Source organism: Rana temporaria, chromosome 4 (genome assembly GCF_905171775.1).
Source record: "Rana temporaria chromosome 4, aRanTem1.1, whole genome shotgun sequence".
In the NCBI taxonomy this organism is placed as follows: Eukaryota; Metazoa; Chordata; class Amphibia; order Anura; family Ranidae; genus Rana; species Rana temporaria.
Genome location: NC_053492.1, coordinates 317,550,616 through 317,694,794, shown reverse-complemented (window position 1 = coordinate 317,694,794; position 144,179 = coordinate 317,550,616). Strand labels below are relative to the sequence as shown.

General features: G+C 44.2%; 1 protein-coding gene across 4 annotated transcripts; it reads left to right on the top strand.

Moving 5' to 3' along the window:
- The first annotated feature begins 40,064 nt into the window (after positions 1 to 40,064).
- GNG4 (G protein subunit gamma 4) lies at positions 40,065 to 126,722 on the top strand. Of its 4 annotated transcripts, none has more exons than XM_040350646.1 (4): positions 40,065 to 40,189; positions 41,188 to 41,324; positions 114,327 to 114,434; positions 125,094 to 126,722. In XM_040350646.1, the coding sequence occupies exons 3-4, from the start codon at positions 114,336 to 114,338 to the stop codon at positions 125,220 to 125,222; spliced, it is 228 nt and encodes a 75-aa protein (XP_040206580.1). In that variant the 5' UTR covers positions 40,065 to 40,189; positions 41,188 to 41,324; positions 114,327 to 114,335; the 3' UTR covers positions 125,223 to 126,722. The 4 variants fall into 4 exon arrangements, with proteins under 4 accessions (XP_040206580.1, XP_040206578.1, XP_040206581.1 ...); XM_040350644.1 differs by having other exon boundaries at positions 40,065 to 40,224; XM_040350647.1 differs by lacking the exon at positions 40,065 to 40,189 and adding an exon at positions 40,356 to 40,452.
- The last annotated feature ends 17,457 nt before the right edge of the window (positions 126,723 to 144,179 follow it).

The following is a 144,179-nucleotide window of genomic DNA, read 5'->3' as shown; positions in this document are numbered from 1 at the left end:
TCCGCGCTTGGTACAGACACGACATTTTCTTTGGGGGGCTCGTTGGGTAGGGGTACTCTCGAGGACATAAGAAAAATGCCTCTCATGCAGTCGGCTTACTGCATTTGGTAGGAGCTGGTGAGGTACAGTACCGCCTGGATACAGGAGTTCTGTGATGATATCCCTCTGGAATTGAAGGAAGGATTCATTCCGTCCTGAAGCTCTGTATACGACATGAGCATTCAGTAGAGCCAATTGAAATAAATGTAGAGACACTTTTTTGTACCAGCGTCTCGTCTTACGGGCAATATGATACGGCGCCATTAACTGGTCGTTGAGGTCCACCCCTCTGGTTATATTCGTGGACACAGAGGGGTTTCTCCACAACACCAGTCGCCGTACGAATTTGGACTGTCGTGTCTGCGTGAAGGGTGGTAAGAACGAAAACATTCCTATTGTCCCGCCACTTCACAGCGAGCAAATTTTTACATCTGCAGCAGGCTCTCGCCCCCGGCCTAACACGGGCATCTACAAGCCGCTGGGGGAAGCCCCGGCGATTAGGTCGCACGGTGCCACATGCTCCAATCTGTTGATCAAATAAGTGGCTAAAAAGTGGCACGCTGCTGTAAAAATTGTCCACATACAAATGGTACCCCTTTCCGAATAAGGGTGACACCAAGTCCCAAACAATCTTGCCAGCGCTCCCCATGTAATCTGGGCATCCTTCCGGCTCTACCTGACTATCTTTTCCCTCGTAAACCCTAAAGCTCCATGTGTAGCCTGTGGCCCTGTCACAGAGCTTATAGAGCTTGACCCCGTATCTGGAACGCTTGCTGGGAAGGTACTGTTTGAAAGACAAGCGGCCAGCAAATTTAATCAGGGACTCATCAACGCATACAACCTGCTGGGGATTAAACAAGGCTGCAAAACGTTCGTGGAAATGGTTTACGAGGGGCCGAATTTTGTAGAGCCGGTCAAATTCAGGGTCTCCACATGGACGACAAAGTGTATTGTCACTGAAATGCAGGAACCGCAGGATCGCCTCGTATCGTTTCCTGGCCATGTGAGCAGAGAAAATGTACATATGGTCAATGGGATGTGTGGACCAATACATCCGCAATGACGGAAATTTGTGTATGCCCATGTTGAGGGTAAGGCCCAGAAAGGTCTTAAATTCGGAAACCTCGAGAGGTTTCCATTGTTTGGCAAGGCGAGACTGGGGGTTAGCGGCGATGTAGGTACCAGCATATAAATTAGTCTGGTCCACAATAGATCTATAGAGATCTTCCGTGAAATACAGCGAATAAAAATCAAGTGACGTAAAGTTCGCTGTATCCACCTGAATACCGGGTTGGCCAGTGAATGGGGGAAGTACAGGTGCTGTAGAAGTGGTGGGGACCCAATCAGGATAGGCAAATTCTACAGGAAGGGCACTATGGGCACGACGGGCCTGTCTCTGTCTTCTTCTTGGTGGCAGCGGGACACTACTTGTGCTTGCCACATCGCCAGCTTCAACTGCACTTATGGGACTCGCCACGTCACCAAGTGTTACTGCAGTGCTGGATAAACGACCAGGGTGTACTAGGCCGCTGGTGCTTGCCAATTCACCAGAAGGAATAGCGGCGCTAGTACTGGATCTCTGCTCCATACGAGGGTCCTGCGGTTCTTGCTGCTCAACAACATCAGAACGGGATCGGGTACGCCTGGCCTTAGCAGGGACCTCAACTTCGTCGTGCGAGCTATCTGACATGGAGCCGCTGTCGTAAACGGGTTCGTATTCTGAGCCAGAATCTGTCAGATGCGTGACCTCCTCCTCTTCACTATCTGACATGCACATGAACTCCAAGGCCTGCTTATCATTGTACCTTCGGTTTGCCATTTTGGACTCTAAATTTAGTGGTACAATGGTAAGGATTCACAGGTAAAAAAAGCACCTGATCTGTAGAAAAGCAAACGTAGAAAACGCTTCAAAAAAAACTGTAAGCGATCGCAGGGATCAGGCCTGTCTCTGCGAACGCTGCAGTTATGTGTCTTGTGTTTTGTAAGTGACAGTGATCGATCGATACTGCACTTGGGTGGGTTGGGCTGGGCAGAGGGGGAAAACGCAGGTGCTAGCGGGTATCTGGGCTGATTCCGCTAACAATGCGTTTTTGGGTACCCTAAACTGCTGGGTACGCTAGTATAGATCTGATCAGATCAGGTATCGATCCGTTCAGATCCTATACCACTAAGGGGGGTGTATGCTTAGCGAGTGGGTGTAAGCGGTACTGGCTCTAACCTAACGCTGCCTGGGGCGACGCAGACCCTGACTGGCGCTAAAATTAAATTTATATCACCCGCCGGGTGATCAGGGGGTTAAACCTATTGGGTTATATACGGCGGGTGCTCTGATGCTATAAACAGCAAACTAACCAACCAGCGTCAACCGTAACACTTATACGGTGATCACTGGTGAAAGGGTTAACTAGGGGGCAATCAGGGGGTTAAAACCTTTATTCGGTAATATATGGGGGTACCTGACGCTTTCTAAAAACCTGGTGGCGAACCTAAAATAACTAAATAACTAACTGGCTAACCACGTCACCAGTGACACTTATACAGTGATCAGTGGTGAAAGGGTTAACTCTAGGGGCAATCAGGGGGTTAAAACCTTTATTTATGGGGGTACCTAACGCTATATAAACCTGGCGGCGAACCTCAAAAAAAACTAACTACCTAGCGGCAACAGTGACACTAATACAGCGATCAGAAACCGATCGCTTAGTGACACTGGCAATAGGGGTGAAAGGGTTAACTCTAGGGGCAATCAGGGGTTAAAACCTTTATTTATGGGGGTACCTAACGCTATATAAACCTGGCGGCGAACCTCAAAAAAAACTAACTGCCTGGCGGCAACAGTGACACTAATACAGCGATCAGAAACCGATCGCTTAGTGACACTGGCAATAGGGGTGAAAGGGTTAACTCTAGGGGCAATCAGGGGTTAAAACCTTTATTTATGGGGGTACCTAACGCTATATAAACCTGGCGGCGAACCTAAAAAAAAACTAGCTGCCTAGCGGCAACAGTGACACTAATACAGCGATCAGAAACCGATCGCTTAGTGACACTGGCAATAGGGGTGAAAGGGTTAACTTTAGGGGCAATCAGGGGTTAAACCTTTATTGGGGGGGGGTAGGGGGCTACCCTGGACCTAAAGGGGCCTAAACCTAACTGCCCTGACACTTTTTTCTGTCACACTGACACTAAAAGCAGTGATCAGAAAATAAATGATCACTGCAATCAGTGACACTGTGACAGGGGGTGATCTGGGGGTGCTGGGGGGGTGATCGGGGGGGGGGTTATGTACCTATGTGTGCTGTGTCAGTGTGCTGTTGGTGCAACTCACAGTACTGACGTCTTCTCTCCTCTGGAACCGGACGAAAAGACCGCCAGAGGGGAGAAAACGTCACTTCCTCCCTGCCTGTGTTTACAGTTACACAGGCAGGGAGGGCTCAGGTGGAAGCTGATTCGCCGAGGGAGATCGAGAGGGGACGGCTGGAAACCAATAGCCGCCCCCTCCTCCCGGACCTCCCGTACACCGTTCCCGGCCCTCGCATGTACCGGAGGGGGTCCCGATCGGACCCCCGAACCCAGGTAAGGCGGGGACGTACATGTACGCCCATGTGCCTGTACGTGCCATATTGTGGACGTATATGTACATGCGGGGGTCGGGAACTGGTTAAAGTGACGTTTTTAAAAACGTCGTTTTTTTTCATCACATAAAGTGATGGTGTGTACGGGGCATTAGTTTCTTGGTTAGTCGGGGATATCTTGCCCATTGTTTCAATTCCTGGAAAGTATTTTACCTCATCATCTATGAAACCCAACATTAATAAATAACATAAACCAACAATTTTGAACATGCCTACATCTTACCAGTGAAAGCTAGACATATATTTTAAATACGGTATATTTATAAGTTTCGATGTACTAGTCAAACCTTCAGATGACAATGTAAAAGTTACATTGCTCCCCAACTGAGCATGCATGGTTTCCAGTAGCAGTGCGTCCATAAGGGCGCAAGGGACACTGCCCTTTCTCTTCAGCCACTTTCTCTATGACCAATGGATAGATTCATGCATAGCATGAATCTATCCATGGCCGCCTCTGCCACCCCCTATTCAGGCGCCTGACCCCTTTTTGGCCTGACCCCTTTAGGTTTACTGCGAGCGCCATACATTTGATAGGCACAGTGGCAGCATTTGATGGCACAGTAGCAGCATTCGATGGGCACAGTGGCAGTATTTAATGGGCACAGTGGATGCATTTGATTGTACAGTGGCAGCATTTGATTGTACAGTGGCTGCATTTTATGGGCAAAGTGGCAGCATTTGAAGGGCACAGTGGCTGCATTTGAAGGGCACAGTGGCTGCAATTGATGGGCACAGTGACTGCAATTCGGCACAGGGGCTGCGTTTGATGGGCACAGTGACTGAAATTGATGGGCACAGTGGCTGCATTTGATGGCCACAGTGAGGCTGCAATTGATGTTTTGTTTTTTTCCGAGTTTGTTTGCACCCCTCCCAAAAATATAGAGCACCAGCTGCCACTGATAGTTTCCATTATTTGCAGCTTTAGATCAGTTTATGGAAGGAAACCAAAATATCTAGCAAGCCCTCGCAGACATTATGGCAGCATACAAACTCCATGCAGTAAGATTTTGGTTGAACTAAGCCCCAGACCAGGGGCATTGCTTGACAATCCCAGGCATTAGTATTCTGGGTCTCTTTTTAAGCAATTTAAGCTCTCATTTCAGGAATGTCAAAAATACATGAAATCTTTGTTTAGATTTGGTTGTAAAGGTTTTCATATTTTGTATGCCCATTCCCAGGTCTTTAGAATTATGTTGGGTACTGTGAAAGTGCGAGGCCCTACCACTTCTTGAATTTAGGTAATGGTTTGAAAAATAGCACTGGATTCTCAGATTTGCAGTCTGATGCCTCGTACACACGGTCGGGTTTCCCAGCGGACTTTTTACTGCCGGGAAAACCCAAAGGGGAAAGCTGAGAAGCTGCTTGGTTCAGTATTTCCCCTACACCTGGCCGGTTTTCCCGACAGGAAAACTGTGATGGCACTTTGGCTGGGAATCCTGGCCATGTGTATGCTCCATCACAGTTTTTCCCATAGGAAAACTGCCAAAAACCACCATCGGAAAAACAACAAGGAGCATACACACGGCCGGGATTCCAGGCCAAAAGCTCTCCTCACAGTTTTCCTGTCTGGAAAACTGATCGTGTGTACGAGGCTTGAGAAGCTTCAGCATTTGATTTGTGAGCAGATGTGTTTTAAGTATTCTCTGGGTTTAGAAGTCCTGGATTAGGGCTTGGAGTTTAAAGGCTTCAAAAAGTCTTGGATGGTACGGAGCCTTCAATCCAGTGGCGTTGCGTCCATAAGGGGCACACGGGCGCCGCCTCCTATCTCCTGCCACTTCTCTATCACCATAGATAGATTCATGCATTGCATGAATCTATCTATGGTCGCCACTGCCACCCCTTATTCAGGTGCCCAGCCCCTTTTTGGGCGCTGAGAGCATGAATTACAACGGCAGGGTATTTATTGGAAGCACCTGATTAGAGCCATAGGCTCTAACAGGTGTCCAAAAAGGTGAACAGCGGGCACCATGCTGGATGCTCGCTGTTCACTCAGCGCTGTGTTAGGAAAGCAAATGAATATTCGCTTTGCTAACACTGAACCGCCTCTCAGCCAATCAAGGGTTCGGTCTGTTACCTGTTACCTAATTGGCTGAAACAATAGGCGCTGTGATTGGACGCCTATCAGGCGTCCAATCATAGCAGTGGATGGGAAGAGAGGACGGGAGAAGACATAGAGGAGCATGGAGGACACCGATGTGACCCGCTGCCCCACCTAGACAAGGTAAGTGCCGAGCATGTGGGGGATGCACACTCGCAGCAATTGATGGGCACAGTAGCAGCAATTGATGAGCACACTGGCAGAAATTGATGGGCACAGTGGCAGCAATTGATGAGCACAGTAGCAGCAATTGATGGGCACACTGGCAGCAATTAATGGGCACAGTAGTGGCAATTGATGGGCACACTGGCAGGAATTGATAAGCACAGTGAAAGCAATTGATGGGCACACTGGCAGCAATTGATGGGCACACTGGCGGCAATTGATGGGCACATTAGCAGAAATTGATGGGCACATTAGCGACAATTGATGGGTACAGTAGCTGCGTCTGATTGCACAGTGGAGGCGATTTATGGGTACAGTGGCTGCATTTGATGGCACAGTGGCGGCAATTTTTTTTTTTTTTTTTTTTTCACGTCAGACTCTGCTCACATATAGCCGAGAGGCTAGCTCACGGTTCGCCCACCCTTAGCGTCTCTCTTGCGGCTTCGCATCATTCGTGGATTTTTTTTCCTTTTCATATGTTTAAGCTCTTTTTTTTTTTTTTTTTTTTTTTAACATTACGGATTTAACATTTTTAAACTATTAAATTAATCTTTTCCCGCTTAACAAGTCTAACTGCATTCCTTGCTAGCATAACATAATTAATCCCCCCCCCCTTCCCCCCCCCCAGATCTGTGTGCCATGCAATCTTCTTTATGGTTTCTCAGCTATCTGCTTCTGTCATTCCCTGGGCGAACTTTTCTGAGGATTTAAACACTTTCCATTTTTCCCAAACCACCCTGTATTTGTCCTCTTCTCCTATCTCTCTGCAGGCAAGATACTCCATCTCTTCTATATATTCCACCCTTTCTATCCACTCTTTAATTGATGGCCTCTTTGGGTGTAGCCAATTTTTGGGGATCAGAGCCTTAGCTGCATTTAACAACACTGGGACCAGAGTTGTTCCATATTGTTTTTTTGTTTTTTCAGTTCCGTGAAACAAACAGGGCAGCGGGCTACATAGAATCGTCTCCCCTGTTATTTCTACAATATATTTCAAGATTTCTTTCCAATATTCCTGCATTCTCGGACAGTCCCACCATATATGTAGCGTTGTTCCTTTTTGTTTACAGTTTCTCCAACATAGCTCTGAATTTCTTGGGTGAATCTTACTCATTCTTGATGGGGTCAGGTGCCATCGCACCATACATTTATAGTTTGCTTCTATGGTGGTAATGTCCGCGGCATGATTATATACTGCACCTATCATTTGTGTTTTATCAATTTTTTTTACCAATATCGCTTTCCCATTTTTCTAAAAAGGTCAATGCTTCATGGGTCTCGAGTTCTGTTAATATCCCGTATACCTTTGATATACCGTGTGTCAGGGGCTTGTCCATGCTGCATATTTTTTCTATTGGGTATAGTGTCTTATCTTCCCTAATTGGTTGTGGTAGTGTGCTCACAAAGTGTTTTAACTGCAAATACTCCCATTCGCTCATGCTTTGTTCCCCTTCCCCTATTTTTATCTCTTGTCTTAGTTGAATTTTTCCCCGTGTAACAATATCTTTTAATTTTTTCTCCCCTAGGTGCTTTCCAAAACGTGTTCCATTACCTGGTGGAAAAAAATTTGTGCCTGCTAATGGGATAATTGGAGAGTTATACTCCCATTTTTCCCGTCTAAATATTGTGTCCCATATCCTAAATACGTTCCTTGTTATGTTATGTGTGTTCGTGCTCAATTCCCTCATTTTTGGTGGTATCCATACATTTCTATTTAATTGTGTCCTACTTAATATTTCTTCCATACGTACCCATTTTTTTTTTGTGTATGCATTTGTCCATTCTACGAACCTGGCTAAGTTTACAGCAAAATAATATCTTTTTATATCGGGGAGCCCCAACCCCCCTCCTTTTTTTTTCATGCTCAGCAATGAATAGCTTAATCTGGCCTTTTTACCTGCCCATATATATTTCAAAATGACTGTTTTAATTACTTTAAAGAAGCTTTGCGGTATTTTTATTGGGAGCATTTGAAGTTTGTATGTTATCTTCGGTAATATCATAATTTTAAACGCATTAATCTTACCTATCCAGGAAATATGTTTTTTTGCTAGGTTTTTCAGGTCTTGGTTAATGTCGTTAATTAAGGGGACAAAGTTGGCCGAGTAGAGTTTTTCAACTGTAGATGTAATTTTTATACCCAAGTACGTTATAGCTTCTTTTTCCCATGTAAATGGAAACTCTTTATGTAGTTCTTCTGCTTCTTTTTTTACTATCCCCAGATTCAAGATTACTGTTTTTATCGGGTTTATTTTAAAGTTTGAAAGTTCACCGTATCTTTTTATTTCCTTTATGACATTAGGGAGAGAGACTCTAGGTTTGGTCAAATATAGGAGTATGTCATCCGCATACGCCGCCACCTTGTGTTCTTCATCTCCCACTCTCACCCCTCCTATCCCCGGGTTTTCCCGGATTTTTGCTAACAACGGTTCCAGAGCTATTACATATAGGAGAGGTGAGAGCGGGCACCCCTGTCTGGTTCCGTTTTCCATGTTGAACACAGACGACACACTCCCATTGACCTTCACCCTTGCCGTCGGGTGGCTATACAGGTTCTTTACCCATTTCATGAACCTTGGTCCCAGGCCTATATTTTGTAAAGTTTCCATCATAAACCCCCAGTCGACTCTGTCAAATGCTTTTTCGGCATCTAAGGACATGAGTACGACTGGCGGTTTCTTTTTTGGATCTCGTTGTAACAGTAACAGGGTCCTTATACTATTATCTCTTCCTTCTCTGCCTGCTACAAAGCCCGCCTGATCTGAGTTTATTAATTGCGGCATTAAACTTTTTATCCTAGTTGCTAATATTTTCGCGTATACTTTCAGGTCTGCGTTTAACAATGCTATTGGACGATAGCTGGAACACAACGTTCCATCTTTTCCCGTTTTAGGGATAATAGAAATATTTGCCAATAGAGATTCTTTTCTTATTTCCTCTTCCTCTCCTATTTTGTTAAAATAGTTACACATCTCTGGGACCAAGAGTTCTCTAAATGTTTTGTAATATTTAATCGTCAAGCCATCGGGGCCTGGGCTCTTCCCACACGGTGTTTCCCGGAAGGCTCTGTATACCTCTTCTTGAGTTATTGGGGCCTCTAAGGATTCAATGTCATTTTGGGAAATTTTAGGTAATTTCACTTCTTCTAAGTATTCCCTGATTTTCCTTTTTCTCATCTTTTCTTGCTCTTGGGTTTCCTTGGTTCTTATTGAATATAATGAACTATAAAAAGTCCGGAAGGATTCCGCTATTTCAGACGTCTTATATTTCATAAGGCCGTCTTGATTTTTTATTTTTTCGATGTAGTTTTTTTTTTTTTTTCCCTAGATATTCTAGCTAAATGTTTCCCTGGTTTGTTCCCCCATTTGTACCTCTCCTTTCTAACATTTTTGAATATGTCTCTTGTTTCAACCTTCATCAGATCTCTAAGCTGGGTCCTCTTTACAATAATTTCTTGATATATTTCATTTTCTCCTCGCTCTTTATGCATTTGCTCCAGTTCAAATAGCTCAGTTGGTAATTTTTTCATGTTTAATTTCCTTATCTTTTTTTTCCCTGCTCCTATTGAGATTAGTTTCCCTCTGATGTATGCCTTATGGGCCTCCCATACGGTAGCTACCCTTACTTCAGGTGAGAAATTTATGTTTGTCATATTTTGTTTTTTTTTTCCATCTTTCTTGGGTATATATGTTCTTTCCTGCTGCATGACACACAGATCTGAATCCCTTTCCCCCCCTCCCTAATCCTCCCCTCTCCCTTCCCGCCCAAACTCCTCCTCCCCCTCCCTTCTCCCTCCCCCCCCTCCCCTCCACATGTACCTTGCCCCCTTGTTCTTCATTTGGGGCTTTCTCCCCCCCTCCCCCTCCCCCCAATCGATCCCTGACCTTCTGGTCATTTTTAGAGCTTTTTCTATTTGGCGCTCCTGGCGCTCTTTTGCTCCTCAGGCTGAGGTGGAGTTCTATTTTAGCCCGGTCTCCTATCCCCCTATACTGGGGAACTGGTGAAGAAGCACTCTCTGGGTCTCCCCTCTTCCTGGTCCCACTCCGATAGCTTACTATATTGACCCTCCCCATCTCCCTCCCGCCCACAACCCCCCCCCACCATTCCCCCCCTCCCCGGCCGGTCAACACTAATAATTTTTTGGTATTGGGATGCCTAAACTATGACAAAATTCTGGTGTTTCCTCCATAAACCTCAGTCTTGCCGAAACACCATTTTTCCTGCCTATTAGGCACGCTGGAAATCCCCAATTATACTGAATATCATGCTCCTGCAGAACACCTAGCAATGGTTTTAAGCTTCTTCTTCGTTTTAACGTCTCTTGTGACAGGTCTTGATAAATTTGAATATTATGTTGATCATATTCTAACGGCGACTTCCCTCTCAATTTTCTCCATAGCTGGTTTTTCTCTTCCCAACTTTCAAAACGCACAATAATGTCCCTTGGGTAGTCCTGTGCTCTCTCCCTAGGACATCTTATCCTGTGTGCTCGTTCTATTCTGAGCGGGGAAGTTGTTTCTCTCTCTAATATTGGATTACAGATTTTTCTTATTATTTCTGGGAGGTCCTCAGCCTGTGTCGTTTCTGGAACTCCGCGTATTCTTATATTCTTCCTTCTATCTCTGTTCTCTTGATCTTCTAATTTATACGCCTGTTCTCGTTGGTTTATTTTTAATGCTTTTATTTCATCTTCTAGTTTTTTAAGTGAGGTTACATTGTAATCAACGTTTTTCTCCACTTCTTCCACTCTTTCCAATATATGCCCCATATTTCTCTCCATTTTTTCCATTTGCGTTTTAAGTGATCTTTCTAAAGCAGCGAACATTCCTTCCATTTCCCTTTTTGTTGGCAAAAGTGTCATATCCTGCGTTTCTTCCTTATTTCTCTGTTCTAGATCTATTTCTTTGTCTGTTTCTCTGTCTTGGTCTGTTCTGCTCTCTAGGAGTGATTCTGAGAGTATTTCTGAGTCCGCCAAGGTATTAGCTGGCCCTTTTTTCTTATCTTTTTTCTTTTCTTTTTCTGCTTGGCCTGCTCTGCCAGTCGATGGTTTTTCTATGTGCTGGTTATCACCATTTGTCCCATGGGTCACAAATTTACACATCGGGCCTGGGCTTTGACTTAAACGGGGTACCTTTGGGATTGCCCCGCCTTTCACTATTTTTCCCCTTGTGGTCATCCTTGCGCCTGAGTTGTAACTACGTCACTTTAGAGAGGTTCCGTGGGAAAACCGTTTGCACTTGTGATAGGTGTGTACTGCAAAAGACAAAACCTTTTGATGTTTCTTATATCACAATCTAAAGTTGTTATAGTATTTCTACTCTTTAGCTTTGACTTGGAGCTATTCGGGGCACCCGGCTCGTATACTGACCTCCCCTCTCTTGCCCGTCTCCAGCGCCCGTATATCTCAAGGACCTCCTCCTACGGGTTTTCCTGGCTCTGTAGTCTGATTACCTGCAGTGTTTATAATGCTTTTACCGATGCTTTTACCGTTATGTCTTTTGATGTTTCATTTATCGCAGTTTAAGGTTGCTGTAATATTTCTGTTCTTTGTCTTTAGCTTTAGATAAAGGTATTCAGAACCATAGGCATGTATACTGGCCCCCCTCTTCTATCCGACTCCAGTGTCCGTCTATCAAATATAGTGCAAGAAGAGTTCCGTATGTCTTGTGCACCAATTAATCCCCATAGGAAGAAAGAAAGTATCAAGAGGGGGCCACAGGAGAAACTATGAGGTTACCGACCTCCTTACAGGAACCCAAAAAGACAGTGCTGAACTCATGTCCCTTATGTCACATTATTTCATGCTTTCATGTCAGTCCCAACCTTTTATCAGTCTCCTCAGAGAGAGGTGTCCCATTTGTATATTTCTTTTTCTTAATTCTTATTTTTAAAAAAGGACGTTTGTACTCACCACTTCGATGGTTGAAGTGCACTCGTAGTATGTACTCACCAGTCCAATGGTTGTCTAAATAAGAGGAGCTTACCAGCTGCTGTAATAGGTTCCAAGATGTTTCCCTACCTACTATTGTGGCTGTGATGATAAAGCCAGCCGCAGACTAGGTCCTCTTAGTCTAGGACTGGTGCTCCACTTCGCTGGGCTGCAAGGCTACAGAGCCACAGAGCCACCAAGCACTGCGTGACGCCGCCCCCCCCCCCGAGCCCCCCTCCCGGAGCCGCGCGGCACGCCTCCACAGCGCATCCACCCGCACGCTCCAGGGAACCGGGCAGACCGGGGAGACGCAACACCGGGACGCAGCACCGCTGCCTGTCAGCCAGGAGAATCAGGGGAGACGAGGGAGACGCAGCACCGCCACCAGCCAGTCAGCCAGGAGAGTCAAGGGAACCGGGGAAGCCGCCCACGTGACAGCCCACGTGTCAGGTAAACAGTTCGGGGGAGACCCGTGCAGGTCCGCTCCGGCCGGCCAGGAGCTATGTTCCGGAGAGGGGGGGAGGAGGGAGGGGGCCCCAGCGCCCTAGTGGAGGGAGCGGAGGGAGCGGGGGATCCGGCTCTCACTCAATTCAGCGTGGGTTCGGAGCATGGCTGGAGAGCAGGCATCCCGTCTAGCTACTCCTCCACACTGACCGCGCCATCTCTAGACTCCTCCCTCCTCGGTCGTGTGACTTCCCAGTGGCGGCAATTGATGGCACAGTAGCTGCGTTTGATGGGCACAGTGGCTGCGTTTGGCACAGTGGCGGCAATTGATAGCACAGTGGCTGCGCTTGATGGGCAGAGTGGCTGTGCTTGATGGGCACAGTGGCGGCAATTGATGGCACAGTGGTGGCAATTGATGGCACAGTGGCTGCGTTTGATGAGCACAGTGGCTGCACTTGATGGGCACAGTGGTTGCGTTTGATGGCACAGTGGCGGCAATTGATGGCACAGTAGCTGTGTTTGATGGGCACAGTGGCTGCGTTTGGCACAGTGGTGGCAATTGATAGCACAGTGGCTGTGCTTGATGGGCACAGTGGCGGCAATTGATGGCACAGTGGTGGCAATTGATGGGCACAGTGGCTGCATTTGATGGGCACAGTGGCTGCACTTGATGGGCACAGTGGCTGCATTTGATGGCACAGTGGCGGCAATTGATGGGCACAGTAGCTGCGTTTGATGGGCACAGTTGCTGCAATTGATGTTTTTTTTTTACGTTTGTTTGCGCCCCCACAAAAAATTTTGAGCACCAGCCGCCACTGCTTTAATTCTGTGTCCAGGTTTTCTTTGAGTCCTGCAGGTTGTGTGTGTGTGTCTAGGTGCATACACTCATTATAGACCAGGTTTGGTAAGAACTCAGGAAATTTGCAGTTTGTGCCATTTGTAATGCTCCAGCCAGGAGGGGGACGCTCTTGGGAGACAAGACCCTACGTTGGGGATACTTCTTGCCCATAGGAATGTCAGGACAGCTTACATGTGTCCATAGAGACCAAGAAAGCTGAGGTGGCTAGCGAGTCCCCAGAGGAGGCTGGAGCGAGTCCTGTGTTCCTGAGAAATGTGAGAGTCCGGGGTGCTAGGAGAACCCTAATCCCGAGGCCATAAGTTGGCCTGTGCAGTGAGGTGCTGCAACTAAGTCTAAGAGAGCCTGAGGAACCCGTGGTCTGGGAGACCAAGGAGAGCCAGGTGGCTCTGTATTTTTTTCCATTGATTGTTTTTCTGTAAAGTGAAGCTGAGACCTCTGCATAAGAAATGCCCCCCACAGCGGCAGAACGCCAGGGCCCAGTCGCAAGTGTGACTGCTGCGACCCTGAAAGTTCCGCCACTGCATACTGAAGCAGAGCATGATCCCCTCCCTTCGGACACTAGGCCAAGCATGTCTCCAGACCTAAACCCTATTGAGCATCTGTGGGGCATCCTCAAACGGAAGGTGGAGGAGCTCAAGGTCTCTAACATTCACCAGCTCTGTGATGTCGTCATGGAGCAGTGGAAGAGTACTGTAGTTTCAACCTGTGAAGCTCTGGGGAACTCCATGCCCAAGAGGGTTAAGGCAGTACTTGAAAATAATGGAAGAAATACAGAAATTTAGGGAGGAACACCATTTTGAGCAGGTTAACCCTGCCAACTGGAGTAATTGGGAGAGTGAGCCAAGCGTACATTTGACTGCAAGATGGAAGAGGAGAGGTTGCACGTTCTTTTCTATAAATTTGTGAGTGGTGCTACTAATCTTAATGCCTAGATAGGTAAATGTACCCACTCACTGAAGTGGGGTTCCAGTGTCCACCCTTGGGAGTAAGGGGTGAAGAGGAAACAAGACCGACTTGCCCCAGTTTATGCGGATGCCAGAGAATCGGCCAAAATCTTCAAATAGGTCTAGGGCCCGCGGCAACGATTGTGAGGCATCTGCAAGATAAAGTAGGGTGTCGTCAGCGTATAGGGACACCTTTTCTTCTATTGCACCGACTACTAAGCCCCTCACCCCCACCTCCACCCTCAGAGTAATAGCAAGGGGCTCCACCGCCAAAGCAAACAGTCCCGGCGTTAGAGGGCAACCCTGACGAGTGCCCCTGCCCAAGGGAAACGTTTCGGAGAGTGTGCCATTTGTGCGCTCTAGCATCCTCAACCATGTCATGAATTTGGGCCCAAATCCGAACTTCAAGAGTACCCCTAACAGAAACTCACACTCTACCGAATCAAAGGCTTTTTCGGCGTCAAGTGACGCCACCACTCACGCCGACTCCGGCCATGCCCTGTCCATGTGTGTGAAAGGCCTTCTAATGTTGATGTCTGTTCCTCTCCTCAGCATGAACCCCGTTTGGTCCGGATGTACTAAAGCAGTTATGACCATATTAAGTCTCATAGCTAACACTTTGGCTAGGAGTTTTGCATCAACATTTATCAGTGAAATAGGGTGATACGAGGAGCACAGGGACAGGTCTTTGCTCAGCTTGGGGATCACAACCACCACTGCCTTATGGGAGTTGGGGAGCTCCTGCAATGTCTGCGCCTCAGTTAACATGGCATGTAATTAATCCGTCAGTTCTTTTGCATATTGTTTGTATAATTCTACTGGTATGCCTTCAGGGCTCAGGGATTTACCCGATTGGAGAGTTTTAAGAGCTTTTAAGAGTTCATCCACAATTAAGCAACTCGCGGTATTTTGTAGTCAGGACTGGTATGTCAATGGGGTCTAGGTAGGAAGACAGTTCATCATTGGTGTAAGTAGCCCTGGAACTGTAGAGGCTTTTGTAAAAGGAGAAAAGCAGTCATTTATCTCTTCTGGGGCGTACACTAGGTGCCGATTAGGTCTCCGTATGCAGGACACACACATGCCCCCGGATTGTTTCCGTGACAACCAGGCCAACAACTTCCCAGATCTTTCCCCCTGTTCAAATATACGTTGCGTTTGGGCAAATAGGTGTTTCTGAGTGAGAGAGGTGCGAATGCGAACAACCTTTCCAGTCAGAGACTGAAGCGTGTCATCAGGGCCAGATTAAGAACATCATGGGCCTGGTGCTGAGGATTTTGGTGGGGCCTTTTAGGCTGCATTCACACCTCCGCGACAAGTAACGCCGCGTACGCGGCGTATTTTGCCGCGAATGGTGTAACTTTTTTTTTACAAATCCTTCCTATTGCTTTGTATGGCCGAACGCCAATGCCGCCTGAAAAAAAGGGTCCGGGACTTTTTTTAATGCCGCAGGTGAACCATCTCATAGACAGCAATGGGAATTCTCCCCTCCAGCGGCACGAGCGGCCGGCGTCGGGCATTTTGTCGCGGAGGTGTGAATGGGGTGTAATAAATAATAAATAAATGCGTGGGAATGACATGAACGCAGCCCGGCCAAGGCAAGTGACCAAAGGCACAGAACCCAGAAGGAAGACCGGGTGAAGATGGAAGTGCCCAGGCCCCGCCTGATTCATCGCAGCACTGGAGGGCTCAGTCTGAAAATGTAAGTGTACCCTAATGTGCTAATATGCTGTGCATACTTGTACGTTGTGGCATAACCTACCCCAGGGCCTCTAAAAAGTATGTCAGGAAAGTTTATTACCGCTTTATTATCACAGGATCCCAGGAGCCTCTCATGGGGCCCCCTACTGACCCGGTGGATGGTGACCCTTGGGCAGTGCCTAAGTGCACAGTTGCCAACATTTAAAAAATATTTTCAGGGCCACTTTTTTATATAAGTGCTATATTTAGAGTAGCTGAGATCCCTGATGTTCCTCTATACATCATAGTAGTAATCACAAAATTAAATGAGCACTAATAATGGGGCAGAACAAATATGAGAACTGAGATTTCCTTTAGTTGAACTAACAAAAGTGTGCCCATTCTAGAGCTGGTAACATTGAGGATATTCAGTATAATTTAAAGAACTGTTTTTGTGGGTAAGCGACATAGGGGAGGAGTATGGACGGTATATAAGTGGGAAGTATGTGCAGGTGAGGGAGAGGAATGTGGAGGGTCTAACAGTGGGCACTATGTACAGGAGAGGAGTACAAAGGGTACGGAAAAAAGCACTATGTACAGGAGAGGAGTGTGAAGGGTATGACAATGGGCAGTATGTACAGGAAGAGTGAGGGGGTATGACAGAGGGTAGTACGTACCAGAGAGAAGTGTGGAGGGTATGATGGGGCAGTATGTACAGGAGAGGAGTGTGGAGGGTATGACAGTGGGCAGTATGTACAGGAGAGGAATGTAGACGGTATGATAGTGGGCTCTATGTATAGGAGAGGAGTGTGGAGGGTATGACAGTGAACACTATGTATAGGAGAGGAGTGTGGAGGGTATGACAGTGGGCACTATGTATAGGAGAGGAGTGTGGAGGGTATGACAGTGAGCAGTATGTACAGGAGAGGAGTGTGGAGGGTGCGACAGTGGGCACTAAGTACAGGAGAGAAGTGTATGACAGCAGGCACTATGTACAGGAGAGGAGTGTGAAGGGTATGACAGTGGGCGCTATGTATAGGAGAGGAGTGTGGAGGGTATGACAGTGGGCACTATGTACAGGAGAGGAGTGTGTAGGGTATGACAGTGGGTACGATGTATAGGAGAGAAGTGTGGAGAGTATGACAGTGGGCACTATGTACAGGAGAGGAGTGTGGAGAGTATGACAGTGAGCACTATGTACAGGAGTGGAAGGCTATTTAGGGACTGAGTAGTGGTTAAGCGGGTCATACATGGATTGAAATTACGCCAATTATGCAGAGACCAGCCATAGTCAATCTATGTATGGGCTAGCTGGTTTTACACAAGTCAATCTATTAATCAACTTGAGTACAACCAGCCTGTTTTTTTTTTTTCTTAAAACAATCAGTGCTGCCAGCTAAAGTTAGCAACACTGATCATTGTACGCACTGGCAGAACACAATAACACTGCAGGAGTGATTCCCCCATCCACAGGTCAGCAGGTGAGAGGGTGTGTGGGGACAGGTGAGGGGGTGTGTGGGGACAGGTGAGAGGGTGTGTGGGGACAGGTGAGAGGGTGTGTGGGGACAGGTGAGGGGGTGTGTGGGGACAGGTGAGAGGGTGTGTGGGGACAGGTTGGGGAGAGATACTAGTCAGTGGCTGGGTAGGCACTGGTAGTATCAGAGCCAGATACACACAGGTTACATACGCCACGATCGTTAGAGCGAGAACAATAATTCTAGTACTAGACCTCCTCTGTAACTCTAAACATGTAACCTAAAAAAATGTAAAGCATCGCTTAGGATACCAAAAAAAAACTGTGCTAACTTAACTAACTGTTTTTTTAATGATTGAAACATTTTTTTCCAAAAAAACATGTTTGAAAAATTGCTGCGCAAATACCGTGCTAGAGCTGCACAATTAATCGTTAAAAAAATCCTGATCTCGATTCAACCCCCCTGACGATCTCCAATGCAGAGTTTTGACGATTCTTTCATATAACAAGTGGAGAGACTTTCAGCTGTCAAAAGAAAATATCCGGGCAGTCTGCCAAGTTTTTAACAGGAAACATTGTAACTGACACTTCCTTCTTAGATCAAAGGGATACACTTCTGTGTGTAAAGAACAAATCTGGGCAGTCTGCGAAGTTTGTAAACAAAATGAAACATTGTAACTAACTAACATTGTAACTAAATTTAACCACTTAAAGTCCAACACTTGTTTCTTAAGTTAGAAAGCAATATTATTTGCTAGAAAATTACTTGGAACTGCCAAACATTATATATATTTTAGCAGAGACTCTAGGGAATACAATGGCTATTGCTGCAATATTTTATGTCACACTGCATTTTCCCATTTCAATGAATAATAAAAACCATAAAAACAAAACAGTGAAGTTAGCCCATTTTTTTATTTTTTTTAATGTGAAAGATGATGTTACACCGCAACAATCGTAAGAGAATCGTGATCTATCTTCTAAGCAAAAAAATTGCAATTCTCATTTTAGCCAGAATCGTGCAGCTCTGTACCCTGCAACATAAAAAGTGCAAAGACCACCATAGAGTAATTTTCTAGCAAAAAAACAAATGATGATTTTTACATGTAGTAGAGAAGTGTCAGAATTGGCCTGGGTGGCAAGGGGTTAATTACCATGAGTAATATACAAATAATTATTATAAGCACTGTGATCCTATCAGTCTGCTATAGTGTGTCAGCTTGTATTTATATTGGCCGCTCTGAATGTAGCTTCTGACAGGCTGTGCAAGCAGGCCCGTATCTCTGGAACCATAAATGATAGCCGTCCCATATTTTAACCTGTTGTGGGGTAGCTCTTCCCATGCCTACCCCCAAATGTGGGGTTTCTGTGACCTCTGGTCATCGAGCTACAACCCCCCCAAATTCGATCTTAGAAAAAAAAAATCTTAAAAAAAAAAAAAAAAAAAAATTTTTTTTTTTTTTTTTTTTTTTTGGGCAAATGGGCCTATCTTGAGAAAGGGGCCTGGAGCTGCAGCTCCATCAGCCCCATTGTTAATCCGGCCCTGCGTGTCATAGTCTCTAGGGTCTTTGGTTCGGATGAATTGTGCCTCCTGCAGGTCAGCCCTCCCCTCCGCACTGGCTAAGTCAGCCCTTCTCTTTCTCCGAACTCCAGCTATGATAGTCTGGTACCTCCCACTTGTGTACGCTTTAAAAGCATCCCACACCGTCGATGCGCCAGGATTGACTTCTCAGTATTCCTGCAACGCCCCCCTGAAGTGACCATCCACCGCCTCGTCCGACACCCAGAACCTAGATAGTCTCCACAAAGCGTTCCCTGGGGTCGAGAAGAGTTCCATCGTCAGGAGAAGCGGCGCGTGGTCAGATATGCCCCTGGGAAGTATTTTTATGTCCGTTACCTTGGATAACGCCAGGCCACCCAGAGATGCCAAATCGATTCTAGAAAAGGATCTGTGAGATGCAAAGTGACAGGTATATGCCCTGGAGCGAGGGTTCCTCCAGCGCCATCCGTCAGTCCATACAGCTCTGCCCATTACACTAGACCTGTGCGGGACGGCCCACTGGTGGACATCCTATCCATGACCGGGTCAGGAACCATGTTAAAGTCCCCCAGTATGGCCACGTTGTCATTGGCAAATTTTGCTATTTTGGTGGTGATCTGGTTTAGAAGAGTGATTGATTCTGTAGGAGGCATATACACCCCTGCTATAACCCACTTCATAGAACGAATCTGTGCATGAATTATTACATATCTGCTTTCCAGGTCCAATACCAAGTCAAGCAGTCTAAAGGGGAGGGACTTATGCACCAAGATGCTGACGCCCCTTGCGAAGGTAGAGTGATAACGATATCCAATCCAGGGCTTTTTGAGTGTCCGCCTGCAGACAGGGAAGAACAGCGATGCCGAGGGTTGGATTTATGCTGAGATTCCGGCGGAGCTCGGAAGAAAGCATCTGCTCACAGCGCCATCTTGGACACGCCCCCTTACGCTCTTTTTTTAGCACTAAAACACTTGAAAAGCACCGCGGTGTTAAAAGGGTCTTAGGTAGGGTGACCAGACGTCCCCGGTTTCCGGGGATAGTCCCCTGATTGAGGAGACTGTCCCCGTACCACGTCTGTCCCCAGATCTGTCCCCGGATTCAGGGGGGGTGCCTATACTTATTGCTGACAGCCTAGCCCTAGCAGGACATGCAGCAATGTAAATATCCATCCAGAGTGGTTTGGATTGGTGCGCAAGCTAATAGCTGGCGTTTATACAATGGTGGTGGGCGGGGAGGAAGATGGCAGGGGGCAGGACCAATTTTAATACCCACAGCGGTGTAAAATTCAGGTTTATTATACATCGCTGTGGGTACACATGCAGTAGTTACAATTGGTCCCACCCCCTGCCACCTTCTTCCCTGCCCACCGATGCATAAACACCAGCTATTTGTCTATGTACGGCTATCTAACAAAGGGAGCGGAGCTCTGCATATTGGCCCCGCCCACCCCGACATCAGAGGTGGGACTTGATAGCTCCATTCACTCTCACTACTCAGGCAGTCAAAAGCCTCGTATACACACGATCAGATTTTCCGACAGGAATTATGTGTTGACAGCCCCCTTTTGGTGGAAAATCTGACCGTTTGTACGTTCCATCGGACAATTGTTGTTGGATTTTCCACGGACAAATTGCCTGGATGGCAGACTTTAAAATTTTCCTCGGACAATGGTCTGTTGTCAGATTTTCCGATCGTGTGTACACAAGTCCGTCCAAAGTACAAACACGCATGCTCGGAAGCAATGCTCACCAAACACCACATTAGCAGAAGATGCCCAAAGGGTGGCGCTAAAGAGATGAAAAACCATGTAGTACGTAACTATGTTAATGTTTGTTGGCCGACAATTGTGTGCTGTTTGTTTGCAAGACAAGTTCCTGGCCAATGCCCTTCGGACAAAAGTCCGATGCTTTGTCTGCGGGAAAATTGTTGGTATGAGGCCGGATTCACACTAGTGCGTTGCGTTTTTGAGCTCCGTTTTTTTTCCAAGTTCTTAATCAGCTGTTCAGCAGTTCCTTTGCGTTTTGGCTGTGGATTTGATGACCTTGGAGAGGGGAGGAAAGTCATGTTATCATGAGGGGGAACTCCACGCCAAGTTTTAACAAACGGCATTGGTTCCCCTCCATGAGCATTCCAGACCCATAGGTCTGGTATGGATTTTGACGGGAACCCCTACGCTGAAAAAACGGTGTGGGGGTCCACCCAAAAGCTATACCAGACCCTTATCCGAGCACGCAGCCCGGCCGGTCAGGAAAGGGGGTGGGGACAAGCGAGCACCCCCCCTCCTGAACCGTACCAGACCACATGCCCTCAACATGGAGGGGTGGGTGCTTTGGGGCAGGGGGGCGCCCTGCGGCCCCCACCCGAAAGCACCCTGTCCCCATGTTGATGACGACAGGTCCTCTTCCCGAGAACCCTGGCCATTGGTTGTTGGGGTCTGCAGGCGGGGGGCTTATCGGAATCCGGGAGCCCCATTTAATAAGGGGGCCCCTAAATCCCGGCCCCCCACCCTATGTGAATGAGTATGGGGTACATTGTACCCCTACCCATTCACACTACACAGGTAATTTATTAGGCACTGTCACAAGAAGGTGTTCAAGCCTGAACGCCCGGCCTGAATCTGCTTTTACAATAAAGAGGAGAGATAGAAAACAGAGAAAAATATAACAATATAAAACATTCTTTGTACAGTCTTTACAGTGACACATTATGACATCAAAACACTCCTGACTATCTATTCTGCCCCATTCTCCGGCAGTTTTTTTTTTTTTTGTATAATAAGTGTTTTATTTTATAAAAGAGAGACAAAAATAAAATGCAAAACAAATACAAAATACAGTGGCATTTGGACAACATCACATTAACATAGTCCGAGCACAGTCAAGCATTACATCTGGGATACAGTTCTAAATGGGCTAAGGGAAGGGTGCCATCTCACCCACTCCGGACATTCGGTCCAATTGAGTGGGCATCCCCCCCATCAAGTGGGGAGCGGGATGGCCCCTTACCCCCGCCCCTGAACAAAAACTAATGATGCTCCCATAGTGACATTAATACATTCCCTGGAATCAGCCAAGGGCGCCATGGGCAGCCCAATAAAAGGTGAAAAAGAAGAACCTTCCAGGGACCTTCCTGAAAGCCCGAGGCAAGGCCGGATACCGAGGCACCACATGCCTGCCTAACTTTAACCGTATGCCACAACAAAAAGGTAAAAAAAAAAAATAAGATAGCAAAAAAATATTAAATAAAATTTAACAGAGGACACAAAAACTGACAAACATTAGACAAACACACAGAGAGAGAGAAAAGACAAGGGAGTCAGAATAAGAAGAGGAAACAAGAGAGCAAGAAATAGAAGGAAAGAAGCGGAGGAATCGGCCCCCACCAACGTCCCGGGCGGGGTATAGCAGTAATCAGGAGGCCTCCTGGTTAGACAGTTGGCGTTGCGCCTGGACGAGTCTCCCAAAGGAGGGGTCTGCAAAAGTAAGCAGAGCCTCCTCTAAGCTGAACGATAACCGGGCAGTATCGTGGATGTGCGCCCTCCACTCCCCCCATGTAGTATTGAAGCGCTCCCGGGTGTCCCTACACTCTGCGAGCCAGCTCTCGGGCTCCATGATCTCCCCCACCTTTCCCAACCAGTCCTGTTCGCTAGGGATATGTGAGCTCTTCCAATGAACTGGGATGAGACGTTTGGCTGCATTGAGGAGATGGGGGAGAGCACTTTTCTTATATCGGGACAGTGAGATGGCAGGGACGTGGAGCAGAAAATGTTGAGGCCGGGCCGGGATATCCAGCCCCAGGCCCTCAGAGATATGCTTACAGACAACATCCCAGAACGGCCGGAGCACCGGGCACTCCCACCAAATGTGTAGGAACGTGCCTCTCTGTCTCCGGCAGTTTTGATAGGAGATTAGCAACCTGCAAAATATAAAAATGGAAGAACATATGAAAATATACATTAATACACATTTAAGGTCACTAAGGGTAGAACTGAAGCTGCACCCTCCCCAGCAAAGGCAAAACCTCCTTTCCTCCCAAAGCGAAACATAAAAAAAAACTACGTGCTGAGAATTTCTCAAACTGCAAGGCTTAGGAGAAATATATTTACAAGTTAGTCTTTCTGCAGTGGTAGACGTTGCAGAACACTACCCCTAGTGGTCAGTGCGCTGGTAGAGCAATCAGGGGAAGGAAAAAAAACTTTTCCTCTTCTTTCTTTTCTTGCTGTGAAGAAGCCGGCGAGACCCTAATCTTACTAACTTATCACAATGTCCCCCCCCCCCCCCCCCAGAATTTCTTCACATTCTAGCCAAAAAAATGTGGATCCGGAGGGAAAAGGAAAAAAAATAAAACAAAAACTGAAAAGGGGCGATCATTTGGCGATCCCAAAAATGGAAAAAATATAGGTTGCACTAACTTCATAACGGTAGCACAAGAAGGTGCATAAAACCATAATATCATTTAATAAATGTGAATAGATGAAAAATACAGTAAATACATGAATATGGTCATTGGATAAAAAGTGAAAAATGTATTCCACCTAAATAAAAAATTAATCCAATGGCAGATGCAATAAAACAAATGAAAATGCACAACTGGATTGGAGTCTATAAACTGGCGAAATTAATTGGAAGGAAATTTAAAACACCCGTGCATAAAAGTCTCTGATCAATTCTTCCCTGAATTAAAGTTCTCCTGTTATGAAACAGCCTTGTGAGATCCACCACCATGAAAAAAATGCCTGCTTACCAGATCTCCATGACCCCCCACTACAGAGGATCAGGAGAGACTTTGAACTAAATAGCCCGATCTGGTCCAGCCAAAACCCAAGTATATGTAGTCCAGGTCAGCACACTTCAAGATTCGCTCAGCACATCCCAGTTTCAGGTGCCATGCCAAAAAAACATATTGCTTCCATAGTGTAAAACGGTTACAAAATTTATTGGAGAGAAAGTAAAAACACACTTACAATTAAGCGGTAAAATGCAGCCTTAAACTTGCGGTGCCGGCCGGACACACACAGGTAAACCCGTTCCTGCTGGTAGGTGAGTATGGTGGGTGGTGACTTCAAAGCGCCGCTCCGTTACGCCCTACGTCGTTTCGCAATAAGATTGCGTCTTCCAGGGGCCCCGAGCTCCTGGGATGCGGCAAAGCAATCACATCACCTTGAGCATTTCTTGTGGTGATCGAATAAACTTGATCCACTTTCCGTGGACTCTTGAGAACCACTCGATTGCTGTAAATGTACCGACCAGGGCTCCATTCCTTTAAGCAACCTTGTCAAACCAGTGGCCTAGAGTGACAAAGGTATAGTCCGTGTCACGAGCAGCACCCGGGACATTCAAGTGTTCCCATATTGCATCCTTGCACCATTCCTCTCTCATTTCCTCAATTTGTGGCATGAGAGCTGGAGGCACGTAAGGGAACTCACACCCGTAGTCCTGGGCCACCCTTTTCATAACTATGCGCTGAAGGCGAGACAGTTTCGGTAGGGTATGGGGGTATCCGAGTCCTGTCATGACAATGGCGTCAGGTGCCCTTCTCACTACGGGCAATGTGACTTGTATGGGAGAAGTCTATTTAGCAGTACTGGCGCTTGGCACCGTAACTCCCCAAGTCAGTTGCGGAACATCCACCTGTGGCGCGGTGTTCCAGAAAAATTTCTGGTGCTTGCGGGGCTTGGAAGCACGGGAGCTTCTGCCCCATTGTAACTTTGGCAGCTCTGGCTCCATCCACTGATCGTCCCCCACATCAGACAAAGAGTCAATGTCAGAGGTATCGTACTCCTCAGCAGGCAAACAGACACATCCTTTCACAAGTGTAATGACCTTGTCATATCCAGGTATAGGTAGGCGTCGACCACAGCCATGGGAGACCTCGACGGGGCCCATTTTTTTGATCGTGAGCCAATTGGGAACCACCACCATACACAATGTCTCGGCAGCAACATCCACCTCTGCAGCAGGCACATTTTCCTTATCACTAACGTCTGACGACAAAATCGGGGTAGCAGCTGATAGCAGGGTCAGTGTAGAGGAAATAGTCACAACTTCGGGATCAGTGGTCAAAGTGATTTAAGAGGGTTCAGGCCATGGGACCTCTTCCTCCGCGTCCACCGTTCCGGCGACCCAATCTACCCAATACTCAGTTGGTGGCTCCACATGAAACAAGTATTCTCGGCATCTTTTGCACGGAGCAAATGGCAGGATCCAGATGGCCAGCTCCGAACAGCGGGGGCAGGACAGTCCAAGGGCCTCCACGCTACCATTAGAGAACAAGACAAACTTCCCCTGGGTCCTCATTCGGATCCCGGTATCGGTCAGGTGGACTCCGTTGGCAGCAGGCATCGGATTGGTTCACGGTACAGACATCGGGGGTCTTAGCCTTTCAAACGGGGTCGTCGGTGGCACAGACATGGTTGCACGACTCTCTCTCTCGAGGGCGGGCAATCACTCTGTCCTTTGGCGCCAAACTCGCCCTACGTCTCACGCAGGGTGGGTAACTCCTCCCACTCTGAGTTATTTTTCTCGCACGTTGCAGGCTTACGTCACTCCGCTGCACGTGTGCCCAGACTTCACTTTCTGGAGTTGACTCTTTCCTCACCAGCACAGTTCAACACTATGACAATTCTTTGTATTAATGGCGGAATAAAATTTCTCAATACGGTTGTTCGAGGTAACAGCCTATCCCGGATGAGCCCCCACATGTAGCACTACCCCCGAAGGAGCTGCTGGTTTGTTTTGGGTGGCACGTTACCTCGTGGCTCCTCTGCCATCCTAGGGGTGTATAGTGAATATAGCAGTAACAGAATGTCCACGACAGGTGTCTTTTTCTGTGCTCTTTATTACCCAGCCGGGTAAAAACATTAAAGCGGAGGTTCACCCAAAAATCCACTTTTTGACATTAGCTCCAGCATACTGCTAACATCTGCAGTATGCTGTTTTTCTTATATTTATTTTTTGTACTTATCTTTATATGAGCCCTTGTTATCCGGCTCCGAGCGGGGAATCCTGCGGGGAATGGGCGTTTCTAAGCGAAGAGGAGTTGAGTGACGGCTTCTAAGGCGCGTCACGCCTTCCGAAAATACCCAAAGTCACACTCGGGCGTTTACGGCGACTGCGCCTGCCGTGTAGAGCTGACTGCGCAGGCGCTGTAAACACCCGAGTGTGACTTCAGGTATTTTCGGAAGGCGTGACGCGCTTTAGCAGCCCGTCAATCAACTCCTCTTCGCATAGGAACGCCTATACCCGGAAGTAATCCCCTGCTCGGAGCCAGATAACAAGGGCTCGTATAACGATAAGTACAAAGAAAAAAAAAAAAAACAGCATACTGCAGATGTTAGCAGTATGCTGGAGGGATGTAGCTAATGTCAGAAAGTTTATTTTTGGGTGAACCCCCGCTTTAAAACTGGTGATGAAGTGTAGAGGTAAAGTAGAAGGACAAATAGCAGACTCAGGCGTAACAACAGGGAAACAGCCCTGCTCCCAACCAGGGCTGCTGTTATAAATCACGGGGCCCCGTACAGCCTACCTGACAGGGCCCCCCAGCCCCCCCCCCCCAAATGTATCAAAACAATATTTTCACAAACAAATACACTAAAATCATTATTAGCGGAAACAAACGTGTGAATTAGCTCTTTTTTAAAGTTTTGAAAAATCTTTAAACTTTTTTGTTAATATAATTTTTTAAAGAATGTTAACATGTATTAAAATGTATTTTATTTATTTTTTATGAGACAGGTAAGCCAGCAGTGCCATGGGGGGCATCACAGTGACATGGGACACAGAGGGGGATCAGAAGCAGGCAGAACAGGAAGCGGGAAGTAATTCTGCAATTGTCCCTCCATCCTACCACAATTATTCCCTCTGCTGTCCGGGCCCCCCTATTTGCCCGGGCCCCCTACAGGAGAGCTGGTGGTCCCCCCCTGCTCCCAACAATACTTTGTATTCTTCACCACTCTAGCCAAAGTGGGTATAGAGTACCTGGACAGGCCACTCTCGCTGACCTGGCAGCCAGAGTATCGCTCGAACTTGAAGGAAAAGTCTCTGCCACAGACCCTCCTAAAATGGACTCAGGAAAAAGCCTCTGCCACAGGCCCTCCCTGTGATTATAATTACGGAGATGATCCTCCTTGATAGAATTGCACCTGGATCTCCTTCAGATAGTTTCAGGTACTGACTGACAGGTGACCAGCCTCTCAGTGTCCTGCTACCTTGATCCCTGGTGGTTTGTCGAGACCCTATTGGATCGCCAGCCTCTCATTGGCTCTCCTCAGATGGACTCCCCACCGAGCAGCTATCTTGCTTGGGATCTTCAGGATTGGGAACCCAGTCGACCACTGGGCTCCCCGCCACAGCTCAGTTGTCCCGGACCAACATGGTCCCGGAACCAGGAACACTGCGTTGCACGCGCACCCCGGCCTGGAAGGCCATTATGCCGGGGGGCCGTGATGCAGTCACCCTGAAGGTGGGTGCCGCACTCCGAAGAAGAAGACAGACTAATGGCGTCTGTCCCATAAATACCCTCCCCCAGCATGCACAGCGAAGCTAAACCCTCCTGATAGGCTGCTGGGGAAGAGCACCCAAACCTCGACTCCACTGCTGCCACCCATCGCCCTGGGGTAGGAACTACACCCCAGCAACAATAGACAGCCCACAGCACAGCCAAGCTGAGACAGAGACCCAGTTTTGAACATAATAATTGCATCAGAGTCAGTTAACACTCTGATCCCTCTCTAAATTTAACTAGCACCGGTACTTTTTAAGTAACCAGGAGCTACATGTGTATTTAAAATACCAGTCTTTCATTCCCTAACGCTGCACCATTTCTCCTACTGTGCGCAACATGGACATTTTCGTTTGCCTAACCTGCCATCACATAGCAGGCGGGGGCAGGAGGAAGGCACAGAGGGCTAGCAGGGCAGATAAGGTTAGCAGTTTGCTTGGCAGTGTAGAGGCACTTTTTTAAAAGAGCATGGCTGTACGCAGTGCCGATCCTGACCTCCCTGGGGCCCTAAGCAAAATTACATGTCACATTAAAGTTGAGAAGCAGGGGGGGTGGGCGCTGCCGACAGTGACATGTCACATTAAAGATTAAAGTTGAGAAGCGGGGGAGGGGGTGTTCTGCTGTCGGAAATTACATCTTACATTAAAGTGAGAAGCGGGGGGTGCTGATTTCTTACCTCTTCTCCCATGCAGCCAGCGAGTTGAGGGGCCGAAAATGACTTCTCACCAGGCGGGGCCACTAGTAATTTGGGGGGCCCTCCGCAGCTTTGCAGGGCCCTAAGCGGCTTGCATAGTGAGCCTATAGGATGGATCGGCCCTGGCTGTACGGGGCTCCAACCACATAGCTGCATCATTCATTTACAGATTCCTGTGAATGAATAAACCCTAAGGCCCCATGCACACGAGAAGCAAATGCAAACTCATCTAAACACAAGTTTTCAAACGCAAAAACCGGCGTTTAAAACGCCTGTTTTTGCCGCGAATTTCGCGGCGTTTTACCGCGATTTACCGCGTTTGCGTTTATAAGCATTTGGTTAAGAAACATCATAAGACCCTCCCTAAGCTCTAAAAACAATATTATTTAACCATTTCAGCTATTTTGTGAGACCAGAGCAGCTGAGAGAGCAGCAGTGTACGTGTATTTAGCGTGTCACTTGCCACGTCACCTGGCCACGTCACCTGCTACGTCACCTGGCCACATCACCTGCCACGTCACCTGGCCACGTCACCTGCCACAAGTTGTGGATTGTCCACTGGCCACGTCACCTGCCACATCAACTGGCCACGTCACCTGCCAAGTTGTGAATTGTCCACTTGCCACATCACCTGGCCACGCCACCTGCCACAAGTTGTGGATTGTCCACTGGCCACGTCACCTGGCTATGTCACCTGGCCACGTCACCTGCCACAAGTTGTGGATTGTCCACTGGCCACGCCACCTGCCACGTCACCTGCCATGTCACCTGGCCACATCACCTGCCACAAGTTGTGGATTGTCCACTGGCCACGTCACCTGCCACATCAACTGGCCACGTCACCTGCCAAGTTGTGAATTGTCCACTTGCCACGTCACCTGGCCACGCCACCTGCCACAAGCTGTGGATTGTCCACTGGCCATGTCACCTGGCTATGTCACCTGCCACGTCACCTGGCCACGTCACCTGCCACAAGTTGTGGATTGTCCACTGGCCACGCCACATGTCACGTCAACTAGCCACGTCACCTGCCATAAGTTGTGGATTGTCCACTTGCCACGTCATCTGCCATGTCACCTGGCCACGTCACCTGCCACATCACCTGGCCACGTCACCTGCCTCAAGTTGTGTATTGTCCACTTGCCACGTCATCTGCCATGTCACCTGGCCACCCCACCTGCCACAAGTTGTGGATTGTCCACTGGCACCGTCACCTGGCCACGTCACCTGCCGCAAGTTGTGGATTGTCCACTTGCCATGTCACCTGGCCACGTCACCTGCCACATCACCTGGCCACGTCACCTGCCACAAGTTGTGGATTGTCCACTGGCCACGTCACCTGGCCACGTCACCTGCCATGTCACCTGGCCACGTCACCTGCCATGTCACCTGGCCACGTCACCTGTCACAAGTTGTGGATTGTCCACTGGCCACGTCACCTGCCATGTCACCTGGCCACATCACCTGCCACGTCACCTGGCCACGTCACCTGCCACAAGTTGTGGATTGTCCACTGGCCACGCCACCTGCCACGTCAACTGGCCACGTCACCTGCCACAAGTTGTGGATTGTCCACTGGCCACGTCACCTGCCACATCAACTGGCCACGTCACCTGCCAAGTTGTGAATTGTCCACTTGCCACGTCACCTGGCCACGCCACCTGCCACAAGTTGTGGATTGTCCACTGGCCACGCCACCTGCCACGTCACCTGCCATGTCACCTGGCCACGTCACCTGCCACAAGTTGTGGATTGTCCACTTGCCACGTCACCTGGCCACGCCACCTGCCACAAGTTGTGGATTGTCCACTGGCCACGCCACCTGCCACGTCACCTGCCATGTCACCTGGCCACGTCACCTGCCACAAGTTGTGGATTGTCCACTTGCCATGTCACCTGGCCACGTCACCTGCCACGTCACCTGGCCACATCACCTGCCACAAGTTGTGGATTGTCCACTGGCCACGTCACCTGCCACATCAACTGGCCACGTCACCTGCCAAGTTGTGAATTGTCCACTTGCCACGTCACCTGGCCACGCCATCTGCCACAAGTTGTGGATTGTCCACTGGCCACGGCACCTGGCCACGTCACCTGCCACATCACCTGGCCACGGCACCTACAACAAGTTGTGGATTGTCCACTTGCCACGTCACCTGCCTCAAGTTGTGTATTGTCCACTTGCCACGTCATCTGCCATGTCACCTGGCCACCCCACCTGCCACAAGTTGTGGATTGTCCACTGGCCACGTCACCTGGCCACGTCACCTGCCGCAAGTTGTGGATTGTCCACTTGCCATGTCACCTGGCCACGTCACCTGCCACGTCACCTGCCACAAGTTGTGGATTGTCCACTGGCCACGTCACCTGCCACAAGTTGTGGATTGTCCACTGGCCACGTCACCTGCCATGTGACCTGGCCACGTTACCTGCCACAAGTTGTGGATTGTCCACTTGCCATGTCACCTGGCTATGTCACCTGCCACGTCACCTGGCCACATCACCTGCCACGTCACCTGGCCACGTCACCTACCACAAGTTGTGGATTATACACTTGCCACGTCACCTGGCCATGTTACCTGCCACAAGTTGTGGATTGTCCACTGGCCACGTGACCTGGCCACGTCACCTGCCACATCACCTGGCCACGTCACCTACAACAAGTTGTGGGTTGTCCACTTGCCACGTCACCTGGCCATGTCACCTGCCACAAGTTGTGGATTGTCCACTGGCCATGTCACCTGCCACAAGTTGTGGATTGTCCACAATGCAATGCAAGCAATTAAATTTTTTATGTTTTTTTTATGGTTTTTCATCATTTGCCATCATTTTTGAGATTTCTAATGTAAAAAAATAGGTCATCTTTAAAAACGCCTATAAACGAAATTGCGGCAAAACGCCGGTACCGTGATTTGCCACGATTTGCGTCTAAAACGCGAAAGCTGAAAGCGTCTGAACCCAAAATTTTGGGTTTGGAAAAACGGCCCTAAACCCAACAGCTTTGAAACGCCAAAAAACGTGATTGTGTGCATGGACACATAGGATAACATTAAATTTGTTCAGGGGCAGTTGAAAAAAATGCCCAAATGCCTCTGAACTCGAGTTTAGCAGCGTCTCGTGTGCATGGGGCCTTAAGTACCATCTTCCACCTTGGCATATAGGCTTGTAGTTATCAATGGGCTGCAGGGGTGCTGATGAGCGGAGTCCATAGACATGTATTCCAGATTTTAATCAGTGGTATGGGCTTAGAGGAATTGTAAACCCTCAGCGTTTTTCAGCGTTTTTCTCAATACATTCTATGCATTAAGGTGAAAAACCTTCTTTCCTACAGCAGCACCCCGAGAGCCCCCCTTATACTTACTGGAGCCCCATAATTCCTGCAACGGGAACGAGCACACCATCTCCAGCCTGTGTCTCGTGTCCTGATTGGATCTATTGATAGCAGCACATTCTTGCCTTGGCTCCTGTATGCTTTTAGAAGCAGGATTTTAGAAGAGAAGTGTGCTATGTTTAATTAACCACTTAATACCCGGCCCAAGATGCAGGTAAAAGACCAGGCCCCTTTTTGCGATTCGGCACTGCTTCGCTTTAACTGACAACTGCGCGGTCGCGCGACGTGGCTCCCAAACAAAATTGGCGTCCTTTTTTCCCCACAAATAGAGCTTTCTTTTGGTGGTATTTGATCACCTCTGCAGTTTTTATTTTTTGGGCTATAAACAAAAATACAGTAGGTGAACCCGATTTTGTGTCAATCTCGCTCTCTTTCTCGGCGAGATTGAGCACCTACGAGCCCCATCGCGGGAGCCAGCGCCGAGCTGGCTTGCCGCGATGGAGACAGAGCCGTCATAGAAGCGACGGGAGATCCGACTTGGATTCCCGCCAATTCTACACGTGTGCGGCGTTTGTTATGAATCCTGAGGGGGAAGTCCCCGCCGGATTTTAAATAAAAATCCGGCATGGGTCCCCCCCTCAGGAGCATACCGGGCCCTTAGGTCTGTTATGGGTTGTAAGGAGAGCCCCCCTACGCCGAAAAAAACGGCGTAGGGGTCCCCCTACAATCCATACCAGACCCGTATCCAAAGCACGCTACCCGGCCAGCCAGGAAGGGAGTGGGGACGAGCGAGCGCCCCCCCCCCTCCTGAGCCGTACCAGGCTGCATGCCCTCAACATGGGGGGGTTGGGTGCTCTGGGGCAGGGGGGCGCACTGCGGCCCCCCCACCTCAGAGCACCCTGTCCCCATGTTGATGAGGACAGGGCCCCTTCCCGACAACCCTGGCCGTTGGTTGTCGGGGTATGCGGGCGGGAGGCTTATCGGAATCTGGGAGCCCCCTTTAATAAGGGGGCCCCCAGATACCGGCCCCCCCACCGTGGTAGGTATCACATGGGTAGGTACAGAGCATGATGGGACTGTGAGGCCTATATAGGTCCGATGCAAGGCGCGCATCCGTCATTTCAGCGAGGAGGACCGGCGTGTCAACATCGGGAGAAGGAGAGAAGTGAAGAACATGACGTCACAGCACGGAAGAAGAACTCATCACAGCACGGAAGGAGAAGAAGACGTACAGCACGGAAGAAGACACCGGACAGCGAGACGAAGAACCGGGGTGCGCCGAGTCAACAACGGAGAGCGGCGAAGACAGAAGGAGAACCCCGGAGAGTTGAGAAGACCCGTCGGGATAGCGGAAGAAGAAGAGCCCCGCCGAAGACGCCGGAGGAAACCCGCCGGGGGGGTGGGGGCTTTTTTAAAAGCCACCCCCCCCGGCGGTGGAAGAGAACCAGACGGCGGCCCCCACCCACCCGAAGACGTCAAAGAAGAAGCCCCCCCTGGTAAAAGAGCTAATAAAGAAGACAGGGGGCGGCCTCCGGAGCAGAAAAATAAAATATTTTAATACACTGTGTGGTTTATTTGTGTTTTTACCACTTTTCTTGCAGGTGAATGGGTAGGGGTACGATGTACCCCATACTCATTCACTTAGGGTGGGGGGGCCGGTATCTGGGGGCCCCCTTATTAAAGGGGGCTCCCAGATTCCGATAAGCCTCCCGCCCGCATACCCCGACAACCAACGGCCAGGGTTGTCGGGAAGGGGCCCTGTCCTCATCAACATGGGGACAGGGTGCTCTGAGGTGGGGGGGCCGCAGTGCGCCCCCCTGCCCCAGAGCACCCAACCCCCCCATGTTGAGGGCATGCAGCCTGGTACGGCTCAGGAGGGGGGGGGGCGCTCGCTCGTCCCCACTCCCTTCCTGGCTGGCCGGGTAGCGTGCTTTGGATACGGGTCTGGTATGGATTGTAGGGGGACCCCTACGCCGTTTTTTTCGGCGTAGGGGGGCTCTCCTTACAACCCATAACAGACCTAAGGGCCCGGTATGCTCCTGAGGGGGGGACCCATGCCGGATTTTTATTTAAAATCCGGCGGGGACTTCCCCCTCAGGATTCATAACAAACGCCGCACACGTGTAGAATTGGCGGGAATCCAAGTCGGATCTCCCGTCGCTTCTATGACGCGCTTGCTGGGATGTGCTGTCACTATTCCAGTGAGTGTGAGATGTCGGCGAGATCTCGGCACCCTGTCGCCGAGTATCAGCGCGACGCTGTCGTGCTAAAAGCACAATATCACAAACACCTACTGTAGAGCGACAATTTTGAAAAAAATGCAATATTTTTTACTTTATGCGACATTATGGCGGACGCTTCGGACAATTTTGACACATTTTTGGGACCATTGTCATTTTCACAGCAAAAAATGCATTTAAAATGCATTGTTTATTGTGGAAATGACAGTTGCAGTTTGGGAGTTAACCACAAGGGGGCGCTGAAGGGGTTATGTGTTCCCTGAAGTGTGTTTACAACTGTAGGGGTGTGTGGCTGTAGGTCTGATGTCATTGATTCTGCGTCCCTATATTAGGGAACACACAATCGATGACAGCACCACAGTGAAGAACAGGGAAATCGTGTTTACATACGGCTCTCCCCGTTCTTCAGCTCCGGGGACCGATCGCCGGACTCTACAGCGATTGGGTCCGCGAATCCCGCGGTCCAGGAGCTTCAGACGGGGTCGCAGGAGCGCGCCGCGGGCGCGCGCCTGCGACCCACCGCTGGGCTTTATACAACCAAGTACAGGTACCGACGTATATCGTCGTTAGGCGGTCCTTAAGTGGTTAATTGGTGTCTTTGCAGTTTAACTAATTCCTGAACCTTGCACTCTGTACAACGCACTTCTGAACCTTGCACTCTGTATGTAATGCATGCCTGAACCTTGCACTCTGTATGTAGCATCCTCCTGAGCCCTGCACTCTGTACGTAGCATTCTCCTGAACCTTGCACTATGTACGTAATGCACTCCTGAACCTTGCACTGAATTTTGCACTCTGTACGTAGCATCTTCCTGAGCCCTGCACTCTGTAGGTAACATCCCCCTGAGCCCTGCACTCTGTAGGTAGCATCCTCCTGAGCCCTGCACTCTGTACATAGGATCCTCCTGACCCCCCCACATAGCATCCCTCTGAAGCCTGTATGTAGCATCCTCCTGAAGCCTGCACGTAGCATCCTCCTCAACCCTGCATGTAGCATCCTCCTGAACCCTGCACGTAGCATCCTGCTGAACCCTGCATGTAGCATCCTCCTGAACCCTGCACATAGCATCCTCCTGAGCCCTGCACTATGTACGTAGCATCCCCCTGAACCCTGCACGTAGCATCCCCCTGAACCCTGCACGTAGCATCCTCTTAAACCCTGTATGTAGCATCCTTCTAAACCCTGCACATAGCATTCTCCTGAGCCCTGTACCATGCATGTAGCATCCTCCTGAACCCTGCACATAGCATCCCTGATTGAACCCTGCACATAGCATCCTCCTGAGCCCTGCAGGTAGCATCCTCCTGAGCCCTGCACGTAGCATCCTCCTGAGCCCTGAACCATGCATGTAGCATCCTCCTGAACCATGCACCCTGCACATAGCATCTTCCTGAGCCCTGCACCATGCATGTAGCATCCTCCTGAACCCTGCACATAGCATCATCCTTAACCCTGCATGTAGCATCCTCCTGAACCCTGCACGTAGCATTATACTGAGCCCTGCACTCTGTACGAAGCATCCTCCTGAGCCCTGCATCCTGCATTTAGCATCCTCCTGAGCCCAGCACGTAGCATCCCCCTGAGCCCTGCACGTAGCATCCCCCTGAACCCTGCACGTAGCATCCTCCTGAACCCTGCCAGTAGCAGCCTCCTGAACCATGCACTTGCATTCTCCTGAGTCCTGCACGTAGCATCCTCCTGGGCCCTGCACCATGCACGTAGCATCCTCCTGAACCCTGCACGTAGCATCCTCCTGAGCCCTGAACCCTAAACCCTGCACGTAGCATCTTCCTGAACCATGCACCCTGCACATAGCATCCTCCTGAGCCCTGAAACCTGTACCCTGCATGAAGCATCCTCCTGAACCCTGAATGTAGCATCCTCCTGCACCCTGCACGTTACATCCTCCTGCACGTAGCATCCTCTTGAACCCTGTACTTTGCACATAGCATCCTCCTGAACCCTGCACATAGCATCCTCCTGAACCCTGAACCCTGTACCCTGCATGAAGCATCCTCCTGAACCCTGCACCCTGATAGTAGCATCCTCCTGCATGTTACATCCTTCTGCACCCTGCACGTTACATCCTCCTGCACCCTGCACATTACATCCTCCTGCACCCTGCACGTAGCATCCTCCTGCACCAAGCATGTACCACCAGCATGCAGGGCCGTGGTTACCAGTATACAGAGGACATAACAAATCAAGTAAAACCGCTGCAACTAAAACAATCTCAAAAGCAATAAGAGAATCTTGTTAGCTGGTTCCCTCATCTAACGCAAATCAATAAAAAGCAAAAAATGCAGCGCTGCCCTACACGTCATCTATTTTTTTTTTTACAAATGGACTTATAGGTGCAATGGTAACCCCTATAAATGAATATCCAGTACAAATCAACCAATGTATTGCAATATGAATATAGTAGTGATGGTGTCACCCCCTCTGCAAAAATATTTTGAGAAATTGCAGAGCTTCAATGTGCAAATAATGGTGAAACCCCTACATACAAATAATAATAACAGAGATGCAAATCAACCAGTGTATTAGAACATAGTAGTGATGGTGTCACCCTCTCTGCAAAAGGTAAGAAATATTGCTGCGATGTGCAAATAGTGGTGAAACCCCCTATATATATATATTCATAATAAAATGTTCAATTGATGTACACATGTTACATTTTATTATTATGATTATATTTATGGTTTTCACCACAATTTGCACATTGCAGCTCTGCAATATGTCTTACCTTTTGCAGGTATGTTCTACTATGTTCTAATATTTGCATCTCTGTTATTATTATTTGTATGTAGGGGTTTCACCATTATTTGCACATTGAAGCTCCGCAATTTCTCAAAATATTTTTGCAGAGGGGGTGACACCATCACTACTATATTGAAATACATTGGTTGTTTTGCACTTGTAGAATTGTATAAAGGAAGTGTAGAGTTGTGCTGCATTTTTGGTCTTTTTATTGGTAAATAGATGCCAGAACATACTGATCACCATTGTACGCCAAGAAGAATCCTCCACTTTCTGACTGCGGCAACTTGCTGGCCATACCCACTCTTGGCCACGCCCACAGGTAGCGCACCGCATTAGCACCCCCACTTTTACCTCAAGCACCACCATAGCACCCCCCAAAAAAATTGTCTGGAGCCGCGCCCTGCCCGGATTGGATTTTAATTTTCCCGCCCCATCCTTCCCTCCAAGTTTTTTTCTCTATCTTATCTTCTTAAAGGGGAGGTTCACCCTAAAAACAACTTTTTCTTATTACACTGGCCCCCCACATTACAATACGATTATGCCTGTTAGTTTTTTTTTGCTGCTGTACATACCTTGATACAGCATATTCACCCGTGGCTTCGCGGGAGTGGGCGTTCCTCACATGCTGGTGATTGACGTTTTGACAAAAAACGAGCTCCCCCCCGTCGCGTAAGCCGCGTCACGATTGCCGAAAGGAGCCGAACGGCGATGCGCAGGCGCACTATAGCGCCGACTCGCCGTTCGGCTCCTTTCGTCAATCGTGATGCGGCTTACGCGATGGGGGGAGCTCGTTTTTTGTCAAAACGTCAATCACCAGCATGATAGGAACGCCCACTCACGCGGGACTCGCAACCCCGAAGCCACGGGTGAATATGCTGTATCAAGGTATGTACAGCAGCAAAAAAAAAAACTAACAGGCATAATCGTATTGTAATGTGGGGGGCCTATAATGCCTGAAAACCGCCCACCCAATCATTTCAGTGTGACTTTTTACACCGTGGCAGTGCACTTGCGGGACATTCTGAAAAAAATCCTGCAAGCAGCATCTTTGGGGCGGTGCAGGAGTGGTGTATACACAACAGAATTGTATTTGTAATTCTTTTACTAATTTGGGTAGACTAAGAAAATGTGTACTTAATAAAAACATATCTTTTTAAATCAAGTTTTATTTGATCCACACTCACTAGGGGTCAAGAAATCTAGTGAGAATCTATTGAATCTAATTTATAAGAAAGAGAACCCCACAAGTGTTTTTTAAGTGTTAGTTTATGAGATACAGAGCGTTAAAATCTAAATGAAATTAAAGGGTAACTCCCCTTTCGTGGGGGAAAAAATAGAAAATAAAGAAAAAATGATATAGCGTATACAATTACGACACACGTCATATTGTAATTGAATGTTGTTAAAAATTACCTTTCTTTTTCAAACTGAAAAAAAAAATAAGGGGAGGAAACAATCAGGAGTGCATCACTGGCAATCCTTGCCACATCCCAAATAAAGAGAACATTTTGGAAATGAAGGGCCAGATTCACGTACCTGCGCTGCGGCGTAACGTATCTCATTTACGTTACACCGCCGCAAGTTTTCAGCGCAAGTGCTTGATTCACAAAGCTCTTGCCTGTAAACTTGCGGCGGCGTAACGTAAATCCATCAGCGCAAGCCCGCCTAATTCAAATGGGGCGTGTGTCATTTAAATTAGGCGCGCTCCCGCGCCGAATGTTCTGCGCATGCTCCGTTTGAAAATTTCCCGCCGTGCTTTGCGCGAAATTACGGCGCCCCGACGTGTTTTTTGAACGGCGACGTGCGTTACGTCCTTTCGTCTTCCCGGACGTCTTACGCAAAAAAATTTTTTTTAAATTCGACGCAGGAACGACGCCCATACTTTAACATGGATGGTCTAATATTACACCACCTAAATAGCACTCGTAACTTTACGACGGGAAAGGCCGACTAGCGACGACGTAAGAGAATGCGACGAACGCGCGTACCTTCGTGGATCGCCGTAAACAGCTAATTTGCATACCTGACGCGGAAAACGACGCAAACTTCACCCAGTCGCCGCCGGAGTATTACACCTACGATCCGAAGGCGTGCAAAGCCGTACGCCTGTCGAATCTATGCCAAAAGCAGTCGTATCTTGGTTTGAGGATTCCAAATCAAGATATGACGTGGCAAATTTGAAAATACGCCGGCATATCAGTAGATACGCCGGCATATTTCTGCTGTGAATCTAGCCCGAAGTGCCCCAGGGATTTTATAGGCAAGGAAAATGAGCCAGAATGAAAGGGAGTTATATTGTAAAAAAGTAAAAATTTATTAAATATACATATATATTGAAAATGCACAAGTGGGTACACCTAAAAACAATGCATTTGAACATGATCGAATAGAACAGCAAATGAATGCTGGAACACACTAGCCTCAAAATTGGAGGTTACAGTAAATGTGTGGTCACAGATCCTTTTTAATCTGCAGCCGCTGTAACTTTCTGAAAATGCATTGCAATATGGCTACCTGGAGTTGTTCTGTACACAGAATATGTACTGACCACCCATCAGAAAAAAAATCCTTTCCTGCTTGTGTGATTGGCTCATTAATTTTTTCCAGAAGTCTGCCTAAGATTCAAGTCAGATTTTCGTCATCCCCAAATATCATTTTTTGAGATACTTCCAGTAGGAAATCACATCTAAAGGGATGCAGGCCCAGCAGCTTTCCTCAGTGCCCAGCTGCTTTCCTCAGTGCCTGATAATTATAAAAACCACGCCCATTAGTTCCACTCCGCACAGAGGAACAAAAGGGATTTCTTCAGAATAACAAATGGTAGGAATCTGCAACAAAGGTTGTTATAATCCCTGCAATGTACATAGATCTCCCAGAGGGAAATGTTTTTTTTTTTTTCTCAACAAAAGTGGAGTTACGCTTTAAATGAATCCAGGGCAGCTTCAACCCCAGGATTCAAATCTCTTTTAACAATAATGAACATTTATAATACTGAGCACTTGCTTCTTTTAATTTACTTAATTTCTATGAGTACAAATTTTCTTTGTCTAGCCAATTTAATTGATTCCAATTTTTTTTTTTTTTTGGAATCAAGCTTTATTTGATCCACCCTCACTAGGGGTCAAATAATCTGTTGAGAATCCATTAAGTCTAATTTATAAAGGAAGATAAACCCATAAGTGTTTTTTAAGCACTGGTTTATGAGACACATTTGATATACGCCTGAGGGGCGTTGTTGTTTTTCCAGGCTGCTGCAGGGAGAGACTTTGATTACTGTGCCATTATTATTATTATTGAGACTGATATCGAAGGGTTTATTTGTATCAGCCCAGAAAAGCGGGGATGATAAGTATCGAGCTTTAATTTAATAAGCAACCCAAAAATGTACAGTACACACGGGAGGCTCTTTACAATGTTCTGATGGGCTGACACAGAGGCCTTTTTTTCACATATGCAGCACTTTGCTTGTACAATTGCTTTGCCTTCCTTTTGTGTAATGGTCTTTTTTTTTTATATGTTGTTAACAGAGCAGCCCAAGGCAACAAAACTGCATGTTATATTATAAAAGAGAAGTGCTTAACTGCTATGCCATGGCAGAGTGGCAACACTTGGCCTGGTGGGCATGTAAATGGAATGGCGCTCAGCCTTCCTATAGAAATGTCTTGCCATGGGCTAAGATTGCAGGGCTAGCAGGCTGTGGTTCAGCTGCATGTGAGTCCTCTGTGTGATGACAGCACATTCTCTCCTCCACAAGGGGAATCCTGCAGCGACTGGAGCCAGTGACGTACAAAGAGCTGCCACAAAGGCACACACCGAACACAGCTCCATAGTGAGGAGGAGAAGCTGCCCTGGCCACAGTGAGAAACAACTCTTTTCTTTTACACATGAACATGTATGTGTTGATCATTTCAAATATTTGTGTTTTATTGGAAGGCTGCCGCCTATATTGAGCATTTTTTCTTTTTTGGGCTATACCATTGTAAAGCACAGATTCTGAGATGACAAAATGGGAAAAGCTAAATTTAGAATGCTGCCAGAGGGCAGAATGCATAAAAAAAATCACTGGGAATCCATTAGCCAAGGCATCGTCGGTGAAAGATGGCTAGCAGAATGGAGCGAGGTAGAAGCAAATAAGGAGCCTTTTGTTATATGATGCATGGAAGTGATGGAAGGGATTTGTTCCTGTGCTGACAGGCTGCGATGCTATTTCTGTGATGGGGTGAAGTGAGCGTGGGTGCGAACAGTGTGTTTCTATAGTGAATCAATTAGAACAGCAGTCAAGCGCAGGAGCTGCCATGAGCAAATTCCTTTTGGCATTTTCTTTCTATTCCCTTCACCTTATTTGTCTTGTAAGCCGCACATCTTTCTAGGAGGCTCACTCTTGGGTGTCATTGGTGATCTGCCTGTCCACAATGTTCCCTGCCGGTAAGTTGTGCTTATGAACAGTGCCAATTCTTCCATGTATTCGGAATCTGGGCTGGAGCAATCGGATACTCCCTTGCTTTGTAGAAGGATGAAGTGACAGATGGACTTCTCCTATCTCTAGCACAATAATCTACATCATGAAAGAAGGGAATCTCAGGAATAGGCTTGAGACGCTGCATTAGCAAAGATTTTCTTTCAAATCCCCTGCTTTATGGGCATATCATAAACAAGCTGAATGATATTTAGGATTTTCTTCTGCTTCTATCGGTGCAATATGTAACGTATCATGGAAAGGATAATTAGCTGCTGTATTGATTGCAGCCTATGCCGTAATTGTGTCAACACGCTTAATATTTCATATCTAGGTCACTGTGCAGTCGCTTCAGTTTCAAAGTCTAACGCACTTCCTAATTCTTCTATGTATTTGCAGTTCATTTTCCGTGGGTGGTATGTCAGTGTTGATAGAAGAGCCAGAAAGAAGGATACAAGGATTGCTTGAAAAGGATTACTTCGCTCTGGAGTACAGCCATCCAAGTCTGTATTCTATAATACAGACACAAAGAACTGGTGAGTCGCAGCAGTGTGATCATAATGACTTGTTATATCCAGAAGCTTAAGCATTGCTTGTTATATTTACCTACTAGCTCATGTCTTCTGAAGGGATTTCCCTTGCAAGCTCATAAATGGCCTTGTTTTGTAGGCTGATGATTTGTACCAACTCTACATGCATATTTAGTGGGAATCAGGCGATGGAAATTATTTCTGCCACCTCCCCGCTACATAGTGTACACAGAGGTACAGTTCGGTACAGTAAACAACCAGATTGATTGCATTAAGGGTCCATTTTCAATTCAAATTTAAACATGTATGGTGAAGAAAATGTGTAGAATACATATGTACATAATTATTGGGCTTATTTAGTATATTTCTGGTAGTTATTGAAGGTAAATGATCTTGTGGGAATTTGACACATTGCAAGTGATTGGTTGCTATAGGTTACTATAATTGCGCTTGGTACGGTTTTTGTCTACCTGGCAATTATTCACAAAAATCTGGGACATTGTCACCATGCATTGTCAGTCTCCCGGGTGCAGAAATTTCTGGAGCTACATGCATGAAAAAGCAATGTCTGTGGGTTTGAGGCACTGGCGTGATTTTTTTTTTATAAGTAGGAGCATAGTTCACTGGAGCAAATATGGATTTCCTTATGACGGCAACCAACAAGGTTTCTCTTTCCAATTATTCAAGGAAATGTATTGCTATGGGTAACTAATCTACCTCTGCTGTATTTCATATACCATATATACTGTATAAGCCGACCCGAGTATAAGCCGAGGCACCTAATTTTACTAAAAAAAAATGGGAAAATGTATTGACGCGAGTATAAGCCTAGAGTGGGAAATTCAGCAGCTACTGGTACGTACTACTGGTCTTATCAGAGTGTCCCCATCAGTTTTTATTTTCAGTGTGTCCCTATCAGTGTCTTATCAGAGAGTCCCCATCAGTGTCTGATAAGACTGTGATAAAACACTGACGGGGACACTCTGATAAAACACTGACGGGGACACTCTGATAAGAGTCAGTGTCTTATCAGTGTGTCCCCATCAGTGTTTTATCAGAGTGTCCCCATAAGTGTTTTATCAGTGTCCCCATTAGTGTCCAATCAGAGTTTCCCCATCATTGTCCAATCAGAGTGTCCAATCAGTGTCCTCATTATCTGTGTACGTCCACACTGTACTGTATTGCTTGCCTTAGTTATTATTAGAGCGGACTTCCGCTCTCTTTCATCTCCCGACTCCCGCCGTAAAATGCAGTGCAATACAAACAGTAGGCGGGTAGCCGGGAGGTGCCGAGCCAATGATGTCACTGGCTGCTAGGACATGGCAGTCCCAGCAGCCAATCGGAGCGCCAATCATAGCGCAGAGCGTCAGGGCATGGGCAGGAGTTTCAGCAGCGGCTATGCTACAAGCGAAAGACTAGCGAGTGAGAATACCGGTAATACACGAGTGGGAGGGATGCGAGCTGCGGGGGGGGGATACGGAGACCCCTGCTCTAGAGGAGTGACACACCAGAGACAAGTAAGTGGTAGCATGACTCGGCTTATACTCGAGTAATACGGGTACATACGTTTTCATAAACCAGCCCTGACATACTTGGCATGTGAAGATGATGAGTCAATGTAAACTGTAAAGCGCGTATACATTAAAGAGCTGTGCAAAACAATTTGACACACAAGCAAACCATGCATGATAAAAAGAGGTGAGTCTGATTGCAGATTATGTTGATTTTCACCAGAAGCATTGAAAAAATTGGCAATTATTTTCCAGTTACGCAGTTGGTTACATCAAGGTTTCCATATACTGTACTTCTTTATCTGTAGGTTGCTTTCACTTTCCCTTTTAGAAGCTGATTAAAAAATGACTGAAGCACAGTGACTGATAAATGATCCAACAAGGTACATCAATGGAGCAAACTGATTAAATTGATGGGGAAAAATGTAACTGACAGCACAATGTTAAAGTGTGGTGAAACCCAAGAACAAATTTATATATTATACACTAATATATTGCAGCTAACCGGACTATAGATGTCGTGGCCGCATCTTCTTTATCTGGCATTTTTCTCCATTATTTTCACATGGTGATCCTGTCAGTGTCACACTTCCTGCTCTAGGGTGATCACTTTCATTTGGGGTTCCTTCACCTCACTCAGGTTCAGTGCGGTGCATTTAACGCACACATTAAATAAATGGGATGCCTTAAAGTTAATTTTCAGGCAGATAAAATATAAACTAATTAATGCAGTTCTGAAATCATTTCTATATGGGTAAATGCATGGTATTAGATCAAGTATTGTGATATTTGCAATCCATATACAACAGGGCTGGAGTTTTAAAGGAAGAAGCAGAACAAGGAGCCAATCATTTCCTGTGCTGACAAGAAGCATGCTGATAGGAGGAGGAAGTAGAGTCACAGAGAAATTAGCACATCACTGTGCTGTTTCTCTTTTCACTGTCCAGTCACAGGCTGGGTCCATGATATAGGCTCAGAGGGAGGGGGCTGAATGATGTTGGCCACCAAACTAAGGAAATCAAGTGGGTCACAGAGGTGGGAAGTTATGGGAAATTCCTCCAGTGGGACTAGAGTTGGGCTTTAACTCAACGGTTTCCTGATATTACCCAGCATTTCAAATTTCACAGATTTTTGAAACATAAATCTGTAGAGCCAAAGAAAAGTACACTGCTTCAACCTTCCAGTGCTCCACTCATATGCTGGATTCAAATGCTGGCTTTTAATCCTTCACTCCTCCACACCTAGCTAGGTATAATCCAAAGCAGAAACCTCATGTCTATGATGTCTTCACAGGCAAAACTTTAATCAGCCTACAAGTTTCAGAACATGGTCCTACCCCCATTTCCATCTCTCTACATCTGTGGAGTTTGAGAAATGTGGAGTTTGAGAAATGTGGAGCAGTTCTGCATTCAGAAAAAGGGCAGTGCCCTTGCCGCGAGTTCCTAAAGGTGGGGGAGTCAAATGAAAAAAAATCAAAATCAAAAACCATTGGGCCCCTTACAGGTGTAATGCCTGTACCCCACTAATGGTGGCCCTGATAACATCTATGGCCTAGTGTATAACAACAGGGGCCACTCCTATCTCATAGAAACTATTATTAATATGCCCTGTGACTGATAATTGTAAAGCTTATGTAAAGCAAACCTTTTACTTTACATTTTAATAGAGTAGGCGAGGATTAGAACCCGTGTCATGTTTTTATTGCTGCCTGTGTTCTTACTGGGGAGATCTGAGCTTTTATTTGCATCAGCAAGTTTCACATTCATATGTAAGTCTATGGAAATGCAAAATTAGCTTGAAGCAGGTCAAATGCAGGTGATAAGGAGGACAAATGTATCTGTCAATGAGTTCTGATGTCAAACTAATGCAATCTACACAAGCCAAAAGCCTGTACACACAGGCCCTTACTGTTTGTATTTTGTAGGTGATCATTGCTAATGAGAAATGTGTGGAAATCCAACATTTTGCTGTTACCAAATATTAGACGATGGTCAATCTTCCCATGGGGGCACTTGTTCTTCTGATGGTTTTTACATACTGGAATGTTGCTTACTTTGTAGAGACTGTCCACTTACTTTTAGTTGTGTCTGTAGGACAGGAAGTAGAGGGGGGAAAAAATAAATAAATTCATAAATAAAAAATTACGTTTTGGCTTTAGATATACTGTGTTATTAAAAAAATAAAAAAGACACAAAACCGGCAGTTAACAGAACAAAAATAAAGTAAAGTGAAATTATGTTCTGTTCTTAGCGTCCTAAAATGTGAGAATAAAGCGGGTAATTAAAATGGAATAGCAGTTATAGTCAAAATCTCTATTACAGTTGCACCATCTGCTCCTCCTGCGGTTAAACCCAGGTAATTGGCATGCTGGGAGGATGTTAGAGGCTAGGTTCGGTAGTCGCTGAAAAACATTCCATCATGCATCACTTTTCATAGGGCGTTAGAACAGCGGCTTCCAGGCATTCAGGAAGTTGTACTGCACACCACCTGGATTTCTGCAGTCCCACTGACTGTATTGCGTGAGTTTGATGCTTGGAAAAGCATCGCTGACATAGCATGTTTAGGATCCCCTTCGGCTGCCTTGATAGGCTGTCTGGGGGCAGTCAGGGGTGATAAAACACAGCTGTACTTCCATTTTTTACCATTATTCAGTCCTACTTAAAATTACAATTTAAAGATATATATATATATATATATATATATATATATATATATATATATATATATATATATATATATATATATATATATATATTTATATTGAGGAGGAAGAGGGGTTTTTCTTTACTAATTTCATGAATATTTTGTGATTACAGAAAATCTGATATTTTAACATCTATAAGATAGATAGATGATTGAATAAATTACTTAAAGCTCAACTCCGGGAAAAAGGTTCCACTAGCAGGTTTTAAAAAAACAGCTCTGGCTGCAATAATCATCTCCTCTCTGAAGCTTCCCAACAATAATTCTTTTTTTATCACCATCCTCTGTCTTTTGGGTTAAATGACAAATTTATGTTGCATAATTTTATTTGGGCTATAATAATCTGTTTAGCTAACTGGGCTTTAATGAACCTATATTCATAAGCACTGCAGTCTGCCTTTTCTGTTACTTTTTATTACATTAAAATCTTGACAGGCTTCCAGCCTTCCAATGTAAACAAACAATACGTGTTTCTTGGTGAGTGACTAACCTGACCTTACAGTCTAATGGTGGCAGTACACATGTAGGCAGGTGCAGTCTATTTTCTCTACTGCAGGTGGCACTCTTTCGGAGCTGGAGAGGAAGTCAAGAGGAACATGGTTCCTCTATGGTTACCTGGGTCACTGGGGAAATTATCCTATTGGATGCTGCTGCTCCATTTTACTCTTGTAGCCATCCTGGGATGTTGCAAGTGGGTTGAATAGGGACTGGTACCCCACCTATTAGGGATGGAACTAGCGGCAGGGAAAGGTTTCTAACAAGGAGGGAAAGTGTAGGGCTTGCAGCTTATCTGAACATCTTCCTGCTTGGTCACAAGACAGCAAGGCTACATTCTGCCTCTCTCAAAAGGTGCTGTCAGTTTAGCTGAACCCTGCTCTTTACACACTGTTGGATCTGTAAGTGTTCCCAATTGGGCTGTCTTCCCCCCAGGTTTATTGTGAACTATCTTTAAATTTTTTCAATATACAGTAAGTTCTCACATAGCACTTGCACTGTGTGTGTTATTGTCACCGCCCCACTCTGCATCTCACCTGCACTTGGTGGCAGTCAGGAGGATATGTCCTTTGCAGCGGGTGTGGAAGGAGGATTGGGTTCCAGCGTGACTCCACTAGCATCAACCTTAACCTTTATACCGAAGTTTAATGGCTTGAACAAAGTGGGAGGAGAGACTGGAGAGTGTCAGGTTCCCAGGCTGGCTGGCGGCGAAGCTGGCTATTAACTCCTTAGGCCCCGTACACACGGTCGGACCAAACCGATGAGACTGGCCCGTCGGACCGTTTTCATCGGTTCACCTCTGAAGTGGCCGTACGGCCTGATATGTGTACACACCATCAGTCCAAAATCCGAGCTGGTCAGAACGCGGTGACGTCAAACACACAACGTGCTGAATAAAAAGAAGTTCAATGCTTCCAAGCATGCGTCGACTTGATTCTGAGCATGCACAGGTTTTGAACCAATGCTTTTCTGTACTAACCATCGGTTTGGTCCGATGGAGCAGCGGTCCATCGCTTCGGTTTTGAAGCATGTTTAGAAATTTTGGACCGAAGGAAACCAGACTGATAGCCTATATACACGGTCGGTTTGGTCCGATGAAAATGAACTTCAGTTAATTCTCATCGAACCAAACCGACCGTGTGTACGGGGCCTTAAAGGATGACACTCTCCATGCGGTGATGTCACTGCCAGAGGATGACCAAGCTACCTTAGAACAGATTGTATCACACTTGGAGGGCATGTTTGGGGAGAAGATACAACTTCCGGAGCTGAGGCAAAGGTTCTTCCTTAAGAAACAGCAGGAGGGCGAGAATCTCACCCATTATGCGGCAGCCATGCAGAATTTCTGAAGTAGAGCGATGTGCGCAGCTGCGCTGACATCACTAACTCATATCATATACTAAGGGATCAGTTCAAAGCTGGACTGAAGGTTGGCCCAGTCCGGAGATCCTTGCAATAGAAAGTTAGGGTGCAACCTGCCACCTCCTTCCACAATGTGGTGGAAGATGCGGTTGTGTGGGAACAAGAAAAGACGGATGCAACAGTGGCAGTGAACAAGAAGTTTGAACCAGCATTCTTCAAATAGTATATAAGCTGCACCTGGACCCATTGTTGTTTCCATGTTCTTGTGATGCCGAGGATAGTATTGGGGGGGGGGGGGGGGGTGTAGGCAGGTGCAGTCTACTTTCTCCACTGTCTACATGCTGTTGGACCTGTGAGTGTTACTGGCTGGGCGGCCTTCTTACTAGGTTTATTGTGAACTGTCTTCACATTACTTCAATACAAGTTCCTATATTGCACTTGGACTGTGTGTGTTTTTGCCCCCGGATGGTGCTGCACCTCAACTATACATATTTTTATAAATTTTCAGTTTCTTTTCAGTCAATCTCTCCCAGGAGATACAATATTATGGAAGATACAGGTGTATATTATCAATCGGATCTCTATTTTAACCATGCAACCTCTTCATCTGAACAGTGGAAATATGATTAAATTCATGAGCCTCTCAATACTGCTGATCAATGCAACACAAGCGATAATTTTCCACCCTAGTATATCAGCTCAGTTTAATCTAATCTGCTCTAAATCAAGTTTAAATTGATCAGAAGGGAAGTTATGCATCTGCAAACTCAATCATTTTGATCGAATCACACATTGATCAGATAATACAATCAAACTGTAAATTGCCACCATTATCTGTGATCTTTAAAGGATCTTTGAGAATGACTTACCTCACATTGCAAGCAGCAAAAAGGTTGGGGATGGCTTGTTGGGAAGCTCTTTAAGCCCAGGTTCACACTGGGCTGCAGGAGTGAAGCCGTGCGAGTTCAGCTGAACTGATGATTTCACTCCCGCTTGTCAGTCCCGATTTCGGCCACGATTACAGAGACATCTGTGCAGGTTTCTGCACAGATGTCAATTTAAATCGTGGGCTGAAATCACAAAAAGTAGTACAGAAACTACTTTTTGAAATCGGTGCAGTGCCGCAGATTTGGCGGTGCACCGATTAGGACGGTGCCATTGCCGGCAATTGCCACCGATTTGTCATAGTGCACCAGTGTGAACCAGGGCTTACTGCTTGTTAAGCATATGTGGATGTAACTGAATGTTAATAGCCTGGGCACGGGTGCACTCTTACCACTTAAATACTAGCCTGTATATACCTCTTCAATACCAGAAAAAAAAATTTCATTGCTGTGATTGTTTGACTGACAATTATTTGTGCAGTATTCTGTACCCATATGATTTTATATATATATATATATATATATATATATATATATATATATATATATATATATATATATATATATATATATATATATATATATAAATAAAAAAAAACAGTGTTTTGTTTTGTATTTTTTTTTTATAAAGTATAGAGGAAAAAAGTTTGAAAAAAAATATTCTTTACCTGTTATAAAACATACAACATCAAATAAAATGTTAAAACAGTACCAACACCCCCAAAATGTCTAACTTATTTGTTATTGCCACAATTGGAAATTAAACATGCAGATATTGGGGTAGTTAAAATGCACTTTAAAAATCACTCACAGAAGCCAAATAGTAGCAATAAAATTCCTCCATCGACCTCTATCATTGGTTGTCAGAGGCATTTAACCCCCCTCCCCCATCATTGGTGGTGAATGGTACTTTAAAACCACACCACCTTCAAAAACCGATCTCACTATCATTAATGGTCAGTGGCTCTTTAAAACCTCCCATCTTTAAAAAAAATATCCTACAATCATTGGAGGTCAGTGGCTTTAAATCTTCCCATTTAGATTTTTTCTTTCTTTGGAATAATTATTTAATTATTTAGACTGGTCCTGTCAAGTTAACTAATGCATTGTAGCTCTGCTAAATTTGGTCTATATCTTTGCATCAATGACCTCTCTGGTAATGGAAGGGTTAGTTATCACATTCTGGGAGTAGTGATTATTGATTCATGCTCTTAATGGTATACGGTTATAAGCAGGTTAGGTCCCATTACTTTTAACCTGTTTACACAATGCTTTGGAAAAGTATTCATACCCCTTGAAATGTTCCACATTTTGTCATGCTACAACCAAAAAACGTAAATGTATTTTATTGGGATTTTATGTGATAGACCAACACAAAGTGGCACATAATTGTAAAGTGGAACGGAAATGAAAAATAGTTTTCCAAATTTCTTACCAATAAATATCTGAAAAGTGTGGTGTCAATACTTTGTAGAACCACCTTTCACTGCAATTACAGCTGCAAGTTTTTTTTTTACCAGTGACATTTTTGCCCATTCTTCTTTGCAAAATAGCTCAAGCTCTGTCAGATTGAATGAAGAGCATCTGTGAACAGCAATTTCCAAGTCTTGCCACAGATTCTCAATTGGATTTAGTGCTGGCCATACACTCTATGAAAATTCGGCCGAAATTCGGTCATTCAGACTGTTCTTTCGTTTTTTGAACAGTTAGTGGGCACAAAATCGATAATCGTTGGGAACGTTTTTGAGCCGAAAAAACGAAGGACACATTTGGAAATTTTCTGCCGAACGAACGATAAATCGGAAGGTTCATGTGTTTCCCGTCCGAACTTTCTGCACTAGGTATATGTAAAAAAAACTAACCAATTTTTTTAAATTTATGTCCACTGAACGATTTATCGGTCATTACATGATGGCACTATCATTTGCGTAAACGACGGAACGTTTGTTTTTTCGAAAGTTTGTTCGGATGATTTTTCGTGGAGTGTATGGCCAGCATAGGTCTGGACTTTAAATGGGTCATTATAACACGTAATTATGCTTTAAAATGGTATTTATACTAAGATGAAATTACACACAGGTTGATTCTATTTACTAATTAGTTGACGTCTGAAGGAAATAGTTTCCACTAGATTTTAGTTAGGGGTATCAGAGCAAAAGGGGGGGGGGTGTTAATACAAATGCGTACCACATTTTTTCAGATATTTATTTATAAAAAAAAAATTGAATACCATTTATTATTTTTCTTCCAGTTCACAATTATGTGCCACTTTGTGTTGGTCTGTCACACAAAATCCCAATAAAATACATGTCCATTTTTGGTTGTAACATGACAAAATTTGGAAAATTTCAAGGATTATGAATACTTTTTCAAGGCACTGTAATTCATATACAATTTTGGATTAAAAATTAAAAATTGTAAAATTATTCTAAAAAAAGATACCTAGTGGCATACAGTCTTTGCAAGATGTCTCTAATGTGTAAGCTAAGCTGAATGCACTAGCTTGCTGGGCACATCCTGTACATGGAAAATCAGGTTGTAATGCGGATAAATGGATGGAATAAAACATCCATTTATCATGCAAACTGGAGAAAGTAAAACTGGATAAATGAATGATGAAGGATTTTTATAGAAAGAGTGCGTACATGGTATTTATTCTGTTTTTTAGGGAGAAAAAAATGGTAAAGGGACATATTATATCATGTAAATGTATAAATAGGCAACCCCTAAACCCCCGCTTCCCTTTTAGGGATTTTTTTTTTTTACTCCCAGTGATATCATCTCCAAGTTTGTAATATCCTGGCATGGGCAGCTGCTGGAAGCTCAGTTCCTATTTACAGGAAGTTAGGCCGTGTAATGGCTAATTGCCTTCCTCGCTACAGCAGCACACCTCCTAGGTTACACAAGCAAGCACACTTCGAGGTTTTATCCTAAGAGTGGCAGCAATGTTTGTCCGCATGACACCGAGCTCCCTTTTGTGCCTTGAAGCCTGCCCTGAAAGTGGTTGCACACCCTGTACAACCACTTTCACCTACATGCCTAGATTATGGCTTACCTGTAGGTGCTGGAAATTTAGGAGATATTTACAATTCCCCATACGATAATTTCTACTGTGCATGTGCCGATGTATTCGGCGCATGCGCACTTTAGAAAGGGCACGCCATGCCTTTTCTAGATGGGGTCATGCCGTGACTGGCGGCTCCTGCCCGCATGCACAGGAGTGATGTCACATGACTCCGGCCAGTCACCGAGCCGTAGTCCGTTGCCACAGAAGAAAGAGGGGTGAAGAATGGACGCTTCCAGCCAGCGAGGAAATCGGGGACCTCACAGGCTTCGGTTTCAGGTGACCACTTCAGCCCCTGAAGATTTGGCTGCTGAATGACCAGGCCATTTTTTGCGATTTGGCACTGCGTCGCTTTAACTGACAATTGCACGGTCGTGCAACGTACCCCCCCGGTTTCAGGTAAGTGACACAAAATGGGCTACTATGCGATGCATAGTAGCCCATTATGCTTTACCTTTGCAGGGAAACAAAGAGGAAGTGGAGATGTGCCCCATCTGTGGCTCCTTGGCTGCTGACACTGTTCCTGGTGTTTTAGACCTGCTGGAGTCAAGTCAGCAGCAATATGGGGGATAATAGTGTTGTAAAGGTGCAGTTCAGCAGGCAGGGCTGACAATAATGGTTGGGATTTCAGAGTAAAAAATGCACTGTGTTGTCAGCCTTATTGGACATTAGGAGAACAATTAATGAATTCTGGCAGATTAACATGTATTTTTATGTACTATAATCATTTTTTAATGGGGAAAATCGTGGGGAAATTTTGCACGTATTACAGCAATGTACTGAACATGTTTTGTTTTTGTAATTTTGCCCTGACATACATTTTAGGGTCTCCACAAAAGACCCAGTGGCCTTATTTGTAACTGTAGGAAAAGAAGTTTAACCTCTGAATACAGAAATATTTCTAAACCGTAACAGCTGTTGAATGTGGAAAAATATTATTGTAGAATATTGAGACAGTGATATATCATTTTTTTTTTTTATGTTTTATTTTTTATTACCGCTGGATTATTTACAGGTTTATTTCTAACTAATTGGATAGGTGTCTTTTTCAAAGCAACTAGCTATATATCTAATAATTTTTTCCTAATAGAATGTTCCACATAATCCAGTTACAAGCAAACACAATATAACTGGTCTTTTGGCCCTTTAATAAATCACTCCTTTCAAGTGCTCACAATGGGACATCTGTCTCAGGGCTCTTGTGGGGTAGTATAATACTATAAATATGACCGCCTGGTCAGCTGCTTTTGAAATCAGGTTACCATTCATGTAGCAATGCTAACACTTGGCAGGGCTTATTGTAAAAAGAAAAGCAACATGCAATTCAGTTGTCAACTATTTTATGCATTGCTATGATCATAAGAAATATCTGGTGTTTTGAGCAAGTGTACAAAAATAGTTATTTTTCTTTACCTTTCATTGTGTTATTTTCGGATTACTTTGCCATATCCCTGTTCTCACATATTTAAAAACAATGCTGGGAGATAAAGTACTATGAAAAGAAAATGTATCCCATTACAATTTTATCATTTGCAGGTTTAATTCTCTAAATTTGGGCATGCTGTCTTCATGAATATTGGCTTCTCTAAAGAAAAAGGAATACATACTGATTAATTGCATCACAAAGATTTTATCTTCAAATGTGTTTTATTATTTTTTAAATATAACAAAGATTGACAAATTGAGTACATACAAGGATGGTGGCACAATAATAAAATAGCAATAAAGCTAAACATATCGATTTATGAACAGGATGAGTACATAACAATGTAAAAATGTAACGAGTAGTGCAAGGAATAAACCAATGAAGTATTACATCGAACACATTAGAAAATTTCATCAGAAGGGAAAAAAGTAAGCTAGTGACTATTGGTTCATTTAGCAGTAATAAGGAGATCAATCTTATGGGTATATATTAAAAACAGAAGAGATCATGTGTTTATTAGTACCACACAATATTAAAAGAAAGGTAGAAAACCAAAAAAGGAGTAGAAAGAGAGAAGAGGGAAATAAAGGTAAATAAGGTAAATAGAGTAAAATTACCAAGACAATAATTGTGTGTCATTAACCACTTCAGCCCCGGAATGACCAGGCCATTTTTTGCGATTTTTGCGATTTGCCGCTGCGTCGCTTTAACTGACAATTGCGCGGTCATGCAACGTTGCACCCAAACAAAATGTATGTCCTTTCTTTCCCTAAAAATAGAGCTTTCTTGTTGTGGTATTTGATCAACTCTGCAGTTTTTATTGTTTGCACTATAAACAAACAAAAAAAAGAGTGAACATTTTGAAAAAAAATATTTTGTACTTTTTGCTATAATAAATATCCCCATAATTTTTTTTAAAAAAGCAATTTTTTCAGTTTTGGGCAATATGTATTCTTCTACATATTTTTGGTAATAAAAATTGCAATAAGCATATATTAATTTGTTTGAGCAAAAGTTATAGCGTTTACAAAATAGGGGATAGATTTATGGCATTATTATTATTTTGTTTTTACTAGCAATTGTGGTGATGTGCAATTTTTATCGGGACTGCAATAATATGGCGGACACATCGGACACGTTTGACAAATTTTTTGGGCCATTGGCATTTATACAGCGATCAGTGCTATAAAAATGCACTGTTTACTGTATAAATGTCACTGGCAGGAAAGGGGTTAACACTAGGGGGCGATAAAGGGGTTAATTGTGTTCCCTAGGTGTGTTTCTAACCGTGGGGGGAAGTGACTGACCTTGAGTAAATGATAGTGGTTCCTAGCTATTACCAACTCATGATCTGTCATTCCTCACAGAACAGAACAGGGATTTGTGTGTTTACAGTACACACACAAGTCCCTGTTCTGCCTCTCGTGCCCGTGATCGCTCGTGGCGGCGGTCATCACGACCACGGGTCATGATCATGGCACCCCCCGCCGGCTATCCCGCTTAAAGGAGCCGAAGTACAGCAACTTGCGGGATCGTGCCGACATGCCGCAGTATAATGACGGTGGCTGGTCAACAAGTGGTTAAAGTCTGGAGGCTTTATTAGTATGGTTTCAGCTAGAATTAAATATTGGGTTTTCCATGCCTTAGCAATGGTTTGTTTTGCAGCTGTTAGGAACTGTAAAAGAAGGATAAATCGATTCTGTTGATCCCATCAGGTTTCAGGTTTAATAGGGCTGTAGCAGGATTGGGCTGTATAGGTGTATCAAAGATTTTGGAGGCCAAGACAAAAACTGCCTTCCAGAATCCCACCAAATATGAAGTTGAGTGCCAGACTCTGAACAGCCGTGAAAAACAAGCTCCAGGGTAGCCAGAAGCATATTTCAATAGTCTAGCGTGGACCAAATACCAACAGGTTAGCACCTTAAAGTTAGTTTCCACAGCAACAACATTAGAAGAAGCAGACATAGGGTTAGATCATATGCTAGACAATTCAGTAGCATTAAATGAGCGATTTAGGTCTAGTTCCCATTTGAAGACATATGAGGGGGGACCAGTGTTAGTACTAGCTAAAATGTGCTTATAGAGAAACAAAACAAGTCCTCTAGCATGAGGGTCAGAAATGCATATGCATTCAAAACGTGACATCTGGAATAGTTGGTAGTTGGAATTGAGATAAGGTTGGAAAAAAAATTTGATTTGCAAATATCAGAACAGTTCCGATTGAGGAAGTCCAAATGTATCACACAAAGTAGAAAACAAATGTATGGAGGAGGCAGATACAAAATTATATAAACAGGATAAATTAACTGAATTCCATGTTTTGAAAGAATTAGGAGCGATTCAGGCAGGGTAAAAAGTGTGATTTTTTAACAAAAGAAAAGAGCGGTAAATGAGGACATTGAAGGCCAAGAAAGGTTTTGAATCTGTTCCAGATGGATAAAGAGTGTTTTGTGATAGAATTGTTAATGTTAAGACCAACTGATTTTACTTTTATTAACGTGTTAGATACTGAAACAGGGTCACAGTCAATAGACTCAATTGTTACCCATAAAGGAATTTCTTTGATCGCATGGTATTTTATCGCAGAGATATTTGGGATATCTAAACCTCCGCAGCATTGTGGGAGACAGAGTGTGGATTTAGAGGTTTGAAGTTTCGTTTTATCCCAGATAAAGGAAATAATTATGCGCTGTGTAAGCCGTAAAAAATGAGATGGAACTGGGATGAGGAAGACTCTAAAAAGATATAAAAACGTGGGCAATATAGCATCTTAATTGAATAAATTTTGCCTATCCAGGATAGAGGTATGGAGGATCATTATGATAATAATTCAGTAACCTGTTTTGGTAATGGAGGGACGTTAGCTGAGTATAAGTCAGTTATTTTAGGAGTGAGTTGTATTCCTAGGTATGGAAGTCTATGAGCTGTCCAAAAGAAGGGAAGTGAATCTTTAGCAAGCTGAAGGTCTGAAGGTGGCAAGGAAATGTTCAGTGCAGTCAATTTTTGATAGTTAACTGTTAAGCCTGAAATGCGTACAAAACAGTTTAGGACATAGAGGGGATCAGGTGCTGTGATATGAGGATATGACATGAACAGTAAGATATAATCTGCAAAAAGATATACCAGTACTTTATGATGACATCCAGCTAATTTAATACCTTTTATGTTTGGATCAGATCTAATTAAATAGGCCAAGGGTTCAATGAGGAGTGCAAATAGAAGGGGGGGGGGGGGGGGAAGAGGACATCCCTGACAGGTGCCTCTTTCAATAGGGAAAGCGTCTAATTTTAAAACCAGCGTATTTGATAAATGCATTTGGCTTGTCATAAAAGAATGAAATCCCAAACAGCTGTATGTCTTGTAAACTTGAACCTTTGACCAATAGAAAATTGTTATTGAAAAAATAATGAAATCCACTGCAAAAAATGCGGCCCATTTTTTTTTTTATAACATCCAGTTTATTGAAAGATAAATTAGAAGGGCAACAGTGGGAGGCACAGCTCCCATTATATGCGTAATACAGAACTTTAAACATTCCAGTAAACATTTCAATGTTTGACGCATGTACAATACCTCATTGTGTTTGACCCAAAGGGAAAAAAAAAAGCGATTATTGAGGAACAAAGGCATAATGTCAACAGTACCTTATGAGATATACATGTAACCTCAAATATTAGCATTCTGATTAAGTTCGTCGTAACATATGAAGTTTCTATAAGTAAAAGTTCAGGAGGAGAAGAGAAGAAGGGGTTAGAAGAAGCGGGACGGAGGAGGGGGGGGGAGACACATTAGGGGAATGAGACGAGTAACAGCTCCAGCCCTGCGCCTCAGGCCTTGTACTCACGGCAGGACATGTCCGATGAAAACGGTCTGCAGACCGTTTCCATCGGACATGTCTGGCCGGGGACTGCCCGGGGACTTCTGTTCGATGGCTATACACACCATCGAACAGAAGCCCGCGCGTAAACATTACGCGGGGCGTGTCCGCGGTGTCGCCGCGTCGATGACGCGGTGTCGCCGCGACAATGACGCGGCGACGTGGGCGGGCCGCCTTAAATATGCTTCCACGCATGCGTCGAAGTCATTCGACGCATGCGAGGGATGCGGGCGGCAGGACATGTACGGTAGGTCTGTACAGACGACCGTACATGTCCGGGCGGACAGGTTTCCAGCGGACTGTTTTAAAACAAGTCCGGGAAACAGTTGTCCGCTGGAAACCTGTCCGATCCGTCCCAAAATGGTCCGCTCGGGCCAACACACGGCCAAACATGTCTGCTGAAACTGGTCTGCGGACCAGTTTCAGCAGACATGTTTGGTCGTGAGTACGGGGCCTCAGGTTCACACAGTGTTCAAAGAGGCGCCCCGGACCCCGTCAACATTAAATGCACTAGGTCACAGCTACCAATCTATCAAAATCTTCAGAACATTTAAATTGGACCCAAGGTGACCAAGTGTGGAAAAACTTTTCGGTACGTTCAGATGATTGGGCTACCGTTTCTTTCATGTCATAGAATTCTTTTACTCTAGACAGCCAATCACGTATCGAGGGGACCCGGGACGACCTCCAAAACAGGGGTATAAGGGCCTTGGCTGCATTTAAGAGGTGTTTGGATAGTGAGTTTTTGTAACTCCGAAAGGACATGTTGGAAATGTGCAGAAGGCAGCAGGCGGCGTCGAGTTTGAGCTTAGTTTCTGTGATCAATCTAATCGTTTCGCATACTTTTTGCCAGTACGGAGCAATTAGCGGGCATTGCCACCATATGTGGATCAGGGTACCCCTATCTGCATTGCACCTCCAGCAGGTGTCAGGCGTCTGTGGGAACCACGAGTGTAGTTTCGCCGGGGTGGCGTACCAGTGAGTGAGTAGTTTGTAGGCGGTTTCTTGTGTTCTGGTGCTCAGGGAGCATTTATGTGCAAAGGTGCAAGATCTCTTCCATTGGGGCCCCGAAATCGGGATATCCAATGCCTGCGACCATCTCTCTCTGAATCTGTCATCTCCTTGTACCGGTTGATCTCTGAGCCAAGCGTATGAAATTGAGGTAGATTTTTGTACAGGTACACCCGCTAGGCACACCGACTCCATCTCCGTGGGCTGCCTATTAAAATTTGGTCTCCTAGCAGTGTGGTTTAGGTAGCTCCTCACTTGGAAGTACGTCCACAAGGAGAGGTCAGACCTATTAAGGGCTGCCTTGAGATCCCCAAAATCCCGGAACAGACCGTTCCGGAAGCAGTCCGAGGCAAGTATGGGTCTGGCTGCGTCAGGGGAGCGGAGAGAGCTGTTCTCTATCCCTGGAGGGAAATCAGGGTTGTTCCACAAGGGAGTCAGTGGGCTCAATGAAGTTGATATGTTCGTTCCCCCTGACACCTTGTGGAAAACTCTTTACGTGGTCCCTATCAGTGGATGTGTCTTTAGAGATGCAGGATAGTTGGACCATGGCATCCAGGGAGAAAAATGTAAGGGAATGGGGCAGAGGTCATCCTCAATTTGTATCCAGTCTTTAAGATTACGATGGCAGTGCCAATCTATTATTCTCGTTATGTGTGCCGCAAAATAGTAGTTTTTGAAATCGGGAGTACCCATTCCCCCTCTGTGCTTAGGAAGTTTCAGTAGCTTAGCTTTAATTCTCGGGGGTTTGTGGGCCCAGATGAATCTTTGTTGTATCGCAGAGATCAGTTTAAAGAATTGTAAGGGGATCCTAACCGGTAGGTTGCGGAACAAATATAAAAGTTTTGGCAGGATAACCATTTTGCAGATAGCTGCCCTCCCAAACCAGGAGAAATTGCGGGCATTCCACGACTTCAAGTCCCTATAAATTGCTGCAAGAAGGGGGGGGGGGGAAATTGCGATTATAGATTTGGGAAATGTCTGACGTTAGCCACACTCCCAGATATCTAAGGGCGGACGGTTCCCATCTAAAGGGGCAAATAGTCTTAAGTGTTTCTACAGATCGGTCTGGTAAGGTTATGTTTAGCGCTTCTGATTTCGAAAAATTTATTTTAAAATTGGACACGTAGCCGAACAGTGTAAATTCTTGCATGAGAGATGGTAGGGACTTCTGGGGCTCCGTCAGGAAAAAGAGCAAATCGTCGGCATATGCCGCAATCTTATACTCTCTGCTCGCCAACGAGAAACCTTGTATAGCTTTCTCAGCGATGATTCTTCTAATGAAAGAAAAGTAAAAAGGACAAAAAAGGGTACCATATGGACCCAGGGGCTATTGAAGTGGTGCAGAATAGAGATTTCAGACAATCAAGATTTTATAAAAATAGAAAACAATTTATTACACAGAATTATATGACATAAATATGATAGATAGAAATAAATCTTGATTAAATACATGATGTGGAATCAAGACGAAGCATTGTTTTGGTCAGCTCTACATGTTTCACTCTTTTGAGTTTCCTCAGGAGCTTTTAGACAGACAATGCAAAAGGTAAAAATTGATATATCAAGAAATAACAGCATAAAAGAACAGCAGATCACGCAGGAGTAGCCAATGCTTCAAAGGGCAGAACCCGAAGACACCTCGAGAGAACCACAGCAGAATATTAAGCCAATTAATATGGAATAAATATCTGTCTGTTTAAGACTAAGGAGCTTATATTAATAGAACCAATCCATATGTTCCACAATTAGTGAATCAAATCACGAAGGGGCATTATTACAGCCAGTTGGTGGAGAATTGATTGCAGTGGACAATCACTGGTTGTCAGACCAGACACACGCTCTGTGAGGAACGGTTGTATCCCTCACAGTCATCCAGGTGGCTATGCATCCTTTCCCTTGGACTTTTTCAAACCAGTGATTGTCCACTGCAATCAATTCTCCACCAACTGGCTGTAATAATGCCCCTTCGTGATTTGATATGGTACCCTTTTTTGTCCTTTTTACTTTTCATTCCTTATCGGGGTGAGGTGCTATTGACAATTGGTATTTGTTCACAAAAATCCTTTTTCTTCTAATGAAAGGTTCTAGGGAGAGAATGAAGAGGAGGGGTGAAAGGGGGCATCCCTGTCTAGTGCCATTATTTATTTGGACTGCTTCCGATAAGGAACCGTTAATCTTAATTCGGGCTGAAGGGTTTTTGTAAAGTGCGGATATCCAGGATCTCATGTGAAACCCCAGACCTATGTGCTGACAGGTGTCCATCATATAGTCCCAGGCAATCCTATCGAAGGCCTTCTCTGCGTCGGTGGACAAGAGAAGGCCCTCGATTTTCTGGGTGCGTGCCGCATGTATTAAATTAAGTGCTTTGATGACATTGTCCCTGGATTCCATACCCGGCATGAAGCCAGCTTGGCTCGGGCCTATGATATCGTGTAGAAGGGGGCGAAGTCTATTGGCCAAAATTTTTGCTAGCAACTTAACGTCCAAGTTAAGGAGTGAAATCGGCCTGTAGCTAGCACAGCTCTCGGGATCTTTGTTGGGTTTTGGCAGGACAGCTACGTGTGCTGAGAGGAATGTAGGGGGCACGTCTCTAGGAGAGGCCAACGAATTTAGGGCCTCTCTCAGGGGGTCGACAAGGAGTTCTGCGAAGGTTTTATAATAAATGGAAGTGAAGCCGTCCGGACCTGGACTTTTCCCAGTTTTAAGTTCTTTAATAACTGACTGCAGTTCTGAGTTTTCTATAGGCATTTCTAGTTGAAGGACTACGTCCTCCGGTAGGGAGGGGGAGCCCGGACTCTGCTAGGTATTCTCTAATCTCCTGACTTCTAGGTTTGGAGGGGTTAACAGGGTTTCCTTGAGCTGGTAGGTTATAGAGGTTAGAGTAAAATTCGTGAAAATGTTGGGCTATTTTGTCGGTGGTTACGTCTAAGGCACCTGATTTATTCCTTATACCCATAATGTTATGCGCCGAACTAGCCTCTTTCAAGGCCCTAGCCAAAAAACTGCCTGATTTATCGCCATGTTCATAATATACCTTCTTTTTAAAGAACAAAAGGCGTTTAGCTTTAGAGTCAAGGAGCTGTTGAAGGTCCTTCCTAGCGTTCAATAATGTGCAGGCTGACCTTTCAGAAAGGGACTGTTTGTGGAGTGTCTCAAGGCTATGAATTTTATCTGAAAGGAGTTTGATGTTTTTTTCCCTTTCTCGCTTGCGTTGTGACCCCAGTCTAATGAGTTTCCCCCGCACTGTGCACTTATGGGCTTCCCAAATAGTCAGGGGATCCATGCCCGGGGTGGCATTACGTTCAAAAAATTCTTTCAGAAAGAGGGTGATGTCAGGGAGCAGTAGCGTGTCTGTCAACAGGGATGAGTTAAGTCTCCAAGAATTGGGTTTAGGAGGAGGTCCGTGTAGATTAAGGGACAATGAAGTTGGAGCATGGTCTGATATAGACTGGATGCCTATGTGTGCCTCTGTTACCAGGTGAAGATCTCTCTGGGTTGTGAAGATATAATCGATTCTGGCATGGCGATTGTGGGGAACGGAGTGAAACGTGTAGTCCTTTCCCTCGGGGTGAGTAAAGCGCCAGGAGTCTATCAGTTGCATAGACCCCAACATGGACTTAATACTCTTAAGTATCCTGTACGTAATGGAGGATTTGCCTGTCGAGGTATCTGCTAGGGGGTTCAGTGGTATATTGAAATCTCCACCTAGGATTATGCACCCAGAGCTGAAACCCTGGAGCATAGATAGTGTGTTCCTGCAAAATGTAAGATGAGAGGAATTAGGGAAATACACGTTGGCCAACGTGAGAGGTACCCCATTACACTTCCCCTTCAGAAAGATAAATCTTCCCTCCGGGTCTAGGAGTTTGTCAGTAATGTCAAAGGAAGCATGTTTGCTGATTAATTCGTGGCGTGATATGCCTCAGGGAAATAGGAGTCAGTGAGCCTCGGCACTTGGGCAGTTTTGAAATGTGTTTCCTGTAGGAAAACAAATTTCGGCTTACCTTTCCTGAGCTCCCTCAGGAGGGTAGTCCGTCTTTCAGGGATGTTCAGCCCTCTCACATTATGAGAGATCACCGTAGGATTCTGGCCAAGAGATGAGTACGCCATCTTGAGGATGCAGAGAGAGATGGAAGACTGCTGCAGGAGGTAGAGATTGAGCACAGAACTAATCAGGAAAAAAACAAGCGTTAGCTTCAAAACAGTACATTTTGTCATATATCTGCAAGCCTCACTGGGGTTGAGACTGGGCACCAGATAGGGTAGGGAGGCAACAGGACTGAAGCTGTACACAGGGGGGAGACGGGGGGAGAGGGAAGGGAAGGAGGGGGGGTAAAGAGTAGGGTTAAAGAGTGTTAGCGATATGAGAAAGACAAAGAAGGCAGGTAATCTTCCTATAGACCTAATACGGTTTCAAGGATATCAAGTAGTGTGTTGTGATGAACCCCTAAGGGCCCCTCCCAACGCACTATGTGGGGGGTGTCAAGGCGGTTAAGGGAAGGCTGAGGTCACCACAAGACTAAAGAATAAACTAGTAAAAATGTCTTGTGAACCGGAGTAGTCGACTCACAGCCCGTGAAAAAAAAGAAAAATTTCTTTAGATAAGTGCAACACAGATGTCGTCTCTGCACAGTCTAGTGTAGAAAGATAGCAGATATCTAGCAGGAAAGGCTTGCAGGAGCAGGCTATGGGAAGGGAACAACAACTTAATGGAACATAAAAACGTAGGCCTAACATACCCTACAGGGATGAGGTGGCATTCACGGATGATATTGCTAAAGTAATCTCAAAACAATCCCTACCTCTCACCCCTAGACACCCCAAATTATCCAACCATAGAGAACAAATCATGGCATTGATGTCATAACCTGAGGAAACGTAAACAGCGAACAAGTTAAAGTCAGCTTAATTCCACTGTAGGCCCATGGGAGCAAGGCCTCCACAACCCCTTCCGCTCCCGCATCAACCCACCCCAAAAACCCAAAGTCCAAGGGAATTAGTGGTGTCTTGTCAAGGGACATTGGGCTACATCAGCCTGGGTTTCACTGTCCCGTGCAAATAGGATGGGGGGGTGATCTTACCACACCGATCGTAGGGGACTGCTATGTGGCGTGCACGATTGAGTCCTTCGCTGAACATGTGTATCCAAAATCATGCCGAACAGAGCATCTGTAATGAACAGCGGCAGTCAAGACGGGGCATTGCTCCTAGGTGGGTGCACGTACATCAGTAAACCTGCGTCATCCCTAGGTGTGCGGGGGGGGGGTAGACCAGAAAGTACCTCAAAACTTCGGTTATGACAAACCACGGGTGCCGTGTCAAGAGAGTAGCCAGGGTCCATCATGTAGCAACACTATTTGTTCAATAGTCTTCCAGAGCCCTGGATGACTGGGGTTTGTTGTTAGGGGTGCCTGCTAATGAGCCGGCCATGGATCCACCTCTGCGAGAGGTCTTCAGCTTCTTCGTGAACCCGTTGTCGGGGGAAGTCAGCGGGGATGCCGGAGGGCTCCTTTCCATGGGTGCCAGGCGAAATTCCTGGTACCACTCAGGGAGATCAATGAGGTCTAGTTGCAAGGCAGCGCAAAAATCAGGGAGGTCCGAAGGAGAGCGTAGAATAAGCTGTTTGCCATTGTAATTCACCATGAGAGCAAATGGAAACCTCCATGTGTACCGCAGGTCTTTCTCTCTGAGCCTATCAAGAAGAGGACGTAGCGCTCTGCGATTTTTCAGAGTGATCTGAGATAGATCTTGAAAAAGCATTATCGTTTCTCCATTGTGAATTATCCGTTCATTCCTGCGCGCTTTTCTCATAATGTCCTCTTTTAGAGCGAAACTCTGAAGGCAGCAGATAATGTCGCGTGGTGGCTGAGTGTCAGGGCCCTTAGCTCTAAGCGCCCTGTGAGCGCGCACAAAATCTATGGCGGTGTCCTCCGGCCTCTCTAGTAGGCCGTTGAAAACTCTCTGTAGAGCCAATGTAACTTGATTGGCCTCAACTGATTCGGGGATCCCCCGTACCCGTATATTACACCTTCGTCCCCTATTGTCAAGGTCTTCCAGATGCCTATTAGACCCCTTTCACACTGGGGCGTTTTTCAGGCGTTTTTTAGGCGCTTTGGCGTTTAAAAAAAGCCTGTAAAGCGCCTGAAAGAAGCCTCATCTGCAATCCCAATGTGAAAGCCCAAGTGCTTTCAGAGGCCTTTCACACTGCCAGCGCCCGAAAAACGCTGGTAAAGCGCTGCTAAGACCCCTTTCACACTGAGGCGCTTTTCAGGCGCTTTGGCGTTAAAAAAAGCTACCTCAATGGGAAGGGGGCTTTAGGAGCGGTGTATTAACCGCTCCTAAAGCGCTGCAAAGAAGCTGCATGCAGGACTTTTTTTGACTACCTGCCAGCTCAGCGCCTCAGTGTGAAAGCACTCAGGCTTTCACATTGGGATTGCAGATGCAGCTTCTTTCAGGCGCTTTTTTTAACGCTAAGACCACTTTCACACTGGGGTGTTTTTCAGGCGCTTTAGTGTGAAAGCACTCGAGCTTTCACATTGGGATTGCAGATGCAGCTTCTTTCAGGCATTTTACAGGCGCTTTTTTTAACGCTAAAGCGCTTGAAAAATGCCCCAGTGTGAAAGGGCCCTTAATGTCAATAAAATGTTCAGCATATGAGTGGGAGACCTTCTCCAGTCTGCGTATCTCCCCATGCCTGCACCTCCCCTCGGCCTCCGCCGCTTCCATTTTCCCATTGAGAACCATGAGGTTTGACTTTAAGTCAGTGATGGCTGCTGAGAATGTGGACTTAATGTCCGCAGCTATTCCGGTCATGTCCTCATAGGTAAGGGGCCTATGGTTGCGTGAGTAGCCCTTACCAGAGTCCTCAATGGAGGATTGGGAATCCTCGCTGAAGTCCTCCTCGGTGTGTGGCGGCGCCATCTTGGGCCTCGCTGCGTTGTTCCGAGCAGAGGCCTGGGTTTTGAAGATGTCGGCGATATCTCTCCCTTTCGGGGTGGCCGAAGAGCGGCGGGATCTCGTGTGTGGAGTGCCGTACGATCTCCTGTGCATCCTGCAGTCAATCTGTGCAGAGAGACGGGCTTTAGGCTGTGAGTACGACGGAGCTCCTGAATCAAGCTGCCGTCTCCATTGCGCGCCAAGCCACGCCCCGCGGCCCATTTTTTAAGAATATATTGTAAGTATGGCCATGAGACATTGTCAAATGCTTTTCTTATATCGAGCGATAAAAAACATGCAGGTAGACGTCTAGATTTAGTGACATAAAGCAAGTAAAGAAGCTGTACAAATATTATCACTTGGCGTCAGGGGATAAACCCAACTGGATCTCAATGAACAAGTTTGCCTATTACTTGATTACTTGAATTCTAAGCAGGTTCTATCAAGCTTAGCTTTAGTAGAAGGGGAGGGAGAATTTTGGAATGCATCGTGACACAGATTAAAGTAATTTTCTAATTTTTGGTGAAGGAGTTTTCACTCGCATTTGGGAAATTATGCTTGGCGGATAAGCGTACCTCGAATTACAGGTTTATGGGCTTCCCAAAGAGTGAGAGGGGAAATATCTGCAGAAGTTTTATTAATAACATATCATTGAGAGCATGTTTAAGATCTAGACAATGAGACGGGTGAGTTAGAATGGGATCATTAATGCACCAAGACGAATCCTTGGATCTTGGGATAGGGAAGGAGATGGTAGTACAAACTGCACTATGACCGGACCAAGTAAAGGGCGTAATAACTGATGATAGGATCTCTGGGACCATGCCATCACTTAGGAAGATATGATCAATCCTAGAAAATGATTTGTGTGGATGGGAGTAATATGTAAAGCGTTTTCGAGCTGAAATGAGCTCACGCCAAGAGTCTAACATGTTATGCTTAGAGATAAGTTGCTGAAATGAAAGCTTAGGGGTACAGGAGGTGGGAGAAGGGGGAGATTTATCCAAGAAGGGAAAAAGTACTTGGTTCGAGTCTCCACATAATATCACTGTACCTAACTTGTGTCAATCAATCACATGAAAAAGATGAGAAATAATTGATAATGGATGTCTATTAGCAGCATAATATGATACAATGGTTACAGCAACATCAGAAATGTGCCCAATAAGAATGAGGTAGCGGCCTTCAGTATCTTTAATTTCAGATGAAAGTACAAATGGGGTTGTATGGTGAATAACTATAAGAACCCCTTATTGTTTAGTAGCTGACGAAGCTCTAAAAAACCTGTAGATAAGAGAAGCTGAAAAACTTAGGAGTAGATTGTTCAGTAAAATGGGTCTCCTGTAGGCAAAGAATGTGGATTTTAGCTGCGGCAAATTAATGGAATGCTTTAGTCAGGGGCGGACTGACAATTTGGGAACTCGGGCACTGCCCGAGGGCCCCATGCCACTAGGGGGCCCCATCAAAGTTGCCAGCCTCAGTAAAATCAGGGACAGTATGTAAAAATCCCAAGATTATAGCTGCCCCACCTCTCCAGTACCTTTTCAGTGTGTGTATGTATACTGTGTGTGTATACTGTGTGTGTGTGTGTGTGTATACTGTGTGGCCCCATAATCTGTTGCCTGGGGGCCCCATAATCTCCCATTGCCCGGGGGCCCCATAATCTCCCATTGCCCGGGGGCCCCATAATCTCCCATTGCCCGAGGGCCCCATAAACTCCTATTGCCCGGGGGCCCCATAAGTTGTCAGTCCGCCCCTGGCTTTGGTACATTTTTGTGGTATATTAAGACCTTGGACATATAGGGTCAAAATGTTTAAGGGGGCCATATTGGTAATCTAAGGAGTTGCATAATAAAAATGTTCTGACTTTATTAATAAATAGCAGACTAAATCCGCCTTGGACATTACATCCTTAACAAGAGAAAAAAGAAAGAGAGACATATTTCTATCCCTAAATAATAAAATGAATAAAAAAATGAATAAAAAAAAAACATTAATCGTTACAAAAAATGGATTTAAAGGGGAACACTGAATCATCTAAGACTAGAAGATGCAAATATGAATGATTGGCTAAAACCATATTAATGATACATAAAAACATTAAACAAAACAAATAATATTTTTCAATAAACAATACATGTACCAAATGATAAGAATTATAAAATAAAATTTATGACATATAAATGCAGAAACGATTAAAAACCAAAAAGGGGGGCAAACTAATTTACGAATTGTCTATATAACTGCTAATGTCCCAATCTGTATTCAAGCCATGTGGAACATTTTGAGGATTTAAATCCACTTTGTTTCTATTTTGGACAGTTCCCCAACCTTATAGCTCCCCCTTAATGCTTAGTGTACCCTTTTCCGATGTTAGCTATATGCTCATTAAGGCCTTGTACACACGATAGGTTAACCAGAGGACAACGGTCTGAAGGACCGTTGTCTTAGGTTAACCGATGAAGCTGACTTATGGTCCGTCATGCCTACACACCATAGGTTAAATAACCGATCGTGTCAGAACGCAGTGACGTAAAACACAACGACGTGCTGAAAAAAACGAAGTTCAATGCTTCCAAACATGCGTCGACTTGATTCTGAGCATGTGCGGGTTTTTAACCAATGGTTTTGCATACTAACGATCGGTTTTGACCTATCGGTTTGCAATCCATCGGTTAAATTTTAAAGCAAGTTTGCTTTTTTTAACCAAAGGTTAAATAACCTATGGGGCCCACACACGATCGGTTTTGTCCCTCAGACCGTTATCCTCTGGTTAACCTATCATGTGTACGAGGCCTAAGTCTAACAATTATTGCACGGGTAGTCCATCCCACATACTGTAGCCCACGAGTGCATTAGAGCATATATACCATGTGTTTAATGCTGCATGTAATAAAATGTCTAACCGTAACATTGGACATAAAATCAAAAAAAATTCTGGTCTTAAATTTGTTCAGATTACAAACTTGACACTTCCCACATTCTAAATATCCTGTCAAGTTTTGAAAAAAAGGTCTGACAGGTGGGTCTAAAACATTGACCACCACCTTCAGAGGGGGCTCTAGGCTTTGAGAGGCATTAGGCAAAACTTAGACATGAGGCCCCACTCACGCCCATAATGGGAAAAATAATTCAAGCAAGAAAAATGGCTGCAGAAAATGCACGGATCTAGCACACAGGTGATCAGCACCACTTCCAGGGCACCCTCCTCACCCATCAGACATATTTAGCCAATGCAAGAGGGGGAGAGAGGGGGAGGTGAGAAAGAGAGAGGGGTAATAGAAAGATCTGATGACGCTGACATTAGTATTGATCACAGGCAAATTAGGCGGCCGCGAGGCCCCTGTGAGTGCGAGGCCTTAGGCGACCTCCTAATTTGCCTAATTAGAGAGCCGCCTCTGACCACCTTATCTCTTAATGAAGGAACAACAGTTTAGAGGGGAGAAGAAGACTTAGAACTTTATCGCTCTGTAAGATGTGCCAATGTTTTCCTACGATATTCTTAATGGCATAATGCATTGGCCATGAACTTGTCTTGCATACAAACGACAAAGAATTGTCGGCCAACAAACACAAAACTACGTGGCTTTTCAGCTCTTTAGCGCCACCCTTTGAGCAACTTCTGCTAATGTTATGTTATGGTTAGCATTGCTTCTGAGCATGCGTGTTTGTACTTTGAAGGACTTCTGTACACACGATCAGATAATCTGACAACACACATTTGTTGGCGGAAAATTTTAAAGCATGCTATCAAACATTTGTTGTTGGAAAATCCTACAACAATTGTCCGATGGAGCATACAAACGAGTGGATTTTCCAACAACAGCCTAGCATCACACAATTCCCGTCGAAAAATCCGATCGTGTGTTCGAGGCTTTACAAGCGCACTTTTTTGGGGAAAAATTCACATCTTTGAATTAAAAAATAAGACAACAGTAAAGTTAGCCCAATTTTTTTTATATTGTGAAAGATAATGTTATGCCGAGTGATACCCAACATATCACGCTTCAAAGTTGCGCCCGCTCGTGGAATGGTGACAAACTTTTACCCTTAAAAATCTCCATAAGCGACGGTTAAAAAATTCTACAGGTTGCATGTTTTGAGTTACAGAGAAGGTCTAGGGCTAGAATTATTTCTCTCGCTCTAACGATAGTGGCAATACCATTAACATGTGTCGTTTGAACACTGTGGGCGCTGCTCACGTGTGCGTTCGCTTCTGCACGCGAGCTCGTCGGGACAGGGCACTTTAAAACATTTTTTTTCTTATTTATTTTACTTACATTTTTTTATTTTGACACTGTTTAAAATAAATAAATAAAATGGGTTGCTTTTATTCCTATTACAAGGAAAGTAAATATCCCTTGTAATAGAAAAAAGCATGACAGGTCCTCTTAAATATGAAATTTGGGGTCAAAAAGACCTCAATCTCATATTTAGAATAAATGCAATTAAAAAAGTGTCCCTTTTAGGAGCTACGGGCAGTGATATGGAGATGTGTGGGGGGCCATCTTCCCCTCACTCGTCTCCATACCCAGCCAGGGACAGGACCGGATCACCTCTGCCGCTGCTGACGGCTCTGGTAAGTGGTGAAGGGCACCAGAGATCGGTGGGAGGGGGCCCCTCTCCCACCACCGATAAAAGTGATCTTGCTGCGAAGAATAGGATACCGGGGGGGGGGGGGGGGTATGGTAGCCAACTGCTACCATAACAACAGTATTCCTCTTCAAAGTAGCAACGTATTCCTGCGGCGGGCGGTCTGTAAGTGGTTAAAGACGTTGGAGGTACTGAGACTCCCTCCTTCTACCAGCTGGTGGCCAGTGCAAAGACTATTGCTTCAAGCCTGCTTGACCCTTCATAATAAAGGGTCCAGGCTTTCTAGTAAGAGTTTATATTTCTGGTGGTAGTGGCACATGCATGAGGTGGAGGGCCTTTTGGATTCATCTGCAATTTTACAAATGTGTTTTTGAATTTTTTTGGTCTATTTATATCAACACTTTTTGAGCATATTTATGTTTAGCACATATTTATTGTGATTATATCTCACTTTAGTGGTGCTGCTGGATATTTTACACTTCAATTTCTTCAAATTTTTGAAATTTGGGATATATGATTTTTTGCACATGCGCAGTATTCAATTTGTATGAAAGATATAAGAATACCTGTGATCAAGTTCTTAAGCAGAAGGGCAGATATATTTAGATTCTTGGTAGGTGAAGAAATTGAAAATGGAAAGCCCCATTGATAGGTGATTTGATGTCGCTGTGAAACTTGAAGAAGTGGCTCATGGTTAGAGATGGTGAGCTGAGATAGATCAGTAAAAAGTTGATAGGTATGTTCCTGGAAAATCAGTGAATCTTTTGCTCTAGCTGCAGCTAGAAGTTGTTCCTTGGTACGGAAATAGTGAAATTTGGCAATAATATCACACGGTGGTCTATGAACCCTGTCCTTCTCCATTCGTTCGACTGGTATTGAAGGCTGTAGTTCTTGAAATAGGGATAGCATAGTGGCTTGCAAATCAGTGACAGATTCAGGTATAATAACTAAGTTTTCCTCTTCAAGGTTTCCAAATTCAACTGCATAAGTCTGGGTGTTATTTTCAAGCTCATCAGTACAAAATTTGCAGTGCATTGGCCCAGTTCTATGATTTCCCTAGTCAGACTGTCTGTAATATGATCTGGGGTCTTTTTAGGGCTTTGTGAAGCATTTCTTCAAATTAAAAAAAAACGGGTCTGTAAAAGATGTAATTTGTGAAGTTTGTATATCTGAATCTGAGTCATATTCCCCCTGTGTTGCCACCTGTGGAGAGGATTTCACTGAGTGTGAGGTAACAGGGGGAGGGGATGAAGCCAGTGCAATTCTGACTAAGGCCTGAAGGCTGAGGCAGTGCTGCTTTGTTGTTTTTTAGCTTAATTTTCAGGTGAGAACTCCCAAGAACCATTACATTAAGTGGCAGGGGTTATTAGCAGACTTAGGCCCCGTACACACCATAGAATCTATCCGCAGATAAATCCCATCAAATGGGTTTCTGCGGATAGATTCTATGGTGTGTACACTCCGTCGGATATTTATCCTCGGATAAATCTCCCCTGGGATGGATTTCCAGCAGATGGATATTTGCTGACATGCACAACAAATCCATCTGCTGGAATCCATTCCAACGGATGGATCCGCTCGTCTGTACAGACTTACCGGATCCATCCGTCCAAAGGGATTCCCCGCACGCGTCGTAATGATTTGACGCATGCGTGGAATTCCTTATATGACAGCGTCGCGCCCGTCGCCGCGTCATAATAGCGGCGACGGCGCGACACGTCATCGGCAGAGGATTTCAGCGCGGATTTCAATGCGATGGTGTGTACACGCCATCGCATAGAAATCTTCTGAAATCCTCGAGAGGATTTATCCGCGGATACGGTCCGCTGGACCGTATCTGCGGATAAATCCTCTCGTGTGTATGGGGCCTTACACGGCCTAATATGTTAGAAATGTCCCTTTAGGAGCAGAACTCTAAGCTTGCATGTCAGGCTCCACCCATGCTCCTCCGCATAACAAAGAGGTTTTAAAAAGCTGCAAAATGTTTGTGTTAAAAAGTAGCATTTGCAGTTCCTACAAGCATTGCCTGGGAAATAAATACTTTACGTAATTGTATTAAACAATGTTTGCTGATAAAGTTACATATAGTGCCATATAGAGAGAAAAAACAATAGCAGTATTATGTTAATGTCTTTTCTAAAAAAAGAAAAAAGAAAACGGGCAATTATACAGTGTTTTGCATTTTTAATCCTCTCCCCAGATTATACGCTAGATTCAGGAGTGGACCTTGATTAGGTCACCCTAATGCCTGGTATTGGACGGATGATGGTCTGTTTTTTTTTTTTTGCCTGCTAGCATCATATCGAAAATTAAAGAGGTTACTAAAATTACCCAAATTCTCGTAAGACAGAATAAATATTTGGTGTTCTATTGTATTTTCGGACAACGGTACCAATTGAATGAAAATCGTACAATAAAAATGTTCCTGCTTGTCTCAACGGATAATTTTACATAAACTGTTTTAATCAGCTAACGAAAGCTGTGTACTAACGATCAGATTATCGTACAATCGTTTCTAAAGCTGTATTTTTTTTTACGATTTTCTGATCGTGTAGGCTAGGGATGAGCCGAACACCCCCTCGTTCGGTTTGCACCAGAACCTGCGAACATTTAGAACCCCATTGACGTCTATGGAACTCGAACATTCAAATTCAAAAGTGCTCATTTTATAGCCTAATATGCAATTTATTGTCGGAAAACGGGTTTGAGAACCCGGGTCTTGCCCCAGGGAACATGTATCAATGGAAAAAAAAAGTTTTAAAAACTGTAGTTTTTTTTGGAGCAGTGATTTTAATAATGATTAAAGTGAAAAAATATCATACCTGCTGGGTGTCTATAGTATGCCTGTGAGGTGGCACGTGTTTAGAACTGTCCCTGCACAAAATGAGATTACTATAAGAAAAAAGTCATTTAAAACTGCTTGTGGCTTTAATGTAATGTCTGGTCCCTGCAATATGGATGAAAATCATTGAGAAAAATAGCATGGGTTTCCCCCCACTCCCCCCAGGTCATTACAAGCCCCTTTTGGCCCTATATACTTTGAACAGCATTATACAGGTGGTGCAAACAAGATAGGCACTGTAGGTTTGTTGTTAATTAGAATCTGTTTGTAATTTTGAACTGGTACTTTTTTAAAGTGTAGCTCCAGCCATAAAATCTATTTTTAAGCTTTTCTGAAAACATAGAGAAGGGTTATCACTCCGGTAAACATTTGTTTTGCTGTCTGTGTGCATCTGTTCAGAAGATTGCAATTCACTTTCTGTCCCAATGACAAATGATTTTTTGAAAATTTGGGTTTTTTAGTTAAACAAGGATTGGTGATAAAGCATCAGTGGACAGGAGACACCTCTTACAGAAGAGAATTTCCCTTCCTAGGGGTAGATTTCCTCTCACTTCCTGTTGTCCCCTTCCGTTTGCAAGTAGGAGTCGTTTGTAAGTTGGATGTTTGAAAGTAGGGGCCTGCCGTATATACTCTGCATAAATTTGGGCCCTAGGTGTTGGTGTTGCCACAACACTCTAAGTCCTCACAGTTAGTCTTGGTGGGCGCTGGAACGCCCTGCTGTGTGAACTTTTATATGAAGAATTGTAATTACATGCCATTGTTGAACAGTGGTAGAAAAATTGGGCCTTTGATGCTGGCGCTGGTGCCACAAATCTGTAAGCCCTCACAGTTACTCTTGGTGGGCACAGGAATGGCTGAAATGCTAGCAATTTAGCTAAGCTAGCATTTAACCGCTGGGCATGTGGATGGCTGGGAGAGAACTTCTTTTGGCAAACTATAGAGGACACGGGCAGTACATACCAAGTAGCTTTAGGTGCAAACTGCAGAGGACAAAGGCAGTACACACACTACGTAGCTTTAGGTGCAAACTGCAGAGGACACGGGCAGTACACACCAAGTAGCTTTAGGTGCAAACTACAGAGGACAAAGGCAGTACACACACCACATAGCTTTATGGTGCACACTGCAGAGGACACAGACAATACACCACGTGAGAATACTGCAACTGCCAGTAAATTAGAAATAGCTGATCTAGCTAAACTATACAGTGTATAAATATATGTACAACACCTGGGATGCATATATATCCTCTACACACTGTAACTTTAACTGACTAGCCTGCCTGCTCTATCTACCTAGAAAAAATGACACACTATCTCTCTCTCTCTCTGTCTCTAACCACCAGCGCAACACACTACACAAGGCCGACATGCAGGCGGTCCTTTATAGTGTGGGGGCGTGTACTAAATCCCCTGATCCATAATTGGCCAAAGCCACCCTGGCTTTGGCCAATTATGGCTCTCCGTTTTTTGAGTGTTGTGATTGGCCAAGCATGCTGGTCATAGTGCATGCTTGGCCAATCATCAGCCAGCAATGCACTGCGATGCCGCAGTGAATTATGGGCCGTGACGCGCTACTCAAATTTGGCGCGAACGCCCGCAACGTTCGTATTTCGACGAACGGTCGAACATACGATGTTCAAGTCGAACCTGGGTTCGACTCAAACACAAAGCTCATCCCTAGTGTGGGCTATAAGGCATTTAGGTTCTTGGTTTAAATCACCCCACTGTAGTTGTGGCTGTATATTTAGGGTCATTATCCTGCTAGAAGGTAAACCTCTTTCCTATTCCTAGATTTCTTGCATACTAAAACAGTTTTTTTCTATAGTAGTGCACTCGGCTCTGACCAGTCTTCAAAACTGCCAATGAAAGCATTCTCACAACATTATTTTACCACCACCATAGGAATGTTGTTCTCAGGATGATGAGCAGGTTTAACTATTCATCCACACTAAAAAGTGGCCATACATTTTGCAATTGGCACCGCCACCTCCTCCAGCCACCCCCCTATATGCAGTGCATAGCATGAATCTATCCACGGCCGCCCCCTATTCATGTGTCCGGCTCCTTTCGGGTCAACGGGCATATAAATTACAGCGGCCAGTTTTTTTTCCGGAAGAACCTGATTATTGCCAGAGGCTGTAAAAGGGTTTAAAATAGGGTGGACTCGGGACGCAGAGCATTGCATCTGGAGCCCACCCAGGTGTGTTGCAACAGAGAGTGAAAATTCGCTGTTGTAATACTGATCCTCCTCCCGGCCAATCGGGAAGCAGGTATAAAACCTATTTCCCGATTGGCCAAAACGTCAGACGATTCTATTGGATGCCTAGCGCTGGGAAGATCAGAGAGGAGACACCGCAAAAGCTACTCCAGGAGAGGACACCGGAGTAGCTTTCCCCAAGCCCGCAGTGCTGGAAGATGGCCACATCTGGCCACTGCTCTCACATCCAGGCTGCCCCCCCCCCCCAAAAAAACACCAGCCGCCAATAGACCGAGTCTATTTCACATTTTCATAGCGCTTACTGTGAAGAAGCCTTTCCATATTTGGAGGTTAAATCTTTTTTCCTCCAGATGTAAAGAGTGCCCCCTTGTCCTCTGTGATGACCTTATAGTAACATACACTATGTAAGAGCATGTAGGCAGAAAAACCATAAACAAGCCTGCAAGAGATCAGCAGCACTGAGATGCAAATAAGGATGATAAAAAAATATATCACTATTTTATGAAGAAAGCCATGCCTTGTTTTGGATTAGTAAACTAAATGTCTCCAGTTAGGGTTTGGATCTTCCTTCAACCTAGATCTTGTATCAAATGAAATGTGATGCAGCACAAGGCCCATTTGTAATTAATCCTTGTCATTACATGTTATTTTTCCTTTACCATCCTTTAACGAATCCAGTAGTCCTTGTACAGTTTTCCTTTGAATTTACTGAAACCATATAATATGAGGTCAAACTGAAAAAGTTATCAAACCTTAATCTCATCGGATCAGAGAACCCTTTCCTACATTTGTTGTGTCTATCTCATGCCTTTTGCCAACTGCAAATATGATTTTTTTTTCTCCTGTAATTACTTTGATTTTATCACTCATTAACTTAGCACAGTTTTGTTAAGCAACATATTCAAGAAGGGCAGACATATTTATATTCTGGGTAGGTAAAGTGAATTGAAAATCGAAAGCCCCATTGATAGGTGATTTGATGTTGCGGTGAAAATTGAAGTGGCTTTAAGGCTCCATTCACACCTAGGCGTTTTAACGCCTGAAGCCCGACGCTATTGCAGCCTAAAATACGCTGGAGGGGCGATTTAACATTGTTCTCTATGGAGATGGTTCACATCTCCACGCCGAACGCCGAAACGCTGTACGCCTAAAGCTCAAAACAAGTCCCTGACCCTTTTTTTCAGGCGGCTTCGGCGTTCGGCATAGCCGACAATGTGTAAATCACCCCTCCAGCGAAAACAAGGTTAAAAAACGATGCGTTTTGTCGCGGCAAATCGTGGTACAAAACGCCGCAATTTGTCGCGGCAAATCGCGGTACAAAATGCCCGCGCTGAGGTGTGAATGCAGCCTTAAGCCTGGAGCTTAGAGATGGTGAGCTGCAACTAGAAGTTGTTCCTTGGTATTGAAATAGTGAAATTTGGCAATAATATCAAGCGGTGGTCCCTGTCCTTCTCCATTCGTTCGACTGGTATTGAAGGCTGTAGTTCTTGAACTAGGGATAGCATAGTGGCTTGACTTAGCACAGTTTTGTGAAGCAACATATTCAGAGTTGCCATTGACTTCTTAGATGCTTCCCTTGGTTGTGCCAGGACTTGCGTGATGTTATTTCCTTTACCTCCTGAACTTTATCCCAGTCTTGATCTTGCTTGATCTCCATGGTTATAAAGTTAGGTTAAAGCAGAGTTCCACCCTAAAATTGAACTTTCTATTTACAGCTGGCCTTTAATGTAAAAAAAATAAAAAAATTTACTCACTTCTATCTGGCTGTTACTAGGCAGATTTCGTAATCTGCCTAGTTCCTAGTCTGCGGTGGTTCTACTTCCTGTCCTAAGACCCCATTGCCTCCTCGGAAATTAGTGTCATCATTTCCCAGGAGTCTGTGGGCGGCATTACAGTGCTAGCGCCGTTTAACTGTGCATGCACAAGATCTTCATTTTCGCCACCCGTTGTCATGGCAACAATCCAAACTAACGGCGCTACGAGCGCCGTTCTACTGCACATGCGTGAGATTGAGAGGTGCATGCTGGTTACCCAGCATGCGCCTCTCCCTGAAAACCAGGAAGAAAAAGGAACTGAGCTTCACATGCCCACGCATATGATGGAGACGGCCACAACATGAGCTGGAGGATATAAGGCAAGTGTTTATGGAACGATTGGGGAGCTTTTAATATGTTTTAGGGACTATTTAATATGATTAATTTTAGCTTGCAAAAAAAAAAAATATATGCCCGGAACCCCGCTTTAATATAAAATACATGTCTCATTAAGTTCAACCAAAAAAAGCTGTTTTTTGTTTAGCTTCCATATATTTTCTAGAATCAATTGGGTTTCTAGAAACTGGAGTATTTATTTTAAGATCATGTGACAGAAATTGGTTACACCAGGGCTTATTTAGAGGTTTGGGAGCAAGGAGAATGTATACTTACTGGGCCGGATTCATAAAGAAGATACAACGGCGTTTCTCCTGATACGCCGTCGTATCTCTGAGTCCGGCCGGTTGTATCTATGCGCCTGATTCATAGAATCAGGTTACGCATAGATCTCCCACAGGTGTAAGTGACTAACACCGTCGGATCTTAGGCTGCAATTCTAGGCCGGCCGCTAGGTGGCGATTCCATTGCGGTCGGCGTAGAATATGCAAATGAGTCGTTACGCCGATTCACGAATGTACGCTTGCCCGTCGCAGTAAATTTACGCCATTTCCGTAAGAGATATGCGGCGTAAAGATAAAGCTGCCCCCTAAGTGGTCTAGCCAATGTTAAGTATGGGCGTCGTTCCCGCGTCGAAATTTGAAATTTAACGTTGTTTGCGTAAGTCGTCCGTGAATGGCGCTGGACGCCATTTACATTAATGTCGAAACGAATGACGTCCTTGCGACGTCATTTAGCGCAATGCACGTCAGGAAATTTTAGGGATGGAGCATGCGCAGTACGTTCGGCGCGGGAACGCGCCTAATTTAAATGATCCACGCCACATTTGAATTAGGCGGGCTTGCGCCGGCTGGATTTACGCTACGCCGCCGCGACTTTACAGGCAAGTGAATCAAGCACTTGCCCGTAAAACTTGCAGCGGTGTAACGTAAATGTTATACGTTACGCAGCCGCAGATTTACGCAATTATACGTGAATCTGGCCCACTGTATACAATGAAAATGTTTGACTTCTTTTAAATGTTAAATAATTTAGTTTTTTTTTATATTTCAACATCTTTAGGTTGTAACACGCTTGAGAGTGAAAAGTTTTACAAAGCATTGTAGTTGTGAAAAAATAACTAATCCAAATAACTGGGGTGCAATTTAGTCATTTGGTCCAGCTCTGTATTTTAATTGCAACCCTGTAGCAACAATCGCTGCTACAGAAAAAAATATGAATTCTATACCGGAGAATAAGTCATATAAGGGCTCGTACACACGACGGGACATGTCCGATGAAAACGGTCCACTGTACACACCATCAGACCAAATTTCCCGCGGACAGCGAACGCGGTGACGTGGCCGCGCCGTCGCCGCGGCGATGTGCGCGATCCTGGAAGGTCAATGCTTCCACGCATGCGTCAAATCACTTTGACGCATGCGAGGGCTTTCAGCCGAGCGGACATGTCCGGTGAGTCGTACAGACGACTGAACATGTCCGACGGACAGGCCTCCAGCGGACATGTTTCTTAGCATGCTAAGAAACATTTGTCCGCTGGAAACCTGTCCGATCCGCCAGAAAATTGTCCGGTCGGCCGTACAGACGACCGAACATGTCCGCGGAAACTGGTCCGCGGACCAGTTTCAGCAGACATGTTCGGTCGTGTGTACGAGGCCTTATAGAGTAATAGACTCTGAAGTAGGTCCTGTGATATGCGGAAAACTTCTCAAACCTCATAGAATCTGATATATTTGTCAAATGCAAATACAGCATTCCACAATAAGGCTGCTTTCACATTGCAGCGTCGACCCGCGGTGATGGTATAGCCGCGCTATTTGTAGCGCGGCTATACCATCGTGTTTACCGCAATATTCGGGCGCTAGTGGTGAGGTTTTAACCCCCGCTAGCGGCTGAAAAAGGGTTAATACCGCGGCATTACCGCGCTTTCCCATTGATTTCAATGGGAAGGCACGGTATAGGAGCGGTGAACACACCGCTCCTATACCGCGGTAAAGATGCGGCTAGCAGGACTTTTGGAGCGTTCCTGCTAGCGCACCGCTTCAGTGTGAAAGCCTTCGGGCTTTCACATTGAAGACTACAGGGCATGATTTTTCATGTGGTATAGCAGCACTATTTTTAGCGCTGTACCGCATGAAAAACGCCCCAATGTGAAAGGGGCCTAACAATGCCAGTTATAAAGCATAGTAAACGGTATGTGGGTTGCACAGAAAATGTCAGCCCATGCCTCTGTGCATTGATGCAGAAATGCAGTTAAACATTACATTTATGAAATCCCCTATGACTTGGTTCTAAAAGAGGAAATTGGAAAGGGGTGCATACTTTATTTTTTATATAGAATGGAATGGCAGTAATATAGTTTGCAAAGTCAAATTATTTAAAAAAAAAAATGCAATGTTTTCAAGCCTTCATCTTTTACTGAAACTGATAATACGTGAGTTAGATGCAAAAAGATTTATCACAAAACCCCAAAGGTAAGAAAAAGGCATAGATTCTGCAGTCCAAACTCCTCTCGGATCCCAGGAAATCAATGTGGGAAAGAAGAAGAAGCAGCAGCACCATCCATTGGGATGGCTAAAAATAGATACTTTGTTTCAGCTCGCAATGTGTACGCTCTGTTTTATTCCATAGTGATTTCATCATGTTAACAATATACAGATTCAGGACCTCAATTTATACACAAACTACTCTATATCACAAGTCACAACATCACTTCCGATGTTGTTGCATATTCGGATTAATTATTCTGTGAGACATAACAAGTGCAAACAATACAAAGTAAAGAAAACATCCAAATCAAATAACACTGTGTGATGTGGTAGTCCTCTGTGTACATTGTGTAATTGCAAACCAGTCATTAGTGACTACAGAAATTACCGTGATATGGTCAGGAAAACATGCATAAATATAGAGTTTTTACTTGTAGGGAAACTCTGCATCATAAGTGATTTTAGCTCAGAAAGGCATGTACCAGTTCCTGTAAAACACTACAACTTCCAGTCCAGACATTTTTTTTACAGATGGTAAGTTCCATAGTTAGTCTGGTTGAAGAAAGACACAAGTCCATCCAGTTTAACCAATAAAAAGAAAAAAGAAACTACAATCCTATACCCACAGTTAAACCAGAGGAAGGCAAAAAAATAGCCCGGCAAAGTATGATCCAGCAGGGGGAAAAAAATCCTTCCTGATCCCCCAGTAAGTACTACAGTGGAGTGGTTTAAAGGAGGGGATGGCATCAAAGAGGCAAAGTAAAAACTGGAGTAGTATCGGGTGATCGATCTAAGCCTATTCCCAGAGATAATGGAAAACACTGGGTGCACTAGACTCTTTTGCTCCTTTTGTGCTTGACTAAAAATATATATTTTTAGTTTTGTAGGTATGTTTTTTTTATTTACCTGTATACATTCTGTAGAATGCAAAAAAAAGGGAAACTTCTTAAATAGATTATTTTTTTTTTTTAAATAAAATTAACTCTCTTCTCTTTCCTCACTTATATGTAAAAAAAAGTTCCCATGGTATCTTCTCCATTACTGTACTGGTCATCTAGCTATGTAAAAAAATAAAACCACAGAATTAAAGATAAAAGATCTGAAGTGGATATCACTGGAATTCACACAGAGTTTTGGAATTTGGGAATGTGAGAGCTGTCCTGTATTTTAGCTCAGCAGAAACAATTGGAACAAGGACACATGGAGCACTATCATTATAGCATGGACTTGTGCTGAACTGGAGGAAGGGGGAAAGGGCATACTAACTTCATTTTTTTCGCTTGAGGACCACTGCACAACGATATACGTCGACAAAATAGCACGGCTGGGCACAAGGGCGTACATGTACGTCCCCTTTAAGATCCCATCCGTGGGTCGCGAGTCGGTCCTCTTTTCTGTGACTGTCCCCGCGGGAACAGCGGACGCGATTGCCGCCGGTGTCCTGCGATCGGGTCACAGAGAGGAAGAACAGGGAGCGGTAAGTGTAAACAAACCTCCCTCCTTGCTTCTTAGTGAGCCTGTCACTGATCGTCTGTTCCTTGTCATAGTGACATCACACACACACAGCCACGCCCCCCCCACAGTAAGAATCACTCCTTTAGGGCACGCTTAACCCCTACAGCGCCCCCTCCTGATTAACCCCTTCACTGCCAGTGCCATTTTCACAGTAACCAGTGCATTTTCATAGCACTGTTCGCTGTAAAAATGATAATGGTCCCAAAATAGTGTCAAAAGTGTCCGTTGTGTCCACCATAATGTCGCAGTCATGATAAAAATCGCTGATCGCCGCCATTACTAGAAAAACACAAATTATTAATAAAAATGCAATAAAACTATCTATAAAGGGAAAATGTCGCGCTAAAAACGTACATTTTAGTGTGATACACTGAAACCAGCGTAAAAATGTGCAAACAATAAGTATAGTGACTATAAATAGATACACTGTGAGCATCAACCTATATCAAAGGAGTGAAAAAATGCAAAAAATCAGTGCACAGTTATGAATAGAGCATTGTCACTAAGAGTCCAAAAAAAATAAAAAATTTAGAAAGAATGTTCATAATAGATAATCTCCAAGTGAAAAGGGTCCCCAAAACAGTCCAAGGATATAGTGATGAGAGAAGCACTTCCACCAAGATCACACACTGCCTCTTACCGAAAATGTATGATCTCTAAATTATAGGAGATCATAAACAGCGTGCAAGATGGTATCCTTAAACGTATCTCCAACCCGGGACAATCAAGTGATAGATGGTCTCAATCAATATGCCAGCAAGGAATATAAATGGGAAGGAAGAAGGAACTTGCATAGTATAAAATCCTTTGGTTTTAATATATAGTAAAAACAGATGTACACTTACATCAGGTCAGTAGACATAAAGCATCTTCAATAAAAGCAAGCCGTACGGCTCCCCAAACATGCAGCCCGTATCTTCCAGGTCTGATCACTGAGCGTGGTGATGTCAGAACGTCGCCTCCCTACGTTTCGTCTCGAAGGGGACGTGGTCACGGGATAAATAAATAAATAAAACTATCCCCTATTTGGTGATCAAATACCACCAAAAGAAAGCTCTATGTGTGGGAAAAAAGGACGCCAATTTTGTTTGGGAGCCACGTCGCACGACCGTGCAATTGTCAGTTAAAGCGACGCAGTGCCGAATCGCAGAAAGAGGCCAGGTCCTTTACCTGCATAATGGTTTGGGGCTTAAGTGGTTAAACTGTATTATACTGTATGTAATTACTTTTTTTACAAATATATAAAACATTTGCTACCATTTTTGTAATATCACAGGATCAGCACTGGACAGCTCCTGAAATGTGAAATGCTGTTTAGCATTAAAGTAGAAGTAAACCCAATTACAATAAAATCATATAACATTGAACATGTTAATGTCATTTTAGAAGTTGTTTTAAATGTTTTAACATCTGCAACTTTCATGAAAATATAACAATCCTTGTTCATAGACTTTCTGTAATGAGGTGGCAACTTCCAGTTGTGCTCCTGTGTTGTCAAACACAAAAGACTACAAGTGGTCATGCTGACTCACATTGTGAAGACATGGTCTATTGTCCAGAGCTTCAGAGCTTGTGCAACCTTAGCTGTAGTTATGTAGATACATAGTTAGTCTGGATGAAAAAAGGAGACAAGTTCATCTAGTTCAACCAATAGAAAAAAAAAAACACGCATGCAGACAAAACAGAAAATCTCCATACGCACTGTCCTTTACCCACAGTTGATCAAAAGGAAGACAAAAAACAGCCAATAAAGCATGATCAAATTTGCTCCACCAGGGGAAAAAACATCCTTCCTAATTCCCCAGAATGCATATTCCCTGGACAATCTACCCCTGGTGCTATTACCTATAAATTCGAGTAACCAGTTATATTTTGTGCATTTAGGAAAGAATCCTGACTTTTTTTAAAACAATTTACTGAGTTGGGCAGAATCAGATTTTGAGGGAGTCTATCAGTGGCGGCCTGTCCATAAGGGGTGCCCAGGCGCAGCCCCCTCTCTCCACCCCCTCCCCCTATATGTAGTGGATAGATTCAGGCATAGCGTGAATCTATCCATGGCTGCCCCCTATTTATGTGTCCTTCCCGGGCATATGAATTACATCGACCAGGCTCTAAAAGGGTTCAAAATAGGGTGGACTCGGGACCCAGAGCATTGCGTCTGGAGCCCACCCAGGTGTGTTGCTACAGTGAATACAATTTTGCTGTTGCAACACTGACTCTCCTCCCGGACAATCGGGAAGCAGGTCTGAAACCTGTTTCCAGATTGGCCAAAACATCAGGCGATCCTATTGAATGCCTAGCGCTGGAAGGAGCAGAGAGGAGACACTGCAGATGACCTTATAGTTGCATACATTATGTAAGAGCATGTAGACAGAAAAAGCATAAACAAGGCTGGAAGAGATCAGCAGCACTGAGATGCAAATAAGGATGATAAAAAAGTGAATCACTATTTTATGAAAAAAGCCATGGCAGTTGTTTTGCCTTCGTAAACTAAATGTCATCCAGTTAGGGTTTGGATCTTCCTTCAACCTAGATCGTGTATCAATTGAAATGTGATGCATCACAAGGCCCATTTGTAATTACACCTTGTCATTACATGTTATTTTTCCTTTACCATCCTTTTACAAATCCAGTAGTAATTAGCATGTAAACTTGAATGTTAATTATATGTTTCCCATGCAGCTTACTAGCATTAATTCATCAAGCCCATGGTGAAATGCCATACAGTATTTGTCTTTTGCACCCAAATGTGCTTCTACTTCTCATCTACATTTGAGTTGTATAAAACCGTATAATCTTTTTTGCAATACAAACAACAGAAGAAAATATGCCAACACAAATATATTCTATGGTGTGCTTAATTTATCCACTAAACCTGTGTTCTGGTAGTAAACTACTGTTTTCAAATTAGAATCCTAGGCGAATCCTGGACAAATCACTGGCATTGCGCTTTAAGACCACTAGGGAGCGTGATTCCGGAGCCGATGCGCGTGGCTGGCGGCCGCGATGTCCGACGGCCACCCGCAATTGCTCCTGAGGGAGACAGAACCCCGTTCTGTCAAGGGAGGATAGACAGGTTTGCTGTTACTAGTGATTAGGAACAGCAATCTGTCTCCTCCTCCAGTCACTACACTGCCCCTATACAGTTAGAAACACCTCCCTTGGAAACATCTAAATTCCTTGATCGCCCCCTAGTGTAAACCCCTTCCCTGCCAGTGACAATTATACAGTAATCAGTGGCTATTTTTTAGCACTGATCGCTGTATAAATGTCAATGATCCCAAAAAAGGGTCTGATCTGTCCGACGCAATGTCGCAGTCCCGCTTAAAATCACTGATCACCGCCATGACTAGTAAAAAATAAACATTATAATAAAAATGACATAAAACTATCCCCTATTTTGTAGACACTATAACTTTTGTGCAAACCAATCAATATAGGCTTATTGTAATTTTTTTAACCAAAAATATGAACAAGAATACTAAACCAATGAAGATATTATTATTATCATTATTATTTTTTATTTGGATATTTATTATATATTATTATAATTGACTGACTTTTGTTTATAGCACAAAAGAAAAACCCTGCAGAGGTGATCAAATACCATCAAAAGAAAGCTCTATGTGTGGGAAAAAAAAGGACATACATTTTGTTTGTGTACAAGGTCGTACGCAATAGTCAGTTAAAGCTACGCAGTGCCTTATCAGAAAAAATGGGCAGGTCATTAAGGAGGCAAATCCTTCCAGTCCTTAAATGGTTAAACAAAGCTTTAATTTATTAATGCAAAACCTTTATACGAAATGGAAAAAAACTGTTTGCTGTAACTGATTGTAGTGTAAGCTGGAGTTTGACTATATTTAACACTCCTCTCCTCCCCTCCCCCAGACTGATAATGCTTCTGTCTGCAGTGCATTCTCAGCCCCCCAATCAATATACTATTTTTTTTTTCTTTCTTTTAACAAAACCTTTCCATTTTCATTACATACCTTATTTTTGACTTGGTCATCACCCAGTCTCTTTGCTTTTCCATACAATGCAGGCAGGCCAATGCTGGTGGGATTGCACAGGAGGGTGCTGTACATGGCTTCTTAAAAATGTTCTAGTGCCTTGCTTAAAGGATAAGTTCCTACATTTCAGCTTCCCTATGTACCTTTCCATTAAATCTACAGACACTTACTTCACTTGTCCTCATCCATGTTTCCAAATGTATCCATTGCATGGTCAGACTATAGGTCATGACACAGGAAGGAGTTGACCAGCTGACCTCCTTAGCACACACCCTGCATCATCCACCCTCCTACCTACCCACCCATTTCCAGCTGCATTTTTCTAAATTAAATGCAATCAATCAGTGATCACCCTTCTCACTAAACACACAATATACAATCAGATTGCATAGTGTATGGCCATCTCTATGCAAGTACATATGAGGTAGTGGACAGAAACACTTGGCTGTCAAGCCCTGTTCACATCTCTTTTTTTCTTTTTAGCGAGTGGGGGGGGGGGGGGTTTGGAGCGTTTTCACTCATCACACATAGGGCACCTGAATGGGCTGCCCTATAAAAGCTTGGTGTTTTTTACTGCGATTTTTGGTGCAGTGTATTTCTAAAATGCAAGGAAACGCACAGATGTAAATGGAGCCATGACACTTGGGTTCTAAAAATATTTTTTTTCATATTTGTTCACATTACAGTATTTTTAAATATGGGAAGGTGTGTCCTTGCCATTGGATACACATAATGCACTTTGTTTAGCTATATGATTTTCATATCAATGATTGATGGTTTGAATCCATCTTTCCTATTCACGGTATAAGGTACTCTCTATGAATATGAGAGGTCTTTATACTATCTAGTTTTTAGTATCACTTGTGTTTATGCACATAGATCACTACGAGGATTCACTCTCACAAGGATGAGACACAAACTAAAAAAGTCCTTTAGATTTATTAGCATCCTAAAGGTGCACATCTATTCTAGCCTTTTCTCATTCCCCCTCTTTTTGAACTATGCACCTTGAATTAAGGGGGGTCACTCACCTGATGAGCTTCTTGATGAGGAAGAGTGATTGCGCTAATGGGTAGCGACATTGGTCCCTTCCGTTCCTTTTCGGGTTGGGAGGGCATGCTTAATTACTTATTTATTATTGGCATAATCCAAAAAAAATTTTTTTGTATGTGCACAATTAAATATATGGTTTGGAAATTACATATAGACCAAACTTGGTCATTCCAACGCTGTAGTTACGCCGCTTGTGGCAAGTTAGACAAGATTGTTTTATACAGTCTTGGACTAACGGACTGCCGCGAAGATGGAAAGATAGATCGAGACATTGAAATGTCCCAATAAAGTTTTGTTAAATTGACAACTAGCGCACTCGGCGGTGAAGCAATGCATTGCCAAAGTATTGGCATCTTTTCCCTGAGTTAAGATGGCGTTTGTGCCGCTATTGTCCTGCATTTAACAATGAGGCTTGGATATAAATACATGGTGATTCACTGTTACGACCTATCCCATTGAGAACATCTGACTTATGATGAAACGCGTCTGGGAGGACGTGCAGTGACGTCACCACGCCAAGGAGGAAGGGCTCCACTAGTTGCTGGCCGGCACTTTGTTTTACATGCTGCTTGTTTTTACCTACCTTTGTAAGTACGCTAACGTTTTAATAAATACATAATTTTTTATGGGATTACGCTATGGTGCATCCTCTTTCCATATATATGTTCGGATGAGCCTGAGATCTTGCCTGGAGTTTTTCCTCTGGAACCTGTCTCCCCCTGCATCTCTGTGAGTCCATAAAGACCGCGGCTGGGCTATAGCCGATTGCACATCAAGCTTGCCCTCTGGTAAGCGGCCTTGCATCTTGGTGAAGGGTGTCACTTCAGTGTGGAAATATCTGTCACTTTTGGTGGTGTGTGATTTCAGGATTCGGCACCTATATGAACATTAATGCAATTTGGAATTACATACTTACATTTGCATCCTATGGACTTGCCGATATCAGAATTTGAAAATTATATTTTCTGAATTCATTTCACGGTTTAATGCCGCGTACACACGGTCGTTTTTTGAATTGTAAAAAAAACGTCGTTTTTTTTTATAATGAAAAAAAACTATGTTTTTCAAACTTCATTATAAAAACGACGTTACCCAAATGACCCTGATCAACCCCAGTTCTTAATACCACGTATTGCCCCCTTTAACATTAAGGACAGCTTGAAGTATTTTGTGGTATTTGTGGATGAGGCTTTTTATCTTCTCAGATGGTAAAGCTGTCCATTCCTCTTGGCAAAAAGCCTCCAGTTCCTGTAAATTCTTGGGCTGTGTTGCATGAACTGCACGTTTGAGATCTCCCCAGAGTGGCTCAATGATATTGAGGTCAGGAGACTGAGATGGCCACTCCAGAACCTTTACTTTATTCTGCTGTAGCCAATGACAGGTCGACTTGGCCTTGTGTTTTGGATCATTGTCATGTTGTAATGTCCAAGTACGTCTCATGTGCAGCTTCCTGGCTGATGAATGCATTCATCTTGCCAACAATTTTGACCAAATTTGACCGAAATTCCTGTACCTTTGTAGCTCACACAGCCCCAAAACATCAGCGATCCACCTCAGTACCTTTCATCATAGGCCTTGTTGACTCCTCTCCAAATGTAGCATTATGGTTGTGAACAAAAAGCTTAATTTTGGTCTCATCACTCCAAATTACTTTGTGCCAAAAGGTTTGAGGCTTGTCTCTGTGCTGTGCTGAAGGTAAAGCCTCGTACACACACTCGGTTTTCTCGTCAAGAACCAGCAAGTAAACTGCTGGGAGAGCTTTCTTGCCGAGTATACCGAGCGTGTATACAAGGCTTTCAGGTTTCTCATCAATAAAACTGCCTAAAATCTCGACGAGAAAAATAGAGAACATGTTATCTATGTTATCTGTTATCTCTATTATCTCATGCCGAGAAACCCGAGAGTGTGTATACTTACCTGTCGCCGTGGAAACCCGCACATGCTCAAAATGACTTTGACGCATACGCGGTAGCTTCCTAGGCATAGGTAGGGTGCAGCAAGATGGCGGTGACGGCATCGAATGTGACAAGCGCATTCTCTTCGTACGCAATGATGTCACCGTGTTCTTGCCTTTCAAAAGAACCGTGGTTCTTTTGAAAGGAGTGTCTGTACACTCGGGCGGCAAGAGATTCTTGCCAGGGCTTAAGGCTGAAGTTTAGCTTTAATAATATTTTTATCGGTAAAGCAAGACTATTATGTCAAGTACACGTACTTTCACTGATCAAACTTTTTGTTGTGATTTTTTGAAAAGCCAACTAATATGGTGAAGACAACCAAAATCTTTTCGATCATGAGACTTAATTTCCATAGATGTTTTTACAGCCACTTTTCTGAGCGTTTTTTGCAGCTTAAAAACGGCTCTCCATGTTAGTCTATGGTTCTTTTCCCATTCTCCGGTGCCGTCTTCAGGGCTGGCCGCTGCTATCTTCTTGCAGCTCTTTTACTAGCATCGGCCAGCCCGCTCTTCCTCGTCACCTTCAGCCTTCTGCCTTCTTCTTCCGATGTTGCCTCGTTGCTCCCTCCTGCTGTAATGCCGGGTGAGCGGTGCGCAATGATTTATATAGGCCTCTTATGACGTCACAGTCCCAGCATGTGACCACCCAGAGGCCGGGCGGCATGCTCAGATAAGGGTTTGGTATGGATTTTGGGGGAACCCCCACGCCGTTTTTTTCGGCGTAGCTGTTCCCTTAAAATCCATACCAGACCGAAGGGTCTGTTATCATCCTGGGGGGGAACCTCACGCAAATTTTTTTCAATTTGCGCGGGTTCCCCTTCAAGATTCTCTGCACACCAGTCGCCCCGCAAGTCGGATCATCCTGATCTGACTTCCGGTGCGACCTCTATTCAAATCAATAGGCTCCCATAGGGAACCATTGATGTTGAATAGAAACAGAAAACGCGGCTGAAAACTAGCGCGGCAAAACGTGCATTGAATTCAATGCAAAACGCGGGAAAAATCGCGGGAAAAACGCCGCTTTCTTCCTGGCGTCTGTACTAGCTTTACAGCCCGTTTTTTAAAACGTCCATGGAAAATGAAGCCTTATAGTCCATATTGCTTATATTTAATATTTGTTGTTATTTATATATTCACTATTGTGTGAATGCCTTATACAGTCTTGCAAAGTCCTAATTTTTTTTTATTTGACATGGATACATGTGTTGATGCTTTTCCCACTTAGAGTCGGTTCACACAGCAGCGGCACGACTTCGGGGGCGACTCTGCAAGTTGTCCTGAGGACGACTTCAGAGACTATTTGAAAAATGACTTCTGTATAGAAGTCAATGTAGGTCGCCCCGAGCCGCCCCCGAAGTCGCACAGGAACCTTTTTCTAAGTCGGAGCGACTTGCGTCGCTCCTATTCGAACGGTTCCATTGCATTGAATGGGACGCGACACGTCAGGCGGCTGAGTCGCCTGTCGTGTCGCCCCAGTGTGAACCGGGTTTTAGAATAAGTAAAATGTTTGCTGACGAATACCCTCACCTAAAAGAAGCTCTGACTGTGGTATACAACAAAAATGTGCTTGGGTAACATTGTTTAACTTGAATGTTTAAGCCCTGGTTCACACTGGGCTGCGGGAGTGAAGCCGTGCGAGTTCAGCTGAACTCGCACGGCTTCACTCCCGCTGGCAGTCCTGATTTCCGCCGCGATTTAAGAGACATCTGTGCAGGTTTCTGCACAGATGTCAATGTAAATCGCGGCCCGAAATCGCAAAAAGTAGTACAGGAACTACTTTTTGAAATCGGTGCAGCGCCGCAGATGCGGCGTCGCACCGATTAGGACGGTGTCATTGCCGACAATTGCCGGCAAATGCCACCGATTTGAGATGCGATTTCACATGTGAAATCGCATCTCAAATCGAAGCAAATCGTACCCAGTGTGAACCTGGGCTAACTTGAAATGAATGAAAAAGTATAGTGTTGTATATTCTCAGTGTTTGTCAGATTTAACTGTCACAATTTGAATGATGTATTTTTTTTATTGTATTACATTTTAGGGATCATTCACACTGCTGATTTAAGGCATTTGGCCTTGAGAATCAGCATTCATTGCGACAGGAATGCCCACAGTGTGTGTGATCGACCACGGCCAGAAGCCTGTAATAAATCAATGACATGCTTCACAGCTGTTTGCATATATTTGCACATGCAAGCGATTACATGTGATTAGGGACAGATGAATGGCCCTGGATCCAGACAGCTTGGCAGTGATGCAATCATGCAGGCAATGCATACCCACAGCAGAGAAACTCTGATTCAGCACCCATATCTTCAGGCCACAGCAGGGGATGAACAATGAATGTCGGCAAATCTGTGGTGATAAGCATTACGTGAATTTAGATTTTTCAGGAAGTTGGGATTGGAATGAGTGAAAACTACATTTTTGTCACATCTTTATCCCACACAACACAAATATATCCAGCTTCATTACACAGATTAAAGCGGAGCTCCACCAAGAAAAAAAAAAAATCTAAAATGCTGCAAAAAAAAAAATATATATATATATATATTTTTTTATACATACCAATACCTGAAGTGCCTGTTGCTAGGCAGATCGTCCTAATCTGTCACTTCCTGATCCGTGGTTTGTCTTCTTTCTTCTGCTCCTCGGCTACCTCCTGTGGAATGGGGGAGCGGTGTCCTCTGGGACCTTGTGTGTGTCCCAGGAGACATCATCCATGCATGCGCAGTAGAGAATCGGGCGGTGAAGCCAAAAGGCTTCACTTCCTGATTCCCTCACCGTGGAGCGTTTGCTCGGCTTCAGCTGCCGTCATCGCGGGCATCCTGGACAGGTAAGTCTCCTTATTAAAAGTCATCAGCTACAGTGTTAGTAGCTGCTGACTTTTAATTGATAAATTTTTTAAACCGGACCTCCGCTTTAATACAAAAATCCTAACATGCAGAATAACTACATCTATTTAATTGTGGTGGTAGAAATATAAAGCTTTGCAGTGGAAGGTATCAGCATATTGGTCTTTTAATACCTTTTGTATGTGGAGCAGATGGTTGCTACTAGTTACCAACATTCACCATATCGCCCTGCTGCCAGACCTCCATATATCACTCTCAGAGACAATGAACAGTCATTTTGCTTTGTTTTGTTTTATTTGGGGGATATAAGTTGGTTGGGGAAAGGGGGTAGGGGATGCACATAGAACAGATCACTTTGCCATCATAGTTAACCAATTAAGGACCGCCTCCTGCACATATACGTCGGCAGAATGGCACGGCTAGGCACATCCACGTACAGGTACTAGTACCCAGCCGTGGGTCGCGGGCGCGCACCCGCGACCCGGTCCAAGGCTCCGGGACCGCGGGACTCGCGGACCCGATCGCCGCTGGAGTCCCACGATCGGTCCCCGGAGCTGAAGAACGGGGAGAGCCATGTGTAAACACGGCTTCCCTGTTCTTCACTGTGGCGGCAATATCGATCGTGTCATCCCTTTTATAGGGGGACACAATCGATGATGTCACACCTACAGCCACACCCCCCTACAGTTGTAAACACACTTCAGGTCACACATAACCCCATCAGCGCCCCCTGTGGTTAACTCCCAAACTGCAACTGTTATTTTTACAATAAACAATGCATTTTAAATATAAAATAGAGAAAGAATCCGCGCTTAGGGTAAGTGTTAATAAGCTGCTGCCTCCCTGGGAAGTCTCATTAGAGACCAGTAGGATTAATATACAAACAATGGGATAGTGGCGCTGCTGAACCAACTATAGTTAGATAGGATGTGGGTATCCTATATTAATAAGCCTGTGTTGGGTAACCTTGATAAGGGCTTAGTCCAATGTGCGTGGACCCCCTATGAACACACACTGGAAGAAATAGAGGCGTGTGTAGGTTGCCCCGTTGATGGTGCCAAGTGAAAAACGGGCTGCCAAGTGAGTGGCTAATTATTGGACCTCCAGCCTGGGTTGGTATCAAATTATCAGGTGTAATAGAAAAAGAAAAGTGATAATTGAAAACGATAAAAGAAAAAGACACAATACAATTTAGGTCAGGACCCTGTGCAGACCAGCAAATGCTGGGTAAGCCTGTGATCAAAATGTGCTCAGGTGTGACTCAATTCCTAGTGTGCCTGGAGATTAACCTTAATTGGGCTCCTGGTTCCTAAAGATCACCAATGAAATCAGTGTAATAATGGCAGCAAGTGCAAAAAATATATTTACATGAATGGTGTGTCAAGTATAGACTGGGTGAACACCAACGGCCTCTGTTGGCTCCCAATTATGGGGTGTGTGTGATTTAAAATATTAGCATACAAATTGGTGATATGTGCAATGTGGTATCAAGTGTGTGATCAGGACACTGTGCAGGCCAACAGGTTATGGAATGTGACTGTGGCCAGATAGGGTAAGACTGGGGTGGCAATATTGCCCAATAAAACCCTGTCAATTCTCACAGCCTAGTAGTGATATCAGACCAACAGGATGTTACAGACAACAATGATAAACTGAAATTGACCCAAATCATGAAATGAATTCTCCAATGTGGGTAGAAGGGTAAAAATTCCCCCTAAAAGTGCTAGAGTCCACAAAGGTGACAGCTATATAAGCACTATGTGTTCCACTATTTAAAGTTCAGACAACAGATGCAGTCCCTGGTACAAGATATAGCAGATATATAAATAGTGACTTTGAGTGCCGATCCCTCGCAGTTCAATAATCAGTGACTGTTGTGCTCCCCCGCTTAGGTCCCCACTCACCAGATGTCGATACCCCTGGGGGGCAAGAGGCGGTTGGTGATGGTACCTTAATCTCTCCTGTTGCACAGTGCTCTGTGTTGAATCCTGAGCAGTGTCTGTGTTCCGTGCAGCTTCTCAGGGATGAAAAAAAACACACAGGGGGTATATCTCGGGCGGCAGTGGTGTTGTCACTCAAAAATGGAAAAGAAGGAGATCCACATAGCGTGATATGTTTTAAAAAAAATCCAAAAATTTTAAATGCATTTTTTGCTGTGAAAATGACAATGGTCCCAAAAATGTGTCAAAATTGTCCGAAGTGTCTGCCATAATGTCGCAGTCACGAAAAAAATCGCTGATCGCCGCCATTAGTAGTTAAAAAATAGTAATTAATAAAAATGCAATAAAACTATCCCCTATTTTGTAAACGCTATAAAATTTGCGCAAACCAACCGATAAACGCTTATTGCGATTTGTTTTACCAAAAATAGGTAGAAGAATACGTATCGGCCTAAACTGAGGAAAAAAAATGTTTTTTATATATTTTTGGGGGATATTTATTATAGCAAAAAGTAAAAAATATAGATTTTTTTTTTCAAAATTGTCGCTCTATTTTTATTTATAGCGCAAAAAATAAAAACCGCAGAGGTTATCAAATACCACCAAAAGAAAGCTCTATTTGTGGGAAAAAAAGGGTGCCAATTTTGTTTGGGAGCCATGTCGCACGACCGCGCAATTGTCAGTTAAAGCGACGCAGTGCCGAATCGCAAAAAGGGGCCTGGTCTTTTACCTGCATTTTTGTCCGGGTCTTAAGTGGTTAAAGAATTACTGAATGAATTGAGCTTTGAAGAACTGATGGACTCTAACATTCACAGTCACCTCCCCTGCATCAACTCCTGCAGGCTGTCACTCCTCCTCTGCACCAACTCCTGCAGACTATTACTCCCAGGACTCTTCTCCTCCTGCACACAACTTCACTGTGCAATGCTAGTTTCTCCGCACCCATCATCTTCATATTACACCAAGGATCACTGGTCGCAGGTGCTTGCTAAATTTGCGGAAATGTTAATAGGCCAGGGGCCTGCAGTACCCCTTCTTGCGGCCTAGTTATTTAGCAGCTTGAGTTAGTTGGTGGACTACTGATCCCAGCAAGCCCGACTTGCAAATCCTGTGCCCGCAGGCCACATCGATTTGACAAAGATAAATAGAAGTGTAGCGCTTAAATATTTTGTCAGAAAGCTGAAAACCAAACTGTAAATATTAATAAAGGGGTGTGAGCCCCAAAAGTGATGAAATTTAATGTGGCAATAAAACAATATCCAAAATGCTGTGCAAATGTGAAATCTACACACAACACAAATAAATAACTTAAATGTCTATAAATTATGCAAAAATAAAACGTGAAAAAGTCCACCGTGTATCAACACGGAAAGTGTGAAGAAGGAACACCAACAACTTCAAAGTATTGTGCAGACTTCTGAATGGTGAACAGAAACTGTTTTTTTTTAGTGTGCTGACCCACCACGGTTAAAATGCAGGCTTACCGGATGTTTTGAACTCAGGGGAACATACGTTTCCGTGAGTCTAATAAGGCGTGTGTTGTCAAAACCGACAGGGTGGAGACTTGAAACTCCTCTGTGGTTAAACCTTATGGCATCCAGACATCCGTGGGGACACAATCCACACAATCCACAAAGATGGATAATCCAAAAATGAATGGTATCAAAACTTACACCGTATGATGTAAAGATTGGTAGGGGAATAAGAGAAGAAGAAGGCCACATCGCGTGATTCCACATAAAAATTTACAAAATGTATTAAAGCTGATAAACTTACATTTAGTAGAAAATTTGGCGGCAGTGGAGTGCTCTCGTCCGGTTTTGACTTAATAGACGTCGTCTGGGGTCACAGGCCACATCGATTTGACACAAAACCCCACAGTCTCTCCTCTGGCCTTGCACCCAGCTCCCATGGCATGCCTCCTCCAGATATCCACTGTGCCTCACTCACTGACCTTCTCCTGCTATGGTGAAGAACTTAACCGGACTTGCGTACCGACCGCTTTTCCAGCTCCTCTGTTCCAGGACACCGCCTCCATGACTGTGTAAGAATGAGGCTCCCTCCCAGCTCCCGAGCTTTTCCACTGAGGCGCGCACCCCCCAGATGGGGATGAGCCTCCTGCCTGTAGTCTAACACTCCATTCCTCACTTCACCCAGCTGACAACTCCCCTCCAGTGAGCTGGACCTGAGCTTATGTATAGTTGTGCTATTTTTCAGCTAATATGAATGATGACACAAAAACGTTTCTTTCACTCGTGGTTAGTGTTTGGCTGAAGCCATTTATTAGAGATCAACTGTTTACTCTTTTTAGATCATAATGACAACAGAAACTTCACAAATGACCCTGATCAAAAGTTTACATACCCCAGTTCTTAATACAGTGTATTGCCCCCTTTAACATCAACGACAGCTTGAAGTCTTTTGTGGTATTTGTGGATGAGACTCTTTATCTTCTCAGATGGTAAAGCTACCCATTCCTCTTATCAAAAAGCCTTGGATTCCTGTAAATTCGTGGGATGTCTTGCATGAACTGCACGTTTGAGATCTTCCCAGAGTAGCTCAATAATACAGAGGTCAGCAGACTGAGATAGCCACTCCAGAACCTTCACTTTATTTTGCTGTAGCCAATAAAAGGTCGACATGGCCGAATTTCCTGTGCCTTTGTAGCCCACACATACCCAAAACATCAGCGATCCACCTCCGTACCTTTCATCATAGGCCTTGTCTCCAAAATGTAGAGTTTATAGTTGTGGCCAAAAAACTCAATTTTGATCTTATCACTTCAAATGACTGTGCCAGAAGGTTTGAGACTTGTCTCTGTGCTGTTTGGCGTATTGTAAGCGGGATACTTTGTGGCATTTGCATAGTAATGGCATTTTTCTGGCGACTCGACCATGCAGCTCATCTTTCTTCAAGTGCTTCCTTATTGTGCATCCTGAAACCACACCACATGTTTTCATAGAATCCTGTATATCATCTGAAGTTATTTGTGGGTTTTTCTTTGCATCCCAAACAATTTTCCTGGCAGTTGTGGCTGAAGTTTTAGTTGGTCTACCTGACCATGGTTTGGTTTTAACAGAACCCCTCATTTTCCACTTCTTGATTAGAGTTTGAACACTGCTGATTGGCATTCTCAATTCCTTGGATATCTTTTTATATCACTTTCCTGTTTTATACAGTTCAACTACCTTTTCCCACAGATCCTTTGACAATTCTTTCGCTTTCCCCATGACTCAGAATCCAGAAACATCAGTGCAGCACTGGATGAAAGATGCAAGGGTCTGTCAGGAGTCCAGAAACTCATTGACCTTTTATACGCACACACTCATTATATGCAAACAGATTACAGGTGAGGATGGTTACTTTAATAGCCATTCAAACCCCTTTGTGTCAACTTGTGTGCATGTTATCAGGCCAAAATCACCTGGGTATGTAAACTTTTAATCAGGGTAATTTCTGTTGCCATTATGATTTAAAAAGAGTAAACACAGTTGATTGATAATAAATGGTGTCAGCCAAACACTAACCATGAGTGAAAGAAAACTTTTTGTGTTATCATTCATATTCTCTGAAAAATGGCCAAGAAATCATAAATTCTGCCAGGGTATGTAAACTTATGAGCACAACTGTAGGAGGCCTGCCCCTTGCCAATTCTAATTGGGGATTGGTCAGGGCTCCTCACACAAGCTCTCTGTCACTCCAATTCCCAGCTCTGCCCCTCTTCCAGAACATTCTCCCTGGAAGCAGGGGAGGCACCCAAGAACTGAAGTACATGTGGTCACACCCACTGCTACACTAACCACTCCCTGCCCCCAGATCAAAACAAGCAGGCCTAGCCTGAAGAATAGGCCTGCCTAAATTTACCTGCCTGGCAGCTAACACCACAAAAATCCTCACCTCTAGCACCTACCTATGGTAGAGAGCGCTACATCTGCTAGATAGTAGAGCACAATGATAGTATGACACTAGTTTAGTTTAAAAAATCTTACAAAGGTTCAAAATATACCATATATTGTATGTGCTAAGGTACAAATACCTAGTTACCATGGGAAGTGTTCTGATATCTGACCATATACTTGAGTGTATAAAAATGTGTGCACTGCTGGCAAAAAAATGTTATACAGTTGAAATCTAATTGTAATTCAAAAGTTTGATCGGATCTTTCTGCTGCTTCTGTGAACCAAAAAATAGGAATGAATTGTTAGCGGTGCACAGCACAGGGCCTGGTTCACACAATTGAAACCCTACTGAGGTTGAAATTAAATAATAAAATATATAATTGTAGCGGCCTGCTACTTTCTAGCCGGCGCTACTTTAAATTTAGATGGTAGTCTGAGAGTTAGTTGACTCAGACTGTATGATTTTTTACTAAACTTGGGCCTCTGTTCCAGCCATGGCTGTACTGTGAGTGACCACTATTGTTGTCTGGGGTGTTGTTACCATTCCAGGCCGAGGGTGGCAGCAGTCAGGTCAAGGTGTTTTGGGTGTTCCCCTTCAGCAGCCAATCAGAGGGAGTTGATTTTCCCACTGTGCATGCTAGGGAGGAGTACTTAAGGGACAGACGTCATTAGTTCGGGGTCGTCGCCGATCCTGGTCTGTCGTCCCACCACCACACGTGTGTGGCCCTCCTGGCCTAGGGTGCGTGTTCAAGTGTTCCTGGCTCCGGGGCCACGTTGGTCCGGGGTTGTGATCTGCAGAGTGGTCCTGTGATGTCCATCCTGAGGGAGGAAGCCACTCGATGAAGAACCTGTCTTGGAGAGCACCGAGCAAGAGGCTGGTATCTCAGGAGAGGCCTTGAACTTCTTTGAAGGACGCACTATTACTTAGAGGCTAAGTGATGGTCGCCTGTCAGTTCTAAATTCACAAGAATTTATTCAAGAGAGATCCGGGTGCTTAATCCTGTGCTGAGAGGATTCTGGACCGACTATATCTCCATCTTTGGGAAGGTCTGTGGCAGAGACTTTACCAAGTTTCCGTGTGACATCCTGGCTGCTAGGTCAGTAAGAGAGGCCTATCCAGATGCGCAGTACACACTTTGGCTAGAGTGGTGACGAAAGCTACGTTGCTGGAAGCAGAAGTGTTTCCGAACAAAAGTTATAAACCTGAACCTATTCTCTAATACCCTTCCACCTCTTCAACTACTACTTTTATTCTCTAAAGAAAAAGAAGCCTAAAGTGTGGACATTGAAGTTTTTCTCAACTCTCATCTGATACCCTAGACGGAGAAAAAATAGAGGTAAAATGCCGCCCAAAACAATCCAGCAGCTCCTTTGGGGGTAGTGCTACATAATGTATACCACTTTGTTAAATCCAGGGTAGATGCTTATAGGGATGTCTACTAAACAAGAAACAGGCAAGGCATGCTTTAAGAGTTTTCTCAGACATGCTGGCCAAATAGACAAAGGCCCGGATTCACAGAGAGTTGAGCGCACATTACGCCGCCGTAACGCATACGCCGTACACCACACCGACGCAGCGCAGAGAGGCAAGCATGGAATTCAGGAAGCCAGTACTCCCAACGCTGCTTCGGCGTGGCGTAGGTTTTGAAGGCGCAGGCCGCCGTAGGTGGAAGTAGGCTTGACCCATGCAAATGAGGTGTGACCCCATGCAAATGATGGTCCAAGTGCCAGACAAGTACGTTTACCGAACTGTGCATGCGCCGTGACGTGAACGCATCCCCATGCTCACAACCACGTCGAAACAACTGCCTAAAATACGCCGGATCACTGCGTACGCCATGAACGTAACCTACGCCCAGCCAGACACACGTCCAACGTAAAATACGCCGGCTTGGCCGGCTTGTGTTCCCTGGTGCAGACCTTTGCATGTCTGCTGCTGGGTTACACCTCCTTTATGGGCTTAACTTTATGCCGGACGTACAACTTACAGGCACCTCTCGTATTCTGCGTTGGGCGCACGCAGGTTCGTGAATCGCCGTATTTCCCTCATTTACATATTTGAATGACTAATGGGGCGGACTGGGCAGAGAGGCAAATTAGTCTAGCGGCCGCACTGCTTCCGGTTTGCGGGCGGCAGGCATTCCGCAACTGCAACGCTGCTTCTAATTTTGACTGTCCTATCATCCTGAACCACAAACCTTCCTCACTCTGCTATATGTTTTCTGCTGCACCATTGGCATGGTTATATTTTCTTAGTCTTCTTCATAAAATTATCAGAAATTTGTGCTTAAAGTAGAACTATAGGTAACACTTTTTTTTTTTTTTTTGGATAGAGTAAGGGAGGGTTATAGCCCCTGTCAGTTTATTTTTTACCATTGCAGAGATTTCCCTTCACTTCCTTCCCCATAGCCAAACAGGAAAATCTGTGCAAATTACCACTTCCATACCAGGCACTTACGCACCTTCCTGCCCAAGCCAATTTTCAGCTTTTAGCACTGTTGCAATTTGAATGACAATTGGGCGGTGATGCTACACTGTACCCAAATGACATTTTTATAATTTTGTTCCCACAAATAGAGCTTTCTTTTGGTGGTATTTGATCACCCGCTATCCCATAGGGATTAATTTATGTCCGAATTTCATCCAAAAACGGATGGATGAAATACTCTTCGCATGTGTGAAAGGGGCCTTACACCATGGTTCCTAACTCCTGTCCTCAGGACCCACTTAGGCCCCGTACACACGGTCGGACAAAACCGATGAGAATGGTCCGACGGACCGTTTTCATCGGTTCACCTCTGAAGTGGCAGTACGGCCTGATGTGTGTAAACACCATCAGTTCAAAATCCGATCGGGTCAGAACGCGGTGACGTCAAACACACGACGTGCTGAATAAAACGAAGTTCAATGCTTCCAAGCATGCGTCGACTTGATTCTGAGCATGCGCGGGTTTTGAACCAATGCTTTTCTGTACTAACCATCGGTTTGGTCCGATGGGGGAGCGGTCCATCGGTTCGGTTTTGAAGCATGTTTTAACATTTTGGACCGAAGGAAAACAGACTGATGGGCTATACACACGGTCGGTTTGGACCGATGAAACTGAACCTCGGTCCAGTCTCATCGGTTTTGTCCGACCGTGTGTACGGGGCCTTAGTGAAAGCACTTCACACTGAAAGCACCAAGTACTATTTGGCACACATTTAATCCCTTGATCGCCCTAAATGTCAAACCCTTCCCAGCCAGTGTCATTAGAACAGTGACAGTGCATATTTTTGGCACTGTATTCGTGTCACTGGTTCCCACAAAGTGCCCACCATACTATCACAGGCCTGCTATAATTTACTGATCACCGCCATTACTAGTATATAAAAAGATTTTTTTTATTCTAGTTTATATACCATAGTTGGTAGACCCTATAGCTTTCGCACAAGCCAATCAATATACGCTTTTTTTTTTTTTTTTACAAAATTATGTAGCAGAATACAAATTTATAAAGAAATTTATTTTTTTAAATGTTTTATTGGACATGTTTTAAAGCAGAAAGTAAAAAATATATATATTTTTCATTTATAGCTTAAAAAATAAACTGTAGTGATCAAATACCACAAAAAGAAAGCTCTATTTGTGTGAAAAAATTATATAAATTTAACTACTTCAGTCTGGGGCCGTAGTAAAAAGACGGCCTCCAGGTCTATAAACTGGGGGGCGCGCCCGGCGCGTCACTGCAATGCCGATTCGCGCGTGCCTGGCGGCCGCGATGTCCGCCGTTTACCCACGATCGGCAGTTTTAGAGCAGGGACGTGGAGCTCTGTGTGTGTGTAAACACAGAGCTCCGTGTCCTGTCAGGGAAAGGAGACTGATGCTGTGTCCCTTGTACAGAGGTGACACAGCATCGGTCACCTCCCCCAGTGAGTCCCCTCCCCCCACAGTAAGAATCACTCCCAGGATACACATTTAACCCCTTCCTCGCCCCCTAGTGTTAACCCCTTCCCTGCCAGTCACATTTATACAGTAATCAGTGCATTTTTATAGCACTGTTAAATGTGAATGGTCCCAAAAATGTGTCAAAAGTGTCCGCCGCAATACTGCAGTCCTGACAAAATTTGCAGATCGCCGTATTACTAGATTAAAAAAAAATAATAAAAAAATTACAGAAATCTATCCCCTATTTTGTAGACGCTATAACTTTTGCACAAACCAATCACTATACGCTTATTGCAATTTTTTTTTTGTTATTTTATTTTTTACCAAAAATATGTAGAATACATATCAGCCTAAACTGAGGAAAAAAAATGTTTTTTTTTTAAAAAATTGGATATTTATTATAGCAAAAAGTAAAAAATATTGTGTTTTTTTTTCAAAATTGTCGCTCTTTTTTTGTTTATAGCGCAAAAAAAAAACCGCAGAGGTGATCAAATACCACCAAAAGAAAGCTCTATTTGTGGGAAAAAAAGGACTTCAATTTTGTTTGGGAGGCACGTCGCACGACCGCGCAATTTTAATTTAAAGCGAAGCAGTGCTGAAAGCTGAAATTTTGCCTGGGCAGGAAGGAATTTGTGTACAGTGTTGCATGACCGTACATTTGTCAGTTATATTTACACAGTGCCAAAAAGCAAAAAATGGCCTGGTCTTGAAGGGGGGTGAATCTTCCTGATGGCAAGTGGTTAAAATACAGTGAATGTTGATCGTTAATGTGCGATGAATGTAAGTGTATGCTTCATGGTGAATGGGACTGCTTCCTTGTCTTGCCTTGGCTATGCTTGTGATACAGGTTGTCACAAGCCCACATGAACAGCTTCCTTTTTACCAGTGTTTCTTCTTTGGTCAAGTTTATAGTTTGATCCCTCCCCTGATAAACAAACAGGGTAACCCCTATTTACTCTACTAACCATTTCTAGCTGTCTATGGAATTTTCCCACTTCGTCAGCCACCATGAGAGGACTATAGGTGTCAATCAATTGGGTAATGACCTTTTCACTGATGCTGGATGGCTGTTAGAATTCTTTAGAAGCTGATTTCTTTTTAGATTTTTAATTAATATCAGTAAAACAGCCACCGCTCATTTAAAACTGAATGGCAATGAAGGATACATTAGTTTGTCTTATTGATGATATAAATTTTACTGGAAAATGTACTTTTCTTAAAAAAATTGTGGTATTTAATTTTTTTTTATAATTCCAAGTGGATTAAATGTCAAATGTAATTTGAATTGTTCTATTAGTCATTTTTAATTAGGATTAGTAGTCATTATCTAGGTATTATCCAGGGTCTGAGTTATTATATTAATTATTAGTAGATACCGGTACATATTTTTTTATTTTTTTATTAATATTTTTAATGACTATGTTTATATTCGCCTCCACCTCCTATCATATAGATTTATCCACATTTTATTTATATATATATCATTAAGAAACACTGGACCATTCTACATTCAGACAAAATCCTGAAAACTCTAATACGCAACAGGCCTTCTTTTATATATCGAAGGGCACCAAACCTCAGAAATAGACTTGTACATAACGCGTTGGACCCTCCAAAACAGATTAAAATCTTTAAAAATCTTAAGGGGTTTTACAAGTGTGGCAGATGCCTCCCCTGTGGGGTCAGTAGGAAAAACAACAAGAAAAAAGCTGATTTTACCTCTACATCAAATGGATAAAGACATCAGATTAAACAATTAATAACATGCAATAGCACACATGTGACCTACGTCATTGAATGTCCATGCAATAAACAATCAGTAGGAAGAACTACTAGGGAGCTGCATGTAAGAATCCGAGAACACATTGCTAATATAAAGAAAGGGTTCAATAAGAACAGTGTCTCGAGACATTTTAGGGATTACCATGATAAGGATCCAACTTGCATGACTTTTTATGCAATTGACAAAATAAAAGAACACTGGAGAGGAGAAAACAAAGTAATCAAAATCTCACAAAACGAAACCCGGTGGATTTTTGAGCTTGATACCCTCCAACCTGCGGGTATGAACAGAGATCTGAATTTGAATTGTTTCCTGACCAATTTTTAGTCAAACCAATTGATTTTAATGTAATATTTTTACATTTGCATTCATATGCATTTATATTTTTACAGATTCCCCATTCATTTCTACACATTTCTAATACCATAGGGGCCATTATTTTTTTATTCATATATATTTCCTCAATTTAAATATTCCATTAGTTTACATATATCGTTTTATTTTATATATCATATTTATATTTTTATCTTATTATTATATTCCCCATCTAGCAGAGGTACGTTTAAACAGATAACCACATTCCATGCACTCAATGCAATTCTATGTATCTATAGAATTATCGCATACGATTATGTATTTTTCACTATATAATTACCAGTTCGTTTTTCATTTTTATGTTTTATTTTTTTACTTTATTTTACTATGATCCATCAGTGGGGATAGTGGGCCAGATCCACAGCCAGCTGCCGTAACTTAAATATTCCCATTTAAGTTACACCGCCGCAAAATTTCTACCTAAGTGCCCGATCCACAAAGCACTTACCTAGAAATTTTCGGCTGTGTAACTTAAATCCGGCCGGCGCAAGGCATTCCTATTCAAATGGGGCTCCCGCGCCGGACGTACTGCGCATGCTCACGACGTAATTTTTCCGGCGTGCTTTGCGCGGTTTTACGTTGCGCCGGGTTTTGAGAATCGCGACGGGCGTAAAAAAAAAAAATACGAGTTGCGGCGGGAAAAAAAAGATTTGAAAAAAAAAAGACGGCGACGCAGGATAGAAGGGTCTACTTTTACAAGGCCTAAACAGTTTAGGCCTTGTAAAAGCAGCCCTAATTTTGCGTTTGCAAACTAATACTTACGGAGAAAAAATGAAGCGTAAAAGCTTTGTGGATCTCCGTAAGTGCTAATTTGCGTACCCGAAGCGGCATTTCGACGAGAAATGCCCCCAGCGGCGGCCGAGGTACTGCATCCTAAGATCCGACAGTGTAAGTCCCTTACACATGTCGGATCTTCTGTCTATCTATTGGAAACTGATTCTGTGGATCAGTTCCAAAGATAGAAACAGGGATACGACAGCGTATCAGTAGATACGCCGTCGTATCCCTTTTGTGGATCTGGCCCATAGTTTCTGTACATGTGGTGCATATCTTATTATGTTTTGGAAGTAATTCACATTGCGTTTGCTCAAATGAATAAGGGTTCAATTGGGAGGTTATTAATGTGGACTTCAGTCTGCAAATCTCACCAAACATGGCGCCTGACAATAGGCATCCAAGTGGGAGGTCTTCGGTCCTCATAACCACAGGGAAGATGGCGGCCACAGCTACGACGCAATGGGAAGACATTAACAATAAAAGGAAAGTGTGTGTGATGGTCCGCACGCTCCAGACAACGTCATTACAACGAAACCGGTCGAGCGGATAGACGCAGTCTACACACACTTCCGTGGTTTTATTTACAACGCTCATTTTTATATTGCCAAATGTGAGTACCTAGAGTTTAAATTAATAAAGTTCAATATTTATTACAGTATCACACTATTTGGGAATTTTCTTCTCTTTGTACATGAGCCTAAACTGGAAAGAGTGCAGCACAGGGCATATACTGTGAATTCTTTCTACCCCAGGAGGGGGATATGATCTGGTGAGTGCGGGCCACATCAGAGCACGGATGAAGGGGGCACAGAGTGGAACACAGCAATAGATACTAAGAGTGACACGCAGCACTTTGCATGAAATATATAGCACTTTTTGATTGCAGCACAAAGTATTCAATGCAAAATTCAGCACTTCAATCTTATATGGACTAATTATTATATTCACTACTTATTTAATATTTATTTTATATGTCCGTATTTATTTCTTATTAATGCATTTGTGATTTATGTAAGCACCACACGTGCACTCATAAGAGTGCGGGTTTATCATTATTACCACTTATTATTATCATTTATTATTTATATAAGTATTTATGTCACAGGATAGCCAGCACCTACTAATTTCTTCCTTTCATTTCATATTCCACTTCGGTGGAATACACATGTAGGGGCAGCCACCTCAGCAATTTCTTCCTCTTTTTACAGTACATATTGATATATGCACTAGGTTTTTTATTGCAGCACACATTTATATTACTTTTTCTTGCAGCATTTCTTTTCCGTTGCGCGGGTTCATTTTTCATTTCCATCTGTAAACCATATTACAGAAATAAACCATAGTGTCCATATCAAACTTTATTTTTATTTATTTTTTCTGTATTTTATTTTTCACACAAGAATCAGGGTACAAAAGTAAAACGTATAGCAATTTTATTTTTAAATGAGGTGGTTCAGCGGCCGTTCCCTTTTTTTTTTACAACCATGCACACAATAAAATAATCGCAATGTTACACTCACTCTTCTGGTGATTTATCTCCACCGATGTCAGGTTTCCATAAAAAAACTAAGTTATAAAAAAAGGGATCCACCGGTTTCATCTTGCTTGTGGGCATGTGAAGCCCACAAGCATTAACTTCCTGGTTCCACTGCTCGATCCCACGCATGCTCAGTTGTAACAACGCGGAAGTTGTGATGGCAACCAAAAATATACACAGGTCAGTACGGTGAGGGAGAGCAGACGATCTCACGAGATTTCGCAGCGGCGATCCGCACTGACTCCTGGGAATGCTGACACTTAGCTCCCAGGAGACGATGCGCCGCCGGGGGAAAGGAATGTACACGCCTACTTCCACGGGAGTAACAGACAGGAAGTTCCACAATGAAGACAAATTAGAAGGTAAATACAGCACTTAAAAAAAAAAAATTGTCATTTGCGCATCTATGCAATGCTCGGAAGGGAATAGCATTAAGTCAGTAATTTGGGTGAACCTCCGCTTTAAGGAACAACCAACTTCAACATTGATTAGATTGAAAATTATAGAATGTGAAAGTGATACTTCATCTAACTTTACTATACCTGTATAAATTATATAAGGCAACATAAAAAGAAAAGAAAATGTAGAAGAGTGGGGACAATGACAGGAATGTGGAGAGAAAAAATGGGCAAAAAAAGGGGGAGAGTCAAGTCAATGGATGAGTTTGAAGGAAAGCTGTAAAAGAGGGTTTGGCGGGTGAGAAAAATTAGTGGTCCATCCATGGCTACCCACGGCTGTACTTACATCTTATGTTTAATTTCAATAGTATATTTTTCCTATTCTGATGGAGAGTCCTTTCTATTATATTCTCCAAATCCGCAAACTCCTCAAGTTAAAAAAACGTTTATAATGCACAGTATCAAGATGTTGGATTCAGTTTCTTTTCAATCGACTCTATATGCAGTGTTATCAGGTCCATGTATCACTAGGGGGTCATGGGCAGCCAGGGAGCCGTAAAAGCAGGCAGTTTTACCACTCCCCGATTGCCCAAAAAAATAAAAGGCATGTCACGTTCGGCAAGCAGTCTGATGGCAATTTCTGAGTTGAAGAAGGCAGTGAGAAGATGATATATTACCTTCTAGGTGCCTTTTAACTGCCCTCTGAAAAAAGAACCACAGTGCATCTCTTTTCAGAGGGGCAACAGTAATAGTCTCATGTGTGGATTAGGCTTTATTCAGGATTTCAGCAAAAAATGTCCATAAGATCTCAGCCTGGTTCAGCTGTCTGTCTGTTTAGACCAGGCAGGCCTGGACACAACTCCCCATCTATCTGCAGTCACCCAATGCTTTCAGCACACAGTCTGATTAGAAGCTCTCCCATTTGTGGGCAAAACCCATTTGCCTCCAATCAGTGTTCTCTCTTGGAAAGCCTGTTTGGATTGCTCAAGTACCCTTTCACTGCCCAAAAAGGCTCCCTCATTTCACATAATGCTTATTCACAGGGAGAGATAAAAATATGTTATATCCTTTTGGTGTCTAAGACCCCATACACACTATTAGATGTTCTGCAGATTTTTGTCTTCAGATTTACCAAAAGTATATAATTTGAGGTAAACCTTAAGGCCCCGTACATGCGACCGGATCTGTCCGCTGGGATTTATCCGCGGATCAGTTCCAGCAGATAGATCCGGTCGTGTGTAGGGCCTAGCGGACATTTTCAAGCGGACATTTGTCCAGCCGACGGTTTTCCAGCGGATAAAAATTTCTCAGCATGCTAAGAAATCTATCCGCTGGAAACCTGTCTTTCGGACTTATCCGGTCGTCTGTACAGACTCACCGGATAAGTCCGTCCGATCCCCATCCCTCGCATGCGTCGAAATGATTCGACGCATGCGTGGAAGTATTTACCTTCTAGGGTCGCGCACGTCGCCGCGTCATCACCGCGGCGACGGCGTGGCCACGTCACCGCGGATGTTTTCCGCAGGGATTTTGATCTGATGGTGTGTACAGCCATCAGATCAAAATCCGCCAGCGGACATATCCGATGGAAACGGCCCGGCGGACCGTTTTCATCGGATATCCGCCCGTGTGTACAGGGCCTAAGAGTTTCAATTTGTATGCAATCAGGCAGGCCCTTGCACTACATGGTTTTGGTAAATCTGAAGACAAAAATCTGCAGAAAATCTAATAGTGTGTTTGGGGTTTGAAGGGTTAATAAAGAAAAAAATAAATTTTCTTTAAAATAACAAACATGTCATACTTACCTCCACTGTGCATTTCTTTTAGCACAGAGTGGCCCCGATCCACATCTTCTGGGGTTCCTCAGCAACTGTCTCTGGTCCTCCCCAAAAGGACTCACCACATTCATGCGAGAGAGCTTGCATGGTGTTGAGTCCTTGCGGGCGCGCTCCCATGATACAGCGAGCGGCCATAGCCGCTCACTGTATCACATGGCCCGCCCCTCGGCGCTCCGTATCACTGGATGTGATTGACAGCAGCGCCAGCAAATGGCTGCGCTGCTCTTAATCCATCCAATCAATCTAGCCAATCAGCGGCCAGGCTGAGCGGCGAAGAGGATCTTTTCGGACAAAAACCCCAAAAACACGCAAGCTCAGAAGCAATGCTAACCATAACACAACATTAGCAGAAGTTGTCCAAAGGGTGGTGCTAAAGAGCTGAAAAACCACATAGTTTTGTGTTTGTTGTCAACAATTGTGTGCTGTTTGTATGCACGACAAATTCCTGGCCAACGCCCTTCGGACAAAAGTCCTACGCGTTGTCCGTGGAAAATGTGATCGTGTGTACGAGGCTTTAGTATACACTTTTTTATATTTATAATTACTTTACTGTTGTTATTTGGGTAACAGCTCTGTTCTGTGTTATTTTTGGATTTACAGAGAAAACATCACCTTATAAAAGCATAAAAAGTTTTCCATTACGTTTGTAGCATTTTAGATGCCCTCTTGTAACAGGTTTTGCAGCTTTAGTTTTTCTTGAATCTTTGTATTTATTACTTTAATTTCAATCAAATGATATATTTCACACAATTTTATTCTTATCGGTTAGTATCTACAATAAATGTGATGCTTCTATTGGCTTTTCATGTTGCACCAATAACCTCTTGTTTTCCCTACCAATATCCTGACCTGCTTTATTGTTTATGCTGCATGATCTCATTGCAAACAGCATGTTGCCCTCAAACACATTAGTGTTTCTCTAACTTGAATAACTTTTATTTCCTACGACTCAGGCCTCGTACACACGACCGAGGAACTCGTCGTAAATGAAACATTGTTTTCCTCGACGAGTTCCTTGTTGGGCTTGTCGAGAATCTTGACAAGCTTTCTTTGCGTACACACTGTCAAGACACAATCTTGTCATTCTCAAACGCGGTGACGTACAACAGTACAACGGCACTATAAAGGGGAAGTTTGATTCCACTGGCGTGACCCTTGGGGTTTCTTTTGCTAATCTCATCTTACTGCGTGTTAAGTAAAAGTTTGGTGAGATTCGCGCTTTTCAGTCTGTTACAGCGTGACGAATGTGCTATCTCCATTACAAACCCTACTTTAAACCCTACTTTAACCGAAGGCACGCTTCCATCTCATACTTTATTCTGAGCATGCGCAGGTTTCTAAGCAAACACAAGAACGTGTTTCTCGTCGTAAACCAGAAACACGACAAGGAAATTGAGACTCCCGATGAGGAAAAAGATAACTCTTTTTTTCCCGTCGAGTTCCACAACAGTTTTCTCGACGAAAAACATACACACGACCGTTTTCCTCGGCAAAAAAAGCTCTGCCACCAAGTTTCTTGATGGATTCTGTCGAGGAAAACGGCCGTGTGTACGAGGCCTGACATTTGGCATTGAAATTCATCGGAGCTAGGTGCTTCTTTACAAAAAAATACAGCTTTCCTAACGAAGCCTGCACAGAACGTTCGGCGCGGGAACGCGCCTAATTTAAATGGTGCCCGCCCCATTTGAATTAGGCGGGCTTGCGCCGAGCGGATTTACGTTACACCGCCACAAGTTTACAGGTAAGAGCTTTGTGAATCAGGCACTTACGCTGTAAACCTGCGGCGGTGTAATGTAAATGGGATACGTTACGCCGCCGCTGCGCAACGTAAATGTACCTGAATCTGGCCCACAGTCTCTGTCGCCTCCCTCTGGCTTCTAGAACTGCTAGAGAGTTCTAGAACTTAGAGGGCGAGTGGGGCAGAGATGAGGCCTGAATATTTATGGTGTCTCCTTCAAACCCTGGATAAGGACAACCCAGAAGGTGGAGCTATAGCTCATAAGTATTCTGGAGCCTGGCCATGTGGGGCAGAGAGTCCAGGGTCCAGTTACCTGGAGGGGAGCCTTATGCTGGGGGGCTCTGCCTTTGGGCAGCAGGAAGGAGCCAGAGAGGCTCTTTCAGCCTCAGCTAGCCCTAGCTGAGCAACCCTGGGAGCCATTGGGACCTGTCCAGCAGGAGGCCTTTTCAATGGCTCCCAAGGGGGTAGCTACATGCTGTACCAAAACTATCAAAATAACCAGTGTTATCTCTACCAGCCTTTTTAAAACTAATGTTATTTAAAAAGCTGAACTTCAAATAACCGTTAAATATATCATTGCGATACATGTTTGGGAGCTAAATTTCTACCAAAGGATTTGTATCTCTGCCCTTGTAGTATGCAAAGTTACCTGGTGGACTGAAATGTGTTCTACTGTAGTTAAACAACAATGCAACTAGGTTCTTTCCATGTCTCCAGCTTGTGACTGGACAGTGAATTAGCAGCAGAGCTCTACAGTGTGCAAGCTCTGCTGTCTCTTTCTGTCAACATATTCCCTGCAGAACATGTGCATTCAGCACATCTGACTGGCCCCTATTTTAGCACCATCTTCCCCTAGTTTTACTGTATTGGTGATTACAAATGGCTGATGTGAGAGATAATTTCAAGTATCATGAGGGGAATGAATTGTTTTATTTTTTATTTCTGCCTTATATCAGCTTTAATTCTAAAAGGATTATATAAAGAATGTCTTTTCCAGGCGCCACATCATAACAAATCATCAGCTATTACTAAACTTAAAGGGTCACTAAAGGAAAAAAAAATTGTTGCCTAAAATTAATGTCTGCAAGGTAGACAGACAGAATAGTGTAATGATTCTGTTAAAAAACAAGTAAATACCTATTAAATTCCTTCATCTATATCACCTCCGGCATTCTAGTTTCTGTTCTCTCATTCACTTCCTGGTTTACGGCTCTCGTTCATGTAAGAACTACATTTCCCAGTATGAATTGCGGCACGCCCAGTAATTCACACCTCCTTGAAGTCTCTAACATGTAGAGAGCGTCCTGTCGCACAGATGTAGTTCCCAGGAGGGGATGCGCACGTTACTGACCACCGGAGTAAAGCCTCCCTTCACGGTGGTCAGTAAAATCAGACAAGCAGGAAGTGAACAGAACAGAGAAGAAATAGAGCAACTTCTGAGCAAAAACGAACAATGAGGAAGTGGAAAGAGAAATGTCTGCATCTAAAGGATGCTTATTATGATAAAAAAATAATTCTTTACAACCCCTTTAATAGATTATAAATGCAAGACAGTTCTCCTGGAACCTGTGTAGGAATATACAAAATATTTGAGACCACTTTGTGCCTCTTCACAACAGATTGTACAGAGCAGAAATGAATTGGTGTCCATATTAAAGTATTTGGGGTTTCCTGGAACATAGGTAAACACTGACAGGTACATAGTAGATGTTCAAGAAAGAGCAGAAAAAGAAACCTGTATTCTGTGTTTTAGAGAGAGAGAGAAAGAGAGAGAGAGAGAGAGAACATGGACTGCGGGGGGGGGGGGGGGGGGGTGATGTCTAGTTTCTTGTTTAAAGCGGAGGTCCGGTTAAAAAAAATAAAAAAAATAAAGTCAGCAGCTACTAACACTGTAGCTGCTGACTTTTAATAAGGATACTTACCTGTCCTAGTCTCCAGTGATGTCGATCCTAGCAGCTCCAGGCGCCGCCATCCACAGTAAGGGAAACAGGCAGTGAAGCAGTGTGGCTTCACTGCCCGTTTCCTACTGCGCATGCGCGAGCAGCGCGGCGCTTTGTGAATGGGCCAGCTGCTTTCTGGGATACACACAGTTCCCAGAATGCAGTGTGCCCCATTCACAAGAAGAAACCGAGTGTAGGAGGAGAAAAAGGATCCACCGCGGAAGATGAAGAGGCAGATTCGGGACTGCCGCATAGCAACAGCTATTTCGGGTAAGTAAAAACATTTATTTATTTTTTTTGATTTTTGGAGTAAACATTTTTTTCAGGGTGGAACTCCACTTTAAGTGCTAGCTTCTATAAACAAAGCAGCCTAAGCCATTCAAATGTCATTTGTAGCCTTGTCATTTTTAATATTTGTCAGGTGTACAGTATGTCATCTTTGAAAGGTTAAAAACACAGTCAATCTTAGCTGTCACAATATGGCTTTCCATTGAACTTCAGCAACCTGTTTTTGTTACATAGTAGGTAAGGTTGAATAAAGACACAAATCCATCCAGCTCAAGTCAACCAATATGTGTGTTTTGCCAACAATTTCATATTCTTGCATATTGTGTTAGCGGGGAAACAAATGTAATAGTTTTTTGAATTTATCTATATTCTTTGCTAATACCATGAAGTGTGGAAGGGAGTTCCACTTTTTTTACCATTCCAAAAGTAAAAAGATCCCCTTATGCAGTTTAAAATTGAACCATTTCTTTTTTATATTCCTTCTGAAACATCTCTTCCCCAGGGAGAGCAAGTAACATTTTTGTAGTTATGTTATGTTTCCTCTTAACTGAGATCCCCCTTATTTGTGTTGCCCTTTTCTGGACTCCTAATTCAAGGACATCGGGGCCTTCCACTATCCAAATGACTGCTCACTTTCTCAAAGAATGTTAAAAGGTTATCTGGCAAAAATGGTCCTTTATAAATCCATGTTGGACACCACTAATGATACACTTTTCACTGGAAAATACATGGATATGGTCCCTCACCATTCCATCCAATACTTTACATATTTTTGATGTTAGGCTGACTGGTCTGTAGTTTCTTGGTATATATCTTAGCCCTTTTTTGAACATTGGTACCACATTTACGGTTGAAAAAAGTTTGGTGTGGGAAGCATCCTTTAGATCTGTTTCTTCTGAATTGGTCCCTATTTACCAAAAAGGTGAGGTCTGAAATATTTCTAGCATGGGCCTCTTAGGCTTTTAAATCAATTATGACTTTTACTTGTAGCTAAATATGACTAATTCACATGCTTTGGCTAGTTGGTGAAGGTGCGATTTTTACTTTGTGTAGAGCTAGTTTCAAAGTATGATCCAATAGAGCACTGTTGGTTGCCCTTGGCAGAAAAAAATAGTAAGGTTTGCTAAGGCTCTATAAAAAATGCTGCATTTTTTTTATATTTAAAATGTTTGGGAATTTAAACAAAATCACTGAACCTAGGATTGTATTTGTTACCCCAAAAAAAACTAAAATACCAGGAATCTTAACATAATGGGCACATGGTAGTACCACTAGTAACTCATTCACTCATTAACCAAAATGAAAGTGGGGATCTGTGGCAGTAGAGACCTATGAAAAAAGAACAACTGTACCAAGCGAAAGGGTTATGATTAGAAGTAACACAATAAATGAGCTGCAGGGATGTAGTACACAAATAAATAGTTAACACGCCTAAATATAAAAAATTACGAGAATTTATTGAACATAGTAGAAAAATAAATAATAATTCATTAAAATGATCACCCACCTTCCAACATCTAAAAAAGACAATGTTGTCCACACCAAACAAATGTCTAGACACCATTTATGCATCCACACGTCCAAGCATCCATATGATTGATGATATTTTGCTTGGATGTGTGGATACATGAATGGTGTCTAGATGTTTATTTGGTGTAGACGACATTATCTTGTTTAGATGGTGGAAGGTGGAGGGTCATTTAATTATTTGTTTTTCTACTATGTTCATTAAACTCTTGTAGATTTTTATATTTAGGTCTGTTATCTATTTATTTGTGTACTACATTCCTGCAGCTCATTGATTGTGGTACTCCGGAATGTACCCTTTCTCTTGGTATGGTTGTCCTTTTTTCATTTGTATTTGTTACTGCCTTATTTTGTAGTGCAAAAAAAAAATAGTCTGTAATTGATTTTGGAAAAATTTGTTTTTTTCCCCATGGTCGGGGAATGTTTAAAAGTCAGCAAAAAAGTTGCCAGTTCTAAATTTCTCCCTCACTCCTTGAGCCTAGGTTCACACTGCTGCGAATTGAAAATCGCGGTAAAATGCGTGATTTTACTGCGATTTCGCGGCCGCGATTTTGCCGCGGCCCGAAATCGCAAAAAGTAGTACAGGAACTACTTTTTGAAATCGCAGATGCGGCGTCGCACTGATTAGGACAGTGCCATTGCCGACAATTGCCGGCAAATGCCGCCGATTTGAGATGCGATTTGACATGTCAAATCGCATCTCAAGTCGTTCCAAATCGTACCCAGTGTGAACCAGGGCTGTATGAAATTGTGACCAAAAAAAGTATTTCCAAAAGAGGGTGGTTATGAGAGGTTTGACACTTTTAACAGTAAATTCAAATGATTGTAAAGACAGAAGGTTTTTTATCTTAATGCATGTAAATATAATGCAGGTAAATATAACATGTTTGTTATTTTTAAAGCCCAAAAAAGCCCCCAAAAATTCGACTTTACAGCCTCAATAACTGAAGAAGTTAACATTTGTAAATATTACTGGGTGTTTAAGGAGAGACATTTTTGCATGGTTCGGAGCAGGAACCTAAAAGGATGCAAAAATGGTGCAACAATGATTTACCTACCTTGTTAAGCAAAATGAATACAGGAAATATTGCAGCCATTATTATTGTTTATCACTAGATGTTTTATCACTCCACTATATTGTTGGTAAGTGCACAGGCTGTAATAGCTAACAGCAAGGTATCAGTTTCAGGTACTAACAACATTACAATATCCTTTCTCCTCATTAATCCCCAGGTCTCAACAAATACATTGGCTGTTCTTGATGACATTTGCCTTTACTATGTGAACATCAAGCACTAATGTACACGAGTGCGATAACATTCAGAGTCTAATGTTTGCAAGCCTGTGAAAACTGCATTGTGCTGATTTTTGTCTGCACAAACCCTACTTGATCTTACCTTAAAGTGGTGGTTCCCCCTTAAAAACAACTTTTTTTTATTCCACTGCCCCCCCACATTCCATCACGATTAAGGCTATTATTTTTTTTTTCCTGCTGTACATACCTTAGTACAGCATCTTCACCCGTGCATCCGGGTTGCGAGTCCCGCGGAAGTGGGCGTTCCTCACATGCTGTTGATTGACGTTTTGCTCAAAAACGAGCTCCCCCTGTCGCGTAAGCCGCGTCACGGTTGGCGAAAGGAGCCGAACGGCGAGTCGGCGCTATACTGCGCATGCGCATCGCCGTTCGGCTCCTTTCGCCAATCGTGACGCGGCTTGCGCGACGGGGGGAGAGCTCGTTTTTGGGCAAAACTTCAATCAACATCATGTGAGGAACGCCCACTCCCGCGGGACTCGCAACCCGGATGCACGGGTGAAGATGCTGTACTAAGGTATGTACAGCAGGAAAAAAAAAATAATAGCCTTAATCGTGATGGAATGTGGGGGGGCAGTGGAATAAAAAAAAGTTGTTTTTAAGGGGGAACCACCGTTTTAATGTTACACCAGCAATGTAAAGCAGATAATTTTTTCTTTGTGTGCCTCACAATGTAATGGTAAACAGGCAAAAAGAACTCCTACATCTAAATGCCAACCATTCTGCTATGTTACAGTTTGTTTTTAAACCTTGTAATTTTATATATTTTTTTTTGCAATTAGAGTCGTACAATGAAGGACGTCGTGTCTAACAACAGCACAACTAGCATCTCTCAAGCACGAAATGCGGTAGAGCAACTCAAGATGGAAGCTTGCATGGACAGAATAAAGGTATTTTCAGAATATTTTTTTATACCAAAGCATTTTTATCCTGCAGTACAGAGAATAAAAACAGACTAACAAAAATGAACAAGAAAGGTTTTAGGTCAACACATTTATGCAAACCTTAGTACAATGCAATGGAACTTGCACTATGTTATTTCAGAGTTAAACAGAAGTGTAATGGAAGACTCATCATTTAGCCCTCATTCACATTGAAGCTACTTGTCTTGCGATTTGACAGGTCAACTTGCATGACAAGTTGCAACCTATTGCCAGCAATCACACTGTTCAAATCTGTGCGACGCTGGCTTTGCGGTGCCGCATCTAATTGAAAAAGTAGTTCCTGCGATTTCGAGTGCAACTTGCATAGACATTTGTGCATGAAGCCGCACAGATGTCTTCCAAGTCTCACTGACACGCGGCCTTGAAATCGTGTGATTTCAGATGAAGTCGTATGATTTCAAAGCCGCAGTCAATGTGAATGAGGACTTAGACTAGGTTCACACCTTTTGTGTCTGCATTTTCCTTTTTTTTTTTTGTGGATTTTGTAAAAAAATGCAATGCACCAACAAAAAGATCCTCTACTATTTTGCTCAATGTGTGGCAGCTCGATGCACAAGTGTGAACAGGCCCCAAAGAAAAAAATGTCAATCTTCTTGTGCAATGCATGTAATTTGAACAGATAGGAATGGGCCCTAAATCTAATTAGACTATTGTTGCTTTTGAATTTGGTTCACTGTGGATATGTCCAATGCTGGATTCAAGTTTGTGCTAATCTAGGTGTTTTTATTGAAGCACGTGATTAAAGCCAGAGGCTCTAATGGGCTTCAAAAATAAATAAAACACCAGCAGCCACTGTTTGCAGGTATGTCCATACTCGCGAGTGTACACAAAGTGGGGTATGCCTGTACTTAACTAAAGATGCTGTTTTGCCATGGAGTCTCACCTGCTTTTCATATGGCGTGGCACACGTGATCACAGATTCATGCATAATTGCAAGCATTGATACAAGACTAACATCTTACAAGTTTTGGCTGTGATAACATAGGACTTGTAGGTAAGGGATGGCCAACCCACCTCAGCTGGAGCAATATAACCTTCTAAGAAAAATGGTACATTCCTGAAAGGAGATTAGTGTGCTGGCTTTACAAAGGCATTCCTTTAATTTGAGGTAAGCTAAAGTAACCATTCCTATATGTCTTGTATGGTCCCTTAACCAGGTTTAGATATCCTTATTAGATTTTGTGAGACAATAATAAGAAGAAGAAAACATGAAATGCAAATGTCCCATTGATATACCACTTTATTTTATTTACGGTTATCACACTAAAACTGTTCCTACAGTGATAGACATTGGACAATTAGACATTTCATTCAGTTCCTGTCTATATCAAGGAGCTCGCAATGTAATTTTCAGTGACCATATCAGGGCCAATCATGAGTGGAAGCCAGTAACCCACTGTATATTTTTAAATTGTGCCAGGAAGCTGGAACACCCACCCAAGCACAGGGAGTATATTTAAAATAAATTCTATGAAAGTTGTGTTTTTGGTAGGTACCAAGCAAGGACCCAAGCCCTACAAGAATGCTAACCACTGTGTTTTTTTATACCTCATTATTCTGTCCTTAATACATATTACCCTGTTAACGGTTTTCAGTCTGACATGCAAGTAAACCTGCCTGTCCTTTGAAAACCAATAATGTTTGTTGAGGTCTTAAAAATGTATTGAAGAAATGGTATATGTGAAATTGGTAAGCAAAATTTGAAAGGCATCCAATAAACAAAAAATAACATCACATAATGCATTTAAAGGAGAAGCATGGCCAAAGCTTTTTTGGGCCTACTTCTACTGTGGATCACAGAAGTGTGGTTTGTTCAGCACTCATGTGACCTGTTTTCAGCTGACAGCGGGCTTAAGTCCACTGTTGACTGATGTCACTCAGCCAGTCCAGGAGCTGGATCTTTACCAACTTTACAGTCGGAATCCAGCCAGATGCCCGGACCGGAAGCTGGCTCGGGCTCTCAGTGAGCTGCTGGAAGACTGAGCCCCCCCTTCACAGCCTAGAACTCCAGTGAGCGCTGAGGGGGCAGAGAAGAGATCTGGTGACTGACAGTCAGGTCTTTGATTGCTTAGTTATTTTTATTTTTTTTGTTTAGAAACCCCATACTTCTCTTTTAATGCAGCTATGCAGGATAGATGCAAGGCAGAAATGTTAAACAACTGTAAGGATGCATTATAGAAGTTATATGCAGCATGCTCTTTTCACTAGTTCTCCTGGCTAAGACTTCACAGTCCTCCTAGACTGACTCTGTCCCCATCCTAGACTCCTCTGGCCAGTCCTTTTAGGCATGCCTTTCAGTCCTCTGACTGTAACATAGTTACATAGTTAGTCAGGTTGAAAAAAGACACAAGTCCATCCAGTCCAACCACAAAAAATAAATAAACAAAATAAAAAACACAGTACAATCCCATACACCCAACTCCATACCCACAGTTGATCCAGAGGAAGGCAAAAACCCCAGCAGAGCATGATCCAATTTGCTACAGCAGGGGGAAAAATTCCTTCCTGATCCCCCGAGAGGCAATCGGATTTACCCTGGATCAACTTTACGTACAAATCTTAGTACTCAGTTATATGCTGTACATTTAGGAAAGTATCCAGACCTTTCTTAAAGCAATCTACTGAGCTGGCCAGAACCACCTCTGGAGGGAGTCTCTTCCACATTTTCACAGCTCTTACTGTGAAGAAACCTTTCCGTATTTTGAGATGAAATCTCTTTTCCTCTAGACGTAAAGAGTGCCCCCTTGTCCTCAGTGTTGACCGTAAAGTAAATAACTCAACACCAAGTTCACTATATGGACACATTATATATTTGTACATGTGGATCATATCCCCCCCTAATTCTCCTCTTCTCAAAAGTGAATAAATTTAGTTCTTCTAATCTTTCCTCATAGCTGAGCCCCTTCATGCCTCTTATCAGTTTGGTTGCCCTTCTCTGCACTTTCTCCAGTTCCCCGATATCCTTTTTGAGAACTGGTGCCAAAATTGGACTGCATATTCCAGATGAGGTCTTACTAATGATTTGTACAGGGGCAAAATTATATCTCTCTCTCTGGAGTCCATACCTCTCTTAATATAAGAAATGACTTTGCTCGCTTTGGAAACCGCAGCTTGGCATTGCATGCCATTATTGAGCTTATGATCTACTAAAACCCCCAGATCCTTCTCCACTACGGATCCCCCCAGTTCTACTCCTCCTAGTATGTATGATGCATGCATATTCTTAGCCCCCAAGTGCATAAATTTACATTTATCAACATTAAACCTCATCTGCCACTTAGTCGCCCAATAAGACAGAGCATTGTGGTCGGCTTGTAAATTGGCGACATCCTGTAAAGACCACTGCATAGCTTGGTGTCATCTGCAAAGACAGAAATGTTACTTTTGATCTCAGACCCAATATAATTTATAAAGATATTAAAAAGTAAGGGTCCCAGCACTGAACCTTGGGGTACACCACTGATAACCTTTGACCATTCAGAGTATGAATCATTAACCACGACTCTCTGAATTGTCTTTCAGCCAGTTTTCTATCCATTTACAAACTGATATACATTTACAAACACTCACCAGCCCTCCTGGAGATTTGCCCGGAAATGTTCTCCTGCTGTCCTGCTGACTTTGCTCCTGTGCTTCTGGTCAGGACAACTCTGTGTGTCAGAAAGAAGGTCCCTTCCGCAACCAGGCCCGAGGTCACCCCCCAAGGCTAGGGGCTTCCTTTTTTTTTTTTTTTTTAATTCTGTTTATTAAAAGTTTTCACACATGACAAACATACACAGAAGAAAAAGAGAGTGCCACGGCTCACACCATGACTCTCACGACCAACATGGTCGTAACATTGACACCTTACCTAACATAGGTAACTGCCTACTTAAACATACCCCCAACCCCAACCACCCCCCTCCCTCCCGTAACCCCATAACTCGGTCCACCACCACCTCCAACACTTGTACCAGCAGAAGATGAGAGTCCGGTACGCACCCAATCACAGTACAGGCAATTATAGGCAGGTATATGGTCCATGACTAGTGTAATTAACTACCCTCTCCCGCCCGCCTCCACCCTCGCCGCGGATATGACCCCCGGGGGGAGCAGGACGGACCCCCCTCCATCACCACCTCATGGACATGTTCATCCTTTGCACAAGTACAGTATGTAGGACAAAAGTGTGACTCCCCGGCCATCGTCCACCCTACCCTGCGGTGGAATCCGCATCAAACCATGCCCGCCAGACCTTATTAAACTTTTTCTCGCATCCCCTAGAGAGATAGGTCGCCTTGTAGAAGGGCATCATCGAGTTCACCAAGCTCTTCCAGAACGCTATACCTGGCGGGGCGGGTGATTTCCACTTAAGTAATATGGCCTTCCACCCATAAAATAACAGTATATTTAGCAACGTTCTGTGGGCCCTGGAGGGGACAACGTCCTCCACCAGGCCCAGAAGGCACACCTGCACCGACAACGGGACAGGAACATGTAAAATATCCTTCAGACAAGAAACCCACCCCCTCCCAAAATAATTTTATCAGCGGGCATTCCCAAAAGATGTGCTTGGAAGCACCTCCAGCACTCCGAGGTAGCAGAGGGAAACAAAACGGAGAGTCTCGCTGGGGTAAAGTAAATTTTGTGCAAAAATTTAAAATGTATCAACCTATCCCTCGCCGAAACCAAGTGCTGAAAGGGGCAGACCCACATGTCATCCCAATCTTCCCTGTCTATACCAGGGACCTCCCTCTCCCACCTTTCCCTGCATTTGGTCAGGGCCGCCGGGCTTTTCTTGAACATTTCTTTATAGCTGACAGACAGAGTTTTTGAAAGGTCCTCTTCCATGAGCATGTCCTCTAGAGACGACCTGATGGACTCAATCGCCCTCTCCCGGAACTGAGCCCGGAATGCATGGCGAATCTGTATGTATCTGAAAAAATAGGAGTTCGGTAGGTCAAATCTAGCCTTAAGCTGGTCAAAGGTGAGCAGGTCCCCGTAACTAGTTATGTCCTTGAGAAGTTTAATACCCATAGTTGCCCACACCATCGGGTCTGGGTATGAGTAAAAGTGAGGCAGTTTGGGATTCCCCCACAGCGGAGTCTGCGGCGAGAATCCCAAATAACTGGGGCAGGCCAGGGCCAGGGGCTTCCTTTAAGGGCCACCGACAGCATAACACCCCATCTCCAGTTTCCACCCAAACTCCACTGCCCTCAGCTGGGCTGACCCTGAGTATTTGAGGGGGCCTGCCCCCTGCTAACCCATTTGTTGGGAACTGGTCGGGGTCCTCAGAATACTCCAGGCAGCTCATCATTACCTTCACTCCCATTCTTCTAGAATCTTCTTCCAATTTCTAGAAGAATGGGAGGTTTCAGACATGCTGCCTGTGAGTCATACCAGCCTCCCTGAGTCACTCATCAGACCCAGATAAAACAAACAACACATTTTTGGCTGCCAGCCAAGCCTGACAAATTACCTACACTAACAAAACCTATCATACTTATAGCACACTAGATTCTGCTACATACAGTAATATAAAATAAAGGGAAAAGGTAAAAACTGGCACTAGATGAGGTCTATGCATATTGTAAATAAGGGGGCCTCAAACTATGGCCCGCCAAGGTCTTTTAATCAGGCTGTTCAGGCACTGGAGCCCCCACAACGCATGGTCCGCCCAGAGAGATCCATTCCTTGCTAACCGGACCAATCTCAGGCACTGTCCAGGGTGGGGGCAGAGTCACAGAGAGCCCACTCCAGCATGGGAAAGCTTTACAAGGATTCTCCTCACGGATGCCTGTTGATAGTGGTAAGACCCTTGGTGCTCTTCTCTATAATCCCTGTGCACTGGAGAGGCTGGCTGCATCACTGGGCACAGGTCAGGCTGCATCACTGGGCACAGGTCAGGCTGCATCACTGGGCACAGGACAAACTGCATTACTGGGCACAGGTAAGGCTGCATTACTGGGCACAGATCAGGCTGCATTACTGGGCACAGGTCAGGCTGCATTTCTAGGCACTGATCAGGCTGCATTGCTGGGCACTGGTAAGGCTGTATTGCTGGGCACTGGTAAGGCTGTATTGCTGGGCACTGGTCAGACTGCATTACTGGGCACAGGTCAGGCTGCAATACTGGGCACAGGTCAGATTGCAATACTAGGCACAGGTCAGGCTGCATTGCTGGGCACAGGTCAGGCTGCATTGCTGGGCACAGGTCAGGCTGCATTGCTTGGCACTGGTAAGGCTGTATTGCTGGGCACTGGTCAGGCTGCATTACTGGGCATTGATCAGGCAGTTTTACTCACTGTAGGTAAATGTGTGGTTTCCATGCGCATCATTTCAAGTCAGTCATGTGGAACAGTACAGGGGTCTTTTTCTTCACCTTCTCCGTTTCCTTCTTCATCTTCTCCATCTTGTCCCCCCTCGAAAAATGGCAGAAGGGTGGCCAGGTTGAGAGTGAGACATTTTTTGGAGGGTCACATTGTCTGGAAGGAGGAGGGAGATTTGCAACCGAAGATGTCTGGCGGGGACAGGTGTCGGGGTTGCACCTGATTCAGGATGGCAGCCATGTCATGCAGTGTCAGAAGAAGCAGGGGGTGTGCTAAAACAAGTTCTGAAGTTTTGTCCGAAAGTGCTTGGGCAGCAAAGACTGCTCTTAAGCAGGAAGGGCCACCCCTAGCCATAGTACCCAATAGGTCTAGTCTGGCCTCCGTGTGGTTGAACTAGAACCCCTGGGGCGTGGCCATTTTTTTCCGACACAAACAGTTTAAAGGGTATTCCATAATCTGGGAGGCCCAAAGCAGGAGCTGTAGATATTGCTTGCTTCAGCAGAAAGAAATTGTCCAGGGCCTTGCTTGACAGGGTAAAAAAACGGATGAGTTTTCTAAGCATAGGGGAGTATGTAGCTCCACTCCTCCTTCAGGCGTGAAAATGATTGAGGCCTGTAGTCTGGACAGTACATCAGCTCCCAGAAAATTCATGGGACAAGTAGAGGACACTGCCATAAGGGGTGACACGGGTTTGCCCATTTCGTAGCGAGAGTTGGGGCGAGGTGGTGGTTGTTGCTGATGTCCACGTTGTCCTTCACGGGGGTCCCTGTCTTGTCTGGGATGTCTTGGGGCTCTACATTCTCTTCATCATGGGTCACCATGAGGGGCGTTGGTTTTCTATACCTCTGGCCACCAATGGTAGATTGGACATATACATAGAGCGGTATTCGGGCGAGTCACCATCAGGCCTTTTCTGGTATCCTTTCTGAGCCCTGAGACAAAAACAGTTGATAATGTGTGTGTGTGTGCCTTTTCATGGCGTGAGAAGCCCAGATCATCAAAGGCTTGTATGAGTCTGGCATGATACTTCTCCACAGTCTCCCATTTATCTTGGGTAATATCTTGGATGTTGGTGTTCTGATCCGCCAATTTCTCCTTTGCCCATTCATGGAGTTGGGCGCAGAACTCCACACCTTAGGAATAGGAAAAGGCACTTGTCAGGCGGGCATCATTGAAGGTCGCCTGAATGACCGGCCAAAAAACATGTCCTGCTTTAATTTGGCATAAGCTGATCAAATCTCTCCAAGCAGCTGAGTAAGTTTCTTGTATCTGCACCATCCGGCGGTAGAAGGGCATTAGCTGTTTCTCCAGATCAGGCAGTCTTGTCACTAAGGCCGCTGCTTGTGATGGGGTAAAAGAGACATAAATCACTGATGCCCCTTCTGGCAACCGAGACTGGTGTTGGGGCGGGGGCTGACAAGGGCACTGTTTTTTAAGGTTGCCAGCATACGGTCGAGATTCTCTCTGAACTGTGAGTCTGGAGCAGGATTGGGGATTAAATCAGCAGGTGGCCTCGCCACCTGTTGTTGATCTTCCCACTCGGATGCTTCTTCATCATTAATATATCCGGCCTGTGAAGGTGGCACTTCCGTATTGGGGAAGATGGGAGTATGGTAGGAGCCATACTGGTTTAAAAGAGGGAGAACTGGGTAGAGGCCTTGGTTGAGCCTTCCGGGTGTACCAAGATGACCACCTGCAAGAAGTGTACTGGGCTGGGCAGGAAGTGAGAGCATGGGTGCACTAAGATGGCTGCCGGGAGGAAGTGCACTGGGCTGTACTTGAGCTCGGGAAGTGGGAAGAAACTGGGCGTTAGGTGAAGGGCTAGGTTTTCCCTCTCCTCCTTTTTTCCAAAATTGTTTGGAAACATCAGGTTTGTGATAAACATATACAAAACAATCACCATCTTTCCTAGCCTCTTCATGCAATATTCTTGCAGCACGAAACCAACATTCTGATACTTGTAATAAGCTTTTTATCACATAGAATTTCTTTGGCTTCAGTCTGGCAGTCTTCCAATTCACAAACTTTCACTACAACAACGCTGGAGTACCTTCTGTCCTATTCACAATGTTCTCGTTTCACATCCAACAAACCTTGTTAATATTTCTAACCTTCTGTCCACTTCAAGTGCATTTCACTTTCAAGTTCTTTAACCATTTCCTTGCTGATTCCTTACATCTCATCAGATGCTACACATCCCCCCTCTTTCTAAAACAAGAAAGCAAGGATGGGGGCTCTTATCATTGTGTTCTAGCTTCTTTCCTATCCCCTCTTTCACTGGGTAATGTACGTTTAATCTCAGAACACCCAAACACAATGGGCCGGATTCAGAAAGAAATGCCTAGCTTTAGGCGGGCGTAGCGTATCTCAGATACACTACGCCGCCGTAACTTAGAGCGAGAGGTCCCGTATTCACAAAGAACTTGCGCTCTAAGTTACATCGGCATAGTGTAAATGGGCCGGCGTAAGCCTGCCTAATTCAAACTAGGCTGGTAGTGGGCGTGTTGTATGTTAATGACTCGTGACCCCACGTAAATGACGCGCTTAACGAACGGCGCATGCACGCGCATGCTCAGTTTCACGTCGAATTGTCTCCTTAAATTACGCCCGCTCAATGCTTAGTCGACGTGAACATAACCTATGCACAGCCCCATTCACGGACGACTTACGCAAACGACGTAAAACGTGTAAAAGTCTACGCTGTTCAGACGTCCATACTTAACATTGGCTGCGCCTCATATAGCAGGGGTAACTTTCCGCCGGTCAGACGCCTTACGTAAACAACGTATATTAATACGCCGGGCGCAACTACGTTCGTGAATCGGCGTATCTTGCTCATTTGCATTTTTTTTAATGGGAACGCCGAATGCGTCCAGCGTAACTATGCGACCACAATACGCCGGCGTAGGCAAGTTACGTCGGTAGGCTGAAGCCATGTTTTCAGGCGTATCTAGCTTTGTGAATCAGCGTAAAGATGCGACGGCGCACATTTTAAATTATGGCGGCGTATCTGGAGATACGCCGCCGTATCTCCTTTCTGAATCCGGCCCAATGAGAACAAGACCTAACACCTGCTGCCTGTCACGAGCAAAAGCGTCAACAGCTGAGATACACCCTCTTGGGTTAACCATTAACCCTGAGAAACTCGTCTTAAAAGACATTTGTTGCAAAGTTCCCCCGTTCTGTAAGGCAAACCTTCCGGACACCTGGCCGTCTTCCCAGAGGCAAATTAGCTTTTACCTCCTGGGTCAGGGAAATCATCAATTGCAACAACTTTCAGCTTGCTGAATTCGCAAATTTAAAGGACAGCAGACACTGAACAATACAAACACTAAACAAATACAGTCAGTAGAAATCCAATAGCACGTTCGTTAAAACAGCCCCAGGCGAGATATAAAAATTACCTGCCTCTTAGTTGGCCTATGGAAGCCACCAGGCCAGCTGCCAATTCAGACAGAGCTAATTTTGTACAGTGGTAAGTATATAAGTACCTACCATACCCAGGGGTGGGCAGTCCCTGTATTCGTCTATCCCGATTGGCCGCTCAGCCTTTAGATTGCAGACTTCCTTTGGCCAAAACCTGGAGCCCCACGTTGGACGTCATTTGTGATGGTCGGTGAACCACAAAGGGGTTAATATGGATTCTACTGCTGTTCCAAATGTAAAGTTTAGATAACATTTGCATGCATGCTTGAAAGTAAGACTCCGACACGTCCGTGCAGATCCGTTACTTCCTTATCTAATGTTTTATTACAGGCAGTGCTAAACTCTTTTACACACAGCAAGATACGTCACTATTAATTTAATGTAAACTAGAGCGTGCATCTGATTGGCTGAGATACAAAAAGAGTACAAAAATGGGATGTCAATCTTAGTCGTCCCTTCACTTCCTCATTCCTAAAGATGTGTGGGAGAGGGTAGTGTTCACCATCTTTGGTCTTCTTCAGGCCTCTCGGTGGGAGGGGGTATTATTAGAGGCTGATTTGAGTAAGGAAGGATTACAGCAGTGGTGTACATTAAAAAGCAATATAGACTTTATAGTAAAGAATAGACATTTTCTAATTTATCATTATGCTCACACTAGTATGAGGTCAAAAATGTGCCATTCCAGCAGCTGTCATTCTGGCTAAACATACAACAATAAATGAACAAATAATCCTATATTCTACTTTGTATTAAATCTGAATTCCATTGTAGGATGGGCGATGGGTGTACAGTACTTAAAAAAAACAAAAAACAGCATTTGTTCCCAGTGACTGCTGACCAAGATACTATTTTTCTTTTTTTCCTTTTTCAGATATCCAAAGCTGCAGCAGATTTGATGGCCTATTGTGATGCCCATGTTAGAGAAGATCCACTTATACTTCCAGTGCCTGCCTCAGAAAACCCATTTAGGGAGAAGAAATTCTTTTGTACTATTCTTTAATGTGGTTTTGTGACACACACATTAAGTATAATATCAGTAAAATGTGACTTTAAGTTAACCAATAGATTACACACAAACACAGTATTCAACTAAAAAAATAGCTTATCATGTATTATATAACATACTTTTACTTTTAGTAGTGCCCATTCATTGGAGTGGCAGGGATAAAAGCACTACAGACAGTGTGTGATGCAGTTACAATGTTGTAGCACCCTGGTAACATAATTGTACTTACAAATTGGCATAACTGTAAATCAGGGAAAATGTTGATCAATTCACAGGACTATAAAACAAAGCAGGTTTAAGAGCAATCACAAGTGCATATATATTCTGTAAAGGCATACTTATTGGCTAATACTGTACCGTAAGAATGATTTATATAGGCCACTGCCAGTGTTCAGTACAGTGAAAGTGTAAATAACAAAATTGAATATGCCATACGCGATGTATGCAAATTGCCATTCATGCGCCCCAAAGTTGCACAATTTTTTCCCTGTGTGTCACTTACCTCAGTCATAGGTGTGTTGTGTTTTAGTAGCAATTAAAATAAGTTATATCATGCAAGACTACCAAGAGAAATTATGTGGTATTCAGCTGCCCCAGTTTTATTTCCAGTGTGATAGAGCCCTCCCTGATGTTTAAACTCCCACCAGTTTTAGTAGTGTAGAGTAAACCTCCGCTCCAATGTGGGTGGCTTGTGTAGAGCGGACCTTAAGTCTGCAGATTAGTGTAAAGTATACTCCTTTAGTAGAACAGATACTTACTTCGTATTCTGATGGCTTCAGTAGAGCAGACTCGCTAGTGTAGATAATATTTGTAAAATAGACAGCCCTTTTGACTCAGCATGACCCCGTTATTTTCATGTTTGCTAGAAGGAAGCATTTATTGTGAGTGATCAGCTTAATGGTTCATCAGTTCCCCTTGCTAGGACATAAGATCATTTTGCTATTGTTAGCACCGATCACGGTACAAAAAGTACAGCAAAATACTGTTGGAATTTATTGAACATTAAAGCTGTCACATTCGTTTTTCATGATTCCACCCCCTCTTCAAAAAATTTTTTAAACAGAAATCACTTTGCAGTATATAAAGAAAACTTGTGTTTATACTCTATTGATTGATTTAACAAATCCTGGTTCGTGTTGGATAGCACATAGTTCCATTATCAGTGTTGTTACAATTTGACGTACAGATGTTACTAGCACTTGAACTTACATATACTTTTGCCGTAAAAAGAATATGAAAAGGGAAATTTTGATTTAAAAAAACAACAACATATTAAACCAACACATGGGTAGCACCAGAGCTTGCTAAAATAAAAAAAAATAAAACAAAGTTTGATGGCTAAACAAATCGTAGTGGGGCAAAGTTGTATTTATAAAATGCTTTCTTCTTTGTGAATGTGAAAAACTGTTTTGCTACTTATTTATAAAAGCATAAGGGAAATTTTTGTAATATTTTGTAGCTGTGATAAAAAATAAATTGCATTGGTGTTAAGGAGATAATAGTAGGTATGCAGTCTGCCTGAATTCTGATGCTGATGTATGCACAAACTAATGTATACAGTGTTTACTCCTTCTCTTGACATCATAATTGCCAGGTACAGTATTTAAAGGTTATGATTATGTTAATAGCTCATTCAACTCAGAAAAAAAAATATCTATTGTTGGTTGGAATTAACCTTTAGATTACTAAGAAGTGTAATATTTGAGGTACAGAGTAAAGCTAGAAAGTAAAAAAATTCCACATGACAATTGCTGATCAGAGGAGACCCAGCTAAGGCTTTGGTATTCCGAGGTCAGTGTCTGAAAATAAAGAGCAGCGCTGGGGCCAAAATCACGCTGAATTCGCACAAAATTAGGACAGGGATATTTTCAAAAATTGTGGTGTGCTGAGTTGCATTCATGTGAATAGGAACCATTGAAAACATGTGATTTCCATTGTCATGCAATTCTGTGTGACTCAAGTCATATCTGAAATAGCACTAGTGTAAATGGAGCCTTACAGGCCAATAGTGTATGATTATACACTAAGGCAACCCATAGGTGAGTCATATTTTTGTTCAATCAACGGGTTGAACAAAAAAAGACCAGATTCTCCCATTCACACACTCAATGTAAATAGGGAAGTACTCCCCGCTGAGCTATTGTATTTTGACAACGAGGAGTCTTACCCGCCATTAGAAAACACTGATCAGCGATGCAGGCTATAGCTGGTGGTGCTGATCAAGCAGGGAAAATCTGACAGGGCTGTGGTACAGAAGTCGATTGATAGATTGACTTGTGTACAACCTCCCTGCCGATACATTGATTGAAATTCGGCCAGTCCCTGCTGAACCAGCCCAATTTCGATCCATGCATGGGTGAATTAAGTGTTTAAAGCCACAGGGTCTGTGACTTTTGATCATGAAAATCTGTCACCACATATTTTATACTGAAAATTCTTGTACAGTGTTGCATTATCCTTGTATTTACTATTTATATTATAGTGCCATGTCTTTATTTATTGCTATTTTGAACCTCTAGTGTTCACAATTCTTTGTAAGGCCCCATTCACATCTCTGCGTATTTAACGCATGTAGAGTAAAGCAAAACAACACATATGACATAAGAGGCAATGTTATTTAACAAGGCTGTTCAGATCTCTGCTGCACACTGTAGTCTGAAAAATGAGGCATGTCCGTTTTTCTGTGCATTTTTATGTGCTGTGATGCATCATAATGAAAACACGTGTAAACGCACTACAACACAAATTAAAAATGCACCAAAAATAGACAAATGCAGTCACAGATATATGTGAATCTGGCCTAAAGGATAATTGCATGTGGGCAGATGAAATGTTGCAACACATCCATACCTTTATAGAACATTGATGGATCTTCTAGCTAACTGGCCAGTGCAGTGGCAGCACTTGTTTGCTTTGTTCTCCTGCATGGTAACACGGGCTGGGAAGTATCTGCATAATGAACTTAGAGAATGACTGGCCAACAAGGAAATTATGTGTTTACTACTTTTCGTGCTTTTGCATATAAACACAGTGAGAATGGCCTGACTGGCCATTTTGCCATTGTTAACTATGAGCTAGCCTAACCATCATCCCATCCCTATGCCTTCATCTTTTAGTTGCTGCCAGGAGCACTGTACGAATAAAAAATCACTGCACCAAAAAGGTGCAGCATGTGAATGCTTAGATGTGGCGCCCTCTCTTTTTCATTTACAATATGTGCATTAGAGTTCACTCAAGACTAAAGCCCTGTACACACGACCGGGATTCCCGGCGGTATAAAGTCTGCTGGGAATCCCGACGGGGAAACCCGAGAACCTGCTCGGTAAGTAACCTGCTCCCGACGGGAAAACTGCGGGGAGAGCTTTGACCGGGAATCCCAGCTGTGTGTATGCTCCCTCGCAGTGTTTCCCTATAGGAAAACCACCGGGAATCCCGGCGGGAAAATAGAGAGCAGGTTCTCTATTTTCCCGCCGGGATTCCCAGAGCAGTTTTCCTGTGGGGAAAACTGCAAGGAAGCATGCACACGGCCAGGATTCCCAGTCAAAAGCTCTGTCCGCAGTTTTCCTGGAAGTAAACCGGTCGTGTGTACGGGGCTTTAGTATACTAAGGAGCTGCAACCATCATCCAGTGCCCTGGGACGTTTTTATTACTAAGCATTTACATTCTAAAGCCATATTTTTTCCCCTATTAGACAATTGTACTCAATTTTGTGCAATAACTGTTGTTTCCTAATTTTTACTTCTTTGAATACAGTAGGTACTATTGCTGTGTCTTTGTATTGCAGGCAAAATAGGCCAAAGCAGCCTTTTCCTGCATTTTGCATTTAAAAAGCATGTGTTTCCAGCAGTACTTCATTTGGATGCAAAAGCAGCATTCAAACAGAAAGCCCAAATCTAAAACAAGCCCTTAAGTTGGCCATACATGTGGCAATTTTTCATCAACCACTTTGGTTCAATCCACCACCGGAATTTGGTTGATTGTGAAAACGAACTCTGACGGCTTCAATAGAGTCTATTAAAAACATTGAATTAAAAAGGACTTGAAACAGAAATACCTACAGCAATTGTGTTCAAAGCAGTGGAATTTTTCTTCTGTATTCAGACATTTCAATTCCATCTTCTTGTGGTCAAATGAAATATTTTATGTCTTTGATTTTATCTCATGATAATTTTTGCCTAAAAATGTTAAATTCTGAAATAAAAAAAATTACTTAGATGTGCACTAATGTTTTTTCCACATTAATGGGTATTTAACTGTTCAAAACCTTATTTATTATGAATTATCTTATGAAGTGTAGTTTTATCACTTTTATCAGGACAAATAATCATGTTGTGCACCTTTGTGAATTAAGCAGTTTGAAATATGAACTATGTATGACCAAAACAAATAAAAACAACTTTATGGGGTCAATGAATAAAACAAATTGCTATACGACTGTCTCAAACATTTGCAAAACTCTCACGATTAATGACCCTAGTTTGCCTAATGTTTATTTTCTATGATCCTCAGCTCCATTTAGTAGCCAAAATCTGGTATTATGCATTTTGCATATTCTCCTTATCTTTGCTTTGGTTTCCTCTCGCACTCTTGAATGCTTATTGGTTAATTGACTTCTGTCTAAAATGGCCCTTAGTTTGAGATGGCTGCCCCAACACCAGATAAAGCACTTTTGAGCCATTAGGAAGAAAAGCACTATAGAAATATAAAATAATGTTCTAAAATCCAGAAACTAAAATGTAGAAAATAATATCAATAAAAAATAAATGTCAAAAATAAATAAACCAGCTACCAACAGGAAGACCAATACAAGAAGATCATTAAAATATAAATAACTGCATTGTTAGTTAAAGTTTTGCCCTGTGGTTCTTTATATTTCAGTAATAAAATAATAATAATTTTGCATCGCATACTAGCTCATTATGAAATGCATACCTTAGAACCAAGCCCTGCTGCGGCGCCTGCATGCCGCTGACACAGCCCTCATCTTCCCTGGTGTCTCTTCTGGGTTTGTGGCCTCTGATGCTGCTATTGCCTGGGAGCCACTGGTCACGGCACAGGCCCTGAAGAAACGGCCTGGATGGCTGTTCCTTCAGAACGCAGCATACGCCAATGATGTAATCAGCGCAGTATACAGTAAATACCTCCTAAACGGTGCAAGTTTAGGAGGTATTTACAGTACCTATAGGTAAGCCTTATTATAGGCTTACCTATAGGTACAAACAAAGAAGGGCATTTACTTCCTCTTTAAGGTATTTCAGGAAAACACTGCATTATAGCCACCAGATGGAGCAAACATTCATTGGGAAAAAAAGCACTGGGCACAATATAGCCATTTGTGAGAGCTGTGCAGATGCTTGAGACATAGCAAATTTTCTTTGCATAGACCCTCTTTGTATAGAGTTTCATATAACTTCTACTTTCCACCACTGCAACCGCCTCACAGGACGAATAAGTTAGTAATTGTAACTGAAGTTTGGTTGTGACCAGGTTTTTTTGTGTGCTGTGAACTCTAGATGCAGTAATCCAATAGAATGTTAAAAGGTGTCAGGTTATTGGTTCCAATTCTGTTTCTATAATAAAGCTGTTTGAAAATAAACTTCCTAATGTCCCTTTTAGAGTGGGGAAAACAATCGTTGAAAATTATGAATCTGCTTCTTGAAGACTTTTTATTTTGTATGACGATTTTGCTATGTTGTACTGTCTTGCCTCATTTTAAATTTGTGTAATTTATATATAACATGAATGTCATCTTCTGGTAACAAGGTGCTACTTTATCTGTATAATACTCAGGGAAATCTGATGTTCCTGGGGGTCTATTGTTGCTGGGGTGGTATTTTGTAATCGGCGGTCCATTGTTACTGGGGGGTTTAATGTGGTGTATTGGATCCATTGTTGCTGGGGTGGGTCTAGTGTTGCTATTTGCTATCTATTACTGCTGGGGGGGTCTATTGTTGCTATTTGCTATCTATTACTGCTGGGGGGGGGGGGGTCTATTGTTGCTGACTACAGTGGATTTATTTTACTGCTTTTCTTGTTATAATTAACAAATCCCATACAAATAATTTAGCACCACAAAATGGTATTTGGTTCTGTACTCTCTAAAAGGGTCAGTATTGGAAGGTGGGTAGGGGGTGGAACCAAGGGACGGAGGTGGGTTGGAGGCAGAGACAAGGATTGACTCAGAAGGGGGGTGTTCATGTACCTATTCTCTGAGAAAAAAAGCGCTAATATTACTTTGTTTATAAGAAAATTATGTATTTCCTTTTTAGTAAAAGGAACTTAAGCTGGCAAGCTGTAATCACCAGGAAAATACAGTCATGGTCGAAATTGTTAGCACCCCAGATTTTTTTTTTTTTACAGAGAATCAAGTATTTCTCACAGAAAAGTATTGCAGTAACACATGTTTTGCTATACACATGTTTATCCCCTTTGTGTGTATTGGAACAAAACAAAGAAATGGAGCAAAAAAAGCAAATTGCTAAGGTATGTCAGAAAGCTGGGTTTGCGTCCAAAATCTTGGGTCTTCCAGCAGGACAATGACCCCAAACATATGTCAAAAAGCACCCAGAAATGGATGGCAACAATTGGAGAGTTCTAAAGTGGCCACCAATGAGTCCAGATCTAAATCCCATTGAAAACCTGTCAAGAGATCTTAAAATTTCTGTTGGGAAAAGGCGCCCTTCCAATAAGAGAGACCTGCAGCAGCTTGCAAAGGAAGAGTGGCCCAACATTTTGGGTGAGAGGTGTAAGAAGCTTATTGATGGTTATGGGAAGTTATTTTTTCCAAATATTAAGTTAAGGGTGCCAAGAATAGCCAGCCCATTTTTGGAGTTTTGTGTGACATTATGTCCAATTTACTTTTTTTCTCCCTTGTTTGTTTTGTTCCAATACACACAAAGGGAATAAACATGTGTATAGCAAAACATGTGTTATGGCAATACTTTTCTGTGAGAAATACTTTTTTTTCTGGGGTGCCAACAATTTCGGCCATGACTGTAAGTAAAAGAAAATGGCTAGGAGCTCTGCCTGCTTTTTGCTGCAGACTATGTTTCTGTTACAGATTCCTCCTCACTTCCTATATGATTATATTCCTGGTCGTCCTACGGCGGCACACCATGGGTTAAGCTCCCTTCTAACCCCTAAGGAAGAAAGACGGCTCAAGGCCTATCTCAGGAGGTTATAGCTACCCTTTTGGCCTCTAGGAAGCCTGCTACCCTGAAAGTCTACAGTCGAGTGTGGTCCCTATACTCGGCCTGGTGCGCCAGGAACTCATCTTCTCCTGAGCAGGTAGCATCTCTCTTGCAGTTTTTACAAGAGGGCTTCCAAAAGGGTCTGAAACCAAACACTCTGAGGGTCCAGCTGACCGCCATTAACTCCTGCCTGAACGGAACATTTTCGAAAACACCTCTCGTCAGCAGGTTTTTCAGAGCCATTAAGAAGATTCGACCATCCTTCCATAAACCGTTACCAGCCTGGAGCTTGCCTTTAGTGCTGAAGAGGCTAACGTCACCTCCCTTCGAGCCTCTGGAGAATTCATCCTTAAGGTTCCTCACTTTTAAATGTATCTTTCTGGTAGCAATTACGTCCGCCAGGAGAATAAGTGAGCTTCAGGCCCTGTCGTCCAAAGAACCCTATCTCAGGTTGCTTTCGGATGCGGTTGTTCTAAGAACTATGCCGGGTTTCCTTCCCAAGATCTCCACCTCCTCGAATATTATTCAGGAAATTGTATTGCCTGTGTTTAAGGATGGTTCTGCAGATGACCTGCACCTCCTGGATGTAAAGAGAACCATCTCTGCTTACCTACAGAGAACCTCGGAATTCAGGCAGTCTGAGGCCCTGTTCCTACAGTTCCAAGGGCCAAACAAGGGGAAAAAAGCAAGTAAATCTTCACTGGCAAGATGGATAAGGGACACTATCAAGCACTGTTACCTTTTAGAAGGCAAGGATTCCCCTCTTCTCTTGAGAGCTCACTCTACAAGATCTACTGCTGCGTCCTGGGCTGAGAGGTATCATGTTCCAATGGACCAGATCTGTAAGGCGGCGACGTGGGCTTCACCGAACACCTTCATAAGACACTACAGAATCGATGTAGTATCGTCCGAGGGATCGGCCTTTGGCTCAAGAGTGCTTCAGGGTGCCTTAAACCATTGATATCCCTCCCTTTCCTTTGCACTGCTTTGCAAATCCCATGGTGTGCCACCGTAGGACGACCAGGAATTGGAAAATGTATTCTTACCTGAAATTTTCTTTTCCTGTAGTCCGTAGGCGGCACAGGTTTTCCCTCCCATTAAAATTACTCTATTGCTGCATAAAATACGTGTGTTTGTGTTCTTGGGGCGGTTTATAGGCTCAGGGCAGGTGGATTCACTGCGCTTAATTAATTAATTTAACTTGTCTCACTGCTAGTTTAGTTCTTTCTTCCTTAGGGGTTAGAAGGGAGCTTAACCCATGGTGTGCCGCCTACGGACTACAGGAAAAGAAAATTTCAGGTAAGAATACATTTTCCTAATCTGTCACTCAAACAGGGAGCAAGTTAAAATTTCCCCAAAGAGGTCTTCACCACTATATCCAAAACTAAAAACAGATTTCTCTGGATTTAAGTATTTTTTTTTTGCCCTCTGTGTCTTTATTGCTATAATCCTAGAGAGACCTAATAGAAAGGGTTGGGAAACCTCAACATAATGGAGATTTTTGTTGAAAAATTGCTAAAATGATTTTATTCAGTCCAAATTATGATCAAAATTATAATTGCATGCTTGGAAGTAATGATTTCAGTACTAAATGACTAATAACTAAATCCAAGAATAAAAAGTTTAATACATTTGCAGTTTACTAGTCCATAGATGTAGTGGCTGCATTTGTTTTCTTTTTTTCAGGCTAAACACATTTTCAGCAGGTACAGTAAGTACTTATTGATAATGCAGGAAAATGAGTGCCTGTGAGCTAAACTAGAAGCATATCTTTTTTTCTGTAAACTACTTATTTTTCCACCACATAATGGAGCTGAACAAAGTCAGACATATTTGAAGTCCAGCCTGAGTGGCAACATTGGCTGCCCCTAAAGGTACAATGGAGAAGTAAACATAGCAACATGGGAACAGCATGTGTATCACAGGATTACTAGGCTAAAAGGAAGAAAACTGCTGAAAAAAAAAGAAAACAAATGCAACCACCTCTTCCTAGATCTGATGAGCTGTAATATACTGATCTACCATAAAATTATGACCACAGACGTGTGGTTATCTCTTGATTATCTTGTTTTTTATTATTACACATGAAAATTAGAGGGATATATTAGGCAGCAAGAGAACATGTTGTGTCTGAAGTTGATGTGTTGAAAGAAAAAATGGGCAAGCATAAGGATTTGAGCGACAAATTATAATGGCTAGATGACTGGGTCAGAGCAACTCCAAAACTGAAGCTCTTGTGGGATGTTCCAAGTCTGCATTGGTTAGGACCAACCAAAAGTGTCCAAGCCAGAAATGCCATGAGCGGTCAAGGCTTAATAATGAACTTGGATAGCAAAGGATGTAGTCCGATCCAATAGAAGAACTACTATAGCTCAAATTGATGAAAAAAATAATGCTGGTTCTGATAGCAGCCGGAAAGAGGAGGAAGCAGGAGGAGAGGCTTGCTGCGTGTTTGCAACGGGCCTACCGATCCATCCCTGGAAGGGAGTGCAAGAGAACAAGGACAGGTGGGAGCATAGCCCAAAAACCAGGCATCCCCTAGTTGTCATCTGAATTAGCCCCAGATCCCTGCTGCAGAGATGATGCTGGGGTAATCTGCTGGGTGCCAGATGGCTGGACTGCACCTAAACTGAGAAAAAAAATGTTTTTTTTATATATTTTTGGGGAATATTTATTACAGCAAAAAGTAAAAAATATTCATTTTTTTTCAAAATTGTCACTCTATTTTTGTTTATAGCGCAAAAAATAAAAACCGCAGAGGTGATCAAATACCACCAAAATAAAGCTCTATTTGTGAGAAAAAAAGGACGCCAATTTTGTTTGGGAGCCACGTCGCACGACCGTGCAATTGTCAGTTAAAGCGACACAGTGCAGAATTGCAAAAAGTGGCCCGGTCATTGACCAGCAAAATGGTCCGGGGCTGAAGTGGTTAAAAACTATCGTGTGTAGGCTCCAGAGCATTTTTCTCTACGTGAAAAATGGGCATTAAAAATTTAGAACATGCTCTAATTTTTCTCGTCGTTTTTCATGTCGTCGTCTTTCACATCGTGAAAAACGGTGGTGTGTAGGCTTTAATGACGGGAAAAAAAACGCGCATGTTCAAAAGCAAGTTATGAGACGGGAGCACTCGTTCTGATAAAACTAGCGTTTGTAATGGAGATAGCCCATTCGTCATGCTGTAACTGACTGAAAACCACAAAGACTGAAAAGCGCGAATAGTCCCTCACTAAACTTTTACTAACACAAAATCAGCAAAAGCAGCCCAAAGGGTGGCGCCATCCGAATGGAACTTCCCCTTTATAGTGCCGTCGTACGTGTTGTACGTCACCACGCTTTGCTTGAGCATTTTTTTTCCACGGTTGTGTGTATGCAAGGCAGGATTGACAAGAATCACGTTGAGAGAAACTTTGTTTTTTCTAGGACATTAAAAACAGTCGTGTGTACGTGGCATTAAGCTTTATAGACATCTGCAATGAACATATCCTACTATGATTTAGAGATCCCTAGCTAAGGACACTTAGCAACAGTAAAAAGTCCTTCAGGAATGTTACGGGTTCTGGTTCTGCTAGCCAAAGTCCATGAACCCAAGTAAATGTGGAGTTAAGCTCAACTGACTCTTGTAGTGCCGCCACATCTGCAGCATCAGGAGCACCAACTCCTTGTCTAGGGATCCTTCTCTTACTGGGCAGAAAGTAATTTTTTTCAGTTAAAAGTCTCCTGTAATGAGCCATTACCCGTCACTAACAACAGCTTTAAAACAATGTCTCCTGGTAATTAGCAAGGGATGCCCCCTTTGTTGGGCAATAGTTCCTGATTGTAGAACTTAAAGAATTAGGAGCTTCTCCCTTTTGATGGTAAGCCATTGCCCCGCTCAAAGCAACAACTCAACCCAAACTCACTTCAGCACGACATGTCTAAGCATAAGCCAAAGCACCCCTCTTAGTGGAAGAGATTTAGAACTAGAGTGTTGCCCCTTTAAGCTGCAGTTCCGTTGAAGGTGACTCTGCCTGTCCCTAGGCAGACCTAACTGGCGCTCTCTCTCTCTCCCGCATTAACTCTCTAGCTGCCACCACTTGAATATACCTCTGCCTTGGCAGAAAGACATAATAGAAAGGTCTGATGTCCCCCCAACATCACCTCCATCCCCAATGCAATACATATATACATAGGATTCGCCCTGGGACTTTGAGTGAGGTGAATATGGTTAGCCAAAGAACACGTCATGATTGTATAAAAAGTAGATTTATTACAATAAGTTGCGCATGTAAAACACAACAGCAATAAATGCAGGCCGATAAAATATGCATACAATGTGAAGAGAAAACAATCCACATACATGGTAAACAGTATATAACCAATGTACAAACATAAGAAAAATGTGCGAGCATCAGTAGTACCCGACAACGTTTCGTGAGACCGTGCTCGCTCTTCAGGGGTAAATGAACTTGAATTTTGAAAACTGGACTGGAGAAGCTTTGGCAGAAAGTCTTTCCTCCTCTGTGCTTGTGTAGAACTTTAGTAAGCAACTGTCCTTTGCCACAATAGCAACTCACTCAAACTTAACTTCAGCTGTATATCCACATAGGAGCTGTAGCATCTTTCTCCTTAAAAGAATAGTAGGGAAGGGTATTTTCAGGAATTTAGGGAGGTTACCCCCTTTAAGTGTCCTTGTTAACACACAAAGGAACGTTCAGCATCAACTGCACCTTAGACAACTTCAATAACTGGCAGTCAAAGGTGGTCACCGTTTGGGAGCTCAACACTTGCTCGCTGAACAGGCCTATCTTGGAATAAAACAAAGAGAAGTAGCCTCTTGGATAGGTGAAGCCGACTTAACTGTAGAATTCCGGATTTGGGATCGGCAGCAAACTTCCATCCTAACCCCAGACAGAAACAGACCACATTTGATCCTCATGTCCTGCTCTCCTAAGGACCACACAATCATGATGAATGAAGTGGTCATGATGAATATAGGAAATTCCTAACATATTCATCATCCCATTGCTCTCATAGTGCCTCTACCTCTTCCATCACATGACGAGGCAGGTAAGGGTACTCATACCCATACTCGATTGCTACCTTCCTTTGTAGCATTTGCTGAGGTAGTGAATGTCCCGGCAAGTCCTGTGGGTCGCACCTCCTTGGTGGGATACAGGAATCTGGCCTTGATAGGGCCAACCTGGGTAATGGGCCTCTTCAAGGCATCTCTCAGATGAACTTCGGCTATAAGCCCTGCTTTATTAGCGAAAGTAGGGGCCTTATTCCTATGAGTGCATTTGCAGGCAAAACCTCTAGGCATCGGTCCCGGCCCCAAACTTTGTTCAGCTCCTGCCTACTGCACAGCATTCATTCCACTTAGTGTTACGCAAAGCGTCTGCATCCCAACTCAATGGGTATTGGGCGGTGGATGATTTGAACCGGCCGACCCTGGCAGGTGTTCTCTGGTAGGTTCCACCATCTTGGTGCTCTCTCCAAGTGGTTTCTTCTCTGCTACAGCCGGGAGTGGTGCAGCAGCTTCGCCCCCCCCCCCTGGATTGGCCAAATCTGGGCTTTGCCCGCTCTCTGCGATAGACTGGCACATTGACGATAACTCCATCTGTTGGGCAGACTCCTTCAGCTCTTTTCCATGCTGCATATTACCCTTTCTCTGCCATTTCTCAGACATACTCCAGCATTAACATTCTCTACTGTAAAGCAGGCAGATTTTGCAGTAATATCCACATTGATGGTAACTTCACTTGTCACCATCAAGCCTTTGGTGGCACTCTCTCCCCAGCATCCCGAGTTGACTTCTTTACCGCCACCAACTGAAAAAGGTTCTGCACTGGCAATAGTCTCTATTGTAGCACAGACATTCTCCCTGGTGTCAGACATTGAAGGTGACTCTGCCTGTCCCTAGGCAGACCTAACTGGCGCTCTCTCTCTCCCGCATTAACTCTCTCGCTGCCACCACTTGAATATACCTCTGCCTTGGCAGTAAGACATAATAGAAAGGTCTGATGTCCCCCCAACATCACCTCCATCCCCAATGCAATATATATATACATAGGATTCGCCCTGGGACTTTGAGTGAGGTGAATATGGTTAGCCAAAGAACACGTCATGATTGTATAAAAAGTAGATTTATTACAAAAAGTTGCGCATGTAAAACACAACAGCAATAAATGCAGGCCGATAAAATATGCATACAATGTGAAGAGAAAACAATCCACATACATGGTAAACAGTATATAACCAATGTACAAACATAAGAAAAATGTGCGAGCATCAGTAGTACCTGACAACATTTCGTGAGACCGCGCTCGCTCTTCAGGGGTAAATGCTTTGCTATATCTGTAATAGGGAGTAGTAAATCAAATGAATGTATGTTGCATAAGATTGTCAGGGAGGTGAGTAATCATCGGGGTCAGAATATAGGACCCCATACTCACCAATGGGCTGGACCAGGTCACCAGTCACTGATTTCACAGGCGACTACCAGGGAGAATGTCTGTGCTACAATAGAGACTATTGCCATGGAAAACATGACGTCAATATGTGAGGGGGCCCTGCCCCACCACAAGGGCAGAAAGGGACAGCATTGTCCTTCATGCTGGTCCTTGTATACTTCCATGCATACTAATTACTATAGGAAGTTCACCTGTATATGCAGGGTCCTTCTGACATACGAATATACTATCTTACTATTTTTTGCAGTTACTTATCATGGACAAGGTGATACCTCTAGGGCAGTGACGGTGAACCTTGGCACCCAAGGTGTTTTGGAACTGTATTTCCCATGATGCTCTACTACACTGCAGAGTGCATGAGCATCATGGGAAATGTAGTTCCAAAACATCTGGAGTGCCATTGTGGTGTCCCAGTACAGGTATTTGTTGTAGTCCCTGCCAGATTGAGGCCCTCGGCTTGTGGGATCTCCCCTGCAGGGACTCAGCTAGTTATGATGTGATTTATATACTGTTATGGTTGATAATACGTTTATTAGGTGTGTATAGCTTTAAGAAGTTAGGAGGATTAAATGCTAGATAAGACCTTATTGTGTTGTGTTATCCTACAAGTCAGTCTCTATGATCCACAGCTCTCAACCAATGGTTTCAGTCTAAACAGGCCCTTATAAGGGATTGTACTTCCTGTTTAAGCCAGTCTAATGCTTCCCTCAGTTCCTGGCAGAGCAGAGCAACACACAGTCAGAGAAGCAGTGCAGGCCTGAAGCCTCCAGGATAAAATACAGCAAAGAGTGGAGTATCCCTAAACATTACAGAACCAGTACTTCAGCTCATTTATCGGATCGATCCGTTATTCCGGCGAAAAGCCTCAAGTCTACAGACACTTCAGTAAGTGTATCTATTTTTCAGCCTAGTTAAGCATAGGCCCTGAATTACTATACGGCTTTTGCAGCCGAGTATATACAGTATATGATCAACTAAGCTCAAGCATTATCAGCTGTGTGATCCAGAGACTGCCTGCAGAACATTTTGACACTCTGTTTAAAGCTGTGAAGATTTTGACACCTGCCTTCATGCCAGTAAAGCCTTTGTTGTTTTAACCCCCTGTTGTGGACTGTGTTATTACCATCCTAACTAGCGGGGATACGGAGGCCCCCGGAGCTGTAGTTTCCCGGGGTATACCAAGACTACAGTGGCGTCACGTGACAGAGAGGGTTAATACCATCTGGCCCTCACTAAGGGTTAATACCACCTGACCCTGGGCTCCTAGCCCCAAGAACCAAGTAGCTAACCATCAAGCGCATGTGTGTGGCCGTGGGACTCACCCTCCCCGGTCACCACATCGTTTTCTGGCGTCACGAACAGGATTCGGGTGTACGCCTTAACCATTCAGCCACTAAAGCAAGTCCTCCCCCCCCCCCAGAATCTGAACTGTGTCATTGAAAGTAATTTACTCAGCGAGGCGCATATACAAGTGGTGGGGGAGGTGAAGGAAAGACTGTTAACTGCCATTGTTAAGTGGAGAAAGTCTGTACCTGAAGGGGTTAAATTGTTTCCAGCATTTCCCGCGCGCGGGAGCGGTCGCAGCTCCGCCCAGTCAAGCCCCGGCGGTGACGCCTCTTCAGTGTGCAAGCCGGAACTAGAGAATCCACTCTGTGTTGCACGGAGGAAACAATTGCTGACCGGACCAAAAAAAGGAAGTTGCCGGGCGCAGCCATAGCAACGTGTCCGGCAATAAAAGACGTCGCACTCAAAGACAGCGCACTCAACGACATCGCACTCAAAGACAGCGCACTCAAAGTTTCTTAAAGTGACAGCGCACTCAAAGACAGCGCTCTCAAAGTTTCTTAAAGTGACAGCGCACTCAAACAAGGCTACAACATGTCAGCCCCAAGATCACCAGATGCAGGTGATGTACCAGATCCTCTTGCGGCTCCTGCACAAGCTACCCCTCCGGGATCACCTCCAGTACGACGTCATGACAGTGGGGCCCCCCCATTCTACCTGGGGAAGCCTGTGTTGCCTAACTACAGAGGGGATCCCTTTTCCCTCAAGGATTTCCAGGAGAGCTTCCAAAGTATTTTCTCTCTCTACTCTCTCCCCCCTAACCAACAGGTGCTGTTGCTCTTGGGACAGTTGCAGGGACCTGCACGTGAGGAAGTCCGTACCTGGCCCACTTCTGAGAAAACTACAGTAGATCAGATCTTCGAGGGATTACATCAGGTATTTGAGTCCCACTCACCCTCAGAGGTCCGCCTCAGGCTGTACGAGAGGCGACAAAAGCCGGGGGAAACACTAAGGGCATATGCAGTAGCCTTGCAGAATGCCCTGGAGGCAGTCCAGAAACTGGACAATATCACCCCTGACCAGGGTAACAAACTATTGATGGATAGATTCATAGAAGGGGTCCAAAATAAATGGGACAAGGCGCAATTAAAGATGTTAGCTGTACAGAACCCCAATATGTCTTTTTCTGCCTTTAAGCGCCTAGCCCTTCAAGTTATAGAGCAGGGGGCAAGCCCCGAGGAGCATCCTGACCCTAAAACGGAACCCATGGGTGCGGCGGCGTGCCCTGCACCACTGTTACCACCAGCCCCCGCACCCGTGGCTGTCACCCTGGCCTCCACTACAATTACTGAGATTCAAGAGGTTAGACAAGATATTGCCCAGCTTACCCAAGTGGTAAAGGAGTTGGCTAATCACACCACTCGGGTACTTAGAGAGCCTCCAGAGACTAGGAGACCTACTCCTGCCCCTCCTCCCCGCTCTAGCGGGCCTCGCTCAGGACCCTCTAGTAGGCCTTACTGTGATTTCTGTGACAAACCCGGTCATTGGAAGATGCAATGCTGGGCTTTAAACGGGCGTCCCCTGAGGTCGAGGACCGGCCCTCAGGAAAACGAATCACAGGTCCAGCAGAAGAGCCAATATACTCAGGACAGTCCTTATACATTGCATCCTGCCCCTATGTAAATGTTACCATAGATGGTGTCCAACTGCAGGCCCTGATTGATACAGGCTCGCAGGTGTCTACCATCTCTAAGGGCCTATTCTATAGGTACTGGAATGTCGATTCATTGTGTGAACCAGATGATATGGATTTTAGTGTCCTGGCAGGGGACGGGAAACCAATTCCCAGACATGGGTACTGGGAGCCCACTATTCAGCTGAGAGGTCACACACTTAGAGGTCAAGGTATAATTGTCACTAATGTCACGGTACCAGGGGCCACAGAGTTTATATTGGGGATGAATATAATGAGACATTGCTTCAGTGATATTTTGGATGCCTTGCATGCCTCTCTCCCCCACATGTCTTCCTCAGGTCAGAGGACTGCGCAACACCATCTCAAAATCCTAAAAGCAGAACAGAAGTTCGCGAACCGGAGAGGAGAAATCGGTAAAGTTCGGATCCAAGACATGAGGCCCGTGACCCTGCAGCCGAACACAGAGACAATTTTGTGGTGTCGGGCGCGCCCTGGTGTAAGGAATCAGGACTATCAGGCCTTACTGGAGCCCATACAATCTGAAGATTTTCCTTTGGTCCGAGCTGCAAGGAGCCTAGTGACGGTGGTGAATGGACGGGTCCCAGTCCGCCTAGTTAATTTGTCCGGCGTAGCCACCACCCTACCAAAGTACACTCCAGTGGCCCAACTTGTTTTCTTGGACTCCAGTGACATACTCTCTTCACGGAAGGCGGCCCAACAGCTGAGTGCCCAAACCGTGTCAGGGGCTACCGAAAATTCTCCAGAACCTTGGTGGCGCCAACTGCAAATAGGAGGATCTCTCACCCCACCAGAACAAGTCGAAGGGGTCATCGAGGTGGTGAAGGAGTGCCAGAGTGCCTTCAGCAAACACCCAACCGATTTTGGAAAAACCTCCATGATTAAGCATCGAATCCTGACCGGCGATAAACCCCCCATCAAGGAAAGGCATCGGCCTGTGGCACCAGGCATGTACCAAACCGTCAAGAAACTGTTAACCGACATGAAGGAGGCAGATGTAATACAAGAGAGCCAGAGTCCCTGGGCAGCACCCATGGTGTTAGTTAAGAAGAAGGATGGGACCATCCGTTTCTGTGTTGATTACAGGAAGTTGAACGACATCACCCATAAAGACGCATACCCTCTCCCCCGGATTGAGGAGTCACTCACCGCGTTGGGTTCTGCGGCCTACTTCTCTACATTGGATCTGACCAGCGGATACTGGCAGGTGCCCATGGCCGTCGAAGACAGGGAGAAAACAGCCTTTGTCACCCCCATGGGTCTTTTCGAATTTAAAAATATGCCCTTTGGGCTGTGCAATGCCCCAGCTACCTTTCAACGGCTGATGGAGAGATGTCTGGGACACCTTAACTTTCAGAGTGTCCTACTCTACCTGGATGACGTGATTGTGTATTCCAAATCCTATCAGGAACATTTGACTCACCTGTCCGACGTCTTCCAAGTACTGATCCAGCATGGTCTGAAAGTCAAACCCTCCAAGTGCCACCTACTCAAGCCACAAGTACATTACCTGGGCCACGTCGTCAGTGCCGAAGGGGTCCAACCTGATCCAGCTAAAGTCGAAGTTGTCAAGAATTGGCCTATCCCACGCACCGTTAAGGATATTCGGAGCTTCTTAGGATTTGCAGGATATTACCGCCGCTTTATTCCTCATTTTGCACAAATTGCCGAGCCATTGACCTCTCTCCTGCGAGGCACGGCGAAGGGGAACTATAATGGCAAGCTGCCTGTGGAATGGGCCAAAGAGCAAGAGGTGGCCTTCCAGGCTCTAAAACATCTATTGACAGAGCCTCCCATCCTGGCCTATCCGGATTATACTCAGCCTTTCCGACTGTATACAGATGCCAGCTTTGAAGGACTCGGGGCAGTGTTGTCCCAGATGCAGGGAAAACAAGAGAGGGTGATAGCTTACGCCAGCCGGAATCTGCGAGGGGCTGAGAAGAATGATTCTAACTACAGTTCCTTCAAGTTAGAGCTCCTAGCCCTCGTGTGGGCAGTCACCGAAAAATTTAAGGACTATTTGTCAGCCACCTCATTCACGGTCTACACCGATAACAACCCCCTGGCTCACCTGAACACCGCTAAACTAGGTGCCCTTGAGCAAAGATGGGCCTCCAGACTGGCCAACTATGACTTCTCTATCAAGTACCGAAGTGGCAAGTCTAATATTAATGCGGATGTGCTATCACGCATGGCTCCTGGCGAAGATCCCCCAGTGGAGGACCAGTGGGAAGATGTGGAGATGCCTCCCTTCTATCAAAGATTCGTGAATCAGGATGTGGTCGTCACCCGCGAGGGGAGTGAATCTGGGTCT

Bases quoted from the DNA above. Each gene is read 5' to 3' on its own strand.
- GNG4 (XM_040350646.1), top strand. From the start codon at position 114,336: ATGAAGGACGTCGTGTCTAACAACAGCACAACTAGCATCTCTCAAGCA. The intron at 114,435-125,093 runs GTATTTTCAGAA...TTCCTTTTTCAG, and splicing joins CTTGCATGGACAGAATAAAG to ATATCCAAAGCTGCAGCAGA.